Source organism: Cololabis saira, chromosome 20 (assembly GCF_033807715.1).
Source record: "Cololabis saira isolate AMF1-May2022 chromosome 20, fColSai1.1, whole genome shotgun sequence".
NCBI lineage: Eukaryota > Metazoa > Chordata > Actinopteri > Beloniformes > Belonidae > Cololabis > Cololabis saira.
The window spans coordinates 34,570,086-34,687,345 of NC_084606.1; the positions used below are offsets into that span (position 1 = coordinate 34,570,086).

The 117,260-nt window shown below is 41.2% G+C and overlaps 5 protein-coding genes across 7 annotated transcripts; 2 read left to right on the forward strand and 3 right to left on the reverse strand.

The window, feature by feature from the left end:
• Positions 1-10,759: 10,759 nt before the first annotated feature.
• On the reverse strand, positions 10,760-42,401 carry ntn5 (netrin 5). Its single transcript, XM_061709534.1, is given in 8 exon segments — positions 10,760-13,495; positions 14,806-14,886; positions 17,096-17,146; positions 20,676-20,825; positions 29,584-29,772; positions 32,953-33,163; positions 33,165-34,440; positions 42,216-42,401. Coding segments are annotated over 7 exon segments (2,517 nt in total). The 5' UTR covers positions 34,431-34,440; positions 42,216-42,401; the 3' UTR covers positions 10,760-12,926.
• A 10,405-nt stretch (positions 42,402-52,806) lies between these two features.
• On the reverse strand, positions 52,807-59,371 carry LOC133420519 (zona pellucida sperm-binding protein 3-like). The gene is made up of 8 exons (XM_061710214.1): positions 58,922-59,371; positions 56,950-57,068; positions 55,000-55,103; positions 53,660-53,834; positions 53,358-53,475; positions 53,177-53,259; positions 52,976-53,106; positions 52,807-52,889 (listed from the first exon to the last, which is right to left on the reverse strand). Exons 1-8 carry the CDS (start codon positions 59,369-59,371, stop codon positions 52,807-52,809), a joined length of 1,263 nt encoding a protein of 420 aa, XP_061566198.1.
• Positions 59,372-60,222: 851 nt separating this feature from the next.
• On the reverse strand, positions 60,223-63,986 carry cnpy4 (canopy FGF signaling regulator 4). Its single transcript, XM_061709558.1, has 6 exons — positions 63,821-63,986; positions 63,536-63,662; positions 62,833-62,929; positions 62,503-62,625; positions 62,128-62,245; positions 60,223-60,624 (listed from the first exon to the last, which is right to left on the reverse strand). The coding sequence occupies exons 1-6, from the start codon at positions 63,903-63,905 to the stop codon at positions 60,500-60,502; spliced, it is 675 nt and encodes a 224-aa protein (XP_061565542.1). The 5' UTR covers positions 63,906-63,986; the 3' UTR covers positions 60,223-60,499.
• Positions 63,987-65,791: 1,805 nt separating this feature from the next.
• On the forward strand, positions 65,792-98,269 carry LOC133420003 (calpain-5-like). Of its 3 annotated transcripts, XM_061709541.1 has the most exons (15): positions 65,795-65,986; positions 66,069-66,128; positions 67,056-67,352; positions 74,853-75,037; positions 84,792-84,923; positions 87,610-87,821; positions 88,424-88,616; positions 90,623-90,816; positions 92,163-92,240; positions 92,338-92,743; positions 93,210-93,332; positions 93,425-93,621; positions 95,332-95,450; positions 95,586-95,722; positions 95,803-98,269. In XM_061709541.1, the coding sequence occupies exons 4-15, from the start codon at positions 74,873-74,875 to the stop codon at positions 95,977-95,979; spliced, it is 2,133 nt and encodes a 710-aa protein (XP_061565525.1). In that variant the 5' UTR covers positions 65,795-65,986; positions 66,069-66,128; positions 67,056-67,352; positions 74,853-74,872; the 3' UTR covers positions 95,980-98,269. The 3 variants fall into 3 exon arrangements, with proteins under 3 accessions (XP_061565528.1, XP_061565525.1, XP_061565527.1); XM_061709543.1 differs by lacking the exon at positions 66,069-66,128; XM_061709544.1 differs by lacking the exons at positions 95,586-95,722; positions 95,803-98,269 and having other exon boundaries at positions 65,792-65,986; positions 93,425-93,632; positions 95,332-95,420.
• A 4,203-nt stretch (positions 98,270-102,472) lies between these two features.
• LOC133420022 (transmembrane protein 272-like) lies at positions 102,473-116,982 on the forward strand. The gene is made up of 6 exons (XM_061709568.1): positions 102,473-102,599; positions 102,768-102,842; positions 110,055-110,131; positions 110,229-110,279; positions 110,362-110,529; positions 116,246-116,982. The coding sequence occupies exons 3-6, from the start codon at positions 110,077-110,079 to the stop codon at positions 116,431-116,433; spliced, it is 462 nt and encodes a 153-aa protein (XP_061565552.1). The 5' UTR covers positions 102,473-102,599; positions 102,768-102,842; positions 110,055-110,076; the 3' UTR covers positions 116,434-116,982.
• Positions 116,983-117,260: the final 278 nt, after the last annotated feature.

Below are 117,260 nucleotides of genomic sequence, written 5' to 3' on the forward strand. Positions count from 1 at the left end.
AATAACATAAAGTAGTGTCGTCCGCAAACAAAATACATTTGAGCAGTTTGGATACGTAAACAAATCATTAATATACAAAATAAACAGTTTTGGCCCAAGGACCGACCCCTGAGGAACGCCACACTTAATATATTGTGATTCAGATTTGACTTTATTTATCTGCACATACTGCTTTCTATTCTCTAAGTAGCTTGAGACCCATTGATATATGTATTGATGTATGTATATTTTTGAAGGCAAAAATATAAAAAGAGAAACCAGGCAGTAGCTAAAGAGGGTGACGTGGTCTCGTACTGGCGAGGCACGTTGATTTTGTGCAACACATTTCACTTAGAAGGGAATTCAAAAGTCATAGATGACGCAGCGAGAGGCTCCATGTAAGATATAATTCGAACAGCTAATATGAAATAAGAGTAAAAACTAAAATGGAAAAGGAAAGATAAATGCATAAAGTGAAAGTTCCAGTGCATTGTGAGGAATTAACAAATAAAAAGTGATTAAATGGTGATTTAAAACAGCTGAGTTTTCTGGGAGTCTGCTCCACTGAAGATTTTTGTATTTATTGTTTTTTTTTCTACTTAAATCTATTTCACAGAGGCATAATATATCTTGGAATAACCAGAAACTGGTTGAAAATATAAAAACAGGAGTATGACCTTTGGGACTTCCAGGTCTAAAAAGTGAAGCCCATGAAAAAATGGCTTAAACCTGCACTTTATTTAAGAGTAGACTTTTATCGTCAAATAAATGACTACTTCTAGAGAATCGTCTCATAAGATGTGTTTATGGTTAATAGTCCTCTCACATAAAATCATGAATTTATTTGTTTTATTTTACCAGGAGGTCCCTTGAGATTAAACTTATTTTTTGAGAGACCTGGCCAAAGCTGCTGCACTGTGCAAAGCTGAATAATAAACTAGAATCAATGTCTAGTTTTCAACACCAAAGCCATTTCAGAAGGAAAAGTGCAGTTCATCAAATAACTACTCGATGTTAGCGCTCCATGTTTGAAAAGTCCAACTTTACCACAACACTCAACACATCTTTGTCTCTTTATGGATAGATTTTACCCCCATAGTGACTGTCGTATGCTTCACCACTTAAAATCTGATCTTTTACTACATATTCAGGCATAATTAGGGGCATATTCTTCTGTTGTAAGCTCTGTTTCTCAATAATCATTAATGAACAAAAACAAAGATAATGATTGAAAATTGATAATGATTTTGCAGTATGCATTGAACTGTAATGTTTGTGTGGGGATGTCGGGATGAATGGGAGTGTGATCTACAGTACATATGTGTTTATTTCTTCAGGTTTTTTTTAGGTTTGATCATTTTTTTATTACTTGCATATAAAGCCCAAAACGGCTTAGCTCTGCATTATTTGCAAGACCTGATAGTGCCTTATGTTCCTGGCAGAGCTCTCTGCTCTCAGGGCCCGATTTACTAAGATCCTAAATAAAGAGTACTAAATTGCGTGTGCACTGAAAAAGTTTGCGCGTGCTGTTGTTGTGTGTTTTGCGGGTGATCAACTAAGATTGCGTGCGCAATTGATAACAGGTGCAAACCTCAGTATTTAAATGAGGTGTTGCGCGTCTTACGGTTTGCAGCGCAAACTTTGCGCCATGGAGAGTCTGGATGGAAAGCAGGATAGTCGCGAGCGCAAAATGAAATTTGACGAGTTGGAGTTAGAGATATTAGTGGAAGAGGCAAATTGTTGTGCCGTATTCAGCACCCCTGCCGTGAAAAGCACCCCCTCGTATATTCAACGATAAGTAGACCAAGAAAAAAAACAACACACTGACACTTCAATATATTTATATATACACACTCACACAAACACATACTTAGGAGTTTATATTATATATATTTACAAATATTATGGAAGACAACACAGTAAGCAGGCTATTAATTAATGACATTAACCATTTACCCGATTTTTGTTATCTGTGACTGTGATTGTGGGAAAGTATGACTATTGTGGAATCCATGAGCGCATTTAAACATGAATCATTGACACAAAACGGGACGCTAAACAGAACATGACACGGAATGAGAATATCATTTTTGTCAGACGAGGGGGTGCTTAGAGGTGCTGAATACGGCACAACACCGGGGTATGACAACTGCAGAACAAGTATAGGCGCACAATAAGAAACACTTTTTTCTCCATGAAAACATGTGATTTATTTATTATCACAAATAAAAAAATGAATGTGCCTCCTGTGGCAACCTTTTGCTGAATAATACTCGATTTAACATTCAAATAAAATATTTCTCCTTTTGCATGTGGAGATTAGCACCTTCCTTTCGAACGTATTAAATACAGACGCAATCACAATCCCCGCAATAACTTTCAGGCTTGGTAAATCTCATTGCGTGTGGTAAATGGACCAATTTGCATCTTCCCCTCCCAGTATTTAGCGATTCCTGGCGGGTACGCCCCATATTGATTATTCATCAGGGCAAAAGTACTAAATGAATTGCGTGTGCTATTTTGCGCATTTGAGAGGCGCAGTCCTCTTTGCACGCTGTTAGTAGATCAGCTGGCACTTTGGTTTGCGGGTGCTGTCAAGTTTGCACACGTTTTTACACACGCAAACCTTTAGTAAATCAGGCCCTCAGAGTGCAGGTTTACTCGTAGTTCCTAGAGTATCTAAATGTAGATTTGGAGGGCGGGCGTTCTGCTATCAGGCACCAGTACTATGGAACCAACTTCCAATCTGGGTTAAGGAGGCTGACACCACCTCCACCTTTAAACCTAAACTTAAAACCTTTCTGTTTAGTAAAGCCTATAGTTAGTGTTTAGTAAACCTCTAGCTGGTGTTGGTAAATCTCTAGGTAGTGTAAACTCTATTGTGTTAGAGTCGCTCCTGTAGTTTCTTGTGCTGGCCCCCCCTTCTCTTCTCTTTTTTCTTTTTTGTTCATGTTGCAGCATCCTCTGCCGGTGGCGAAGAGCATCTCTGAATGCAAAACAACGGATCCTGCAGTGTGGGAGTGAGAGGGGCAGGGTAACGGCCCCTTTTGGGCGGGGGAGAAGGTTCGTCCCTCAAGACTCTTCTCCCTGGCCATGCCCCTTTTCAACCTTTCCCCGACCCTGCACCCCAACCTGGGACTTGATGATTGGGCCAGAGCTTCGGGAGCTGCGTGCTGGCCCCACCCTTGGTCATCCCGTTGCTGCTTCCACCTGCCTGCTGTGCTGTTGCCGTCCCTGACCCACCAGTCTGGCCCTCGGCAGGAGGGTCCCCCCTTATGAGCCTGGTCCTGCTCAAGGTTTCTTCCCTCCTAAAGGGGAGTTTTTCTTGCCACTGTTTGGCTTAAGGTTTTTCTCCCACTAGGGGAGTTTTTACCTGCCATTGTTTATGTAATAATTGCTCGGGGGTTTATGTTCTGGGTATGGGTCTCTGGAAAGCGTCTAGAGACAACTTTTGTCGTATTAGACGCTATATAAATAAAATTGAATTGAATTGAATTGAATTGAATTTTTAGGACTACAGGTATATTATGTAGATTATGTTTTAAGCACTGTATATTTGCATCTTTGGTTTGTGCTGCAGAACTGCCCTTTGTCCGGGACACATTTCTCCATGGGAGACTAATAAAGAAATGTTGAACTTTTGAAGAAAACTGGGCTTGAAAACTACTCTTCAAAAACACCCATAGGGGACGTTATAAAGATTTTGTCTGATTCTTTTCATAAAATGGATGTAAAAAGCACAACATTGTAGTAAAATAAACAAAACGTGGACTTCAGGAAGGCTATGGAGAGGTATGGGGGGGTTTCTGCAGCACTCCAGTTAGATCCACTACTCTCGTTTCAAAACAGCAAGATGGAGCTGCTCAAACTCAGAGACCTGAGTCTTCAAAGCAGCAGTCCAGGAGTTCAGTGAGTGATATCAGGGTCCCATCCATCTCATAGCAACTCAAACTTACCTCTTTCTGTCATAACTTATAGAATTTAAAATAGTACAGGTGTGCACATGTTAGTAAGACAGAATATCTGTGTTGTATCTATGTTGTAGAGACGTGTGTGTGTCTCCATATGTTTGTCATGGTGTTGCTGTCCGGAGCTGTGCCATGCTTGATTAGTCCTAATCCAGCTGGGAGTCGGGTTTCCGTGTCGGCGGCGTGTCTGTATGGAAGGCATGCAGGCCGCGGATCGCTGGGATTGACCCGCTGCCTCTCGGGTTAACAGAAGCCCTGTATATGTATGGATGTGTGTGCGTGTGTGTGTGTGTGTGTGTGTGTGTGTGTGTGTGTGTGTGTGTGTGTGTGTGTGTGTGTGTGTGTGTGTGTGTGTGTGTGTGTGTGTGTGTGTGTGTGTGTCACTGACGGTGAAACGTGTTGAACTTTTCTGTACTCTTGGGTGTGAAACAAGAATTTGTGTTGTGTGAGTAAAAGATGAATGTACATGACAGAGGACGATACGTGTGTGTGTTTGTGTGTTTGTGTGTGTGTGTGTGTGCAAGAAGCAGAGCTGTCTTCAGTATTCACATTCATTACTCAGGTAGAAGTATAGATACTAGAGTTTAAAAATACTCCTGTAGAAGTTGAGTTTTTTACTCAAGTAAAAGTATAAAAGTACTGGTTTCAAAACTACTTAAAGTATAAAAGTAAAAGTAATGTAAGGGGAAAAAAGCCATTAAGGACAAAAGCCATTGAAAATGAATGCATCTTAGTATAATGCAAATATATTAAAGAACCATATATGTGTACTATTGAGCATTAACATGTGTTTCAGAGAGCAGCAGATATGATGACTAGTTGCCTATAAGTATTGTAATGGTGCAAAAAGTCAAACTTCAGAGGCATGTTATCATTTATCCTAACCTTTATTGGAATGTACATCCAAGTTTAGTTGCAGGAATCTGAGGGAACGGATGTAAGAACAAAACTGGACAAGAACATCTGAAACAACCACAACCAAATTCACTCTATCTGGATGGAGCAATTTAACTGGATAGTTTTTTTTAAAGGCCGAAATGAAATAGAGTAACGAGGCTGTTTTTAAAATGTAAGGAGTAAAAAGTACAGATAATTGCGTGAAAATGTAAGGAGTAAAAGTAAAAAGTCGTCTGAAAAATTATTATTCCGGTGAAGTATAGATAACCAAAATTTCTACTTAAGTAAGGTAACGAAGTATTTGTACTTCATTACTTGACACCTCTGGCAAGAAGTCTCGTTGAACTTTGGCTTTGGCAGCAGTTGCAGCAGAAGTCCCCTCTTGTAAAACCTACACTGTTCAGGCTGTAAACATAATACCTCACACCCAGGCTCACACACTCGCCGCTGCTGCTGCCTCCCGTATCCCCAACCGTCACCCTTTTCCACCGGCCTCCAAAATAGTAGACCAGCTCTGGTCCATGCACGGAAGCGTCGTCACTTTAACGTGAGCTGCAAGACGACGTGCTCCCCTGCAGCCAGAGGTGGGTAGTAACGAGTTACATTTACTCCGTTACATTTACTTGAGTAAGTTTTGGGAAATGTTGTACTTTTAGGAGTAGTTTTGAATCACTATACTTTTTACTTTTACTTGAGTAGATTTGTGAAGAAGAAACTGTTCCTCTTACTCCGCTACATTAGGCTACGTTGAGCTGTTACTTTTCTTTTATCCCTTTTATCCGCGTACGCGTCAATCTCATGACATCACTGGGTGATTCTTTGGGGAAAATGTTTGTTTTTGCATGTTTTGTCACATTTACACAGACTCAAACACACACAGAGTTTCTATGAGTTCATGTTTGTTCTAGTTCTGCCTGGTTAAAAAAGAAAAGTACAAAGGCTTGACATTTTGTGCTACTTGTGCTTAATTTATTTTTTTATTCTGTTATTATTTTATTTATTTTATTATTTATTAAAGTACTTGAATTTACTTTAAGATTATTTTAATTTAAGCTATTTTTTATTTTTTTATTAATTTTAATTTATTTTATTGATTTAATTTGCCTGAAGATGATTATTTTTTTACTTCTGTCTGTTTGAATGGTTGTGTTAAAAAAATAAATCAGACGTTACTCAACAGTTACTCAGTACTTGAGTAGTTTTTTCACCAAGTACTTTTTTTACTTTTACTCAAGTCATTATTTGGATGACTACTTTTTACTTCTACTTGAGTCATATTATTCTGAAGTAACAGTACTTTTACTTGAGTACAGTTTTTGGCTCCTCTACCCACCTCCCCCTGCAGCAGAGCGAGCCGCAGGCTTAAGATGTCTGTTAGTATCTGTGTAAGAGTGTGTGTTTGGGGCGTTTCAGGATCAAACCCTCATGTCGACAGAGCCAGCACCGAGGAGACGACCACTGACAGGTGCTTCCTGCAGCAACGCAGCAGGTGCTTCCAGCTCACACACACACACACACACACACACACACACACACACACACACACACACACACACACACACACACACACACACACACACACACACACACACACACACACACACACACACACACACACACACACACACGCTGGCAGATACTTTACCACCAACACAGGATTGTGCATGTACCAACACACACTTTTCCCCTGTGACAGACAGAAATTGTGCGCTAGTAGCTAAACTTAACTCTTGTGTGATTAGTTTGCTTGCAGCAAACCCAGCATTAAGATCTCCATCCGTCTCGGTCCAACGTTTTGTTTGATATTAACTGTTAAAATTGTCATAAACTGTACGTTTTAGCCACCTTCAGACAAACTTTAATCCCCTCAGCATACAAAAGGTGACATCCACGGTCGCAAGGAAGCTGTTTTCATCCATCTGATAAAGTCACATGTGCCTTCTGGTTTTGTCTTCTTCTTTTGTTCTGTTTTACTCTCCTTTGACTCTTTAGTCTTTCAAGCTCGTGAATGCTGCTCTGCTAAGCTGGAAAAATACTAAAAAACATGCTTTGCATCTCACCAGAGGTGTCAAGTAACGAAGTACAAATACTTTGTTACCTTACTTAAGTAGAAATTTTGGTTATCTATACTTCACTGGAGTAATTATTTTCAGACGACTTTTTACTATTACTCCTTACATTTTCACGCAATTATCTGTACTTTTTACTCCTTACATTTTAAAAACAGCCTCGTTACTCTATTTCATTTCGGCCTTTAAAGAAAACTATCGAGTTAAATTGCTCCATCCAGATAGAGTGAATTTGGTTGTGGTTGTTTCAGATGTTCTTGTCCAGTTTTGTTCTTACATCCGTTCCCTCAGATTCCTGCAACTAAACTTGGATGTACATTCCAATAAAGGTTAGGATAAATGATAACATGCCTCTGAAGTTTGACTTTTTGCACCATTACAATACTTATAGGAAACTAGTCATCGTATCTGCTGCTCTCTGAAACACATGTTAATGCTCAATAGTACACATATATGGTTCTTTAATATATTTGCATTATACTAAGATACATTCATTTTCAATGGCTTTTGTCCTTAATGGCTTTTTCCCCCTTACATTACTTTTACTTTTATACTTTAAGTAGTTTTGAAACCAGTACTTTTATACTTTCACTTGAGTAAAAAACTTGAGTTGATACTTCAACTTCTACAGGAGTATTTTTAAACTCTAGTATCTATACTTCTACCTGAGTAATGAATGTGAATACTGAAGACACCTCTGACTGTACGTTTTAGCCATCTTCAGACAAACTTTAATCCCCTCAGCATAAAAAAGGTGACATCCATGGTCGCAAGGAAGCTGTTTTCATCCATCTGATAAAGTCAGATGTGCCTTCTGGTTTTGTTTTTTTCTGTTTTACTCTCCTTTGACTCTTTAGTCTTTTGAGCTCTTGAATGCTTCTCTGCTAAGCTGGAAAAATACTAAAAACATGCTCTGCATCTCACACAACCAATTTAAATATTCAGAAATAATAATTTATGTTCAAACTGGCTAGCAGAGGGAAGAGAGGATCCAAAGCACTCTTCTTGTGAGGAGTTATTTTATTTTAGGTGTTGGTTTACCTCCCTCACAGTAAGAAAACTATCAATTCAATTCAATTCAATTCAATTCAATTCAATTTTATTTATATAGCGTCTAATACAACAGAGTTGTCTCTAGACGCTTTACAGAGACCCAGAACATGAACATAAACCCCCGAGCAGTTATTACATAAACAATGGCAGGTAAAAACTCCCCTAGTGGGAGAAAAACCTTAAGCCAAACAGTGGCAAGAAAAACTCCCCTTTAGGAGGGAAGAAACCTTGAGCAGGACCAGGCTCATAAGGGGGGACCCTCCTGCCGAGGGCCAGACTGGGGGAGTCAGGGACGGCAACTTGGAAGAAAACGGGAAGAAAGAAACGTGCTGCTCTGTGTTGTAACTCTGTTTCAACATGCAGAAAAACGTGATTCTTGTTATGAAATGACCAGAAAAAGGCTCTTTGTTCTTTTAGCAACAACAATACCCAGAATGGATTTTTTATTTTTTAAGATAAAAAAAAAATCTTGATCAAAATGTACCCTCTATCAAAGAGTTTTCTCCGTCACCAGAACAGATCGTTTGAAAATGTCGAACTGGAATTCACAACTGACCCAGTGACGGCGTTGCCATGGAGATGCTTGTCCATAAACAAATATACTTACTACCAAACCAAGGCCAAGTTTACAAATGTGTAGAAATGTAGCACTTTAAACTTATTACATGTCAAACTTCCCAGCAGAAATGTAATTGTTTGATTTGATTTTAATTTTAATGAGAAAGGAATCTAATCTGTTGGTGAAATCCCACATATAAACTCCAAGAAGTAATTAACTACACAAATTATATAAATTATACTGACTAGATAAAAGTTAGAGCAACTTTACCAATTGAGCAAGTTATAAATGTTATATATAAAACTAAACCTATATGCATGTACATATTTTATCATTGTATCACAGTTTACTTTATTTGTCATCTGTTGCTGTTTCTTGTTTGTTTTATTCTGTAAAAAATGTAAATAAACTTTGAATTTAAAGTTACTGATAAGAACTGATATCTGTCTGTTTCATGAGCGGTTTGTCGGTGAAAAGTCAAAATTCTTGACTGATGTTCTGGCATAGACGGCTGCAGTATCTAAGGAACCGTGCCGAGCTGAAACAGCTGGAGGTCGATCATTAAACAGGGAGAGGAGTCGTGACAGGATTCAGAGCAGTTTCGACTGTGAACAGAAAACGTGTTTTGCAGCAAAATGGCAATTATTTTCAGCAGTTATGCTAACTGACCCACGTTAAAATAAATAGCTATTTTAAGATTCTGGCAGGACTCAAAAATGTCTTCCACTTCAGTGATAGTTTGGATAGGCTCCCTGCAAACAAACAGGAGTTATTTTTACTTTATAAATGTCAAAGATCATACAAGTCCACTACCGATGTTGCACGAACTGTCAATAATCTCAAAAGGAGGAGCGTTTCATGGCCTCTGATTCTATTTAATACTTGTCATCAATGCTGATCCAGCGCTATGTAAGCAGTTACTATTAATTGCCATTTTGCTGCAAAAACATATTCTGTTTTCACTCAAAACTGCTTCGATTTGCACTGTTGTGATTCCTAATGAAAATGTTCCGCCCTTATTGTGTAATCACAGACCGATGGTTGTTTTTTCGCTGAGCGTTCCTTTAATCATGTCATGGTCACCTTAGAATCAGCCATTACCCGAACACGCACGTGTTGGACTGCGTGAGGAAAACCTACGTCCACACCAACACATTTATACAACCGAAACCAGAAACCCTCTGCAAGAAGACATTGTTAGTCAGCAAACTATGGAAATATACCATCTTAAAAGTTGCTAGTTGATTAAAACCTGTCTCCCTTTAATTTAATATTTTTTCATCCATATATTCTAAAATTGAATCTTCTTTTTAATTCTTCTTCTTCTTTCTTTTGTATCACATTATAACTTTTAGTTACCTGGTTTAATGCACCAAACAGACGAGTACCTGTAAGTAAAAGAAAGCAAAACAATGACCAAAATGACCAAAAAAAAGAGCGAGTTGATTTAAACTTTTTGATATGAAAGTCCCCAAACAACATGAGTAGGTGTGTAAAAATAAATAAAATAAAATAAAAATGACATACAGTGATTTAATTTACCTGAATATTCAGATTTTTTCTTGAATTTCTAATAATATTAGATGTGCAGCTCTAGCTACAATTATATTATATATAAATATTATATATATATATATATATATAAATAATAATATATATATATATATAATAATAATATATATATACATATATATATATATATATATATATATATATATAGATATATATATATATATATATATATATATATATATATATATATATATATATATATATATATATATATACATACACACATCACATAAGAAATTACCTTTTTTTTTTAAATGTCAGTATATGGACCAATTAAAAACCTTTAAATTTACTTTGCCTGGCTACATTTTTTTTTTGTGAGAAAATGTCATTAGAAAAAAGTCTAATCCCAATAATAAAAGCGTTTTGACATTTTCTCAGAAAACAGAGTGGATGTTGAGTTATTGCACACAGGAACTGAACAAGACTTTGTGATCTGCTTGTCTGGGGGCCCCCATAATCTGCCAGCTGGTTGTTGGGCCGCTCGGCCCTCACAACTGTAGAGAAGTTTGAGAAACACACCCCCGACCCCCCCCCTGGACGTACTGTATGTCCAGCCCTGCTCCGAGGTCGTCACTCAGCGAGTCTATTTTTCTCTTTTTATTTTCAATCGCAGGCTTCAACACGGCAGCGGAGCCAATCACTGACGCCATCGCTGCCAAAACAGCATGACCGCTCAACAAATGGGAGCTCTTCCATCTGTCTTAAAAAACCCTGGCGCCATTTCCCATGAGCCATTACGCCATATCTCCCAAATGGAAGCAGAAGTCATGACGACAAGTCAGGCGGATGCTTTTTAGATCTGTTATCTGGGCTCCTGACGGAGTATCCCAGGATTTCTGTCCGGACAGATCTCTGCGTCAGCTGTCCGGGCTGCAGATACAATCAATTCTTCCCAAATTTAAAGGAACATTTTAACCGACAACACAAACCGAACCTTTTGCATTTAATGAGAAGAAAATAATTTATGATTTTAATTATAGAGAATCTGCCATTATGTGAATTTATGGTCAATTTTACTCATTGAGTAAAATAATATAAATAATTATGACTCAAAAAATATTTAATCTTAAAACTAAAAGACAGAAAAACTGCACAACCATTCAGACTTTAATTTTCAAATGCAACTTTAGAAAAATATGAATGTTTTATATTTCACATAGCACCATCAGTGTTGGTGGAAAACTGACTGTTATTGTATTTGTCCAATAATCCATCGTAGAAACACACACCGACAGCTGAAAGTGTAAACAGGAGTGTGTTTTTCTGTGTTTCCTTCTTTGTCCCGGCAGTTTTTTCCTAAAACTTTGATTAGAAAGCGAGAAGTTATGGTGCACGAGGAAGTCTGGTCCGGTTTGTGATCTCCGGCACAGCTGGACGAAGTGTGCATGGATTGGAGTTGTGGTATGTATGTGGAGGAGGCCGTATTTGCAGAGCATGTATGACGTGTCTATGTGACAGTTGCTCGTGATGATTGTTTAACAACGTGGCGGCATAATCCAGAAGTCAAAAATGTGAGCGGTACTGTATCTGTGTCTGACAGGAGAAATGAAGAAAGAATAAAAAAGCCACAAAGTCAGTAAAGTTGCCATGTTTTGTTTTGTTTTCTGTACATGGGTGTCATTACCCGATGTGAGTCGCTACCCGATTTGAGTCACACATGCGCAGTCGCGTCCAACATCGTTGGCCATCTTGGAAAGCAACATACGGCAACACCACTTGGACAAACTACAGTTACGTTGCCAGACTTGATAAACAAGATATAAACATACACTTGTTTTGATATACACTACTCACAATAAGTTAGGGATATTATTTACATGATTGCTTTTCCTATTTGGTCTGAATTTTAATGAAATAAGTAAAAGTTCCCTTTGATATTACTAATGATGAATGAGACTATGAGACACTAGTGTAAACTCTAGTGTGTTAGAGTCGCTCCTGTAGTTTCTTGTGCTGGCCCCCCCTTTTCTTCTCTTTTTTCTCTTTTGTACATGGTGCAGCATCCTCTGCCGGTGGCGAAGAGTATCTCTGAATGCAAAACACCGGATCCTGCAGCGTGGGAGTGAGAGAGGCAGGGTAACGGCCCGGGAAGGCGGGGGAGAAGTTTGTCCGTCAAGACTCCTCTCCCTGGCCCTGCCCCTTCTCAACCTTTCCCCGACCCTGCACCCCAACCTGGGACTTGCTGATTGGGCCGGAGCTTCGGGAGCTGCGTGCTGGCCTGCGGTCCCCACCCCTGGTCATCCCGTTGCTGCTTCCACCTGCCTGCTGTGCTGCTGACGTCCCCGACCCCTAGTCTGGCCCTCGGCAGGAGGGCCCCCCCTTATGAGCCTGGTCCTGCTCAAGGTTTCTTCCCTCCTAAAGGGGAGTTTTTTCTTGCCACTGTTTGGCTTGAGGTTTTTCTCCCACTAGTTTTTTTTTTATCCCACATTCATAGAGCTGGATTTGGATTTCCTATAAAAGTTCTGGTAATGAAAAAAGGCCAGGATTTATCTGATGTTTGATGTGCACTCTTATATTTTTATACAGACAAGGGTATCCCCCTTTCTAGCTCTGTCCCAGCCCCTCCGCCCCCCCCCCCCCCAAACTGTTTCCTGTACTCCAGCGCATGTGTGACTCACATCGGGTGCTTTAGGTGATGAGGAAGAATTGAGACGGGGGTAACGTTAGTGGGGGTGGGGGGGTCCAAGCGTGTGACACGGTCAAATGTGGCGAGTGTTAGTGCACCATAAATTTGAAACCAGGAGTCTGCGGAGTGTCCTGACAGGTGGAGGATAAAAATGATAGTCTAGGTCTCCCAACTTTTCCCTTCTCCACACTTTTCTTTCTTTATCCAGGACTTGGGGTGGAACACGCCAGAAGAGGAGCAGAAGAGGAAGATGGCGGTGTGTTTGTGGGCTGAACTCTATGTCTGTCCGTGTGTGAGAGTGGCATCGCTGAGGTTGGTGCGTTTGCACCGTGAGGTTCTGAGTCTTTTTCAGTCAGCAGGTGAGGTGGGATGTACCCGGAGGAGCGGGCCTTTGCGTGCTCCCCGCGGCTCTGGTGGCCGTGCGGGGATTTTGAGGGGCAGCGGCCCCGTTTGTCCTGCCCCCGGAAGCCTCTGAGTTTGTGGATCCAGTGTTCCCGCCACTGGAGGGCCAGCGTGGAGCGGTCCGCCACCAGGCGACTCTCCTCCGGGCCCCAGCCCCGCTCCCCTTCCTCCGCGCCGATCAGGAGGTACGTCCGGCCCACGTGGAGGGCCGGGCAGCCGCAGTTCAGGTCCCGGTCGGGGACCCAGAGAGACTGGGGGCCCCTGCGGACCCGGGAAGTAGAGCCCGTACGGAAGGCGGTCTGTACGGAGATGGAGAACTGCCACCAGGGACCTGACCGCTCCATCCCTCTCACCTGCACCTTCAGCACTGACAAACACGCACCGATCAACACCTTTAGAATCTGATCTCTCAAACCCATCACATTGATTTATCTTAGACTCCTTAAAGGGGACCTATTATGACTTCTAATACCTATTTTAAACAGGCCTTGAATGTCTAAAGGCCCTGACACACCAAGCCGACTGTCGGCCGCCGGGCCGTCGATGAGCGTCGGTGCGTCTGTCGGCCTAGTTTCCCCAGTGTGTCCCGCACGTCGCTACAGGTCGGCCAACCGTCGGCAGCTTTTCAGCCGATTCGACATGTCGAATTAGCGTCGGCCGTCGGTCAAAGACCTCACTCTGTGATTGGCTGTTCCCAGAATTTCCCAGAATGCTTTTCTTCGTCATTTGCAGACTGAATCAAAAAAAAAACCAAGGCGGACATTTCTTATTTTTTAGTGAATAAAATCAATATTTTGAGTTAGTTTCTGCATAAAAATGTGTTTTGATTACATTTCTAGCGAGAAATATATATTTTACTTTCATAATATTCACTCAGTGAATGTATATAATCACTCGCTTTCCCGTTGTTCTGAAGTCTTTTTCAAACCTCGCCAGAATAAAGGCTGATTTATGGTTCCGCGTTACACCAACGCAGAGGTTACGTGGCGACGCTCGCCGTACACCGTACCCTACGCCGTACCCTACGCCGTAGGCTCTGCGTCGATTTAACGCGGACCCATACATCAGCTCCCGAGCCGGCAGGCAGAAATCTCGAAATTTTCTGAGCAAATTTCTTAACAGGCGTAGCTACAACTGTTAGATTTCATCTATTAAACCAACATTTATCTTCCTAAATGATTTATTTCAGCCAGAGGTAATTCTCCACAGAGCTGCAGGTGGTTGTGCCGCCTGGTCGCCGCTGTTTTGTATTGCACTTGTGTTTTCTCAATAAAGCTTTGAAAAAAAAAGCGCTGTCCTCCTCCTTGAGGAGGACACATGTCGTTGGGTGTCGTCTTCGCGGTGTGTCTAGTGCTTCTTTTTGAGCCCGACCCAGCCCGACACAGGCGACGCGAGGCGACACAGCAGTCGGCCAACAGCGGGCGACATCGGGTTGGTATATCCTGGGCTTTAAAAACAAGCTTTTGATTGTTTTTGCTAAATAAATTAGAAATTCAGCCTCGGAGCATAATAGGTCCCCTTTAAATGCTGCACTTTTACAAAATCCAGATTTGAATCACTAGTCATTTCAGTTTACCATTTGATACATTACTGTTTATTCACTAATCAACACAATTTAAAATGAGTTCATATTTATGATATTATTGCAAACTTTGAAATGAAAAAAAAGCCACTTACCGTAATCTTTTAGACAATAGGTCTCCAAGTTCATCCTGACTTTAACCTGAGAGGGTTGGCAGTAGGAAACACACTCCTCAGCTGCAGGAGAGGGGGCACACGGGGAGGGAGCGCGCAGGAAATGAGACGGTATCATTCGTGGCATACATATCAGCACATGTCTTTGCCCCTAATTACAATATGGCTGCTTCTATTTGTCATCACAGTATCCTTTGACCAACACACGACCCCCCCCCGCCAACAGCAGGAGCAGGTGGGACATTTCTCCAGCTGCCGCTAGGAGGGAGTGCTCAGCCACTCCGGGACCAGCCCGGAGCTGCCGGGCCCAGAGCTGCTCAAGGACAATCTGCTCAACAATGTGGCCCGAGCGAGGCACGCCTGCAGAGAAGCTTCTATAGGACTGCTCAGGAGAGCCGTAAATCTGAATGTTGTACCTGAAGTGACATCAGCAGGGGGAATAGATTATAGAGAAGGAGAAAGAAAAGTATTTTATAAGAGGAGGAAGACCTGGTTGTTCAATCAGTTCCTGCGAGTTCTGTGAGTTATTCGTTTTCCTGCATTTGACAATGAGACGTCTTATAAGTTTATAATGGCAAAACCTGAACTGGTGTTTCACTGAAGAGTGCTGCCCTCTCCATCAGGTTTATTTCTTTTTTATGTTATCCTGCAAGCTATTAAATCATCTCTGTGGGAAAATGAAGTCATTACTTTAACATTAACTCACGAATGGAATAAACTCCCATAAAACTGTATATAAGGTTTTTATATATATATATATATATATATATATTAGGAATGGGCGATATTTTACCGTTCACGATATACCGCCAAAAAAATTCCTCACGATAAGAATTTGTATCTCACGGTAAAAACGATAAATTCCCGTTTTTGTGTAAAGCTGATTTATGGTTCTGCGTTAAATCCACGCACAACGTACGTGAAGGAAGGAAGGAAGGAAGGAAGGAAGGAAGGAAGGAAGGAAGGAAGGAAGGAAGGAAGGAAGGAAGGAAGGAAGGAAGGAAGGAAGGAAGGAAGGAAGGAAGGAAGGAAGGAAGGAAGGAAGGGAGAAAAGAGGAAGGGAAGAAGGAAGGAGAGAGCAGGAGGAAAGAAGGAAGGAAGGGAAAAAAGAAGGAAGGAAGGAAGGAAGGAAGGAAGGAAGGAAGGAAGGAAGGAAGGAAGGAAGGAAGGAAGGAAGGAAGGAAGGAAGGAAGGAAGGGGGAGAAGGAAGGGAGAAAACCAGGAAAGGATGAAGGAAGGGAGAAAAGAGGAAGGGAAAAAGGAAGGAGAGAGCAGGAGGAAATAAGGAAGGAAGGGAAAAAGGAAGGAAGGAAGGAAGGAAGGAAGGAAGGAAGGGAGAAAACAAGGAAAGAAGGAAGGAAGGGAGAAAAGAGGAAGGGAAGAAGGAAGGAGAGAGCAGGAGGAAAGAAGGAAGGAAGGGAAAAAGGAAGGAAGGAAGGAAGGAAGGAAGGAAGGAAGGAAGGAAGGAAGGAAGGAAGGAAGGAAGGAAGGAAGGAAGGAAGGAAGGAAGGAAGGAAAGGGGAGAAGGAAGGGAGAAAACCAGGAAAGGAGGAAGGAAGGGAGAAAAGAGGAAGGGAAGAATGAAGGAAGGGAAAAGGGAAGGAAGGAAATGAGCCTGAAAGAAAGAAAGAAAGAAAGAAAGAAAGAAAGAAAGAAAGAAAGAAAGAAAGAAAGAAAGAAAGAAAGAAAGAAAGAAAGAAAGAAAGAAAGAAAGAAAGAAAGAAAGAAAGAAAGATAAATTCCCGTTGATGACGTTTTTGTGTTACAAACATGGCTGATCTGAGAGCGAGATAGATTTATAGTTACAAAGATGGAGTTGAATTGGTATTTTTTTATCGTCATTTTTATCGTTATCGGGATAAATGCCAGAAATTATCATGATACATTTTTTTGTCCATGCCGCCCATCCCTAATATATACATATATATATATATAAACCTTGTGTATATGCACATTGACACTGCATTTCAGAATATAATATTATACAGTATTTTTAAGTATTTTATTATATTGTAAAGTATTTTATTGTATTGTTGCTGTTGTTTTCTTTTTTCTTTTTCTTTGCAAACGAGAGCTGCAATTTCACTAAACTTGTTCAGCGACAATAAAGACATCTAATATATATACAAACATATAATTATACCTAATTATGCAGAAAGACTAAATTATCTGCAGATATAAGAGATATTATTTACTGTCTTAAAACCATGTAAACCTGTTGTTATTAACGAACAATAAATGTAAAATGTATAATTTGGAAGGCTTGACTCACCTACGCTGTACTGAGACTGGTACGCTGGAGTCGGAGCCACCTCCTGAATTCCTGTAGAAAAACACGTCCACACAGGTGTCAGACACACAACATCAATTCTGAGCTGTCACTTTCTTGCGGTTGTGTGTTTCATACGTTCACACACCTCTCGGTTCGTGCACGTACCCACACGGTAGATAAGCAAATGTCAAACGGGCCGCATGTGTGGTCCTTTTATGGTCTAGAAAACACACCCTGAGAGGCTCCAACACGCTAACTTCACTTTTAGTCATTTAATAAGGTCATACCTTCACTTTTGTTTTGTCTCAGACATTAAACAGATTCTAGTAAAATCACTCTTTGTGTGTGAGTGTGTGTGGAGGATGAAACACTTAGTTGACCACGGATAAATTACCCAGAGCAAATGCTGTATTTATGAGGCAAAGAATACCGCCATATAAGACAATGCTTGTCTTGTTGCTACCAGAATGCAGTAGGTTAGTCCATAAGTAAAACATTAAGTCATAATGATGACCAATAATCAACGATAGAGGGTACCACTAATCGTCTGTGCTCTGTTCTGATTTTACCGTTTCTCAGCAGCAGTTTTGTAAATCATATATCGTCAATATATTGCATTGATTAACTGGATGGTAATTTTACAACGAGCTAGAGGTCAATATAAATCAATATCATATGTTGAATCAACATTATCTCTTTCATTCACATCAAACTGCACCAAATAACTAAAAAAATCAATTTCAGGTTTTCATCTAAACATTTAAAATGAGAGAGGATCCGTTCCTTGAAGAAAAATAGACCCCGAAAGGTTTCTTTGTAACATGTATCAATGTCTGACCAATATTTTCATTTGCTGTCGATGCAATTGGAGCCTTCATCATGGAATCGATGCATCAGTGTACAGTAGATCGATGAAGCGATACGTCTTTGCTCATCTCAGTTCATGAAGCCAAACCTTGACCCAATCTCTGTCTGTCTCCCTGCCTGTCTGTCTGTCTGCCTGCCTGCCTGTCTGCCTGTCTGTCTGTCTGTCTGTCTGTCTGTCTGTCTGTCTGTCTGTCTGTCTGTCTGTCTGTCTGTCTGTCTGTCTCCCTGTCTGCCTGTCTGTCTGCCTGTCTGTCTGTCTGTCTGTCTGTCCGTCCGTCCGTCCGTCCGACTCAGGTCACTTCACTCCCTCCTGTCTCCAAACTGGACTAAATTATTAGTGTTGAGTGGAACAACATTTTAGCAGAAAAATAAATGCTCCAAATGCATAATTATGACTGTTTGAGCTCTGCGGGCTCCAGACGGTAGCACGGCTCTAAGTGCATAACCTTTGGCTGGCTAATTTGATTGATTTTTATTTTTTCATGAATGAGTCAAGTTATGAAAGTTATAATTTTAGAAGCAGCAATAGGGCTTGGTCACAAAGGTGCATTCTAGGACGTGGCGGCCATGTTGGATGCCTCGTGAGTGTAAACAAACAGCAGTGTAGTAGCAGTGAGTAGCACCAAGTGAACAGACGGAACGCAAAAAAAAGATGTTAAACTGCTGGAAAGGAACTGGAATTTACCGGGATACCTTAAACAAGGAAGCCAGGGAGCAGTGTATGGAGAAAATAATGATTATTAACGGTCTGGATCCATATGAAATCCCTCCTAAAGAATGGAGCTCCTTGTCGGAGCTCCGCTCTTTAGAAAGGTTTTACTGCCGCGGTTCTGCTGAACCCACGTCTCAGGCTACCTTGTTTAGGAGTGTTTGGCAGCTGCTTTGGTAAATGTTTGACTCGCCATGTGTTTCAATAAATTAGTATAATAGTACAACAAACAGTACATGTTTTGTATTACTCTTACTTTTTTCTTTTTTGACCACTATATTATGCAGAAGAGGCTCCGAGGCGTGAGCAATATTTTTGTTTTTCTCATGGGATTATTTTTTTCCTCTGCAGCTACAAATAGAGTTAATATTTTTTCCTCAACAAACTAGTTTTATCTGAAGATTGGGGTTAATTGCACCGCAGAGAGCTGGCCAGCAACTGCGTTTAGCTGGAGAAGTGGAGAATAAAACCCGTGTGAATGATCCGACCCGGTCTGTGTGAGTGTTTGTTTGTGGTTTACTGTGGAAGGTTGTTTGGTCGTTACAGCCGCGATCCAAGCAAGCCGACGACTCTTTTACTCTTTTATCTCAGATACTTGGTCTCCGTGGTTCTGCCTCCGAGCAGGAAAGCGGTGAAAAGTTAAACCATTAGTGATCTTTTCCCCACGTCTGTTATGTGTGGAGCTGCTGCAGCTACAACACAGCAACGGGTTACCATGGTTACAGAATAACGGAAAGTAACGATTACAAGTAAGACACGACGAAGAGGGAGCACGTCTGTACACAGTTCAGTGGTCCGAAGAGCAGCTAAGGTAGCTTCCAACATGGCGGCTCCGCCATGTGATGACGTCAAGACGACCAAGCCCTATATGACATTTTAGGTGGTTTTTGCACACAAAAAAAAAAATTATGAAAAAAAACCCCATTCATATACAAATGACTGTCTTGGTTGCTGCACCGGCATGGTAGTACTAGTACCACAGCGATGCCTGTATTAGACGCGTCCCTGCTCCAACGCACCTGATGCAAATTAATGGATCCCTTCTTCGACTTGTCATCAAGCTCTACGCTGTTATAGACCATGAATTGATATGTTTTGATTGTTCCATGAAATGCTATGAAACTGTGCTGAGCAGAGTAAAATGAGGTGAGATGTTGGAGGTGTCTGTGTGGGGGAGGGTGGGAGGTGGGAGGTGGGGGGGGGGGTTGAAGGATGCTAAACATAGGACAAGTCTGGCAGTAAAAACAAACATGGTTTTCTTTCACTTACTCCTTCCACTGGCAGAGTTATGAGTCTAGGCCGCGCGAGGAGACGGCTTGAGCCGCGCGACAGGTGTGACGCTTCCTGCTCCAGACTCCCTATGTCACCTGATTGGCGCTCGCAAAGCGTCACTGGCTTTGTAGTTATCAGCACTTGTTGCAATTAAGCCGGGCATATGCGCGTGGATTAACGCTCACGGCTGATTTTCGGTTCAGGCCAGGCGCAGGGGATCGGAGTAGCAACAATCCTCTTGATCTGACGCTGATCCCTGATCAGTGGGGGATGAGGTTTCCCTACACTGGTCAGCTCATGTTAACGCTGCTGTGGAAACTGTCTCTAGGGATAATGAAAAGGAGACATGATGAATGACTGAGCTGAATTAGCCCGGAGAGCAGCGGCCCCTTTTATATCAAGCTACTATTAAATAAAAGGTTTAAAGAGTTAGATGGGATAGTTTAATCCATTTAGCTGCGAGCAAATGACGCTGAAGGAGAAATTAAAGTGGTCACTTTGTCATGGCTTAAAATAAACTATTAAAAGTCAGAGGTTCATAGTATAGTCAAAGGAAACCACGTTGTTTTGTGTAGGAACTACTTATAGACAAGAAAAATAAGCTTGACAGGCAATGAAACCTTTCAGTCTTCATAAATTGTAACAATAATTTGTATAAATTCATACTTTTGTGACAAATTTAATTCCTTTTACCGAGTTTTAAATAGACACGGCTGCACGTGGTAAACTTACGTATGCAGGGCCGTAGAGGGGACTTCCCCTGTTTATATCCAGGGGCACAGCGGTTACATCTGAGGCCGGTCACTCCTTCTCGACAAAGACATTGACCTGACGTCTGGTTACACCATCGCCCCACGGCCCCCAGAGGATGACACTGACATGCTGGAAAAAGAACATGACAAGAGATAGTACGTTATACATTTCGCTTATTTACAAGCAGTTGGCTTAAGCATGTTTTAAATCCCAAACAAGCTAACCATTTATGTAGCAGTACCACCCCCGACCACAAGGAGGTGTATATCACAAGAACTCTCATTTGTCAGCAATGCATATGACAAAATGGGAACTTCCAGCCAAGTGTGGACTTGTGCTTTTGGGAAGGCTGTACGTGGCAAGTATGAGTCTGGAGATTTGGGAAGGGAGACCGCATGTCTCTCTTTCTGCAGTTTGAACAACAGCGTACTTGTGTTATTGATGATGTCACAGCTCAGCTAACAGGCTAATACGTATTGCAATATAAATGTAATATCTAAACACACGCCCTAAACATTCAAACAACTGCTCTAAGTACTTAAAGGAGCCGTCTGTAAGAAATGGCCAAAACTGGTACTGCAGTCACTTTCAAAATATTGTTGAGCGGCGTGTACCCTCCCCCTCCTCCCCCCAACCAGAGGTTGCCAGGTAGGCTGCAGAATGCAGCAGGAACGTAGGCTGCCATGGCTGCGATAATTAAAGCCGAGCTGGCAACCCGGATGCCGAAACAATACTGACTTGGTGATTGGGAGATAGGTGGAGGGTGGAGCTTCAGAAACAATACTGACTTGGTGATTGGGAGATAGGTGGAGGGTGGAGCTTCAGAAACAATACTGACTTGGTGATTGGGAGATAGGTGGAGGGTGGAGCTTCAGACCAAAACAAAAAATGACAACATAAACATCAGTTGAGGGCTGCAACTCCTCTTTTTAAACTGGAATATCCTGGCTTGAGTGCTGTTGTCAGTGACATAAGTATTTGAAATGAACATGATTTTTAAATGTCTGTTGACATATCGGGGTCATTTAATGATTCGTTTTATTATTGCTCTTACATACAGCTCCTTTAAAGGGGACCTATTATGGCATCTAATACCTATTTTAAACAGGCCTTGAATGTCGTAAAAACAAGCTTTTGACTGTTTTTGCTAAATAAATTAGAAATTCAGTCTCTAAGCCATGTCTTTATCTTCCCCGTTTTTAACCTCATTATCTATGCGGGATTCTGAGTGGGCGGGGCTATGATAATGAGGCACTGTGCTGATTGGCTGCCTGACGTGATGATGCGAATGACGCGATACACCGCTACGAAAAAATGGTGGAAGCTCCGGCCGGCGTAGTTGTTGTTGTTGTTCCGGCCAGAGTTAGTTGTGGGCGTGGTTTCACACATCGCTCTCGTCGTTACGTAACGACGGGAGCAGAATCTGAACGGCTCGTAGAAGTCACATCACACTGGACGGCTCATCCGGGCGGCTGTACAGACACTGCAGAATTTGGTTGCTTTCCTCCTTCTCTGAGTTGGCAGCCTGAGGGGAGACCACTTTATATATTTTAAAACAATAAAAAACGTGTTTTTCATAATAGGTCCCCTTTAAGTTTCTATAAACATTACTTTATAGGTTATGTTTTTAATGGATTTGACACTTTTGTATGCTAGCCTTGTTATTTTTTTTTCGATCAGGATTTGTCGTTTAAACCATATGTCAATCAGGTTTGTAAAATAGCGTTTTTCCATCTCCGTAATATTGCAAAGATTAGGAAAATCCTCTCGCAGAGTGATGCAGAAAAACTAGTTCATGCGTTTGTATCTTCTAGACTAGATTACTGTAATGTGTTATTAGCAGGATGTCCAATTAATTTGCTGAATCGGCTCCAGCCAAAATGCAGCAGCACGAGTACTGACAGGAATTAGCAGGAGAGACCACGTCTCTCCAGTGTTAGCGTTGCTCCATTGGTTACCTGTAAAATTCAGAATCCAATTTAAAATGTTATTACTTGCGTATAAAGCCCAAAACGGCTTAGCTCCGCATTATTTGCAAGACCTGATAGTGCCTTATGTTCCTGGCAGAGCTCTCCGTTCTCAGAGTGCAGGTTTACTCGTAGTTCCTAGAGTAACTAAATGTAGATTTGGAGGGCGGGCGTTCTGCTATCAGGCACCATTACTATGGAACCAACTTCCAATCTGGGTTAAGGAGGCTGACACCACCTCCACCTTTAAAACTAAACTTAAAACATTTCTGTTTAGTAAAGCCTATAGTTAGTGTTTAGTAAACCTCTAGCTGGGGTTTGTAAATCTCTAGGTAGTGTAAACTCTAGTGTGTTAGAGTCGATCCTGTAGTTTCTTGTGCTGGCCCCCCCTTTTCTTCTCTTTTTTTCTCTTTTGTTCATGGTGCAGCATCCTCTGCCGGTGGCGAAGAGCATCTTTGAATGCAAAACACCGGATCCTGCAGTGTGGGAGTGAGAGAGGCAGGGTAACGGCCCGGGCAGGCGGGGGAGAGATTTATCCGTCAAGGCTTCCCTGGCCCTGCCCCTTCTCAACCTTTCCCCGACCCTGCACCTAACCTGGAGCTTTCTGATCGGGCTGGAGCTTCGGGAGCTGCATGCTGGCCTGCGGCCCCCACCCCGGGTCATCCCGTTGCTGCTTCCACCTGCCTGCTGTGTGCTGTTGCCGTCCCTGACCCCCAGTCTGGCCCTCGGCAGGAGGGGCTTATGAGCCTGATCCTGCTCAAGGTTTCTTCCCTCCTAATGGGGAGTTTTCCTTGTCACTGTTTGGCTTAAGGTTTTTCTCCCACTAGGGGAGTTTTTACCTGCCATTGTTTATGTAATAATTGCTCGGGGGTCATGTTCTGGGTATGGGTCTCTGGAAAGCGTCTAGAGACAACTTTTGTTGTATTAGACGCTATATAAATAAAATTGAATTGAATTGAAATTGAATAAAAAAAGTTTGGTAGAGATGAAAAGAAAAAACGTTTATCAAATAAACTTCATCACGGATATAAAGTTATAATATTCTCGCAGCGATGATTTCCGTTATTTCCATCAAACTGACATTTGAAACAGAAGGTCCCGCTGCGAACGTTTGCCACAGGTTTAGCAGCTCCTTCGGTGTCGCTGGGAGGAGCTGGAGACACGGAGGATCATTCCAGGACACTTCCCAGCAGACGTCTGCTGGGACCTGCAGGGAATCAGTCGCTATGCCTCGTCGACTAGTTCTTCTCCCAGTGGGAAGCATCTAAAACACGCAGGACAACAGCCCTCAAGGCCCAGACCTGAAGAGCCCTGCCTTCCAAGCAGACTACTCTCCATAAAATCTTAATTCTCCAGAATGGTTTTGTAAGACTTGCATCTCTATCTGTCTGGGATGCTACTGCTGCTCCCTTATTTAAAAATCTCCCGATTCTTACTATTTATGACATCAACAGTTACCAAATATGCATTTTTCTTTACAAGATATTTTCCTCAGAAGGAAATGTTCCTGAGCTCTTTGGGACATACTCTGCTACAAACTAGGGATGGGTGGTATGGACAAAAAAATGTATCACGATCATTTCTGGCATTTATCCCGATAACGATAAAAAATGATGATAAAAAAAATACCAATTCAACTCCACCTTTGTAACTATAAATCTATCACCACATTCAGTCTTTGGAGCCCCCAAAACACTGCTCTAAAAGATACTAAATGCTACTAAACTACATCAATTAAATTGAATTGATAAAAACCAATTAAATGAGTTACACCTGTACTGAAAAACTGGAATGACTCAGATCCGCCATGTTTGTTACACAAACACGTATCAACGGGAATTTATCCTTCTTTCTTTCTTTCTTTCTTTCTTTCTTTCTTTCTTTCTTTCTTTCTTTCTTTCTTTCTTTTTTTCAGGCTCATATCTTTCCTTCCTTCCGTCCGTCCGTCCGTCCTTCCTTCCTTCCTTCCTTCCTTCCTTCCTTCCTTCCTTCCTTCCTTCCTTCCTTCCTTCCTTCCTTCCTTCCTTCTTTCCTTCCTTCCTTCCTTCCTTCCTTCCTTCCTTCCTTCCTTCCTTCCTTCCTTCCTTCCTTCCTTCCTTCCTTCCTTCCTTCCTTCCTTCCTTCCTTCCTTCACGTACGTTGTGCGTGGATTTAACACAGAACCATAAATCATCTTTACACAAAAACGTCATCAACAGGAATTTATCATTTTTACCGCGAGATGACAAATTCTTACCGTGGGGAATTTTTTTGACGGTAAATCGTGAACGGTAAAATATCACCCATTCCTACTACAAACTCTCAATTTCATTCTTACTCAACACGGCAGGCCCTCGCCCTACATCCGCCTAAATGTCTGGAATCTAGAAGCCAGTTTTTGTTTAGGTATAGAGGTGTCAAAGTCTGGAATAGTTGGTACCAGATTGCAAACAACTGTAGGTCCCTATCCATCTTCAAAAGTCGCTCAAGAGAACATTTAATTCAACAATGTAGCCAAGAAAGCTCTTGCTTTTCCCACTGTTAATGTTTCTTTTGTACTTCATATTCTGTGTTGCCACTTGTTCAGCATAATATTCATATTTTCATGATCATGTCTTTATAGGTCTACAGTAATTTTTTATTTTCATTCATGTTCTGCATGCAATTTTTATGATGTATTATTTTTTTTTAATTTTATGATTTTGTATCCTCATAACTATATTGTTAAATGTTATTAGGTGGGGGCTCCTCATAAGCCTACTGGCTTGCTTGCTCCTCCCTGCACAGTTTCTTTTAACTGCACTTATTTGTGTGATGTTATTTTTATAGTATGTGCTAAATAAAAAAAATAAAACTAAGTCTTCGAGTGTAGACGTATTCACTCTGACCATTTTTCATGAGTCGTGGAAGTCGTGGAACAATGTCAACATACATACCTCAATATCTCTCATTTGACATATGTATATTCAACACACACCCCCTCTATTGGCTCACTCTTGGCTCCTCTAGGTGTCTTATGAAATAATCTGGCTGGGTGACGGCAAACTTTTCCAATATGTCCACAGATCATAACTTTGTGTGATGCAGCCAACAAAAGCCATGAGAGTTATCCAACATTAGCAGGCTGTGATCTCTCACCAACACTTAGTGACTGAATGACTGAATGGAGGAAAGTTAAATAAATGAGGAAAAAGTAGAAATGTGTATTGATTTATGAAGGCTGAAGAAGGCTAATTTATCACTGGCAGAATCCTGGTTTAAACTTAAATGGCAACAAGTTTATGTATACAGGAATGGGTGATATTTTACCGTTCACGATAAACCGTCCAAAAAATTCCCCACGGTAAGAATTTGTCATCTCGCGGTAAAAACGATAAATTCCCCTTGATGATGTTTTTGTGTAAAGATGATTTATGGTTCTGTGTTAAATCCACGCACAACGTGAAGGAAGGAAGGAAGGAAGGAAGGAAGGAAGGAAGGAAGGAAGGAAGGAAGGAAGGAAGGAAGGAAGGAAGGAAGGAAGGAAGGAAGGAAGGAAGGAAGGAAGGAAGGAAGGAAGGAAGGAAGGAAGGAAGGAAGGGAGAAAAGAAGGAAGGAAGGAAGGAAGATGGAGGAAGAAATGAGCCTGAAAGAAAGAAAGAAAGAAAGAAAGAAAGAAAGAAAGAAAGAAATGAGCCTGGAAGAAAGAAAGAAAGAAAGAAAGAAAGAAAGAAAGAAAGAAAGAAAGAAAGAAAGAAAGAAAGAAAGAAAGAAAGAAAGAAAGAAAGAAATGAGCCAGACAGAAAGAAAGAAATGAGCCAGAAAGAAAGAAAGAAATGAGCCTGAAAGAAAGAAAGAAAGAAAGAAAGAAAGAAAGAAAGAAAGAAATGAGCCAGAAAGAAAGAAAAAAAGAAAGAAATGAGCCTGAAAGAAAGAAAGAAAGAAAGAAAGAAATGAGCCTGAAATAAAGAAAGAAAGAAAGAAAGAAAGAAAGAAAGAAAGAAAGAAAGAAAGAAAGAAAGAAAGAAAGAAAGAAAGAAAGAAAGAAAGAAAGAAAGAAAGAAAGAAAGAAAGAAAGAAAGAAAGAAAGATAAATTCCCGTTGATGAGGTTTTTGTGTAACAAACATGGCTGATCTGAGAGCGAGATAGATTTATAGTTGACAAAATGGAGTTGAATTGGTATTTCTTTTATTGTCATTTTTATCGTTATCGGGATAAATGCCAGAAATTATCGTGATACATTTTTTAGTCCATACCGCCCATCTCTAATGTGTATGTATGTGTTGTGGACCCCAGGGAGACTAGCTGGCTGCTATGGCACCTAAACCTTAATAAATAAACTAAAATATGTCCTTAAGTTGAACAGAGAGAAGTATAGCAGAGATACCTAGGAGTCTTGACAGGTAAACAAAGACACATTCTCTACAAGGTAGTGATGAGAAAATGTCAGATCAAAGCACTTGATCTCCTTTGCTCCTGGTGTGTTTAGACAGGATGAACAACTTTGGTCTGAATGAACAGAAATCCTGCGTCTTCACTGATACGATCACCGCCTGGATTTGCCACGGTTTACATAGCGAGACTTTTTATTTACCGCTGCTATCAGGGGATGAGAGCGAATGAAAGAAGACAGATGAAGAACGGAAGACACACTTCAGCAGCTCTGCTCACACTCACATAGTGTTTACACAAACCTTTTGCATTGAGCCCAAACAGCTTGGCTGGAGAAAATAAGTAACTGCACCGCAGTCTTGTTTCTAGATGGTTATTCAGTGACTGTGTTTCCATGCATCAATAACCCTTTTAAAACACGAATATTGGCAATAACCCGGATTTGCACGACCTTGTAAACACCAATAACCTCTTTGAATAACCCGAATTTGTTCATATTGGGGTTTTTAAAAACCCCAATATGACCCCTGGGTTACTCCTTTTAAAACCTGAATATTGGGTCATGTAAACGCCAAACGGAATATCCCCATCAAACGGAACATGAATTTGTTTTCTGCGCATGCTCTGTTCACAAGGAATCCTGGTCTTTTGAGTCCAGGAAGTTCTTATAAACATTCAATTCAATTTTATTTATATAGTGTCTAATACAACAGATGTTGTCTCTAGACGATTCCAGAGACCCAGAACATAAACCCCCGAGCAATTATTACATAAACAATGGCAGGTAAAAACTCCCCTAGTGGGAGAAAAGCCTTAAGCCAAACAGTGAACGAGATCCAGGGTATGATTAAAACAGTGCGTCGGTTTGTCCACTTTTTGTGTAATACCTATCGATTCTAGAAGAGAATTGAAAGCTTATTTAAGATTATCACTTTCAACATCCATATGAATATTAAAGTTACCCACTATGATGAATTTATCTGTACTGATCAATAATCCAGATAGGAAATCTGAAAATTCAGACAGAAACTCTAGATAAGGACCAGCAGGGGGCCGGTACACTACCACTAACACAACTTAGTCTTTTGAGTCCAGGAAGTTCTTATAAACATGGAGAAACACAAGACCATGCCAGACTTTTGGAGTGAGGAGGAGACTAATCACTTCATAAATGTGATGAAGGAATTAACATTTTGGCATTTGTAGACGGTAGAAAGTACAAGGTTAGCGAGATTTACAAGAAGGTGAGCGAAAAGTTGCGCGAAGCAGCATTTGTTTTGAATTTGGATACAGGAAGAAGAAGCAGAAATGACGCTAATTGCGTCATCACGTTCTCCGAGTGTCGCTGGTTTGATCGAGATATCCCAAATGATTAATTACCATGTAAACCGAATATTCCGAATGTTTCAGTAACCGGAATATTAGCAATAACCCGCATTTTGACTGCATGTAAACGTAGTCAGTGAAATATGGCAAATGTAAAGTGAAAGCAATGATGCAACATTCTAGGGTTGGCACTGGTGCATTTAACTGTTTAAACTCATTTCATGCATAAAAAGTGATCAAATATAAGAACATTTAACTGTAGCTGGAGTTTTTTTCTTCCAACACGTGCATGCAGCCTGCAGAGAGCCTTTAAGTCTGAATATGTTAGACTGGCGGTCAAATCTCCACATAAACATGCCAGAGCGCCCCGGACCCCTTTGACCAGGCAAAGGTCAGGGGTCGTGGCAGATGCCGACCCGTGGTAACGACGGGGATAAGGGTGACAGCTCGGTGGGTGTGTTTCTGTGTGTGCATCGCTTACAGGAATACACTCACAGTGCAAGTACCCCATAAACACTCCTGTACGCATGAACAGCTTGGCCCACGTAAACACGCTGTCAGATGCTTGGATCTCCTTTTTTTCTTAGTCAAAGGTACCTGCCGAGCAGAGGTGTCAAGTAACGAAGTACAAATACTTCGTTACCTTACTTAAGTAGAAATTTTGGTTATCTATACTTCACTGGAGTAATTATTTTTCAGACGACTTTTTACTTTTAGTCCTTACATTTTAATGCAATTATCTGTACTTTTTACTCCTTACATTTTAAAAACAGCCTTGTTACTCTATTTCATTTCAGCCTTTAAATAAAAACTATCCAGTTAAATTGCTCCATCCGGATAGAGTGAATTTGGTTGTGGTTGTTTCAGATGTTCTTGTCCAGTTTTGTTCTTACATCCGTTCCCTCAGATTCCTGCAACTAAACTTGGATGTACATTCCAATAAAGGTTAGGATAAATGATAACATGCCTCTGAAGTTTGACTTTTTGCACCATTACAATACTAATAGGCAACTAGTCATCATATCTCCTGCTCTCTGAAACACATGTTAATGCTCAATAGTACACATATATGGTTCTTTCATATATTTGCATTATACTAAGATACATTCATTTTTAGTATTTTTAAACTCTAGTATCTATACTTCTACCTGAGTAATGAATGTGAATACTTTTGACACCTCTGCTGCTGAGCACTTTTTGACCCCACCACACAAACAGTGAACACACACGTGAAGAGACTGACGTTGGCAGGCCTTGCGGTGGTGGAGCGGCTTGCCGTGGTCGCGGGTGTATCCGTTCTGGCAGTACTGGCAGTGGCGTCCAGCCGTGTGGTGGCGACACTTCTGGCACACGCCGCCGCTCTTCCTGCCCGACTGCTGGAACACCTCCATGCTGAAGCGGCATTTGTTGGAGTGGCCGTTGCACTCGCACGCTGGAGAAGGAGGAAAAACTGTGAATTCCAGTGAGGGAAACAAGTGCTAGTGCTGCCCCCCACCCCCTCCGAGGTGCTGGGTTAGGCCCTGTCCCAATACTCCCACTACCCCAACTTTTCATCACTACCCCTAAATTTTGCGCGTTCCCGTGAGGGTAGTGGTGTCACAGTTCCTCTTTCCACCTAGGGGGAGTGAAGAAAACTAGTGTAGTGGCTATGAATCTGTCCCTACGGATCGAGGGTTTTCCAATACTCACTAGCTGAACTAGGGCCAGAAAAATTTCCCAGAATGCTTTTCGTCGTCATTTGAATCAAAAAAAAAAACATGGCGGACATTTCTTATTTTTCAGTGAATAAAATCAATATTTTGAGTTAGTTTCTGCATAAAAATGCGTTTTGATTACATTTCTAGCGAGAAATATATATTTTACCTTCCTAATATTCACTCAGTGAATGTATATAATCACTCGTTTGCCCGTTTTTGCGAAGTCTTTTTCAATGGTTTTTATGGTTCCGCGTTACACCAACGCAGAGCCTACGGCGTAGGTTACGCGGCGACGCACAAAGTACGCCGTACCCTACGCCGTAGGCTCTGCGTCGATTTAACGCGGAACCATAAATCAGCTCCGGAGCCAGCAGGCAGGCAGAAATCCCGAAATTTTCTGAGCAAATTTCTTAACAGGCGTAGCTACAACTGTTAGATTTCATCTATTAAACCAACATTTATCTTCCTAAATGATTTATTTCAGCCAGCGGTAATTCTCCACAGAGCTGCAGGTTTCTCCCCGGGACGACGGCGCAGGGCAATGGATAAACTGAGCCCAGGTTGGGGATCTAAACGGTTACTTTTACGCCTGAAAAAATATTACAACTTAATAAAGTGGCATATTAACAGCGCTACAGCTGAAATTAAAACAGCTTTTAGCTCTCAGCTTCATGATTTTAGTGGTGGTGCTGAAAGCAGGAGTAGGGGGAGTATTGGGACAGAACCCTGGGAAGATCTCAAGTGCCCTAAAATCTGTCCCTTCTTTTTTAAGGGTAGTGGTAGAAAGTAGGGGGTGTATTGGGATTGGCCTTTAATCTGTTTAAAATGTCTATGAAGACAGGAATAAAACTAAATGCAAAGGTAGACTTGCATCAGACATTTAGGGGTCTGTGTACGTGGGAGCAAATAAATAGCATAAATATATATTTGTCTTTTCAGTAGCAACTATATATCAGTTCCAAGTCCATCTTTGATAATGATTAAGATATATTTCAAGCAAAATCAGTTATCCATCCTACTGTAGCTGAGAGTTTCTGCTTTGAAGCTGCAAAACACCACACCGAGTCAGACAGACTGCAGCATCTGTTACTGCTCCACTCTGATCTGAAGTTCATCTGGAGTACAAGAGGACCTGGCGGTCAAAAGTTGTTTTTTTTTTCTTTTAATTTTTTCGTTTTGTTTCAGTCCCACTCTCATTGGCAATTATATGCATAAAATGTCTTCTTTACCTCTCATCATTCAGTCCATTAATTCACCTGGGAATGAATGGACGATTTACCTTTGCCTTTGAAAAATGTAAAGGTGTCTGGTGAATTTTGGAAAAAAAACAGATGGCCTGTTCTAGCTTGGAATGGATAATAAAATCACTTTTTTAATGCAACTCTTCTTATTTGTCTTTAGTGAAATTGTGAAGGTTACAAATGGCAAATGGCTCACGTAAACACTGAACAAACGAAAGCGTTCTTCTTCTTCTTATATGTCTGTAGTCCACATACACTATAAATATGTCAATTATATTGCCCATGTCAATGATAAGTCAATGTTCACGAATGCCTGATTGGTCTCGCTGTTCCCGGAGACATATATCCAACACAACTGGATTGTGAAGAAACACAAAGTGACAAGGAGTTGGCAATGCAGGGAACCGTTCTCCCCTGCATTGAGAACTATTGTATGTTGGAGTTCATATATGGACTTACAGAGAGCATATATTACCCCGGCGTGACTGCTGGTGTCTGGGGTCAGCAGAGACCTGAGTGCTGGTGAGCTGAGATGTACGGCGAACTGACATAGCTATTTTAGGGCCATGAGAGGGTCTTTTTTCATAAAATTCACAATTTCTGATTATTTTTTTATGGGTTTTAATTAGAGCTTTCTTGGGTATTTAAAGGGTCGTTCACATTTAGTTTTTCTTTTACAAGACTAAAGACCTGCGTTGGTCTGAAGAATCGTATCATCCAACTTTCAGTGGAGAATAATCATCCGAGTGCTGAAAGCAGATGTCTGACTCGCTGCATGAAGGAACTGGAGTTTGAAGTGATTTAACACGTGCACACGTGCACTGCCTTCAGTTCAAACGAGAATGCAATTGTTTGAATTAGTGTGAATGGACATTCACCATCAATGTGCTGTAAATGTGAAAAGACAGTTTAAGACAATTACCGCAGATTATGTATGAAAGCATAAAAAAACAACAAAAGTCTATATTTCCATGTCTATATATTTTACTGTATCGTCAAGAAAGAATAAAACGTATAAGATATTCTATAAATGAATGTAAACCCTTTAAAGAGAATAAAATGCGTAAAAGATTTAATCATGAAATTGCTTAAAACCTCGTTAAATGGACTTTTAAGTGTGTTTTGTGGAGGTTTTCTTTCATTCATTGAAAGTTCAAAACAGATAGTAATGTTTTTTGTAAAAACAAGCAATAAAATAAGATATTTTATCACATTTTCTCAAGAAATGACCCTATGTCTCTATTATTTTTATTATGTGCCCTGTGGTGAAGTAATTTTTTTTAAACATCACAATAAACTTGTTCAGTTTAAAGTCATTTTCAGGTTTCGTTCTCATTTTATTTTCTTATTTAAGTTTACATTCATTGCACTACTACTACTACTTTTTTGTTATGTCACTATATTAGTATCTTTTTATTTTTATTTATTTACTATTTTTTTAATTTTTATTAGTATTATTTATTTTATTTATTTATTTTTGCTATTGCCAAAGAAAAAATTAATGATGATAACCGGGGGGGGGAAGGATGGGGAGAGGGAGGAAAAAAAAAAAAAAAAAAAAGGTATGTTCATCTGTTTTGCTCTGTATTGTGGAAACAATCTGCCAATAAAGACATATATAAAAAAAAAAAGTAATTTTCAGCAAAGCTGGAGTTCCCAGGAAGCAGCACTCACCAACACAAGGGTTCGGCTGAGAGGGCGTCGCTCGATGCCACGGTCTGTCAAAGTAGAAATCCTCGCACACATCGCAGTCCGACCCCGCCGTGTGGTGCTCGCACACGCACACCGCGCGGCCCGCGTCGTCACGGCGACACCTGGAAGCGTGTCCGTTACACTTACACCTGCCTCCGACCTGCAGGTCTGAGAGGGGCGAGAGCAGCGCGGGGTGGAGGGAGGACAGGCCCCGAGGGTTTGTCCACCTGCAGATGTCTGGCACCGTGTCTGGAGTGCAGGGTGTTGTTCCTCCTCTTCCGGAGCTCCCGCCCCGTGTTACGGGAACTCCGGCCTTCAGCTGTCCAAGTGCATCCTCTGTTGGGACAAGGCCCCCAGTGACCGTTGTCCTTTTTGCGCCCACCTCCTTTGCCTTTTCCAGCTTTCTTTGGCAGAGTGAGCGAGTCAACGCTGACGCGTCCTTCCCCTTCCTTGCTGGTCACATTTTGTCCGTCCTCTTCCTGACCCGACCCTTTACTGTGGCTTTTCTTACCCTGCCTGTCCTTCTCCCCTTTGTTTCTCCCACTTATTTCAGAGTTTTTTATCTCCAAGTCAAAGAATCCCAGTGTATTATCTCGATTTAACTTGTCCACCTGATCTCCGGAGGGGCCCTTGGCGTCAGATCTCCACTTCAGAACACCAGTCCCTCTCGTATCATGCAAACCGTCCTGCCATTGTGCTTCTCCAACCTTATCAATGTCGCCTACTTTGGTGCCTTTGGACACGTGGTGGAAGATCACGCGGATGTCCGTGGCCGTCACCCAGTCCTGGAGGGTTGGGCTGTAATCGAAATCTGGGGAAGATGGGCGTCCGTCCAGTGTGGAGAAGGCCAGCACCATGCCGCCCCGCTGCCTCTGCAGCGGACGGGGGTCCGAGCAGAGCGGCTCCGTCTCCTGGTGTCTGCTTTGAGCCACCGTCTGAGAAGGCTGCTTGAAGTACTCAAGGCAGTCGCTGGAATAGTGTTGCATGGGCCTCCAGGTACGTCCGTAGTCCATGGATTTGAGGATGGAGATGGAGATGGGCTCCGACGGTTCCCCTTGGTTGCAGAACTGTAAACTTATGTAGGTGATCTCGAAGCGCCGGCCCAGCGGAACGGTGAGGACCCAGTCCCCCGTGTCCGGGCCGGCGTCGGCCGTCCAGCAGGTGAGGTTGTGGGGGTTGTGGAGGTCCGTCAAGGTGGCGACGTTGCCGTCGGAGTCCGGGCCGTGCAGCGAGTGGCTGGCGTTGACCGGGATCCCGTAGGCGGCGTTGATGAACTCTGACAGGCAGTGTCGGGGACGGCCATCGGGGTGGTAGCACGGGTCGTGGGGCGACGTCCAACTCAACGGGGTTTGGGGGAAGGAAGAGGAGGTGAGGGCTGGAGGGAGGAGGAGGAGGAGAAGCCGGAGGAAAACAGGAATGAAAGAAGAGGAGGGGGGAGGGGAAAAGGGCAGGAACATCATGTCATCCAGCCTGTGGGAGAAGAAGAATATCATTTTAAGAGAAATCTGTGAACATTATATCATAAAAGAACCCTCCAAAAAAACCCAAACTGATTTACATGATGCGTATTTGAAGCCAGGGAAGGAAATCTAAGATAGACCACCTGTGCCTTTACTAAAAACACATGCCGCCACTAGGAATGGGTGATATTTTACCGTTCACGATATACCGTCAAAAAAATTCCCCATGGTAAGAATTTGTATCTCACGGTAAAAACGATAAATTCCCGTTGGTGACGTTTTTGTGTAAAACTGATTTATGGTTCTGTGTTAAATCCACGCACAACGTACGTGAAGGAAGGAAGGAAGGAAGGAAGGAAGGAAGGAAGGAAGGAAGGAAGGAAGGAAGGAAGGAAGGAAGGAAGGAAGGAAGGAAGGAAGGAAGGAAGGAAGGAAGGAAGGAAGGAAGGAAGGAAGGATGGAAGGAAGGATGGAAGGAAGGAAGATGGAGGAAGGAAGGAAGGAAGGAAGGAAGGAAGGAAGGAGGGAAGGAAGGAAGGAAGGATGGAAGGAAGGAAGGAAGATGGAGGAAGGAAGGGAGGAAGGAAGGAAGGAGGGAAGGAAGGAAGGAAGGAAGGAAGGAAGGATGGAAGGAAGATGGAGGAAGGAAGGAAGGAAGATGGAGGAAGGAAGGAAGGAAGGAAGGAAGGAAGGAAGGAAGGAAGGAAGGAGGAAGGAAGGAAGGAAGGAAGGAAGGAAGGAGGAAGATGGAGGAAGGAAGGAAGGAAGATGGAGGAAGGAAGGAAGGAAGGAAGGAAGGAAGGAAGGAAGGAAGGACGAAAGAGAAAGAAAGAAAGAAAGAAAGAAAGAAAGAAAGAAAGAAAGAAAGAAAGAAAGAAAGAAAGAAAGAAAGAAAGAAATGAGCCTGAAAGAAAGAAAGAAAGAAAGAAAGAAAGAAAGAAAGAAAGAAAGAAAGAAAGAAAGAAAGAAAGAAAGAAAGAAAGAAAGAAAGAAAGAAAGAAAGAAAGAAAGAAAGAAAGAAAAATTCCCGTTGATGAGGTTTTTGTGTAACAAACATGGCTGATCTGAGAGTGAGATTTATTTTGGTATTTTTGGTATTTTTTTTATCGTCATTTTTATCGTTTTCGGGATAAATGCCAGAAATGATCGTGATACATTTTTTAGTCCATACCGCCCATCTCTAGCCGCCACCAAACGGCATCACTTCAGCTGCAGCTCGCCGGCTCGCCATAGCCGCCAGTAAAAAACCTCATACCGTAAAAATGTAATCTCCAACCTTCGCCGGAGTGTCAGTTCACCAGTTTGAACCCATAATCAAAATGATCGTTAATGGCCGTCACGTCCTAAAACTCCCTTCCACCCCTGAAAGACTGGATGAGCGAAGGTGAAGAAGGGCCACGCACCCAGCAGGTCTGTCTGTTATGACAAAAAACATGCCCGACAGCTGGAGCTAAACCCAGCGCTGGAGCACATCCATCACATTTATTGCTCTCTTTTCAAATCATTTTTACCGCCGGTCGGTGGGGCGAGCTAGCGAGGGGCCCGTGCATGAGCCGTGTGTCATGTTATGTGGCAGACAGGAAGACGTGTGAAAAATGAAGGGAAGAAGAGGAGTCGGAGATTAGTTTTTGGGATTGTTGAAATGATAAATGGCCGCTTCGAGCGGAGCCCTTTCCGTTGAGAGGACAGGTTTGTGTGAGTCCCGAGTGTGAACACATTTCTTCCCGTTTCTGATAACTGCTGAAGAGAGTGAATTATTCTCCTGTCAGGATCTGGTATGTGGGCAACATGAAGGATGCATCTGCTCTGGAGCTGGTGATTTACTGCTTTTTCCTTAACTGCTAACACAAAAGCCCAGAGACACATTTCCCAACAGCCACAGCTTTTCTTTTTCTTTCTTTTTTTCAACACTGTCTTGCCTCATTTATGGGAAATTCAAATTTTGGTCCTTGAGTGAAATACCTGCCTCTTTCTCAACAACTGCCATCCTCGTACATTTACAAACAACTTTCCCCCGGGCCTCCACCGTCTCCCCGTCCGTCTGTCACCTGCCCCCTTCATTCTGCTCTGGGAATATTCTTAACTGCTGTGAGATTGATGACGTCCTAACAAGCGTTTGACACTGACAGCAAAGTCAGCAGGGCTACATAAACCAAGCTCGTAAGAGAGGACAGGGCTAAGAGCCTCTTCGGCCTCGTCATCCTGCTCAATTAGCCAGCCATCGAAATATGAGGCTTCCTTTAGGGACCACACAGATCCGGGGGCCTGCGTACCCAGAATGGCACTCCCTCAGCTACTCCGACCCCCTCCAGCCACGACAGACCTAAAGGTGAGACGAGCAAACCTGGACGGGGACAAAAGGGAAAGGTCGGCCAGCTTGGGTGGCTCTTTTTTTGTTGTGGTGCTGCTACAGGAAATGCTAAAAGTACAGTGATGAGTGGTCCGACTGTGACCCCCGGTTCGGTCAAAGCCACATTCCAGGGGTCCAGAATGCCTCGGCGAGCCATTCCTGGCATGTCGAGACATGCCCCGCGGGAATCCGAACGCACTGATAAGAAGCAGGACTTATAAGTTGATGGGTGATTAATTAGTTCTCTGGTTTCGTTCGGTGTCAATATCCTGGTTCCTATAAAGATGGAAGACAGCGCTAAGAGGATTACAAGCAGGGGGACATAGCAACAAGGAAACTGTTGAGACCATTCTGCTTTGAAAAAAAATCATTTTGGACTCTGAGGCCACGTTTACACATAGCTGGGTATTTACAAAAACGGATATGCTGTTAAGGTGCTATGAGCATCCAAACCTGCAGGGGGCAGTGTAACGAGAAGATAAAGTCATGCTAGCCAATCAGAATCCTGGAAAAAACCGTCAACAAATGACACCAGAGACATTCAATAAACGAGACAGCCCACTACGGTTCGGTTTCCTGTATCAGTGTCACGTGACTAACCCGCCCCTTTAGGAGACAGGAAGTAGTTCCTGAGCCTATTGAGTCTTATGGCAAAAGTGAACATGAGCACATATTATTACCAATTCCTTCGTCCCATAGTAACCTAAGTAAATATGGGACCCATTTTCCAAAAGCCACAAACCTTCTGAACATTCTGACACCAAAATGGAAATTTTCAGACCGACAGATTAGGAGAAAATGAACTTTGTTTGAGACCTGTCTCTGTCTGAGCAACACATTCTCGCAAGATTTGACTCTCATCGTTTTCCCATCGGATAAAATGAAGTTTAAAACTAAAATAAAACTTGCTTCTTTGCTTAATAATACTGTTATTTTTATTATTTAAGTCTTTTTGGAAGAAAGTTGTACTGTATCTAGTGTTTTATGTTCCAAAACGATGTGGGGAGAGGGGCGACGATGCCCACTTAGGAGACAGGAAGTGTATATCATTTCATACCATTGGCAGTAACGGTAATGCACTATCTTCTGTATAGAGTATCTTTGATGACACGTGTGAAGCCTGAATAATATGGTTCCGCGTTAAATCGGCGGCGTAGCCTACGTACGGTGCGCGTCGCCGCGTAACCTATGCCGTAGGCTCTGCGTTGGTGTAACGCGGAACCATAAATCAGCCTGGACTGCCAGTTACTTCCAAGACGGAACGAGTCTTTCGTTTGGAGTGACAGAGAAGTGGAGTTACTTTGTGGTGACTTTAGAATATAAAACAGGTAAAATACAAGAAAATATTGACGGTGGCCAAACTAATTGTAAACACAGGTCGCACACATGATGCTGGTGATGTTTTTGTTGCATAATGTGACGTTCTGAAGCCTAAATGTCCGTTTCCCTCCGTTTACAAGCAAACGTGAAAACGGAGTTTTTGAAAATCTCCACTTTGGCCGGAGTTTTCAGAAATTATGGTTTTTGGTGACTTTGAGCTTCGTTTTCATGTAAACGAACAGCCAAAACGCATGAAAACACCACCGTTTTTGCTCCGTGTAAACGGGGCCTGAATTTTGAGCGAGCGTAGACAGGTGGGGGTTCAGGGCTGAGGTGGGAGGAGAAGGGAGGGAGGTTGTTTAGCATTCCCGTGACATGCACTTGCGCTCGTCTTTGTCACATTACAGGACTGATTAAACAGTGGCCCGTTACAGGCGCTTTGATAAATGGATGCTCATACGAGAGGGGCCCCTGAGGTTTTTTTATTCCCCCCCCTTTAGGCCAAATCCAGACTCCCTCGTCTTCCGAAACAAGATCCTCCGTCTGGCACCGCCGGCCTAACCCACCGGATACGGTTTCGATGTTCTGCCGCTTTCCATAAATTCACACAGTCTATCAGAAGCACATGTTGGAGATGAGCGCCAGTCACAATCAAAGTGCCTTTTAATGAGAACTCGTTTCTCTTGATGCACGTTGGATGTAAACCCGTCTTAATTATCACCTGCTGAGTCCAAATAGAGCGTAAAATCCCACAATAAGTCTGTAAAACATAAATATGCCACTATTCGTAGGGCTAGCCGTAAAACCCAAGGAAGTTTTGAAATAACTTGGCAGCTACGTGTCCTTCAAAATGCTCAAACAGCCAAATAGTGGTATGATGAGATCAACAACGAGTCGGGCGGGTGATCTTTAGAAGCAGCTATGCTTGGCCGGCAAGGGGCTGGAAAAATACTTGCTGACAACCTGGGGGCATGTTTACAGCAAAGTCCAACAGATGAGAGCGACGAGAGCAGCGCCCGCGCGGGTTCCTGCTCTGCAGTGCTCATTTATTTCCAAACGTGACAGTCCTTTTCTGATAAAGCTGAAATTAAAACTAGAAACCCCCCAAGAGTTAAATGCAAAATGGAAAACTTGGTAATAAAACTGTGTTCATGTCCTGTTCATTGTTTTATTCGTCCAACAAAATTGAATCGGTGTGAAAGTATTGTTATTTTTCTCATTGATGTACAGTATGAATTTAATTACCGTATTTTCTGGACTATAAGCCGCACCTGCATATAAGCTGCATCCGCTCTAGTTAAAAAAAAAGATATGCAAGCTGCAGATATTTATGTTGTTAGATTAGATATTTACTACATGTACAGAACCATTTTGAACTGTAATTCTGTAATTTAATAAATAGATCCTTTCCTAACAGTGTCTTTTAACACGGCAGCAACTTTGCTGATTAAAACGGGACAGAACCAAGAGAAAATAACCGGTATTTATTTATCTATTTATCTGTTTGAAATCTGCTTCTACCTACTTCTATCTGCTAAAGAAGAAGTAGTGTATTCTTCTTTGCATTTATTTAGTCTTAGTTTTGATTCTAATTCCGGTTAGAGCGCCCCCTAGCGGTGGAAGAAAAATCCACAGAATAGCTGCACCTTTGTATAAGCTGCATGGTTGAAAACTTAAGAAAAAATTAGCAGCTTATAGTCCAGAAAATACGGTAACCGCAAATACAAAAGCTTATTAAGGTGATATATGATCATTTTAGAGGTTTTATTTGCAGCAACCTTGTGTGTTGTGATTTTGCTGGTCGTCAGAGCGGAGCTCATGTGTGGTATTCTCTCAGCTACCTGCTAAGTCGCTCTGACCTGTTCACACTTTAGAGGCGCGGGGCCTGGCGTGGATCTGGAGCTGTTCTGCTCAGCAGATGAGCTGGATTTGGCGTGTCTCACACGTTTTAACATTCCTCGTCATGGACAGGCAGCAGCTCAGGCCGGCCAGACCGCGGTAAATGTAAAAAAACTCAACATTTCCAGCTACTATGTGAAAAAAAAAAAATGTAAATACACCCAAAGCTGAGATAGTAGCTGCAGCCTGCAGCTCATGCTTCAAGACTTTAAAATAAATACAATCAATTATATAAGCTCTCTCTTGCAGCCAACACTTTTGAAACTCAAGCGGGCCACCTGTTGGCACATGTTACCGATATGACACCTTTGTTAATTTGCAATTGTCCTCATCCCTGTCAGAAACACAACACTGGACTCTGACTGAGAAGAGGCCGGCAGCGCCTGAGGTCTGTATTCCCAAACTGCATTCCTGCCTGCACAGCCGAGGCCCGACTGTGTGTTATTCCACGGATTCCCGGAGTCCTGTTTTTAGGTGTAATAATCTAATTTTAGTGGGGCAACCCAGGAGGTGGAAGCAACAGACAGCACAAAATGGATTATCACTGCTTGTATCTTTAGCTGAAGGCCCTTCACATTTGCACCTTAGACATAGACAAACTGCATCCTGGTGCTCCTAAATCTTAAGATTACTTGCTTCATTTCATTTAATTAAAAAAAAAAAAACCTTAATATTAAACTCTGCCTGCAAACATCATCCTGACTGACTGGATGATACTGAAAAACAGATGGAGCAATCAAAAGACAAATGTGGGCACGCTGGAAAGTTTAAAAAAGAGAAAACAAGGCCTCTGGTTGTAATTGTGCACCAATTAAATCCGCATTAGAGCAGGTTGACTGTTAGAATCAGGCGGTAAAGCAAACACAAACACCACAGGGCTCTTATCAGCCCCAAATAAACCAAACAAAGAAAAAAAGAACAAGTAAAAAACACAACTGGCTTCTTCCAGCTGATTTACAATGAAATATTTTCATCCAAAATATTTTGAAATATATAAACAAGCTGCAGAAGTTGGTTTTTATTACATCAGCGCAGAGCCAGACTGTAAAATTCACTCTTCCAATAAAGCTGCGCCTGCAGGACTGGAGAGACTGCGCGTTTTTCAGTTCAATAAAAGCTGCAGATGATTTCTAATGAAAAACAAACAGACCTTAAAAGGATGCAGAGGCTTGTTACTGGAGCAGCTTTCAAAATTAGACTATTCCTTCACTTGCTGCGGTTCATTAAACATACATGTTTATCATATTTAGTCGAGATTACTTTGGCAAGACTTAGAATAAAGCCCGGGGTGTAATCGTTGAGTTAATTGCACTTGTTGAGCAGAAATTGGCTGCGGTCAATTATCTCAGAGAAGAACAATAATATTTACCCAGAGAGGCTATCAGGCTGATCAAACAGCCTCATTCAGATGTTTCAGTTTGATAATTTGGCTTGCATCTGTTGTCATTTAGGATAAATTACAGGCTGCTACTAAAAATAAGGCCGTAAGTGAAAGTAGTGGGGTTAAATTATGTTCTGATATTTAACGCATCAAAAGTCGTGATGATTGAAAAGAATAAAAAAGCAATAGAAATACGAAATTCGTAATGAAATACAATATTAAAATAAAAAATAATGCCAAATAAAAATAATGAATTCCAGCGTTTAGAAATAAAAAAAAATCTGAATTTTGGATTCCAATTTTTTGAAATTGTCGTTTGCTTTATAAAAATGGCCAGAATTATACGTATCCGCATCTTTTGTAGACTTATAGGTTTATTCCCAAATTAAAAAGTGTTAAATTGGAAAATATTTGCAAGAAAATGAAACTTCCCAGCCGGCAGGCACTTTTTAAGGATAAGCAATTTCGGGCTGAGACAAAAAATCCGAATATTTAGAAATGTATTTAAACACAGAAAAAAATATAGAGAGAGCTAAAAGATATCACTTTAACTATACATTAATTTATGATACACATTTTGGGCTTAAATGTTTGAATTTGGTTCCTGTTTGTTGACTTTCTGCGCCTCTAAAAGTCGCTCGGATCCCGCGGCTCCTCCGCTCAGCGCGACCAGCAACTCAGCCATGCGTAAAGGCGGATTTATGGTTCCGCGTCAGAGCCTACGGCGTAGGGTACGCGTACCCTACGCCGTAGGCTCTGCGTCGATGTAACGCGGAACCATAATTCAGGCTTAACGCCCTCAGATACAGCAGCCCCGGGCCGGCAGCTCACTCACCATGTGCGTCCCAGTGATCATCGTCCGTGTCCCGCCGTCACACCTGAGCATTAAAAGCGGCGCAGCAAAGTGTCCGCGGCGGCTCCGAGCTGAAGACGAGAGGGGGCAACGCGCCGGGTACCGGGAGGAGGAAGAGGAGGAGGAGGAGGAGGAGGAGGAGGAGGAGAGACCGTAAATGAACGGGATCAGCTGGGAGGTGTCCGTCCTAACAGCAGGAGCTCTCACCTCCTCACGGCGCACCTCACATATGAGCATGGCATAAATCTTTATTCCGTCATAAACACAGACTAAAAAGACACTAAAACACGTTACAGCCCAATATCCTGTTGATTTCAAGTTTCAAATGCCTGGATATGGCGTGGGTGTAGTCAGTACTCGAGTTGTAAAAAAAAAAAAAAAAAAAATCAGGGGGGATGGTGGATTTCATCATATGGGGACAGATAATTTGTGCTGATTACAAATAATATAATATATTACAAATAATAGCAGTGACCAAAACACCTGCAGAAATACTGCAGGAATGACATAGCGGCAGTTAAATGCAGCCTTCTGTAAGCTTTAAATATCCACTGGGCTTACATCAAATACATCAAAACACAACAATAAAGAACAGTTTTCTGAACTTATCAATATGACTCTGTCCTTCACAGGATAAGTAAAATGGATCACTGCAAAAACTCACAATCTTAACAAGAATATTTGTCTTATTTCTAGTTAAAATGTCTCATTTTAGTAAAAAAAAATATCATTACACTTAAAACAAGACTCATCACTGGAAAAAAACAACAATTTTCACCTGTTTCAAGTAGATTTTCACTTGAAATAAGTAGAAAAATCTGCCAAGTTATTTTTCTGGTGATGACTCTAAATGTTGAAATAGCAGTAAAACCACATTCATTGATGAAATGACATAAGGGATGGAAAGGGGGGATGGCAGTTTTACAGGGGGGATGATTTTGACCGTTTTTTATTTCAGGGGGGATGCCATCCCCCCTCATCCCCCTCAACTCCAGTACTGGCTGTAGTTTAATATGACCAAATAACATCCCATGGTCTATAGTTTTTCCTTCTTCTACTTAATCGTCCTTGCTTGCCCTCTTCCCATTTTTCCCACTGACCTTTAGTTTATGTGTTCTGTAAATGATATTCCCTGTACAAGTATGTGTTTTTAATAACAAGATTATTTATGAAGCAATCACAACAGGGAAAACATTTTATTATGCTTTGCATTTGAAGTGGTGGATGGTGACCAAGTGCTTTTGTTTGAGGTGGAATTGAACCAAAACCGTTTTGTTGATCTGAAACGCTTCCATGAAAAGTCTTGGTTAGGTCCTGGGAATTTTTGTTTATTGAAAATTAAATAGTTTTTTCCCCCTTGCCACCCTCACCATTAGAACTTTTTTTTTCATGGTTTGAGGGAGAAAAACTAGAAAAAAGTGCTTGAACTTGAAATATTTCACGTGCATCTGAGTGATAAAGGCTGCTTGTGTCCAATGAGATGCTAAATAGTTTAAATGAGCTCCAAATACAACTTTAAAATGCTGTTCACACATTTATGTTACTCCTTATTTTTTCCATAAATTGCAGCACTATACAACAGGGGGAACAAAATATCATTTTTTTTCAAGATAAACAGGTCACAAACTCTATTTGCATCCATTTTTTGGGATTAAAATACTGAAATTCACTTTAAAACTTCATGGTTTTGTTCAGGAATTTTCTTTTTTTTAACACTGTGCACGTTTATTCCGACAGACGGGGCAACTTCAGCCGTCAGAGGAAGCTCAGTTGCTGTGGTCTCATCTCCCATTGACAAGGTGAAGATCTCACCCTCCGGTTCGCTCCAGTTATCCCTCGGCGGAATAAGAAAAAAACGGCTGAAGTTAATTGGCTGGAGTGGATGGTTCTCAGATGTGAAGCAAAACTGATACAGATGGAAATAAAAGAAGGAGAATCGAGGCGGTTGGAGGGGGAAGGAGGGAAGACGCTTGATTGGAGAGGAGGAAAACTTTCCCAGGGAAGGACATAAAACTGATTGATGGCTTCCCTCGAGGAATGTTTCCCCAGGTGTGCTTTGTGTGTATGCGTGTGTAGTTACAGTGCACTTAAGAAATGCTATCCTTGGACACAGGACAAGTGCAATAAAGTAAATTGAGGGGTGAAATAGCACATTTATGCGTCAATAATGCACTTTGGCAACGTAAATACAAGAGACACGAGAGACTTCAGTCTCTTCAGGGTGGAGCTGGAGGTAAATGGTAGCATTTAATGAAGGATTGAAGAATTACAAATACTAAATGATTACAGAAACCGTCCCCTAAAATAAGTCCAGAGAACGTGTAACTGCTTAAGTTGGTATTTGACAGGTGCTTGGTGCTGCCAAACCTTCCACCCTGCAGCTACAGGTGCTAAACACATAAACAAAGTGAGGTTCAATTATCCTTCGACGTGAACTCACCAATGCCAGAAAATGATTTCACAACACATGGCATGACTCGCCGTGCTCGAACATCTAAAGTATTACATTATGGCACTGTGATAAAAATGGGTGTAAAGTTAAAATACGTACAAATTGCACTTCCTCCGCCGTCTGCTTTCATCTCTCGGTTTGCAAAGACTCACGAGTTGGGAGTTCTCGGCCGCTTTTTGGACGGCACAAACGTAGAGAGCAAATGTGTTGGTATGCTATACTGGAATAATGAATCTAACAGATGCACTGTATGAGGAGAATTAACGTCGCAATGTTGAGATTTACTACCGAGGTTGAGCATAGAGAAAAACGACGGCATGTGGATCTACAAAGTTTTAAGATGAACAGAGTGAAAAATGTCTGAGCTGAGCTTGTTCTTTCTTGATAATTACAAAGATTAAAGTAGATTAATCTGGGAGACTATTAAAAATATACCAAAAATCAAGACATTACAGGTCTCCACAAATAAAATGTATGCTGACAGGACGCATTTATGCAAAAACCACCTGTGCATGTGTATGTGAAGCCAACAACTGCTGCTAAACACCGAGCAGCCTGATCACTTGAAATGGAGTCGCAGTAACACAGCAAGTCGTGTTACATGTGATTTTACACCACACAGTCTCAGTAAATTATCCTCTGCTGTGAATTCCTGCTCAAACACCAACAGTTTCACACACCATTTCACATCTTCATGCAGGTCAGGGTTTCTTTATGTCTTCAGAAGAATTCGGGATGAAATATCGTCGTGTTGGATGTGGCAAAGTTCCAGTATCACGCATCTGTGGTTTACGGCTTTTTTTGGGAGAATTTCAAACAGGCATGACTGTCGCTAACTGCATACGTGCAGATAGAAAAGGTAGGGGGGGTATGAGATAGGCGTGAGTTGAGGGTTTATTTGCCGTGACATTTGTGTCTTTAAGAAAGTGGTGGGATTGACCACCTGGTAGGAGAGGAGTCTGAGATTTCAGGCAGTATGGATGTTGGGAGAAGATCTATCACGCAGGAAGATTTGATCCTTTACCACATAGTTTTTTTATGCTTAACTCTGACCAGGTGGTTTAACCCAGCCGGCGTTGGTTTCTGCGAGACCAATCTGATTTATAAATGGGGTGAGAAATGTGAATCCGGAGTGTCCATGGGTTCCATGTTGGTAATGTTAACGGCTCCCAGCGGTCCTGCTCTGATACACGGCTGATGAATGGGCAGAGGCCCAGAATGGAGGTCCTGTCCGTGTCTCATAACAACGGAGAAAATAAAGCATTTCTAATGTCAGCTGGAGCCGAGGGGCCAAATCAGTGTTCAGAGAACCAGGAAGTGAATTCTTCCACCGTCCACTGGAGGCTGGCTACAAAAGCAGATTCATGTCCATTTACCGCCATTTTAAAATGTCCGAATTTGCGGCAGGAATAAACATATTTCAATTCATTTCATTTATTCCATTCATGGTATATATTCTTAATAATGTTGTAATAAATTCCATGAAGTACACATTATCACCATGAAAGAAAAGGAGCAGGAAGAAGAAATACCTGCCCCTCTCTGTTAATACAGTTACGTTGACTTACTGAACACCAATCTATCTATACACATATTTATAACAACAAACACTCTTCTATCTATTTTTTCTCTTTCTCCTTCTTCTTTTTTGTAGGCACTTATCTTTTCTTTTTTAAACATTTTCTTAAGCTGATACAAACTTGTGCAACTTTTCAGTTCCTTGCTTTGTCCATGCCATCATTTTACACCTGTAACAGAAATACACATTTGTTTTATGTTTAGCCTTGCAAAAGTATGTTTGAAATCAAGTTTAAGTCTGTTGTCCTCATCTTCCAATCTGAACAAATTTTGTAACTGTTCTGGTAACGATCTACTGTATTTTTTGCTTGAAACATTATTTTTAAAGTTTGAAGTTCAACTATATCCGCCATTTTCAACAAACCTGCCGAAATAGATAATCTGTGTATTTACAGGGTTACAGGGTTCAAAGAACATTTTTGGTCTCCGTAGATAAATTCGGCAACGTTACAAGTGCTCTGGATGCCAGTTATCATGGATGGACTGCTTTATATAATTTTAACACAGATAAAATTACCATATTTTCCGCACTATAAGGCGCACCTTCAATGAATGGCGTATTTTAAAACTTTTTCCATATATAAGGTACACCACATTATAAGGCGCTACAGTAGAGGCTGGGGTTACGTTCTGCATCCATTAGACCAAGGGTTGGCAACCCGCAGCTCTTTCATCCTTATACTGCGGCTCAGAGTGGCTTGGGAAAATAAATTACTAAAAAAAAAACAACTAAGTATTTAATTGAAGTGTATTTTATTTGTGTTAGTTCTTTAATATTTTAGTTCTAAATTGGAAGATTATTGTGATCTTGACATATTAGAATACATTTATTTTATTGTTTTTCGTCGCTCAAAATAAACGTCATACTCGTGAAAGCTGGTATACCCGCCAAAACGCCATCCATTGTTGCGACTTTCAACCCCAGCAAGGCCAAGTATGGAGAAATGTAAGAAAAGAAAAATATCTGAAGAAAATGGAACATTCAATGATGCCTGGGCAGTTTCATTTGCATTTACCTCTGATCAGAGTGGCCTACCAGTTGTGAGACCTGTTGCGGCTCAATATTGATCCATATATAAGGCTCAATATTGATCCATATATAAGGCTCAATATTGATCCATATATAAGGCTCAATATTGATCCATATATAAGGCTCAATATTGATCCATATATAAGGCTCAATATTGATCCATATAAGGCTCGATATTGATCCATATATAAGGCTAGATATTGATCCATATATAAGGCTCAATATTGATCCATATATAAGGCTAGATATTGATCCATATATAAGGCTAGATATTGATCCATATATAAGGCGCACCGGATTATAAGGCGCATGGTAAATTTTTGAAAAAATTGAAGGCTTTTAGGTGCGCCTTATAGTGCGGAAAATATGGTATATAAAACAACACATTTATAGTTATAGTTATCAGCATGGTCTTTTGATTGACAGGTGTCATAGCCCGGGGCTGGTTGTCATCAATTGGTTTTGTTGACAGACCGTGACGGCCTGACTGGCGACCCGTCCAGGGTCCCAGTCATGACGAGCTCACAGGGACTGCAAGGCTGTGTCATTTCTGACAGCCCCAAAAAAACTAAGTTTGAAACAGGAGATCGTCCTCTGGACGTCCACCAGGAGCATCACAGATCCTTCCCTGTATCTCTATAAAGCATCATGTCATGTAGCATCAGCTCATCAAATGTCCCGCCCCCTCGGACCGCCACATGTCTACGTTTTAGCGCCAACATTTATCAATTTCAAATATGGATTTGATCAGATCGAATGTAAGATAACCTTAGTTAGCACCACATGTTAGCATGAGCTATGCTACTCAAATATAGCTCATTTGTGGTAACAAACAAAAGGTGGATGTTGATCAGTCGTTAGGGTTGCCACCTTTCAGAAATAGAAATTTCTATAGACAGCCAACCATATAGCAACTGAAATGCTATGTATGTCACATCAGCCCAGATGTAGAATAAGCTACAGGTGAAGGTTGGACTAGAATATGGTGTAAAAGTTAATTTATTTCAATAATTCAACTTAAAAGGTTAAACTAATATATTACATAGTCTCATTACATGCAAAGCAAGATATGTTAAACCTTTATTTGTTATAATTATTTATTGATTTCATAAAATATTCAAATTTTTTGAGATTTTTTATTTGGGGTTTTCATAAACTGTGAGCCATAATCACCAAAATTATAACAAATAAAGGCTTGACATATCTCACTTTGAATGTAGTGGGAAATAATATATTTGTTTCACCTTTAGTTGAATTTACTACGAATGAAGTTTGGCAATATATTGAAATTTTCCGATCTTCACCTGTATATCATATTATGACATCAATAAATAAGAGCATAATATGTGTCCGTATTGGTTCAATACGGAAACGCAACTTTTAATTCCCAATTACGTAACAATTCCGTATTTAAAAGGGACGGCTGGCAACCCTGTCAGTCGTCTTCCTGCCCCAGTTTTTTTGCACATTTGCATCCTGGCACCGCACATTATGAGGAAGGAGGTTTAATAGCACTAAAAACCGTATGAGTGACATCACAGGGGTTGTCCAGTTCTTCTTATACAGTGTGTGACAGGACCTGATCAAATTGTGAGCTACAGTAATTATTACTGTTACGTTTCTGTTGCATGTGAACATGAGAAGTAGTGGTGGGAAACAGAAGGAAATAAGATCGTGTAGGGCGGACCAGTCACAGTCGTCGTGATGTGGATTCACGTGACACCTCGTTTAATTTCTGGGGAGGTCTGACTATGGAGGGGGATACAGCTGGGGTCCCCTGGTGTTTTAGGCCTTTAACTAAAAGCTTACTGAAATTAAATACAGTATTGAAAGTACAAGATCAAATGGGACACAAATCCTTACGTCCTGAGGACCAGATGTGCAATTACACCACCAGCCTTTTTTAAATTGAGTTTCAATAAATGAAAGACATTGGGATGATGTAAATGTACAGGACTGTCTCAGAAAATTAGAATATTGTGATAAAGTTCTTTATTTTCTGTAATGCAATTAAAAAAACTAAAATGTCATACATTCTGGATTCATTACAAATCAAATGAAATATTGCAAGCCTTTTATTATTTTAATATTGCTGATTATGGTTTACAGTTTAAGATTAAGATTACCAGAATATTCCAATTTTTTTTAGATATGATATTTGAGTTTTCTTAAGCTGTAAGCCATGATCAGCAATATTAAAATAATAAAAGGCTTGCAATATTTCAGTTGATTTGTAATTAATCCAGAATGTATGACATTTTTGTTTTTTTTAAATTGCATTACAGAAAATAAAGAACTTTATCACAATATTCTAATTTTCTGAGACAGTCCTGTATGTCTTACTACAAAAAAAAAAATCAATATGAAAAAAAACAACAAAAAAAAACAAATGAAAACCCTTAGGATATGTCATTACATGCGGTGAAAATGTTTTGTGAATTAGTTTTGTTGTTTTAGACTCAGTGTTGCAACGATGTGCAAAAAGTGAAATCCTGTGGATAAAAGCAATCAGACCAAACCTGGCAAACAAATTAGAGATAGTCGTTGTACAAGTGCAGCCAGGATGTTTCTACTTGCTAACTTCTTCCCCACACATGCTGCGGTGAGATCGGGTTCGTCACAGCCAACAACTGGTTTTCAGGGAGACTCGAAGTAACAAAACTAAAGTTAAAAGATTAAAAGTTAAGCACCATGACTGCAGGGCTTGGGCTCAAGTTTTAGAGCCCCAAACTTGGGTTTTAATCCTAGTGCCGAAGATGATGAACAATAGAAAAAAAATATATATTTTTATTCTGTGTTTAGTGCTTATGTCTTGTTAGTTTTTTGGCCTGTTAGTGTGTTACTGTGTCTTGTGTTATTAATGTTGATGTTACTGTCGCTGCTTCATCTTGTTTCTGTTTTCATTTGTAGCAATTGTCTGTTGTTGAGCTTATGTTAACCTGTGTGTGTGTGTATTTTAGCTTAGTCTCTTACCTTTTAATCTTTATTCTGATGTAGCCTTCTTATTCAGAAATGTTTTATTGATTATATATCTTAATAATTTTTCTTTTAGGTTGACTATTTTACACCAGTCCAGGGACAGCAGATGCAAAATAGCCTTTTTGGCTAATTCTGGCATATTTGACATGTGTTTAAATGTATTATTAATGTGCATTGTCCCTGATAACTAAACCTTTAAATAAATAAAATAAATAAATATGACTGTGAAAATGTGTTTCAGCAATAAAATCTTTAAAAAAAAGAAGAAAATACTGCATAAACTAGCTCCACTTTGAAGATATCAGGTGAGAGCAGCACCACCTGCACTGTGCACGTTTATCACGTCTCATCCATGCCAGAGATGCAAACAAAACAAACACTAAACAGCATTTCTTCCCAGGTAATTTGTTGTTTTAATACAATAAGGGAGATGTGTTTTGGCTCTTAAACGTGGTTGGCACGGAAAAGCGAATGGAAAATGATCCTGGTTGCCATGAACCCAAATGCAGTGTTTTTGTTTTCCCAGATTTCCCTTCACTTGCGTCTGGAGCAAGCTCTGACAGATGGTGATTTTGAACAGATTGCAGGACTGCAGGAAAGGAAAACTCACCAATAAAACACGAGTTAACCTGTTGAGTCCAGTGATTAATGTTCAAGAGACAAGATTAACATGTGCAAGCGTTTTAGCTTCTGCTCGTGATGACATAACAATACCTTGTCCCCAGAAAGTCCAGACCTCCGTCAGCTCAAGTATTTATCTCTGCGGGACGTCTTGGTGGGCCAGGGATGCCGGGCCAGAGGGCCGTGTAGGTTAAAGCCCTCTCTGGCTCGCTCCTCATTTCCTGTCACATCTTGTTTGTTCTCACACTAATAAAGACAAAAATGCTCCCCAAAAAGTACTTAAAACAAGAATTTATGAGTGTGGATGTTTGATAAATGAAACATTGGTGCTCAGTTTTCTAGAGTTAAATGAGAAAGCAGAGGATTTTATTTATTTATATTCAAAGAGGCGTAGATTTAAGACTTTGTCATATAAACAGGACTAAACCTTCTTAAATCAGTTATTAACGACGCTGCTCCTGGGTAACGGCAGCAAGCGCTCGTGGACCTGGACAACTAAAGACGCTCAGCTGTCAACGTTTGACTGGATTTAACTCTTCGCCTCATTTTACTTCTTGTTATGTGGAGATTCAACAAACAGATGTTTAATTAATGCTTTTTCCTTAACAAAAAGAAAACCTAGACCAGGGGTCGGCAACCCAAAATGTTGAAAGAGCCATATTGGACCAAAAACACAAAAAACTAAATGTCTGGAGCCACAAAAAATGAATAGTCTTGTATAAGCCTTAGAATGAAGGCAACACATGCTGCATGTTTCTATATTAGTTATAACTGGGGGAAGATTTTTCTTTTTCATTATGCACTTCGAGAAAAAAGTCGAAATGTTGAGAAAAAAGTCGAAATGTTGAGAAAAAAGTCGAAATGTCAAGATTAATGTTGAAGTACAATCTTGAGTAAAAAGTCGAAATGTTGAGAAAAAAGTTTAAATGTTGAGAAAAAAGTCAAAATGTTGAGAAAAAAGTCAAAATGTTGAGAAAAAATTCAAAATGTCAAGATTAATGTTGAAGTACAATCTTGAGAAAAAAGTCAAAATGACCAGGAAATTACGGTGGCTGACAAGGGCCAAACGCACTTCAACGGACTAATGCGTCTCAGTTAAGGAAAACGTCTTCAAATACAGAAACGATTCAAATTCACAAACTCAAAACGAGGTACAAAAAGAGAAATAGTCAAAATTTCGAGAAAAAAAATCTAAATGTCAAGATTAGGAAAGGGAAAAAAAAAAAAAAAAAAAAAATTGGAAAAAAAGGTCAAACATTTTTGAAAAAGCTCCAGGAGCCACTAGGGCGGCTCTAGCCGTGGGTTGCCGACCCCTGACCTAGACAATTGATGATTATTGCACTGAGAGACAGAAATCCTTGAACCTTCGGTCACATTATTTGAATGTACTTTTAAAAGGGGAAAAATAAAATAAAGTAAAACTACCTCCTAAGACTCTTTGCAACTTCAAACACTTTCCTTGTTGGCGAGTGAATCTCTACATACACTCAGACTATTGGATGCTGAACAAAAAACTACACAAAAACTGCACTATTTGTAAGCACAACGGGAAGATTTCTATCTTTAAGTCATATGAAACATCCAGAATATGTGGTAGTCACAGCACAATAACAAAAACCACCTACCTCCACGTTTGACCGTATCAGAATCCTAACAGACATTTTAAATCGGGTTGCACAAACTGGACACGAGTAGTTTTTGTCCCAAGTGCAGTGGTGAAAGTTCTCAACACGCATGCATCTCCAGCAGCTGCAAAGACCTGAGAGAGATAAACGTACCCAGAACTTTATCTGCCTTACTTATTCAGGATCTGGCTGTGCAAGCACAAGTCTAAATAAGTCATATTTAATAAGTATAACAAACTGTGATTCAAAGGCATGTGCCTTCTTTTGGTTTTTTATTAAACGTCGTCTTTACAGATACATGGGGTTGGTACTGTCGCTGGCTTGTTCTGGAAGAAATGTGATTGGACCCAGTGTTGTTTTTCCTTTCAGCTCTGCAAGAATACAACATGAGCGTTAATGGTAGGAGTTAAAAACAAAAGTTTCCTGCATTCACAACCGAGTCCAGCCCAAGATGCACCGTGTTGTCCGGGCTCTCTCTTGCTCCTCTGCTCCCTCTTGTGGCCGGACTCTGCACTGCTGTCGTGAGCCGCCTCCTCAGCTGTGTGGCAGCTCTCACACACATAATCGTCCCAATCCGCTGACCTCCACCTGACAGGAAATTAAATGTCGACATCATGTGTCTAGGCGACGAGCTCGGCTTCAACTTCCCAACACAGACCTCCCACTTATGAAAGAGCAGGCCCTTTTCTCCGGGTCCCTCTCTGACGGGGGCGCGGCTTCCAGGTAACATGTGATGTAGACCTGCAGACGGGGGGGGGGGGGACAGGGCGGCACATGCTCACGACATTTTCCTGCTTTTACACATATAAAAAGAAGAAAGCTGTGGATTTGGCTTGAACCGTGCGTCTGTGGTCGTCGTGGAAGAGGAAGGGCTCCAGCTGAATGTGGAGGAGTTTGTCCTGGACCCGGCGCAGGAAACGAGAGCTGGAGCCGCTCAGCTGGGAGTCTGTGAAACATCTGCACAAGAACAGGCCAACCCTTATCAGCCTTAACTCCAGCCCCCGAGGTTTTATTAGCGTTTGAGAATAATGGGATACAGGAACTGGACGGATTTATGTCAGCAGTGTGTTCAAAGGAAGTGGTTTTCATTTAGAGGATTAAACGGAGGAACTACTGTAGACATAAAAGATGCAGGACTCACCCCTGGTGGTCTATGAAGGGGTATCGGGGGTAGGAGTTCCCGTCGGGGGTCAGAGTGGCCACGCAGCTGCTGGCATATAAACGCAGAGAGGGATGATGATGGTCCACCGAGGCCTCCATGTTGACCATTTCACCCATGAGGTAAACAGGAGAGTTTCTCTCCCTGCTCCAGTCGTCTGAGAGAGAACAGACGTCATTAAACACTTATATTTTTGTGAAAACAACAAATACAAGTCTGGCTTTTTTTAAGTATAAAGTTTATCATTTTGGAAAAAAGTTATTCTAATGTATTCCTTAATTATTCCCACTTTGGGCCAATCCCAAGACACCCCCTGCTTTCTACCACTTCACCCTCAAAATGAAGCCACAGGCGTAGGGCCCTTGTAATCTTACGTAAGCGACTGCGTAGTTACGTTTGCACATACGTCACACCATATCAGGAAGCTGAGAGCTAAAAGCTGTTTTATTTCCGCTGTAGCGCTGTTAATATGCCATTTTATTAAGTTTTAATATTTTTTTCAGGCGTAAAAGTAACCGTTAAGCGTCCAAATAACGCCCGTTAAGAAATTTGATCTGATGTTTTCGGGGCGGCGCAGGTTACGCAGCGCCGCGCACCGTACGGCGCGCGTAACCTGCGCCGTAGGCTCTGCGTTGGTGTAACGCAGAACCATAAATCAGCCTTTATTCTGGCGAGATCTGAAGATACAACGCAACAACGGACAAGAGAGTGATTATGTACTTTCACTGAGTGAATATTATGAAAGTAAAATATATATTTCTCGCTAGAAATGTAATCAAAACACATTTTTATGCAGAAACTAACTCAAAATATTGATTTTATTCACAAAAAAATAAGAAATGTCCGCCATGTTTTTTTGTTTGATTCAGTCTGCAAATGATGACGTAAAGCATTCTGGGAAATTTCTCTAGCCCTCGGTCGGCTAGTCAGCATCTGAAATCCCTCGCTCTGAAGGGCTAGATTGATACCCCCTACCCCTCGTTTTCCCCACTAGCCCTACATGCAAAGAGGAATTGGGACACCACTACCCTCACGGGAACGCGCAAAATTTAGGGGTAGAGCTGAAAAGTAGGACTAGGGGGGATTGGGACTGGGCTTTGATCGAATGTCAGAGCATCTCTGAGTTAGTGTAAAAAGATCGTATTTCCCTTCAAAAAGGATATAAAAATATTAATACATACAATACAAGTGGAATTTACAACAACTGATATTTTAACTTATTTCATGTGTTATTTTTTTTCCCTAGTTTAGTATTTCAGATTTCTGTACTGAGTCAGAGTAACAGGAGGTTTATCCGTTGAACCAAACTGAAATCAACCCACTGGTCATGAGCCTGAGGTGGAAATCGAGGCCCAGATGAGCCGACTCCACGTAGATGACGGGGGTCCAGGTGGGTTTCAGCGCTCCACTGCTCACCGTGAACCTCCTGCAGGGAGAACAGGACTTTCACCACACTCAAACCTGCAACTACAAACTACACAATACTTAGAAATGACTCAAAACACAGCTTTGTCCACAACAAACCAGAAACTAATGTTAGTTGACTAGGATCATTATTAAACATTTATTTATTCTGTAGTTTCTACGTCAAAGTCTATACTTTTAGTCTTAAATTTCACCATAAGAATTAAACAGCTGGCACAGCATATGTGCTCTCATCAAAATCCAGTTAAAAATCATCTGAAAGTTTTAAAAGTTAAAAGCACGAAAGGGAAATAAAGCTTAATAAAAACCAAAACAACCAACAAACAAAGAAAGGAAACAAAACAGAACATACATGCATTAGTCCATCTGGGGAATGTACAGAAGCAAGTAGAAGCAAAAATATTTTAAGTTAATTTTAAGTTAATCGAAATCCCAACCATTTAAAAGCAGTATCATTTATAACATTAATTAATTTCCCTTTAATAAATGAAATAAAGTGCTTTTGAACTGAATTAGAAGTGCTCCCTTCATCTCTGCTTTTAGTATAGAGACACTTTTACTTCCTGGACGTCTCACGTCAACATCTTTCAGTGGGCCATTAGCTTGAATATGCTTTTTACTTTTTAAATCTTAGTTATTTTATATTTTGTACAGCCCTTTGGTCAACACAATTTATTTTTATATACACTATATAAAATGAAATGCAGTTGCAAATATTTTTTTTTCAAATTTGTTCTTGTAGTTTTATATATTTTCTTATTCCTCACATTTTTTTCCCCTTTTATAAACCACCCTAAATAGTAATAGGCCTACCACTTTTTCCAACAGCTGGTTTGACAAGTCTTGCAATGCCCCTTTGTCCCACTAGAGGTGAACCTAGTTACACCTTATTCAGGTGTTGATGCATAACCTTCTTGTCATACGCTCCCCCGTGTGGTCAGAAGTGGTACTGCTACTTTCATTTTTGCATAAACTGTCCTGCAGCTTTCAGTTTGTATCCAGTAAGTTCAGAAAAAAAAAAATCTTAGTGCAGATTGGTGACTTTTCATGGGAATTTGAGCATTTTGATGATACTATAATAAACTTTTTTTCTCTGCGTTCAATCTAACCTCAGATATTGTAAATAGTAAATGTACTGATGATGTTACCATAATCAAGGAATAAACTTCAACAGCAAGACTTGGGACGTCGCTGCAATTTTACATCATATATTAAAGTTTTAAATGGTCTGTATTTGCTCCTGTTTGCATTTGAGGAAATGATATAAAGTCAGATCGGTGACATGCATGTCATTTTGTTAAAAAACAAGTCTACAAAACGTACACTCTCCCATTTGGCTTAAATCTGGATTTAGGATGCTTGTGGTTTTGCAAACTAAATATGAAAGCGCTTTTCAGGTGTCGTGCCAAAAAGTGATTGCCTGCCAGAATATGATTTCTGGCCGCGGGAGCGCGCACAGCAGCCCGTTGAGTGATGGCGCTAAAACGTCAGATTTTCAGATTATGAAGCTCACGAATGAGATCAAGTCATATTTAGGTAGAAACAACCTTTCATTAACTGTATTTGACCTTCAATCAATTTTTGGCAGGTGAAAATGGCTATTTTGTGTTGTAATGGTCCTTTAAAGGAGTTAAAAGCAATCCTGTGAGCTCTAGTGTTTATATTATGAAGCTCAAGAATGAGATCAAATTATATTTAGGCAGAAACAACTTTTCATTAACTGTATTTGGCCTTCAATCAATTTTTGGCAGGTGAAAAGACCCATTTTCAGGAAAGAAATCAGATTCTGGCAGGCCTCAGTAATAAGTGGAAAGGCCCTGACGAGCACGCCGGGGGCGTACGAGCACCTTTTATATTCACACAGCAGGGGGACGGCAGCTCTGTCCAGGTGAGACGCGTCGGCAGGTGATGATGGAGGGAGGGAGAACAGCAGCAGGTTGCTGAACAGCACTGCAGTCTTTGTAAACTAAAAAGCAGCAGAGGACACACACACACATACAGAGACATCAGGCTCAGCCACCAGGGGGCGCCATTGAGGAGCCGAGCGCTTTTTATCAGTCCTTCATTGAAAGCCTTTCAACTTATTCTTTTATTTGTTGCTTCAACAGCCTGTCACTCAGGGACAGAAACAGTCTTAACAGTGTGGTGAAAATCTGTTCCAAGATTATTGGACTCCAGCAGAGAGACCTGGGCTCCCTATGGGAACAACAGGTTTTGAGGAAGACTCAGAGTATTCTGGAACTTCTGGGCACGTCTTAGGAAAATAATGTTCACTGCTCCTTCAGGACGTCGTTATGCCCAACCTGTTTGTAAAAGTAATCGCTTTTCCAAGTCTTTTATCCCCTCTGCTGTCCGGCTATTAAATTTACCCTTATGAATTTGTTTGGAATGTGTATTTAGGTACTGTGTACCTTCTAGGAATGATATCATCCAGTGTTTGTCTAGACCAGGGGTCGGCAACCCAAAATGTTTTAGAGCCATATTGGACCAAAAACACAAAAAACAAATATGTCTGGAGCCGCAAAAAATGAAAAGTCTTGTATCAGCCTTAGAATGAAGGCAACACATGCTGCATGTTTCTATAACTGGGGGAAGATTTTTTTTCATTATGCACTTCGAGAAAAAAAGTCAAAATGTTGAGAAAAAAAGTCTAAATGTCGAGATTAATGTTGAAGTACAATCTTGAGAAAAAAGTCGAAAAAAAAGTCAAACTGTCGAGGAAAAAGTCGAAATGTCGAGGAAAAAGTCGAAATGTCGAGATTAAAAAATGAAAAAGGAAGAAAAAAAAGAGAAAAAAAAGGAAAAAGAGTAGAAAAAAAGAGAAAAAAAGAAAAAACAGAAGAAAAAAAAAGGTCAAACATTTTTGAAAAAGCTCCAGGAGCCCCCCAGTTATACAGTAACTAATATAGATACATTCAGCATGTGTTGTCTTCATTCTAAGGCTTATACATGACTTTTCATTTTTTGCGGCTCCAGACATATTTGTCCAGACTGTTTTTTAATTCATTAATTTATTGGTATCAGCACTTTTTAATGCAACAAACTGCAGATTTTTGCACACAGCTGCCAACTTTCTCTCTGTGTTTCTATTGAATGTGTTATGTGTTTGTTATGTGTGTTTGGGCGCGAGCTGCCGAATCAAATTGCCTTTCAAGGCAGGGGTGCAGATCCAATGTCAGGATTGGGGGGGACACCAACGTGATTTTAATTTTTAGCCAATATGCAACTCATACCATGCCATAAATTGGTAAAGGCTCGCCAAAAATTACTGCACAGGGAATCATTTATTGTGCTTACCTTTCTTGTTTATTTGTCCTAAACAGCCAACAGTGTGTGTCACTGCTTACTTAACTGTTATATTCCTAAATGATAATTTTAAGGGTTTTGGGCATGTAGTGTCTACTCATCTCAAATTCTTCTCACCATCTTTATTTTATCCTATGGGACTACTTTATGCACGATCAATTGATATATGGATGAAATATGGAGCCCTAAAAAAGTAACTAACTGATCATGTTTTAACACAGTTATGGTGGTAAACAGTTCTAAAAAAAAAACCGACCCATTGCTTTCATTCTGTAACCTCAAAACGCACCGTGGATGTATTATTTTTTTAGAAATATATTTTTAATAAATATTCTACATATTCAACCTTTAGGTCTGAAAATACATTTGTTCAATTTTGAATAATTTAGGGTATTTTTATTGGGGGGGGCAATTCATGTTTTTCAGAAATTGGGGAGGACATGTCCCCCCCGAGACATGCACCCATGCTTCAAGGGATAAATAAAGTTGTTTTGAATGTTGAATCTCACCGACCGTCACTGTGGTCCCGCAGGCCGCCAGCGGGGCCCGGAGCACGTAGTCTCCCCCGGCGGAGCGCCGGGCGGCGCAGCGCGGCTCCGCCCCACCGTCCAGCCCCAGCCGCAGGCCGGCGGCCCCGGAGGGCCGCCCTCCCCCCTGGCGGAACCGAGCCCTGACCACCACCACGATGCTGTCCTCCAGACACCTCACCTCCACCGCCCGGCCCCCCCGCTCCCCCGGGGCCTGGTGCTCCCCCGGGGCCTGGTGCTCCCCCGGGGCCGGGGTCGGGGTCGGGGCCGCGGCGGCTCCGCCGGGATCCTCAACCCGGGACTCGGCTTCCAGGGCAGCCAACTCCGCGTAAGACAGGGATAAAGGTTTGGTTTGGTAAGTGTAGCCCTCCGCTGGTAGTAAATTAGACAGAATATAAAGAGGAAATGTGAAACAAACAGGAAAGAGGGACATCATTTTGTTCATTTAGAATAACTTTTCTGATAAGTCCAGGTGCAGGAGCACACCTGAGACTAATCAGCCTGATTACTGAGCTGGAACTCTAACAGTTTCTGCTTGGAAATACTCAGTATTCGAGTTGTATAAAAAATCAGCGGGGATGGTGGATTTTATCATATGGGGACAGATAATTTGTACTGATTACAAATAATATAATATATTACAAATAATAGCAGTGACCAAAACACCTGCAGAAATACTGCAGGAATGACATAGCAGCAGTTAAATGCAGCCTTCTGTAAGCTTTAAATATCCACTGGGCTTACATCAAATACATCAAAACACAACAATTAAAAACACTTTTCTGAACTTATCAATATGACTCTGTCCTTCACAGGATAAGTAACATGGATCACTGCAAAAACATCTCATTACACTTAAAACAAGACTCATCACTGGAAAAAAGAACAATTTTCACCTGTTTCAAGTAGATTTTCACTTAAAATAAGTAGAAAAATCTGCCAGTGGAACAAGATTTGTTTTTGCTTGTAATGAGAAGATAAATCTTGTTCCACTGGCAGATTTCACTACTTATTTCAAGTGAAAATTTACTTGAAACAGGTGAAAATTGTCAAATAAGTTATTTTTCTGGTGATGACTCTAAATGTTGAAATAGCAGTAAAACCACATTCATTGATGAAATGACATAAGGGATGGAAAGGGGGGATGGTAGTTTTACAGGGGGATGATTTGGACCGTTTTTATTTCAGGGGGGATGCCATTCCCCGTCATCCCCCCTCATCCCCCCTCAACTCCAGTACTGGAAATACTCCCAATTCTGAACAGACAACAGTCTTGTTAAAAATTAGTTTATTTGACATAAAAACTGTACATGCTTGTGTAGTAAAAAATGCTGGTATGTATCAGATAACACTGATATAAGGAGACGTATTAGAAAAGTCACAGGACAAAATTTTGCAAAAATCTAAGTAAAAATGCACACGATGTAGATGTCATTTTTAAAGTAGCTTTTTCAGCGATAGATAAACAATGATTAGGTTCAGAGGACTCGGCTGAAAACGTGTTCAAATGCATCATTATGACTTCTGAGGCGTCTTCTGCGCTTCCTCCATTTGAAAGTGAGCTTCAAAGTTCTCCAGCATCATGTGTCCTTCCCTCCTCCTCCTCGTTGGCTTCCTGCTCCTCTGGACTCGTCTCCTCAGTCGCTGCTTTGATCCCCAGGTCTCCTTTCCACTCCTCCTTTAGACATTCTGCAGGATGGAGAAGAAAAAAAAACACACCCGGAAGTTCAAAGCCTCAGTTTGTTCTTTGAGGAATGTCCAGATTTTAATGACTGTGTAAAAAGTTTTTTTTTTTTTTTTACATTACTAGAAGTTGCTCTCTTGAACTTCTGTTAAAGTTTACATGGTAAATAGTTTTCTTATGTGATCCAGTTATTTTAACATGGGGAAAGTGACTCCTTTGTGTAGCTGGAAGTAATTTCTGGAACACAAGGACACATGTTTCTCACCTTACTAACTAATTATTTTAGTTTTTTTACTCATTTAGGCTGATTGTGCATTAAAGATTAAAAAAAAAAAAACATTGTGCACTTTTTATTCAACAGTGCTGAAACACGGGCAAATACACATATGAATGAATTCTTTATTTTCGGTCTTGTACACGTTTTTTACGAAACAAAATGAAAAAGTAAAATAAACATTGCTTTTGCCGAAAAAGGTGTAGGCTGAAGCCGTAGCTTATAGTGCCTACTAGGAATGGGTGATATTTTACCGTTCACGATTTACCGTCAAAAAAAATTCCCCACGGTAAGAATTTATCATCTCGCGGTAAAAACAATAAATTCCCGTTGATGATGTTTTTGTGTAAAACTGATTTATGGATCTGCGTTAAATCCACGCACAACGTACGTGAAGGAAGGAAGGAAGGAAGGGAGGGAGGGAGGAAGGAAGGAGCCTGAAAGAAAGAAAGAAAGAAAGAAAGAAAGAAAGAAAGAAAGAAAGAAAGAAATGAGCCTGAAAGAAAGAAAGAAAGAAAGATAAATTCCCATTGATGACGTTTAGTAGTATTTAGTATCTTTTAGAGCAGTGTTTTGGGGGCTCCAAAGACTGAATGTGGTGATAGATTTATAGTTAAAAAGGTGGAGTTGAATTTTTTTATTTTTTTTTTAAATCGTCATTTTTATCGTTATCGGGATAAATGCCAGAAATTATTGTGATACATTTTTTAGTCCATACCGCCCATCCCTAGTGCCTACCCTTTTTATCATGTGATCAGCTTAAATATGAGACATTAGCATTACTCCGTGGAATCAATCAATGCATAAAGAAGACAAAAATAAATAAGACAAAATATAAAATTGAGGTTTCACATTCTAGAATGTTTTTGATAATATATTTTATAGTTTGGTGTTTTATATTTATTTACAATATTTTCTTTAAAACATTTTCTTAAACTTGAAGATAGAACTGCACATTTTTAGGTCGTTATCACAACTATTCCATATTTCTCTTGCCTTAATTGATGTCCATCTCTTTTTAATATTAGTTCTTGCTGTCGTCGTCTCAAACATGAATTTCCCCCTCAGGTCATAGCGGGTTTCTTTTATTTGGAACAATTCCTAAATGTAGTTTGGAAGCAGTTTCTGCTGGGCTTTAAAGGCAAATAAAACAGTTTTCTGCAGCTTTTATTGCTATTGATTGAAGCATCAGCGATAGTAGGCTGCTCTTTCATGTCAGTGTAACTTTCGTTACCTTGGTCTGATGTCTCGAGGACGTGGTTTCCACAGAGGAACTTCTCAAGATTCTGGTCCTGATGATGGAAGTACCAGTCCTCCACCACCTCCTCGTACTCCTCCAGCATCGTCTCACACTGAGTGCACAACACGAAACCTCTGAACGGTCTGAGACGTCGGCATTTATAGATACAGACATTTACATCTTATATAGCGGTCTGTTTCTAGATGTGTTTGGTTTTTTTTTTTATTGCAGCTGCTGTATCATGTTTCACAAATGTGACTAAAAAGATGAATCAGTGCTGCTGCTTATGTCTCAGTCTGTTTAACGTTTGTGATGTTTTTACCAGAACATTAAAAATGGGTCAAAATTAAAAAAAGTGAACTTTCATACCTGCTTTTTCATGGTTGTCACCTCCACAGAGGGTTCGTCCCACAGCTCATACGGCAGGCCCAGGTCCACCTTAACTCCTTTGTGGACCAGATTCCTCAGTGTGGTCATGGTCTGGCTGGAGCCCTGCAGTCACACACGTGCAATTAAAAGACAAAAAATTGAAAATGAGATGCTTTCACTCATGAATTTACCCTTTAGCACTGAACTTTTGACCACTGGGAGCTGATTACTGTTTAATATCAGATTGAATGAGTGGTGACTTAATAAAAATCTGCTAAAACCAAGCTGTGAGTTAGGAAGACAGTGTAACGTGATCAGCAGACGGCTCACCTTGGCGTACCTGAGGCTGCCAGGTCTCTCAGCGTGGACGCTGTACTGCAGGATGCGCTCACATATGTTGTCCACCGCCTCAGTCAGACGAGTTTCCCTGAATTCAGACACGCAGGTTTACAGGACTGTCTCAGAAAATTAGAATATTGTGATTTTCTGTAATTCAATTACAAAAACAAAACTGTCATACATTCTGGATTCATTACAAATCAACTGAAATATTACAAGCCTTTTATTATTTTAATATTGCTGATCATGGCTTACAGCTTAAGAAAACTCAAATATCCTATCTCAAAAAATTTGAATATTCTGGGAATCTTAATCTTAAACTGTAAACCATAATCAGCAATATTAAAATAATAAAAGGCTTGCAATATTTCAGTTGATTTGTAATGAATCCAGAATGTATGACTTTTTTTTTTTTTTTTTTTTTTTAAATTGCATTACAGAAAATAAAGAACTTTATCATAATATTCTAATTTTCTGAGACAGTCCTGTATGTGCTGGCGTCTCACACAAGTTAAAATCAGAGCTGCAGACTGTTAAAAGCTGGAGATCATCCAGGTTTTCACCCCACAGAGCTCAGTTTAGTGGATTTTTTTTCTCCTTTTTTAATAAAGCCAGCTCAGCCACAAGCCATAAAGTTAATCAGTACATGTGGCAGTGAAATGTGGCCAGCCTTGTGCAGCCTGCTTGAACTTACGAGGTGTTGTATTTGATCTTCCTCCTCCTCCTGCCTGTGTCCAACACTTCTCCCAGCTCCAGCACTTCTCTGGAGCGACCACTTTTCTCCAGAGCATCCTGCAGCTCCACCGTCAAAAACTTACACACTGGGGCAAAAAAAAAAAAGAAAAATACAAACTTTGAAACGAGTTTTCATTTATTTGACAGGTTTAAAGTCGGACACAGAGGATACAGATGGTGCACACACATTACTAAACAAATACCACATAGCTCTGATGGTAATACATGTTTGTTCTCGTTTTACCTTCACATTTATTCGGCAGTCTTTCATCTTCATTCGCCGTAACAAACCCGTAGACACAAAGCAACGAGAAAATAAAAACGTTCATTGGTCTGGTTTGCTTTAAAATCAGCTCTAAATCTGAGTCACATCAGCATCAGCCACATCTGCACAACTCATTTGCAGCTACGCATGCGCGTCGTGTCCCGGCAGCGCGACTAATCGACGGTCGATGTCTCGATCTCAGGGAAGAGCATCGATCCCAGAAAAGCTCTTAAACCCTTATTAACAAAGTAAACGCGTTTAAATCCAAAGTTTTATTAAAGTCACATGCAGCCACGTGTTTCTGGCGGAAACAAGCTTTAAAAAGCTAGTTAAACATTTGTTTTTCTTGTAAAGAGGCAGTTCAGCTCCAGAGTCTAAAAACATAACGGAAAAATGATTAATTAAAACTATGGTAATACAATAAATAAGATATAAAGGTACAGTATTCTTATTTCAGTTGTATTTTAGGTGACTGCAAGTATATAACAGATTAATTATGAGGAAAAATATTAATTCAAGAGATAAGAATAATTAAACATAATATATAAATTATTTATGTATTATTTTTGAAGACGTTACTGAAACGATAACCATTGAAATTATTATTATTATTATTATTATTATTATTAGTATTAGTATTAGTTGTAGTAGTATTAGTAGTAGTTATAGTAATAGTATTATTATTATCAGTAGTGGTATGATTATTATTAGTATCATCATCATTATTATTATTATTATCGTTATAACTGTATTTGTATATATTCATTTATTTTTGTATATAGACATGTATATAAATGTGTGTGTATGTGTATGCTTATATATATGTATATGTATGTGAATATGTACAGGACTGTCTCAGAAAATTAGAATATTGTGATAAAGTCCTTTATTTTCTGTAATGCAAAAATGTCATACATTCTGGATTCATTAAAAATCAACTGAAATATTGCAAGCCTTTTATTATTTTAATATTGCTGATCATGGCTTACAGTTTAAGAAAACTCAAATATCCTATCTCAAAAAATTTGAATATTCTGGGAATCTTAATCTTAAACTGTAAACCATAATCAGCAATATTAAAATAATAAAAGGCTTGCAATATTTCAGTCGATTTGTAATGAATCCAGAATGTATGACATTTTTGTTTTTTTAATTGCATTACAGAAAATAAAGAACTTCATCACAATATTCTAATTTTCTGAGACAGTCCTGTATGGATGGGTGTGTATGTGTGTACATAAATGCAAATACAAACTGTAAGTGTTTGTATGGATGTGTATGTAGGAGGGGGTATATATGCATATTTGTGTATTTGTGTACATAACTGTGAATTGTGATAAAGTACATAACACCAAATAAGATAATATCACAACAAATGACAAAGGACTATTATGCATAGTCTAAAAGATATCCACACATGGATTTGTGTGTGTGTGTGTGTGTGTGTGTGTGTGTGTGTGTGTGTGTGTGTGTGTGTATATGTGTGTGTGTGTGTGTGTGTGTGTGTGTGTGTGTGTGTGTGTGTGTGTGTGTGTGTGTGTGTGTGTGTGTGTGTGTGTGTGTTAAAATGCATATACATGCTTAGGGTTTTACCAAACTTGGTAGATGTTCCTGTCTAGAATAAAAGGAATGATCTAATAAAAGCACGTGAGCTTGGATGTGCTGAAGCCATTTGATCCAAATGTATTTATATTTTTCTTTATCAAGAGGCTGTGAGTGTTCTTTAAATCATTTTTACTGTGTTATTTGAGATGCCCACAGCCGGTGTAGTCTAAAATTAAAAACAGAGAATAGCCTAATTTTAGCTTTATTCTGCTTTGGTGAGCGGTGTGTTTTTGCTGCTCATGAGAGCTTGAGCTGGTGAGAGCGGTGGGCGAGCAGCCTGATCCAGCAGTGAAGCAGTTAAAATAGAAGGTGCTCGCCTCTCCGTTTCTCAGGTGTCAGGGGCAGCACGTTCGACAGCCACGGATCCTCCACAAGTCTGTGAGGAAGAAGAGGAAGAGAGGAGGGAAGGGAAGAGAAGCCAGGAATGAGAGGATGAGGCTGTGTTGAAATGAAGACAGAGAGGAAAAGAAACAAGAAGAAGTGACAAGAAGAGGGGGAAAGACTGCACCGTCACCAAACAACAGAGCAGAAATGATAGCTGTAAGTGATGCACACACATAGAAACACATTTGAAAAGCATTTTCTGTGTGTTTGACTAAAAATGTGAACAATTTTCACACAGGTTTTTAAAGGTTAACATGTCTGAAACTCCAAAGAAAGTGCAGGACAAATTAATTTTCAGGTATGAATGTGTTATGTCCCTCTTTGTGGTGTCTATTGTCTGAGCTGAAGGAGATACAATTACACAGACATCGACCCTAGAAGCTGTTACATAAACACACACTCAAATGCAGAGGTGGGTAGAGTAGCCAAAAATTGTACTCAAGTAAAAGTACTGTTACTTCAGAATAATATGACTCAAGTACAAGTAAAAAGTAGTCATCCAAATAATTACTTGAGTAAAAGTAAAAAAGTACTTGGTGAAAAAACTACTCAAGTACTGAGTAACTGTTGAGTAACGTCTGATTTATTTTTTTAACACAACCATTCAAACAGACAAAAGTACAAAATAATCATCTTCAGGTAAATTAAATCAATAAAATAATACAATTAATTAAAATTAATAAAAAACAAAAAATAGCTTAAATTCAAATAATCTTAAAGTAAATTCAAGTACTTTAATAAATAATAAAATAAATAAAATAATAACAGAATAGTAATTAAGCAAAAAATGTCCTGTTTTAAATTTTCTTTTTTAACCAGGCAGAACTAGAACAAGCCCATGAACTCAAAGAAACTCTGTGTGTGTTTGAGTCTGTGTAAATGTGACAAAACATGCAAAAACAAACATTTTTCCCAAAGAATCACTCAGTGATGTCATGAGATTGACGCGTACGTGGATAAAAGGGATAAAAGAAAAGTAACAGCTCAACGTAGCCTAATGTAGCGGAGTAAGAGGAACAGTTTCTTCTTCACAAATCTACTCAAGTAAAAGTAAAAAGTATAGTGATTCAAAACTAATCCTAAAAGTACAACATTTCCCAAAACTTACTCAAGTAAATGTAACGGAGTAAATGTAACTCATTACTACCCAGCTCTGCTCAAATGATACAGAGTGAGAAAAGCTGCTGTAAGCTGCACTAATCTTTATTTCCTCTTCCACATCCAGGTCCAGGTAGAGAACAACACAGAGTTAAGTACCAGGTGGAGATGCCCCAAACGCTCCTGACAGATCCAGAGGAAAGACGAGGACCGAGTCGTTGTGGAAGCAGCCAGTCGGCCTTCAAGACCTGACCCCGGTTCAGAGGAGAACGAGATGGATATGTGCAGCCGGCTTTGTTTGTCACAGACCGTGAGTGGACGGCTCTGAAAAGGATCTTCACAAGGACTAACAGATGCTGAATTTACTGCTGGAGCTAAACACAAAGCCTCAACCGAAGAAAGGCAGTGGATAAACTTCTAAAAGGTGAAAAAACAGATATTCATCCAATATGAAGAAGCTGTTATACAGGACTGTCTCAGAAAATTAGAATATTGTGATAAAGTCCTTTATTTTCTGTAATGCAATTTAAAAAAAACAAAAATGTCATACATTCTGGATTCATTACAAATCAACTGAAATATTGCAAGCCTTTTATTATTTTAATATTGCTGATTATGGTTTACAGTTTAAGATTAAGATCCCAGAATATTCCCAGAATATTCTATTTTTTTGAGATAGGATATTTGAGTTTTCTTAAGCTGTAAACCATGATCAGCAATATTAAAATAATAAAAGGCTTGCAATATTTCAGTTGATTTGTAATGAATCCAGAATGTATGACATTTTTGCATTACAGAAAATAAAGGACTTTATCACAATATTCTAATTTTATGAGACAGTCCTGTATTTATAAGATAATCCCTGTAAAAATGCCCTGCTTGTTTTGGTCACTTGACATTTAACACAATGGTCTGTCATGATCTGATTCACTTCTTAGAAAGTAACACGGCTCAAAATTGGATACTGGACTTGTTTGTTTTCGCTTCATCAGTGCGTTAACGGCGTAGCTAATGCGTTAATGTTTATTTGGAGTTGTAGGTGTCTGGTTTTACGCTTATTGGGAAGAACATGCAGACACATGAGCTCATTCTCGTAACTGTTTATGAACCAGAGCTCCTGACGCTTAATCACATCCTCCTCCTGTTACAAAACATGTCACATACGGCCGTGCAGCATTTATAGTTATTTCTGGCGATATGAAAAATTAATAAGATCATTTACATGATGGTATGGATGCCTTATTAGCGTGACATAGTTTCTAGTTTTTAACCGCTACGTGCACAGATGAATGAACAGTCAATGAAGAGTTTAGATTCAAAGAAACTGTTAAACGAGATCAGGGGTCGGCAACCCAACATGTTTTAGAGCCGTATATATACCAAAAACACAAAAAACAAATATGTCTGGAGCCGCAAAAAATGAAAAGTCTTGTATCAGCCTTAGAATGAAGACAACAGATTTTTTTTTCATGATGCACTTCGAGAAAAAAGTCGAAATGTTGAGAAAAAAGTAAAAATGTTGAGAAAAAAGTCGAAATGTTGAGAAAAAAGTAAAAATGTTGAGGAAAAAAGTCGAAATGTCAAGGAAAAAGTCAAAATTACGAGAAAAAAGTCGAAATTTCGAGAAAAAAGTTGAAATGTCGAGATTAAAAAGGAAAGGAAAAAGGAAGAAAAAAAGAGAAAAAGAGAAAAAAAGGAAAAAAAGAAGAAAAAAAGGAAGAAAAAAATCTCGAGAAAAATGTCGAGAAAAAAGTCAAAATGTTGAGAAAAAAGTTGAAATGTTGAGGAAAAAAGTCAAAATGTCGAGGAAAAAGTGAAAATTTTGAGAAAAAAGTCGAAATGTTGAGAAAAAAGTCAAAATGTCGAGAAAAAAGTCGAAATGTTGAGAAAAAAGTCAAAATGTCGAGAAAAAAGTCGAAATGTTGAGAAAAAAGTCTGAACTAGAGCAATAGACAAAGCAAACCCCTTGTTGTTATTGTTGTTTTCTTTATGCCCTTAAAGTGTCTAAAACACTTCACTTAAGTTTTGCATGTTAAAGTTAGCAAAAGTCAAACTTTATATTTTTATCCTGCCAAATCAGATGGTGACTTGTTTTTTTTTTTTTTAGTTTGGACTGGTGTAAATGCAAAAAGGGCTTCAAAGTAAGAATATCTGACATACATTCATTTAAAATGTAAGAGAGCATTTGAGTATATTTCTTTTTGATGGCCATTATAAGTAGTTCTTAACCCCATAATGCTGAGTCAGACGGGCCAAAGTCCTTTTTATTTAAAGTGAAAGTGAAAGTTGTCACAGCTGGTTGCTGTTTTATCCAGGAACTTTTCTGTCACAATTACCAAAACCCAAATAAATCATCATCATCATCATAAATATGTGAGTGAAGCAAAAAAATCAATAATGAATGAAAAAGAAACTGAAAGGGAGGAAGTGAGAATTTCTTTCTAAAACCTTTGAGACCACGTTTGATGATCAGATGACTTTCTGGAACCTTCCTCCCAAACTCTGTGAAATGAAATAAAAGTGCTTAACATTGTGACTGAAAAATAAGCATAATAAAAACAAAAATATAAACTGGGAGACAAATGCACACTGACATACAATATAGTTAATTAAAATGAAATAATGATAAAAGAATTAAGGCTAAAAAATAATCAGTCCACAACAATAAAATATAATAACAATAAAAACATTACAAGAAATAGATAAATAAATAAAACAAATAGGCTACCTCTAAAAAATGTTAAACAGAATAAAACTATAAAATGTAATGCTACATAAAAGCCACACCAAAGAGATGAGTTTTTAGTCTACAGTACGTTTAAAAATGTCCACATTTCCGAAATGTGGACATTCTCACATCTCTGAAATATACTCCGGTACAAGCCCATGTAGAACTTTATAAACTAATAAAATAACTTTAAAATCAACACGAAATCTAACAGGTAGCCAGTGTACGGATTTTAAAATGAGCCTAATGTGTTTTCTCCTCCTGGTCTGAGTCAGAACTGGCGCTGCAGCGTTTTGAACCAGTTGCAGCTGATTGATGGTTTTCTTGGGTCGACCAGTAAGAAGAGCGTTACAGTCGTCTATCCTGCTAGTTATGAAGGCATTAGTGCATTAGTCTCTCCGTGTTGCTCAGAGAGAGAAACGGCCTCACCTTAGAAATATTTTTTAAAAGATAAAATGCTGTTTTTGTGACGCAGCGTACATTTGAAATTAAAATCTGAGTCAAATATGACTCCTAGATTTCTTGCCTCTTTGCTCGGGTTTACTCCATATATAATTTCTGGCATGGGTTTAGTGTTTGTTCACGAGGTCGTGCTTCAAACTGACATCATAGTATTTGCTCACGGCCTCTTATGTTGAATGAGGTCTTTGACACTAATGGAAGTTCAATCATTGATGAATATAAAGAAATCCTAATTACAGTAGGCCTCCTTTGCTATCATGTAGACCAGAGGTCGGCAACCCACGGCTTTAGAGCCGCATGCGGCTCTTTAGCGCCGCCCTAGTGGCTCCTGGAGCTTTTACAAAAATGTTTGACCTTTTTTTTCCTTTTTTTTCTTCTTTTTTTTTTAACTTTTTTTAACTTTTTTTAAATTTTTTTCCTTTTTTTCTCTGTTTTTCTCTTTTTCTTATTTTTTCTTCTTTTTTTCTCTTTTTTTCTTCCCTTTTCCTTTCCTTTTTAATCTCGACATTTCAACTTTTTTCTCGACATCTTGACTTTTTTCATGAAATTTTGACTATTTCCTCGACATTTTGACTTTTTTCTCGACATTTTGACTTTTTCTCAAAATTGTACTTCAACATTAATCTCGACATTTCAACTTTTTTTCTTCGAAATTTCGACTTTTTTTCTCGACATTTCGATTTTTTTCTCGACATTTCAACTTTTTCCTCGAAGTGCATAATGAAAAAAAAATCTTCCCCCAGTTATAACTAATATAGAAACATGCAGCATGTGTTGCCTTCCTTCTAAGGCTGATACAAGACTTTTCATTTTTTTGCGGCTCCAGACATACCGGTATTTGTTTTTTGTGTTTTTGGTCCAATACGGCTCTAAAACATTTTGGGTTGCCGACCCCTGATGTAGACCAATTATAAAATACATTCAAAATAATTGTATACAAAATCCAAAAATGATGTATAATAAAGGAAAGTTGATGCAAATATCATCCTGCCGCTTGTGTGGCTCTCTGAGCGAATCTGAGACACGGAAAAAACAAAACCTCACCGATTATCAGTCACACTGACCTGTGCGGTATCTGCAAGCAGCAGCATCAGTGTGTGGCACAACACACACACACACACACACACACACACACACACACACACACACACACACACACACACACACACACAACAGAACAGCTTTGCAGACAAGCATCAGTTTCAGTCACATACGCACACAGGATACTGACTCGGGGAATCCAGTGGGTCATATCACTGATGACTGAAACCGTACCATTACCTTTTACACACACACACGGACAGCACGTCTATAAAACTTCTATAAAACGTCTATAAAACTTCACACGACCACATTATGCAGACAAAACGAGATTCAGTTTCTATATGTGTAGTGGTTCCTCAAAAAATCAATCGTCCTATGCAAATTGGTTCAAGTTTTCCCACTCAAACAAACACGCACACTGACAGGACCCAGTCTATAAAACTTCACATGACCACATTAAACTATCTTCAGTTTCTATATGGTTCCTAAATATTAGGTTTAAGATGAAGAAAACAATATGATTTTGAATATAAACTTTTACTATTTGGAGCTTGATTTTTAAGTTATTATGTTGCCAAGTCCTTATTCCATAACAATATTGACTATGTTTACATGCAGTCGGAATATTCCGTTTACATGGTAATTAATCATCCGGGATATCTGGATCAAACCAGCGACGCACGGAGAACATCATGACGCAATTCCTGTCATTTCCGCTTCTTCTTCCTGTATCCAAATTCAAAACAAATACTGCTTCGCGCAACTTTTTGCTCACCTTCTTGTAAATCTCGCTTTTTCCGGTACTTTCTACCGTCTACAAATGCCAAAATGTTCATATCCTTCATTACATTTATGAAGTGATTAGTCTCCTCCTCACTCCAAAAGTGTGGCGTGGTCTTGCGTTTCTCCGTGTTTATAAGAACTTCCTGGACTCAAAAGACCAGGATTCCTTGTGAACAGAGCATGTGCAGAAAACAAATTCCTGTTCCGTTTGATGGGGATATTCCGTTTGGCGTTTACATGACCCAATATTCGGGTTTTAAAAGGAGTAACCCAGGGGTCATATTGGGGTTTTTAAAAACTGGAATATGAGCAAATTCGGGTTATTCAAAGGGGTTATTGGTGTTTACATGGCCGTGCAAATTCTGGTTATTGCCAATATTTGGGTTTTAAAAGGGTTATTGACTGCATGTAAACGCAGTCAGTGACATTTCAGAAGGTTACATGGTCATGAAACTACTTAACTTTAACACGGACCTGTCAAACGTCAGTGACCATTTGTGACAATTAACTTTACAGTTGTAGATGATCATGCATCAGGATCTCAATGCTGTCTGAACATTTACAGAATAATTGAAAGCCACTGTATATATCAACACCACTTGTGACCGCATGGGTTCATAGAGACCTGCTGTGTTAACAAAAGAGCCGCTGACATAAGACGAGGTTATAATGTTGCAGGAATCCAGAGGCTGGAACTGTAACAGGGCTGACCTCCTCCCTGGTGCTGTTTAACCACTGTTACCCGTTTTCCACCAAACCGGTTCCAAGGCTGGTTCTTGGCCAGTGTTGGTGCTGGTTCACAACTCGTTCAACTTGCGAACCAGCTGAGAACCGGTTTGTTTTTTCATAGCTCGGGGAGCCACGTTGTTACGTCACTGCAAACGTCAGTTACGTCGCTGCATTTGCACTGGCGTGAAAATTGAAGCAACAACAATGTATTTGCTCTAATACGGACTTGGTATGCGTAGCACCTCCGTGGATCATGTCGCTAAAAGACAAGTTGTCTCGTCCTCAGGGCACTACTGCTTTACTGCGTCCAGATTAATTTGTTGCTTATTTGAAAATTTCGCCATCTCCAAGTCTTGCTGTTGCCGTTGGTCTTAATAACTCCTCCTCCTACGCTTACGTAAGCGGTTCTTTCCTCTAGACCAGCAAAGAGTTGGTGCTACCACGGAACCGTTTTTTTCTGGCCTGGAGAACCCAGCCCAGAACCAGCTGTCAGGGCTGGTGTGGTGAGGACCCAGATGCAGGAGAGCGAGGCAGGAGTTCGCAACAAAAAGGGTTTATTAATTCCAACAAAAAGGCAAGAACCAAAAACCAAAAGCGCTGCTTGGCAGGTTTAAAAAACACACAGGAACAGGGATCAAAAAACTGGAGCAAAAACAGGCAGGACACATGGAGGAAAACAGTACGGAACCACAGGGAGCAAGGGAATGACAAGACCAGATATACACAGGGGATAACGATAACGTAGGGGTGGGTATTGGGAAGGACCTCACGATACGATACGCATCACGATACTTGAGCCACGTTACGATACAAATTGCGATATCCCGATTATGCGATATATCCCGATATATCGCAATATTCTACATAGTTCACCGAAAAATTTAAAAATGCATTACACATCTTAAAATCCAAGTTGTATATATGTACATCAGATGATAGTGATAATGCATTGGACAGACTGAGTCAAAACAATGTAATTCAAACTTTCCATTTTAATTATGCAACATATTTGCATGAAAAAACACACTGAAACACAATGAAAAGTGCAGTGTGTGCATTATTCTTAGATACAAAATACTCAAAATAAAATGCAGTGTCTCACCCACACTGAAATCACAAAATAAAGTGCAGCTAGGCGTGGGCAAAAATATTGATACGGCAATATATTGCGATACATACATTGAATATCGATATCGTATCGGGAGACTATGTATCGGGATATATTGCCGTATCAATATTTTTGCCCACCCCTAATAACGAGACACAGGTGCAGACAATCAGGGCAGATGGGACACAGGCGGGGCAAAACAGAAACTCAAAGACTGGGGGGAAGTGTCAAACCCTGACACCAGCCCTGGAACCGGTTTGGTGGAAAAGGGCTATCCGTCTCCATTTACAGTGAGAGCCACTAACTTTGCTATCCACCACTCAACAGCGCCTGGTGGCAATAGGATACCACGTTTTCTGCTTCCCAAGTGTCAATAAATAACAGAAAACAGAAAAGGAGGGAAAACAAGAGGAAAATAAAGCTGGAATGATGAGATCAACATTGAAGGAGCTGAGATGACGACATGGTTGCTGGGTTTCTGATTGCTGTTTGCAAACGCTGCAGTGGTGGCGATAAATGAGAAGAGGACATCCAGAGACATGATCAGCCTCATCTAATGCCCCTTGTATCATCACCACGGAGTCAACACATCCCCACGGGGACTTGTTTCCGCTCTGTAGGAGTTGACATCTTGCTGCAGGGCCGTTCCTGATAATGGAGACACGTATTTATTTTATATATATATATATATATATATATATATATATATATATATATATATATATATATATATATATATATACATATATATATATATATATATATATATATATATATATATATATATATATATATATATATATATATATATATATATATACATATTTTTTTTTTTTTTTTTTTTTTTTTAAGAAAACTCAAATATCCTATCTCAAAAAATTTGAATATTCTGGGAATCTTAATCTTAAACTGTAAACCATAATCAGCAATATTAAAATATTTCAGTTGATTTGTAATGAATCTAGAATGTATAACATTTTAGTTTTTTTAATTGCATTACAGAAAATAAAGAACTTTATCACAGTATTCTAATTTTCTGAGACAGTCCTCTATCTTTCACCTCATTTTAGGCCCCTCAGGCCCAGCCAGGATGCTTGAACGAGTGAGCGACTACCAGGGCCAGAGCTTTCACAAGCTCAGACGGGCTTGCCTTCGCCGGGGCGTGCTCTTCAAGGATCCTCTGTTCCCCACCACTGACCAGTCCCTCTTTTACAAGAGGACATCCCCGCCGGGACTGACTTGGAAGAGGCCGAGGGTGAGTTGTACGTAGAGTAAAAAGTCCCTAAATATAACGCATAACATCACTGGTGTAGAAACCTGTCCTCAACCTGGCTGCTTTTGTAATATTAGTGAAACCAACTCAAACAACTTAATGGGGACCTATTATTGCATCTACCGTATTTTCGCGACCATATGGCGCACTGTGTGGAAAGGCGCACCCTCAGTTTTGTGTGTCATTTTTGGTTTTAAAACACACATACGGCGCACCGACCCAAAAGGCGCCGTCTAAGGAGACGGAGCTGCACACACGCGCGCTGCAAAACACACGCGCAAAACTTAGTTTGATATTTTATTTCACTTTTCACATCAATCAAACCCTTCAAAGGTTCATATTCTGTTTCTGCATTAAAGAATTTAAAAAAAACACTGGGGCGCCGCACATAAACCTGTCTCAGCCACTCGACCATCTCTTCATCCATCCAGCCCTTTTCATTTCACTCTGGCTGGAAAAGTCTCTTTAGGGAACGCTTTTCTTTTAAAAATCACCATAGCCGGCAGTTTCTGTCCACCAGCGTGGCAGGCAAGCACGAGAGTAAATAAACTTTTCATACCCCGTTGTGCTGTGGATCCCGACCGCGGCGGTCCCGGGTCCCGCTCCGCTCCCCCCTCGCGCTGGACCGGGTCCCGGGTCCCGCTCCGCTCCGCTCCCCCCCCCCCCCCCCGCGCTGGACCGGGTCCGCTCCCCGTCTGCTCCCTCGCGCTGGACCGGGTCCCGGGTCTCGGTCTCGGTCCGCACCCCCCCCCCCCCGCGCGCTGGTCCCGCGGCGGTCCCGCGTCCCGGGACCCTCGTGCTGGACCCGCTCACACACGCGCTGTCGGGGAGCCGGTACCGGGGGTTGTATGCGACAGGAGCTCCGTTAATTTAGCTGCGCCAGTCCGAATTTCCAGACCTGTCTCAGCTTCTTGATCATCATCCCTTCATCCAGCCACCCCTTTTCATTCGCCCTTATAATGACTCCGGCTGGAAACGTCTTATGCAAAGTTTTTCTTTTAAAAATCACCATAGGTTTCTGTCCATCAGCTGCGCCAGTCAAGCGCAACATAAACGAGAATGTGTGTGTTTCGTGCCGCGAATACACACACGCGCATGTCGGGATCCGGTACCGGGTTTGTAACCGACAGATTTGGCTGCAAATCTCGGAGTGTGAAGCTGATCTGACCTGGGGCAGACCCCAGAAATCTCTGCTCGCAAATCGGCCGGGAACCAGGTCATCGGACCCCGCTTTGGGAACCAGGAAGTCGGCTGCAGCAGCGCGCATCACCGCGCTGCTGCAGCCGCGGCTTTAACCGGGGAATGTGGACGGTTCCGACCGGCCGGGACCGGAGGAGCCCACATGGACTGGTAGTAGGGGCTCCCGGGGAAAGAGCACCGGCATTTCAGCCGGATCTGCCCCCGGGGAGGCAGGGATCAGAGCCGCAAACCCACGGCAGGTGCTTCCTCGGTTCCCGACATGCAAAACACACGCGCGCTGCAGAACACACACACACAAGTGTGCTTATTTAAAAATATAGCGGAGCAAAACTTAGTTTGATTGTATTTTATTTCACTTTACACATCAAGCAAATCCTTAAAAGTCTTCATCATCTGTTTCGCATTAAACAGCTCAGTGGAGTATCATTCACGTCGTAACTCACGGGGGCTTCACCCGCCCCCTCTTTTTACCTTTCTCATGGTGGCCGGCCTCACATTACCGTAATTCAGGTAATAGACACGGCGCACTGTTTCATAAGGCGCCCGGCACATTTAAAAAAAAAAAAAATGTGCGCCTTATGGTCGCGAAAATACGGTAATACCTATTTTAAACAGGCCTTGAATGTCTTACAAACAAGCTTTTGATTTTTTTTGCTAAATAAATTAGAAATTCAGCCTCTGAGCCATGTCTTTATCTTCCCATTCTCTAACCTCATTATCTATGCGGGATTCTGAGTGGGCGGGGCTATGATAATGAGGCTCTGTGCTGATTGGCTGCCTGCATGACGCGATACACTGCTACGAAAAAACGGTGGTGTCAGTGTTTGACATTTCCTCCAGTTTGTGTTTCTGTTCTGCCCCGCCTGTTTTCCATCTGCCCTGATTGTTCACACTTGTGTCTCGTCATCCCCTGTGTATATCTAGTCTTGTCTTTCCCTGCTCCCTGTCAGTCCGTACTGTTTGCTCCCTCCATCTTTCCATGCCTAGTTTTTGGGATCCCTGTTTTGTTCTCTTTTTTGATCCTGCCCAGCAGCGCTTTGGTTTTGTTTTTGTAGGAATAAACTCAGTTTTTGTGAACTCCTGCCTCCCGCTCTCCTGCGTCTGGGTCCTGATACAACCATCCGTGACAGGCAGAAGCTCCGGCCGGCGGAGTTAGTTGTGGGCGCGGTTTCACGCATCGGAGGCCAACCTATGTAAATCTCATTTTGGTTACGTAACGAAAGGGAGCAGAATCTTATTGGCTCGTAGATCCACATCACACTGGACGGCTCATCCAGGCGGCTGTACAGACACTGCAGAATCTGGCTGCTTTCCTCCTTCTCTGAGTTGTCAGGCTGAGGGGAAACCACTTTATATATGTTAAAGCAAGAGAAAACATGTTTTTCATAATAGGGCCCCTTTAAGGTAATTGATTCATAAATATTGTGCCCCTCTTCCCTACTCTAATACGAGAGGTTGCCTCATGTTACATCTGGACAGATTGGACTAATTGAAGCACTTTCTGTAATGGGACAGGCATCAGGCGGTGAAACCTTAGCCCTGATGGAGTGAGTATTTGTACGCACGTGTGAACAGTTGAGTTCAGAAAAAGCATCAGCCATTTTAAATAGCCTTGGTGTTTTTAGCACAGTGTTGTGATGGGTGTGACTTACTGTAAGTGTAAGTATTAATTGCAGCTATACAAAGCCATGTGTACTTAAATAAAAGCAGTGAAATCTGAGTTTTAGGTTCAAGGTTAAACGTATCAGTGTCTCGAGTATTATTGGATTGAAGGAATGCTGCACACACTGCTGCAGAGTTCAGCATACAAACTGGTGATAGTAAGCAAATGTATTTTGTTTTCTGTTTTTCGAGAGAGCTCAAAATGATAAATGCTCAAGCGCACTTCCGTCTTGAGTCCCAGCACGCTTCTGGATAAATAGCAGATAACTAATTGGTAATAGCTGTGATAATGACTCCCCCCTGGCACGGTTCCCTCAACCGCCGCATCTCTCCACGAACACCAACATCAGGTTTTCCTCTTTGAAGTGAACGCAGAAGAAGTGCAGTAGCTTAAAACGTCCTAACCTTCCAGCAACAATAAATATACAACCTAGTAAAAATAAAACGGTTATGTAACTGGGGTTTATGTAATGGTTATGTATCAGGTACATTTATATAAGGCCACACTTTTCTGCACAATTAGGGGCATGATTTTTGAGTGACAGCTGGATTGCAGGCTATGATGTGATTATGTTCTGTTAACTGGCTGTGACTTCCTATGCATCTGCACTTTATAAGACGTTTATCATTTTACTGCTACTTTGCTCCTCTGTTATTGTTTTGTATTCTACGACGGAGTATTAGGGCCAAACTAAGACCAAAAAAAAAGGAAATTACGAGAATAAAGTCATAATATAATGAGAATAAAGTCGTAAAATTACGGGAATAAAGTCATAACGTTGCGAGAATAAAGTCGTAATAGAATAAAGTCGTAACATTACGAGAATAAAGTTGTAATTTTACGAGAATAAAGTTGTAACATTACGAGAATAAAGTCGTAATATTACGAGAATAAAGTCGTAACATTACGAGAATAAAGTTGTAATTTTACGAGAATAAAGTTGTAACATTACGAGAATAAAGTCGTAACATTACGAGAATAAAGTGGTAATTTATGAGAATAAATTTGTAATATTACAAGAATAAAGTGGTAATTTCTGAGAATAAATTCGTAATATTACAAGAATAAAGTGGTAATTTATGAGAATAAAGTCGTAATATTACGAGAATAAAGTCGTAATATTACGAGAATAAAGTGGTAATTTATGAGAATAAAGTGGTAATTTATGAGAATAAAGTGTTAATTTATGAGAACTCTAACAGGAAGAGCATCTTCTCCCTGTGTTAAAATGAGGAATATTGAGCATCTTGTGAAGTTATATTTATATATTTATAATATATTTAATATTCCGTATTTATTCTCGTAATATTACGACTTTATTCTCGCAACATTATGACTTTATTCTGGTAATTTTACGACTTTATTCTGGTAATTTTACGACTTTATTCTCATATTATTATGACTTTATTTTCGTAATTTCCTTTTTTTTTGTCTTAGTTTGGCCCTAATACTCAGTTGTAGTATTCTGTCTTTTAATCTTGTGATTTTATTTATATTGACGTGCTCTGCTGCCTTCTTGGCCAGGTCACTCTTGTGAAAGAGATCCTTGATCTCAATGGGCTATTATACTGGTTAAATAAAGGTTAAATAAAAATAAAATATGGTGTTCATGCCTAGGTGCAATGACTTTAGCTCCTTACCAGTTACTATTTCGGTGACCCCAATGGCTAAACTGTGCATAAAGTAGGAACAGCCAGCTCCCCCAACTGGCCCATTGTCCTGGCTGGGCTGGAAACCTTCCACATTAACCAACGGGGTTAACCAACGGTAGACTTGCCCCCCTGTTGTCCCAACTTCTGCTGGGATCATGTTCCGATGGAGCTCCATGGGGACACCAGGAGCTTAGTCAGGGCCCTCATTTCAGCTCTCGCAGTACTGGTTTCAATTATTGTTAAAGTCCAATACCGGAGTTGAGGGGGATGAGGGGGGATGGCATCCACCCCTGAAATAAAAACGGTCCAAATCATCCCCCCTGTAAAACTGCCATCCCCCCTTTCCATCCCTTATGTAATTTCATCAATGAATGTGGTTTTACTGCTATTTCAACATTTAGAGTCATCACCAGAAAAATAACACCAGAAAAATAACTTATTTGACAATTTTCACCTGTTTCAAGTAAATTTTCACTTGAAATAAGTAGAAAAATCTGCCGGTGGGACAAGATTTATCTTCTTATTACAAGCAAAAAAATCTTGTTCCACTGGCAGATTTTTCTACTTATTTTAAGTGAAAATCGACTTGAAACAGGTGAAAATTGTTTTTTTCTAGTGATGAGTCTTGTTTTAAGTGTAATGAGATTTTTTTACTAAAATGAGACATTTTAACTAGAAATAAGACAAATATTCTTGTTAAGATTTTGAGTTTTTTGCAGTGATCCATGTTACTTATCCTGTGAAGGACAGAGTCATATTGATAAGTTCAGAAAAGTGTTTTTTATTGTTGTGTTTTGATGTATTTGATGTAAGTCCAGTGGATATTTAAAGCTTACAGAAGGCTGCATTTAACTGCTGCTATGTCATTCCTGCAGTATTTCTGCAGGTGTTTTGGTCACTGCTATTATTTGTAATATATTATATTATTTGTAATCAGCACAAATTATCTGTCCCCATATGATAAAATCCACCATCCCCCCTGATTTTTTTTTTACAACTCGAGTACTGTGTAAGTCCCAACATCAGAAATGAGGATAGATGGACAGATTCAGTCAGGATGAAAGCAGGGCAATGATAGCTGAAATCATAGGTTCGATTTAACTCAGGTCAGGTGGGCATTTTCCAAACAAGGGTCCATCTTGCTAGTCTGAGATGGAACTGGTAGCAGTTCCTCTACTGATCAATGGGCTGGCTCCAAAAGTTTGATTTGTTCCCACATCCATGACAACTGTACAGGAGGGAACGTTGTATTTCCTCTCAGGACCTAATAGTTCAAGGAGCTCTTTTATTGTGTGTGCCAAACTTTCACTACTCCTTGTAGGGCCTAGGACCCTGTCCCAATCCCCCCATAGCCCTCGATTTCATCCCTACCCCTACATTTTGCGCGTTCCCGTGAGGGAATTGGGTTCCCAATTCCTCTTTGCATCTAGGGGGAGTGGAGAAAACGAGGGCGAGTGGTTATCAATCTAGCCCTTCAGAGCGAGGGTTTTGCGATCCTCACTAGTTTTCGAGGGACAAAAAAATTTCCCAGAATGCTTTACGACATCATTTGCGGACTGAATCAAAAAAAAAAAAAAAACATGGCGGACATTTCTTATTTTTTAGTGAATAAAATCAATATTTTGAGTTAGTTTCTGCATAAAAATGCATTTTGATTACATTTCTAGCGAGAAATATATATTTTACTTTCATAATATTCACTTAGTGAATGTACATAATCACTCGCTTGCTCGTTTGTGCGTTGTTTTTTCAGACCTCGCCAGAATAAAGGAAGCTGAGAGCCAAAAGCTGTTTTAATTTCCGCTGTAGCGCTGTTAATATGCCACTTTATTAAGTTTTAATATTTTTTCAGGCGTAAAAGTAACCGTTAAGATCCCCAACCTGGGCTCAGTTTATCCAAATAAACTGTTAAGAAATTTGCTCAGAAAATTTCGCGATTTCTGCCTGTCTGCCGGCTCCGGAGCTGATTTATGGTTCCGCGTTACACCAACGCAGAGCCTACGGCGTAGGTTACGTGGCGACGCGCTCCGTATGCCGTACCCTACGGCGTAAGCTCTGCGTTGATTTAACGCAGAACCATAAATCAGCTCCGGAGCCGGCAGGCAGAAATCGCGAAATTTTCTGAGCAAATTTCTTAACAGGCGTTATTTGGATAAACTGAGCCCCGGTTGGGGATCTTAACGGTTACTTTTACGCCTGAAAAAATATTAAAACTTAATAAAGTGGCATATTAACAGCGCTACAGCTGAAATTAAAACAGCTTTTGGCTCTCAGCTTCCTGATTAGGAGTAGGGATGAAAACGAGGGGTAGGGGGAGTATTGGGACAGGCACCTGGGAAGATCTCAAGCGCCCTAAAATCTGTGCCTTCTTTTTTAGGGGTAGTGAAGAAAAGAAGGGCGAGTGAAAGAAAGTAGGGCTAGTGAAGAAAAGTAGGGGGTGTATTGGGATTGGCCCTAATGTGACACCCAACTAGTGATTGATCTACTGATTCTGGGGTGAAAAGAAAAGCTTAACAACATTTCATTGATAATCCTCCTTTCAGGTATTTCAAGCGTGTATCAGTGGGGAATTGAAGGATAAGTTGACACCTGCTACCTCACTCTGCTGATACACACAGTCACAAAACTCACTCATTTCATTATCGTAAGCGTCAAGTTCATAATCTCAATGACCTCACACTGCACTCACACGGCACTGGAACATGATACCGTCCATCTTCGCGAGGGCCGCTGTCTTCTCTAGAGTTACAGCAGGAGAGGTTATGACCACCGCATATACTTCATTTTGCATGCAGGTGCTCGTGTGTGTCCAGCAGCGGTTCAACCGTTACCTGATCCTAAGATCAACAGGTCCACACAGACGGGATCTGTCCACTCAGCAGTGTTCTGCAGTGAGTCAGCTTGCAGGACTCATAAAACAGTGTAATGATACTAACTGCTGCTGTCATGACTGACACAGTTTATTCTACGTGACTGAGGGGTTTTAAAGCTGGAATAACTAGTATTCAGATCAATAGAGGTAAAAAACAATGTTAAGGGATTGCTACTAGATTAAGCACTAGGGTAATTATGTCTGCATAAGCTGTTTGCAGTATTTTTGTGAATTTCAGGTCTTTTTGTTCACTGTCACTGGTCTCAGCTAAATTTTTATTCATGTTACTGCTTTGTTTCCCCTTTGCATTGCTGATATAAACTACAAATAGGAAAGGACTATAGATATTCAGCCAACTCCATGAAAAGGATAACTGTATATACAGGACTGTCTCAGAAAATTAGAATATTGTGATCAAGTTCTTTATTTTCTGTAATGCAATTAAAAAAAACAAAAATGTCATACATTCTGGATTCATTACAAATCAACTGAAATATTGCAAGACTTTTATTATTTTAATATTGCTGATTATGGCTTACGGTTTAAGATTAAGATTCCCAGAATATTCAAATTTTTTGAGATAGGATATTTGAGTTTTCTTAAGCTGTAAGCCATGATCAGCAATATTAAAATAATAAAAGGCTTGCAATATTTCAGTTGATTTGTAATGAATCCAGAATGTATGACATTTTTGCATTACAGAAAATAAAGGACTTTATCACAATATTCTAATTTTCTGAGACAGTCCTGTAGGCTTCAAAGGGTGATATGTTGACAGTTAGCTCGAGTTGGAAGGTACAAAGAAGACACTGTGTAAAAGTGAATGAATAACAAAGAAGCACTGGTAGAAACCTCGGACAATTAGTTGCATTGAGGAGCCTTTAATTTATGTAATGTTTCATTTCACGCCACTACAGAGCATTTGTTTGACCTCAATCTTTCCATAGTGAGGTCAAAAGACCGACACGTTTTACAACACAAGCAAGAGTAGCATACACTTCAAGTTATTCCACATGCTGAACTTCTGAAACTGCCACCAAGAGGTATCAACTTGCTGTAACATGTGTAAGCATGCCAGGACAGGACCCGAGGCCCAGCAGACAGCAGCACCCTTCTGTAGGAGTGGGGTGGGGGCAGGACCCCAGTCCATCACTGAGAGACATGCACTCATTTCTGCTGGAAATTCAGGATCATTAATCAGCTTCAGATCACCAGGAGAAAACCTACCCAGGCTGATAGCTGGGAGGGAATATGTCAAAAATCATAAAGATTTTGTTTGATATTTGGCATGGTGTTAGTTATGGACGTAAGGTTTTCAAAAACCACCGCAAACAAATGGTGACGCCCCCTAGTGGCCGGTTTGTAGAAAATTCAAAATGGCTCCCGCCGAAAAGACCAAAGGTCATATCTCAGCTTCTCGTGGGGTCGGCAACCTAAAATGTTGAAAGAGCCATATTGGACCAAAAACACAAAAAACAAATATGTCTGGAGCCGCAAAAAATGAAAAGTCTTGTATCAGCCTTAGAATGAAGGCAAATGGCGAAAGGCGAAATGACGAGAAAAAAGTCGAAATATTGAGAAAAAAGTTGAAATGTCGATATTAAAAAGGAAAGGAAAAAGGAAGAAAAAAAGAGAAAAAAAGGAAAAAAAAAATGAAGAAAAAAAAAAAAAAAAGGTCAAACATTTTTGAAAAAGCCCCAGGAGTCACTAGAGCAGCGCTAAAGAGCCGCATGCGGCTCTAGAGTCGCGAGTTGCCAAGCCCTGTCCTAGATTGTTGTCTATTGTCACTTTCTCTACTTTTTTGATGCTAGGAATTCAATTCTGAGATAAATGTCCTATTTCAAATTTCCATATCTCTAGAATTAAGTCACATAGAAAGATTATAGAGGGCTCTAGACTCCTATTTTCACACCCAAGGATGCAGTTTTCTGTTTATTGGATAGGTCACTATCGCTGTAGTGTCAATCTCATTGGGTGAGAACAGTGGCTTCATTCAGGCTTAAGATGAACAGAACCTCAGAACTAAGTCACAGTGTAAGAACAGGATTTTATTAAAATAACACACATTTTGAATTTTCTGCAAACCGGCCACTAGTGGGCGTCACCATTTGTTTGCAGTGGTTTTTGAAAACCTTATGTCCATAACTAACACCATGCCAAATATCAAAAACTTGTCACCAAGCGCACGATTTTCATGAATTCCCTCCCATGAGGGAGAACGAGAACTGAGCTGGGATGGAGTCAAACCTGGAACCGTCTCACATTCAGGCAACAGAGTTCTAACAAAAAAGATGTGATTTGCCTATTTCTACTGAATATGGTCTCTCTTTCCTTCTGGTGCCACTCTAGGAGATATGTAAAGACCCTCGTCTGTTTGTGGATGGCATCAGCACTCGTGACTTGCACCAAGGCAGTTTAGGTGACTGCTGGATGGTGGCCGCCATTTCCTGCCTCGCCTCTGAGCCGTCACTTTGGAAAAAGGTTGTGTGACCACACTCAATTCACTTCCTGATCATCCTCCCATAATCTCCTCCTGCCTTCTATCTCTCCTTGTCCCCTGCTCTGTGTCCCAAAAGTCACCAAATTTTGCACGCAAGCCAGGCCTGGCGAAAATTTGATATTTAATGGTTTGCATTAATGGGCGTGGCCTAATGGCTCAACAGCGCCCCCTAGAAAACTTTGTGCCTCAAGCCCCACAATACGGTTTGACACATGGTACACACCTGTACCATGTCGCAACTTAAAGAAAAGTCTCTTGGCGCCATGGCCAAAACCGAACAGGAAGTCGGCTATTTTGAATTAATCGTATAATTTTGGCGCAATTTATACCATTCCTTCGGCCGTTAATATGGTCCAAACCGTAACGTGCACCCAGGTGTGTTATACATCAAAATTTGCGTCTCCATCCTGCGACGACGCGCATTACTTTTCTCAGTCAAAAGCGTTACTGTGGCGACGCTAGACGCCAAAAAGTGCCCCCCCCCCTTCATCTGATTGGTCCATATGTGATAGTTCCTACTTTCTGCCATAACTTTTGAATGGTTTGACATAAAGACTCGTGGGTGGTGTCATCGGACTCGGTTTTGAGTCCTTGAACATAATTGGTGCAAATTAGCCCCGCCCCTTCTTCTGATTGGTCGATATCTGATACTTCCTACTTTCTGCCATAACTTTTGAATGGTTTGATATAGAGAGTCGTGGGTGGTGTCATCCACTAAATGTCCAGGGGCCTCATCTATAAAGCTTGCTTGCGCACAAAAAGGGCCTGAAAGATGCGCAAGCCACCTTCTACGCAAAGTCTGGGATCTAAAAAGAAAAAACTAACCGAAAAATCTGCGTATCCCTACGGCAACCCCGACCCTCCCGTAGGAACTTACTTAAGACACGGGGAACTGGCGACGCAGGCTTTGAGGTGGTGAAATGAAGCCAGATTCATGTCATACTCTTAATAATGTCATCACATATCAGACTTATAATATAATAGCGCTGATCGTGCCCCTCTGTGTTTGAAGCTCTGCGTCAGTCAGGACGCTCAGATGCTGCTGCTGCTGCAGCCGCGGTGAGTGGGCTTGCCACCCGTCCCTTGAAATACGGAATTGTTACATAATTGGGAATTCAAATTTATATAAAAACAGTTTATTCCGTCTTTCACAATCGTCCCATGCACGTCTGTCACACACGCACACACTAGTTAAGCCTAATGTAGAAAAGTGTATTGCTGGATATGAATAATATGCTGACCACCCAAAAGTTTATAGTTCATAAAGGAAAGGACATTGAAAGGGAATCCATTTTACTTCATTTATTTTCCCAGAACCATGGTCTGAGGAGTGGAAACAGAAAGGAATAATACATATTAGTATTGAATAAACAATAAGCAAACAATAAGCATTAAGTCAAAGGATAAAATAAAGCAGGGAAATCAAATATATAACTTAGAGCATAACAGAACACAATCATAATTAAAGGCTTACATTTAGGTCAGAGACGCATGGTTTGTCCTGGGATGTTGAAGGGCTGATGGTGTGTGTGTGTGAGGATTGAGTCCATGTTTGTATGTGAGCACACCTGGGCTGATTAGGGCGGGGGTGATGGCAAGCACCTGCAGATGGTCGGAGTGATTGGGGATTGTGGTGAAGTTGTAGTTGTGGCGGTTGTCCACCAGAGGCTGTGATCCTGTCAGGCTGAGGAAATTCTGAACACCTAATAATGCCTAAATAATGGTTCCGCGTTAAATCGACGCAGAGCCTACGCCGTAGGGTTACGCCGTAGGTTACACAGCGACGCGCCCTGTACGGTGCGCGGGCCGCGTAACCTACGCCGTAGGCTCTGCGTCGATTTAACGCGGAACCATAAATCAGCCTTTTTCAGCACAGAGGGGAGGGGAGGAGGGGTAGCGGGGCTCCCGTCCCGTCTTCGCACAGTGTCTTGATGATTTGCAATTACAGGCTGAGTCTACCGTTAGTTCTTAAACTGTAAAAAAAATGGGGGGGCGGGAGAGAGACAAAAGCAGGAGTTTGAAAAGTGGGGGGGACATGTCCCCCCTGTTCCCAGTGGAAATTGCACCCTTGCGCCTCACTACGTTTTATTTTCACTCGCTTTATTTTATACTATTTATATACTATTTATACTTTTACTGTGACTACCAAATAATGTTGTTTTCCTGTCCTCCACCTCATCCTCAAAATTTCGATCTCAGTCTCGGTGAAATTTAGTGGCACGGTGGCTGGAAACGTCTCATTCATTCTGACGCCAAACAGGCTGCAGGAAGCCACTGCGCATGCTCAGCAGGCTCATTCATATGCAAATACTACTTTGCATTGCCCTTTTAAGGTAGAAAGTGGGCGTGTAGAGGGCGGGATATGAGGCGGATTCAGCTGAGCAACCTTCCAGCTGAACTGTGATTTATAAAGCGAACATTGCGTGCAAGTGTGCGTGCACGCGGTTTTATAGATCCGGATTTTTTTTTGCGCCCAACATTTTCGGCTTTTGGGTGTACGTGCACTTTTAGTATGAATCCTACGCACTCTATTTTAAATGAGGCCCCAGGTCTGAAGAATGTACATGCAAGTCATACAAGCTTCCACTGCAGCCTGAACGTGCACAAGGGTGCGAGGGCTCGTTCATCGCTGCTTGCAGCTTTAATTGTCATTATTCCTTCTTCCAGGTTATTCCTGACCACACTGATCAGGAATGGAACCCAAAGCGTCTTGACTTGTACGCGGGAATCTTCCATTTCCGGTTTTGGCGCCTCGGTAGTTGGGTGGATGTTGTGGTGGACGACCGTCTGCCAGTCAGTGGGGATGGGGTGCTGCTCTTCTGCCGCTCAGCAACACCAAGAGAGTTTTGGAGCGCCCTGCTGGAGAAGGCTTACGCCAAGTGAGTAGCAGCCAAAAATATAAGGCAGTGTCTGATGGACAGGTGGAGTTTCCGTCCTGAAAAATCAATCATCAAACTATTTTGGAAGGAACTTTGCTAATTTTTTCAATCTGACAACAGCATCTAATATTAGAGAGAGTAGTATTACCGACACCTGCATTCCTCTTTATAGTCCTGCTTATGAACTCAGTATTCTAAGAGTCTATAAATACCCCATCACCAAGGCAGCCTTCGCCCAGCGCCCTAGGAGCTTGTAAATTGTACGCTTTTGAAATTATTCAATTCACGGGACGTTTTAGAGTTGGTTTCTGATCCTGTAACCGTTATCAGATCGAGAACTGACTCATAGCCAGTAAAAACTAGTTTATAGGAAGTATTCATTCGTTTATTCTATGGCTAAGTTCTGGGAAGTTTCATGAATTCATTCAGTTTCACTACTGCTACTCTCAGGTCCCAGCATTTGGCAGTTTTATTGTAAAAAGGAATTTATCTTGTTCCAGAGGCACGTGGCATATTCTGTCGAGTGTGCGAAAAGAAATCCACTGTTCACCAGTCAAGCTTAGTTTCACATTCAGTTCATCTGCCTCACCCTTCTGTTTCAGATTAAACGGCTGCTATGAGGCTTTGGAGGGAGGAAACACTGCAGAGGCCCTCATCGACTTCACTGGTGGGGTTTCAGAGCCCCTCAGTCTGGACCGGGAATCCCTCGGCCTGAACAGCAGCCAGAGGAAGGCGCTCTTTCAGACATTAGCAAAGGTCCACGAACACAAATCCCTGATCACCTGCTACATACGGGTAGGACTTTTTATGTTGAAGCACTTAGGGCAGGGATATTCAACTGGAGCTTTTACTGTATGTGGCCCCTGGTCATATTTCAAAAAAGGGGGGGAAAGCAGTGTTGTCCCGATCGATCGGATGTCACTTCCGGCCGGCGGCCGGCGTCACTTCCGGCCGGCAAGCGAAACTAACATGGTTTACATATCACATTTATTTATTTATTTATTTATTTATTTTTTTTTATTTTTTATTTATTTTTTTTTTTTTCCTTGTCTGCACACATATTAATGATTGATACCATGACGGTAGAAACCAAAGGGGTATATATGTGCATTATTACTATATTTAATATATATACATATATATGCGCATTCATATGCGTACACATACATAAATATACACATACAAACCCAGTGTTTTTTTTTTTTTTTGTTTTTTTTGGGGGGGGGTGACGACATCCACTGCCAATCCAGGAAGCAGGAACACATGGAAACACGCACTGGAAATCTGCAACAAAAAACCACAAACAAAACACGAAACCGGCACGGAGCTGACCAAAACAATAACAGCAATCGACCTAAATCTTGAGATCTGATCGCAGTCTGAGCTAAGCTATCGCTACCGCTACCTAAACCCAAAAACTAGAGAGCCAGCATGCAGGTGAACAAGCCAGTGTGTATGTCTATGTGTGTGTGTGTGTATGTATATGATCATGCGTGTGTGTGTGTGTGTGTGTGTGTGTGTGTGTGTGTGTGTGTGTATGATCATGCGTATGTGTGTGTGTGTGTGTGTGTGTGTGTGTGTGTGTGTGTGTGTGTGTGTGTGTGTGTGTGTGTGTGTGTGTGTGTGTGTGTGTGTGTGTGTGTGTGTGTGTGTGTGTGTGTATGTATATGTTTGTTAATTAATACAAGTTTCAGATACTTGGTAACCTTTTCAGTTGGTTAATGATTCATTGGACAGTGTTTGTACATGTTAATCTCTGCTACAGATGTTTTTTATTACTTCGGATTTTTTGCCAGTGTTTCACAGTGATAATGTTTATCACTTTATTTGTTATTAACCTCCGTTTATAGAGGACTTGTTTACATCGTTAGGCTTCTAGGATTGGCCTGAAATCTTTTTCATTTGAATCTCTAAATGAGGACTTTGCATTTCAGATGAACTTCTAAACCTCCTATAATTTCATGTGATTGTTTTGTTTTGCTGATATAATGCACAGATGTGTCATAAATAAAGGAGCTTATGGTTAATATTTTGGTTGCTTATTTATAACATCATGGCGTGTTTTATTAAAAGTAGGTCAATATCAACTTCATTAAAGGAGCTTGAGGCAGGATTTATGAAAAAAATCCGTATACATTTTAAGTTTTCTAGTAATAATGTCAGATGAAGCGTTCCAAACCCAAAAGAATGTTTCCTCTAGTGTATCTCTCCTTTGCCTTGAACAGGCTGTTGCTGCAAAATGTGCTGCAATTCGGTCCCGAATTTCCCGCGCTGTCCTGTGGATGTGACGTCACATGACGCTGCATACACGTTCTCCCCGTTCTCCCGTGCCGGCTTCACTGTTGGCTGCAGTACCCCCAACGGCCGTCGTGGTGAAGGGTGGCACTAGAGAGTCTCATTTCTTAAAAGGAGCCTCAAGCTCCTTTAAGTTTGCACAATGCATGGTTTCAAAATGAACTTGCATTTAAAATAATATTTCTTTATCTGAATATTATATTTACCATTCACAATGACTAAATTTGGAGACAATTAATACATAATTCATATGTAAACTAGACAGATATCCCCCTGCTCATTCCTGTGCACAAATGTATTATTTATACATAAATCTTCATCTTTGAGTGCAAAATACATTTTGAAAACCCCCAAATTTTCCACGCAGTGTGGCCCTCTCCATACAGTCTTTTTGCAGATGTGGCCCCCTGCCTAACCTACTTGAAGACCGTAAGTCTTAGGGTATTCAAAACTTCAGGCACTATTTACGCATGCGTTTAAATCTTTCTAATGTTGATATTTCTCAGCCAGCTGAAGGGGAGACTGTGGAATCCGTGTTGGACTGTGGGCTTGTGAGAGGACACGCCTACGGGATGACAGCCGTGAGGAAGGTGAGGCTCGGGGAGAGGCTGCTGAAGACAGGCGGGACGCCCCGACTCTTTATGGTGCGCATGAGGAACCCATGGGGGACGTCGGACTGGACGGGTGCCTGGAGTCAGGGGTGAGGGCGCTATTAACCCTTTGTTCTGGCTTCTGCCACATGTCTGACTGCTGAGCACTTTTTGTTGGAGTTCTGGGACTAAAGCCTCAGTCGACTTTTAATAATGTCAGTGTGGTTTGTAACATTTTACAATGCCACTGCACCTTTTTCTGGCCAATTTCAGACATTTTACAATAGTTAGGGATTTGTTTTACTGGAGAACATCTGCTGTTTACATTCTGAAAGTCTGAGAAAATCTGAAAATGGCCAAAATGGACCAATAAAGGTTTCCAGAAGGTGAAACACTACTTGTATATTCCCTTTACTGTCATCTGTGTAATTAGTTTAGTTTAGTTTAGTTTATTTGCACATTAATAAAAAATATACAACCGCCAAAAGTTCAGACGAACAGTATGTAGAAAAAAAAGGAAATACAATGTAACAGAAAAAATGTGCAGGAGGAACCAAAAAAACCCATAAGGGCTTGTCGAGTGGTCCTCCTATAAGGAAACAAACAATATCTACAGAGATATGTAAAATATAGGACAACCAGAGGTGTCTTCAGTATTCACATTCATTACTCAGGTAGAAGTATAGATACTAGAGTTTAAAAATACTCCTGTAGAAGTTGAAGTATCAACTCAAGTTTTTTACTCAGGTAAAAGTATAAAAGTACTGGTTTCAAAACTACTTAAAGTATAAAGGTAAAAGTAATGTAAGGGGGAAAAAGCCATTAAGGACAAAATCCATTGAAAATGAATGCATCTTAGTATAATGCAAATATATTAAAGAAGCATATATGTGTACTATTGACATTAACATGTGTTTCAGAGAGCAGGAGATATGATGACTAGTTGCCTATAAGTATTGTAATGGTGCAAAAAGTCAAACTTCAGAGGCATGTTATCATTTATCCTAACCTTTATTGGAATGTACATCCAAGTTTAGTTGCAGGAATCTGAGGGAACGGATGTAAGAACAAAACTGGACAAGAACATCTGAAACAACCACAACCAAATTCACTCTATCCGGATGGAGCAATTTAACTGGATAGTTTTTTTTAAAGGCCGAAATGAAATAGAGTAACGAGGCTGTTTTTAAAATGTAAGGAGTAAAAAGTACAGATAATTGCGTGAAAATGTAAGGAGTAAAAGTAAAAAGTCGTCTGAAAAATAATTACTCCAGTGAAGTATGGATAACCAAAATTTCTACTTAAGTAAGGTAACGAAGTATTTGTACTTCGTTACTTGACACCTCTGAGGACAACTAAGAAGAATAAGCTAAATTACTATAAAAACAGGAATCTGATGAGGATGTGCAGAGAAGTTCTGGAATTGCACAGGTCTGTTTTCTGTTTTTACCTGCAGGTCAGAGCAGTGGCAGCAACTGAGTCGTGCTGATAGGGAGAAAATGGGACTCATTGTTCGTGATGTCGGGGAGTTCTGGTGCCTCTGATTTTATGATCTTAAATAAAAACATTTTAAAAATGAAATGGAAAAAAAAAAAATCCAGTAAAATTGATGCTCGTCCATTCACCCTCAGGATGGACTTCCAGGACTTCTGTCGCTACTTCACAGATGTGGTGGTGTGCCAGCTGGTGGAGAGGGCTCTGCTGTGGCCAAGCTCACATTGGGGGGAAGTGCAGTGCTACGGGGAGTGGGTTCCTGCTCCCACTGACCCTGGAGGACCTCCGTCCACCCTGCCCCACAGTAGCATGGCTCTGATTCTGAATAACATCAGTCATGGAGGAGCCAAGCAGCAACGCACAGGGAAAGAGACCTGGCTGGGGGAGAGTCAACAGGAGCGATCAAAAGGAAGAAGATGTGGAAAGAACATGAAACAGAAAAATAATGGGAAGATGAGTGTAGTTTGGGATGCACAAACTGACAGGAGGAGTCGATGTGGGGGGTGTATGAACCACAGGGACACCTTTTTGCACAATCCACAGGTAAACCTAAAGCAGAAAAGTAGAAACGTACGGAGCCCCTCTGGTGACATTTGAAAAAAATAAAATAATTCGTGGCCACGCATTAATATCTCGTGGCCACGAGATAATCAATGCGTGGCCACGAGATAATTAATGCGTGGCCACGAGATATTAACTCGTGGCCACGAGTTATTAATGCGTGGCCACGAGTTATTTATGTTTGGCCACACATTAATAACTCGCGGCCACGCATTAATAACTCGTGGCCACGAGATATTAACTCGTGGCCACGAGTTATTAATGCGTGGCCACGAGTTATTAATGTGTGGCCACACATTAATAACTCGTGGCCACGCATTAATAACTCGTGGCCACGAGTTAATATCTCGTGGCCACGCATTATTTTATTTTTTTCAAATGTCACCAGCGGGGCTCCGTAGAAACGTGTCTAAATTGCACACAAGAATATTGAAAGCTTTTTTGTCAGTTCATGTTTGAGGTGCAAGGCAAGGACGAGGAGGTGCTGATCTGTCTTCAGCAGCAGGACAGGAGGATCTGGAGGAAAAATGGCAGGGGAGAAAATCTGCCCATTGGTTTTGAGGTGCTAAGGGTGAGCAAGCCGGAGAGCAAAAATGTAAACCACTTTCTTTACAGCTCTTCAGAAATCAAACAAAACAAAAACAAAACCTTTGCTGTTTTTAGGTGGAGGTGAACCGCTGCAGCCGGGTGCAGTGTGTGGTGGAGCAGGCGGCCAGCTCTGTCTACATGGACTCCCGCAGCGTGACGTGGAGGGGAGAGCTGGCTCCGGGCCGCTACGTTGTGCTGCCCACCACCTTCCTGCCGGGCGCCACCGGCCGCTTCCTGCTGCGCCTCTTCTCCAACTCTCATATCAGACTCTGGTGTGTGAGAGGTATTTATGTTCAAGATAAAGCAGAAAAGTTGGTTCTTACACTCGTAAATGAAGTTGAAAAAAATATATATATATCTGTCTGTGTGCGTGTATTCTTTGCAAGTGTGATAACTTAGGGCCAGTCCCAATCCCCCCCTAGTCCTACTTTTCATCCGTACCCCTAAATTTTGCGCGTTCCCGTGAGGGTAGTGGTGTCCCAATTCCTCTTTGCATCTAGGGGTAGTGGACATAACGAGGGCTAGTGTGTATGAATCTAGCCCTTCACAGCGAGGGATTTTAGATGCTGACTTTGCGACCGAGGGCCTGAGAAAATTTCCCAGAATGCTTTTCATCGTCATTTGCAGACTGAATCAAACAAAAAAACATGGCGGACATTTCTCATTTTTAGTGAATAAAATCAATATTTTGAGTTAGTTTCTGCATAAAAATGCGTTTTGATTACATTTCTAGCGAGAAATATATATTTTACTTTCATAATATTCACTCAGTGAATGTACATAATCATTCGCTTGCTCGTTGTTGCGTTGTATCTATATCTCACCAGAATAAAGGCTGATTTATGGTTCCGCGTTACACCAACACAAAGCCTACGGCGTAGGTTACGCGGCGACGCGCACCGTACGGTGCGCGTCGCCGCGTAACCTACACCGTAATAAATCAGCTCCCGAGCCGGCAGCTGTTCTCATCCCGAAAACATCGGAGCAAATTTCTTAACAGGCGTTATTTGGATAAACTGAGCCCAGGTTGGGGAACTTAACGGTTACTTTTACGCCTGAAAAAATATTAAAACTTAATAAAGTGGCATATTAACAGCGCTACAGCTGAAATTAAAACACCTTTTATCTCTGGGCTTCCTGATATGGTGTGACGTTTGTGCAAACGTAACTACACAGTCGCTTACGTACCCGAACGTAAACCACGCAGTGACGTAGCAAGTGGTGTCCCAATCCCTAGGGAAGATTACAAGGGCCCTACCCCTTGTGGCTTCATTTTGAGGGCTAGTGGTAGAAAGTAGGGGGTGTATTGGGATTGGCCCTAAGATTCATTGGTAAAGGGGCTCAGCTCGACTCTACTCTGTTTTCAGGGTTTTCCGCTAGGTGATAGTTCCGGTTAGTACCTCCTTTTTTCCGGACCTACTTGGCCGGGGTTCTTACTGAGTTGAGTCAGACTGAAAACACGTCACCAGGCTGCAGCCACTGATCGGCCACAGAGTAACGTCTCACAACTCCTTCACACCCGCCATGTTTAAAACCCAGCAACAGCAAACGCAATATTGACTTTACAACTAAACCTTGGCAAGCATAACCTACTTTGTGGTGCAACGATGAGGTCCATGCGTTTCTGGGCCTTCTGGCCAACGACTGCATCCACGCGCTCAATGGGGCAATGTGGAATGATGGCCCCATCCACATTTAGGTGGTACTGAATTGTGATGGAAAACGACTGGGACCAAGGCAAGTCCAGTCAAGTTGAGTCGAAAACTGTATAATGTAAAAGGGGCATTGGTTTTCTGAACAGTGGTGTTGAAGGCTCTTTTTGGTTGTACTATGTGGTGCCATGTTACAGAGGGGTGAGGCGACCTGGCCTGGAAGCCAGCTGTTGTTAGAATTTATTTCTGTTAGTTTGTTAAACCCTTTTTTTTAAATATAATTTCTCTCAGCGTGTGGGTCCTCTTACTTCATTCTTTTATTCCATGAAGGGAATTGAGGGAAGACTTGCCACCACCCTCTTTGTTGCAGTGTTTTCTGCCTCAGCCTACAGTGGTGACCACAGTTCATCTCCGCAGGGCATCAGGACTCAGTTCTCCCAAACATACCGGTGAGTCAGGACAACAGCAATCCCTACCCTTCATGGAGAAAAACAAGAGTTGGGATTTGTGCATTTTAAATTGTCTCTCATGTCCTTGTGATTGGATCTATGTGGAATGTAATTTCCCCCTTCTGTCTACGCCAGCTCCAGATGTTTATGCTGTGGTGCGATGTGAGAGTGACACCGTGAGGACACGGGTGTTCAAAGAAGACGGAAACCCTGAATTCAACCTGAGAACCATCTTCTATAGAAGATACCCCGACACACACATCTCTGTTGAGGTTAGACACTGTCACATTTCCTGGCGTACACTCGTGCAGATGAGGACATGCAGTCTCATCACACTGCTGTGCATTTGCAGTTATGGGGCAGAGGCCCGCTGTGGGATTCGCTGCTAGGAGGATCTCCACTTCAGACGACTGACTCTGAGAAGAGCCGGAGCCAAGTGATTGATCTGCGAAGCAGTACCTCACACTCAGGATTCAAACCTCGTATCTATGTCGAGACAAGTTCCAGCATATGCCTCACTGATTTGTAACAGTGTGTGTATGTTTGTCTATGTTTGTGGAGAGCAGCAATGAGTTAAACTAAAAAGCCCATGAAAATGTATAACGTTAAAATGCTGGGCAATGGGCCGCTCGGTGGCGCAGTGGGTTAAGCAGCGGCTCATATACTGAGGCTACTAGTCCTCCTCCTGCAGCGGTCGCAGGTTCGAATCCCGGCCTGCGCACCTTTGCTGCGTGTCGTCCCCATTCTCTCTCTCTCTACCCCTTTCCAGTCTGTATCTTCAATAAAGGGCCACTAGACGCCAAAAAATCTTTAAAAAAAAAAAAAAAAAAAAAAAAAAAAAAAAATGCTGGTATGTTCATGGTTTTCAGTCATGTGACTTTGTTGTTGTGAGCGACATCTTGAGGACCGCCGTAAATCCCCAGAATTTCCAAAGAATTGATACATTAGGATTTGATCCATATTTGCAAGTCAAGTGGACTGCTGAGTCCCCCAAAATTGAGTAAAACACTGGCAAATTTGACATTACAGATATTTACATCTACCTCGTCCACAATCCCTCGTTACGTCGCAGAAGCCTACCAATATTTTACTTCAGGATGAGTTAATGATCCCAAAATGTATCTTCTTGAGGCAAAAGAGATGTTCTTGATCACAGGAAGGAGAAATAACGGTCTGTCAAACAAGTGATTTTAACGTTAAATAATAGCGTGTTGGATTTGGTCGGTGCTTCAAGTGAACGATGTTGTTGGAATAAGCGTAATTCTCATAACTCTCTGTATCTTGTCCAGCGAGACTTCTTTTCAAAACAACAAAAAAGAAAATCTCAACCTTGAAGAAGATGGACAAAAACATGTTTAGTCTTTTACATATCATGAAGATGATAATCTGATGGTTGGTGCTTGCATAAAGAGCAAGAAGTGGAGGCGGAGCCCACCGCCTTTAGGGAGTTCTCTGACAACTGACCACCGTCATTGCACATTCTCCTTTCAATCGTAAATTGTTGTGATTCAAAGTTGGTCAGCCCTCGGGGGCTCCCTCCTGGCTCAGAGGCACATCTGATTATGCTAGCAGTGCCCAAGCATTCATTTTTTCTCTCATTCATAGCACACCTGCCCAGCAATAGGGTCCTCCATGTTGGGAATCACTGCTTTAGCTTGACCAGATACATCACAACGTTACTTACCTGAAATAACACTGCATAGTGTTTCGTTGGATCCTTCATGATGGCATCAATCCATTTCTGAGGACGTTCAGTTCTTTGAGATTTACTGTTATCACCAGAGGTGGGTAGAGGAACCAAAAATTGTACTCAAGTAAAAGTACTGTTACTTCCGAATAATATGACTCAAGTAGAAGTAAAAAGTAGTCATCCAAATAATTACTTGAGTAAAAGTAAAAAAGTACTTGGTGAAAAAACTACTCAAGTTTTAACCAGGCAGAACTAGAACAACATGAACTCATAGAAACTCTGTGTGTGTTTGAGTCTGTGTAAATGTGACAAAACATGCAAAAACAAACATTTTTCACAAAGAATCACCCAGTGATGTCATGAGATTGACGCGTACGAGGATAAAAGGGATAAAAGAAAAGTAACAGCTCAACGTAGCCTAATGTAGCGGAGTAAGAGGAACAGTTTCTCCTTCACAAATCTACTCAAGTAAAAGTAAAAAGTATAGTGATCCAAAACTACTCCTAAAAGTACAACATTTCCCAAAACTTACTCAAGTAAATGTAACAGAGTAAATGTAACTCGTTACTACCCACCTCTGGTTATCACAGCCCACAGCGCAGCAGATAGACGGCATAGTGGAAGTCGGTCCTAATGATGGCGTGGAACCGCTGTATAATATCACATGAAACCCATGTATGGGCCTGATCTCAGATAGGTGGGCTGAAAAATGAGACCCCAATGGGTGCTGAATGGACTTATGTCCAAGGAGGTTATCCCACCTGGATCCCACTTGTGCCAACCACATCAACAAATCCAAGAGGCCATTTCAGCTGGGACCAGTATGGAACCAGTAAACAATCAAATATGGGGTCATATTTTTCAGCCCGTTTATATCTCTGATGAGCCCCACACACAAATGTTTGCTGGGATCGAGTGTAGCTCAAATTTCCTCTGAAAGTGTACAATACATTTTAATTTTCGAAATAAAATAGAAATAAATACTTTAATAATGTATTATTTCTGCTGGTCAGACTTGCAGACACTTCAGCACTCAATGACTAAAGTGAAGCTGCTCCCAGTGTTGGTTTTTGAATTTTAATTTACTGTATTTAATAACATTTTTGTGTCACTATTTTATTTTATTGTTTTATAGCTATTATCAATGAAATATTAATATTAATTTCTGTTGAAAGTTTAACTATTTATAAATATGTTAATTTCCATTTCATCATAAATAAATGAAATAATTATTTTGCTGTGTGTGTGTGATTGTGTGTGTGTGTGTGTGTGTATATTATTATTTTTAGAATTTTAGAATACCAACAACTCAACACTCCAAAGTTACTATCAAAGCTAGATAGATCAATGTCCAAAATAGATACTTTGTCTCTTTTCCTATTTCAAAATGGGAGGCTGACTTATCCCTTAACACTAATCCACATTTATGGTCACAATTATGTTTAAATATTTTCACTATGACCAAGAATCCAAACTTGCAACTTATACAATACATATTCTTTACAGAACACATTATACAGGACAAAGGATGTTCCACATGGGATTTTCACACTCTAATATCTGCTCACAGTGCACAGAGAACACCTCTGATAATTATATGCATGCTTCATGGTTTTGTGCACCTCTGTAGAAAATTTGGCTGGACGTATGTGAAGATTTATCAACATGGCAGAAGCTCCACGGGCCCCAAACTGTCCATGCTAGGTCACCTGGGTTACATCCACAGGAAAACTAACCTGGCTCACTTGGTTCTCACTGCCTTATGCATCGCAAAGAAAACCATTCTAATGACCTGTAAACAAAAATCTAATCTATGTATTAATCAATTTAAGAATCTTTTGTCAGATAGTATCAGTAATGAGATAATGTCTGCTTCCACAAAACATTTCAGCAGAACTGCATTCTCTCTGGTCCTCGTTTATTGGCTTCATCACGTTGTGGGGTTGGGTGGATGAGGAGCTTGTCACTCTGGGAAGTGAAGGTTGACTGGGGCAGCTGGGATACAGGTTTCTTGTGGCCCTTGTGGGACGTGGGGGGGGGTTGATGCTGGGCGGTGCCGGGCCTCTGGGGGAGATGGGAGTGGTGAAAGAATGATTGTCCATGTTTTTGTCAGTGAGTGTACGTTAGTGTGTCTGTGTGAATGGGTGTCCGTCTCATCTGGCCTGGGTTTGGGGCTCTTTGCTGCTGGGCTTGTCTGGGTGGTTCCTTGGCGGGGGGTTTCTCACACTCCGTGCCCGTCTCCACTCCTCCCCGCTGCCCTTGCATGGCTCTGGAGTTTCCTCTTTGGGCATCGGGGCAAGTGCTGGCCAGGGGCGTCAATTGGGTATGGCAAGGTATGGCAGCCGCCACACCGCAGCTTCAGGGGAAAATGTCAATGTTTGTTTTTTAAATACATTTATGGAATTACTCTGTGTGTATTTGTATTGGTTATTCTATTATTTAATACCTATAAAATAACTACAAATGCAAGTCAGAACAACATGATCCCAGTGTCCCTGACGACAGTGGTCGCTATCAATCTCGTTTTAAGCGCTCTTTGCAGTGTCTCTAACTTACAAAAATGAAAAGGAAGCAGGCCACCCCACAATTTTTTTTTTTTCAAAAAAAAGAAGGCAAGTGATGGGTCCAATGTTGCCCCAGTCAGGATATTAACGAGGCTGTTAGCCACTGATGGATTCATTATGCAAGTTCATCTTAAGGTAAGATATCAAATCACCTTACCCTCTTATAAATCTGTTTAAGGGAAATATTTGACTTTTTTTTACTCTCTTTCTGTCTTCTGCTCCCTCCCTCTCCTTTTTGCATTTGGACTTTAACTGTTTTGAGTTAAACTGGGATGTTGTGATATTGTTGCACTGACATAGTGAATGAAGTGAACAGAATGAGTTAAATTGCGTTTGTCAGATACGAGATACGAGATTTCTGCTCTCTAACTCTGCCGCTTGCCTTGCCGTTGCCAATACGGATGCGTATTGCGTAATCAACACGTGAGTGTAGTGTTGATAGTTAGCAGGATGTGAGCGAGACTGCATTTGAAAAAGTTCAAATTTTCTTGACCACGCAGATAAGCTACATAGCAGACTTATGTGATGAGTATACTGGGCATGTTGAGTGATACTGTAGTTAAGTTCTGAGACTCGTAACCTTGCCATACCTTAGCTTTGACTGAATTGACACCACTGGTGCTGGCCCACCGGCGTCAGCTGTTGGGGTGGCCCCGTATCTCCAGGCAGGCTGGCCTTTCTCCGGGTATGGGGTGTGGCCCTGGAGGGCGTGGACCTCTCGACCCCGCAGCCGGCCTATGCGGTGGCTGGTGTTCAGCTGGGTCCTGGTCCATCGGCGCTGGTTTCCTGGCTCCCTTTTCCCGTGGTCATGGGTGCTCTGCCCAGTGCTTCCCTCTGTCGCCTGCCGGGCGAGGGGGTGGGGGCTTGCTGGCGAGGGGTTTCTTCCTGTCAGCCTGGGTTAGGGTTTCTTCCTTGTCACCTTCTGGTCTCTTGAGTGGCGTGGTTGTGCCCTCCCTTCTCCCCTCTTGTTGCAGTTCAATTACACCTTGCTCACACATTTACACAGACATACACACCTGCTCACTCACTTACTTATATACCCACAGTTTCGGGGACAGATAAATACAGTAGTCCTGATTCAGGTATAGAGACCTGGAATGGTTGCTGTTTGTGCTTGTTTCTGTTTTTGCTTGTTCTCTCTTTCAGATTCCAAAAGTTTGTGTTTTTTTCTTGTGTTTCAGATTTGCAGCTCATGCTGCATTTAAAATATGTAGACAACATGCTTTCGGAGGTGTGACAAGAATAACTGACTGTAGTAAAACACGTGAGCCACTAGGCGTCTTTCTCTTTTAGAATTGAGAGCCATTCACAAACCTGATCCTTGACTGTTGATGTAAACTGAAGAGAAACAGTGAGGCTGTCTCTGCCTCTGTGCTGAACCATCTGTAGGTCACGTGACTTGGAGAGGAGTCCCTTTGTGAGTGGAGTTGGGCCACAGCCCTGTGTTGAACATGGAAAGACTTCATTATAATTCTGAGGCCTAGCTGTGAGGACTAAGTCTGAGGCCAACCTTGATTTCCTAACATTGACCGCATGGTTTGAAACAAAGGAACCTCCATAATGACTCAAAGCCTCGGCAGGCTTTGCATTTACGGCCCTTCAGTGATAAAGAATAGCATCCTCATTGGGCATAGATGCCAAAATGCAGAAGGGGCAGTTGCCGATTCATGGCAGCCTGGGCCCGGCTATAAAGACCTCTCTCCCACCTCTCTCTATCTCTTCTCCCTCCATTTTCTTCTTCCTCAGCCCTGTCCACTGTCCCATGGAGTTCTCTGTGATGAAGAAGTCCACAGCTCCTATATTAGCATGAAGAGCTACTAGTTATGGGCCGGCCTTCTCCATTATCGCGCCAGAAGAAGCGTCTGGTTTCTTTGAAATGGCAACCACAGTCTGCAGCGCTGCAACGAGTGACCCATGAATGTTCCGAGCCCCGAGCCGAACAAGGGACCCTTGCATGCCCTGATGTGAACTCCTTCGGACCGACCTGGAGCGTAAGGAGGCCCAGCTGCATCCACACGGAGACAAGGAGAGGAGGAGAGGCAGAGCCACTCTTCACCAGGATCAACTGCGGAGCCTAACCATCACCAAGGAACGCTGACCGGCCAGACCAACCACCTTTTTTTCACTTACAAAGATCCACGTAAGAGGCTGTTTTGTGTCTGGGCACAGAAACATAGTTAACACATTTAAGTAGTTTAGTTTTATGTTGTTAGCCGGACCACTGATCCTTCCAAAACTGGATTTATTAGCTTAAGTGCTTTGCTGGATCTTGATGACATGCTCTTCCACAACAGAAAACAAAGCCCTTCCTCATTTCCCAGTTGAATTATCAGAAGGCACATGTGAAGTCAGTTTCACATTGATGTGTCTCTGTGTGGGAAACAAACATCTGTGGTTGAGTTGGTTCCTTTTGTGTGTGTGTGTGTGTGTGTGTGTGTGTGTGTGTGTGTGTGTGTGTGTGTGTGTGTGCTTTCATTTTCATTTTGCTACCTGTTTCTTTGTATTACATTGTATCTCCATGTCTTCTCAGCTAGCGTCATCTGCACTTTGTCATATGTTGTTTTATTGTCTCTTTAGCTACTGCCATTATTCAAAGCACAACAATGTCTCCACCTGCTCAGAAAACTGTCCAGCTCCCTCATTGAATCGTGGAAGTGGAAGATCCACCCTGCAGAGTGGGAGGTGTTGAGCTGAATCTCAGGAATAGATCCAACTCCACTTCCCAGAGTGCACCAGTAGCAGCAAGCAGGCTGCTGGTCACCTGATCAGTCATTGTCACTGATTTTGAGCACCTGAGAAAGACTGGGGGAAGCTCAGAGACAAACAAAAAAACTTTAGAGGAAAGAAGAAAGAAGCTCCAAGTCCACTCATGGATTCAGTCCAAAGACGCCAATGGTCGGTGAAATGTTTTATTTGCTTTCATGCTGATTAATATGGTCGAGTTTATGTTAAAAATGTGGAAAGTTCTTGAAATAGGATTTTCTTTATTCAATTTAAAAGGCTTAAAAGATTGATTAATTTAAAAATGTTTAAGATGTTAACTTTTGTTTTTTGTCTTTAAAGGTTTACCACCTATTAAGATGACGTGACCAAGAGATGGACTTGACAATGTCTCCACGTGCTCAGAAAACTTTCCAGGTCAGCAAGGATATGTGTTAAACTTGGTTCAGCGCTCCCTCATTGAATCATTTCTTTCTTTCAATATCTCTTCCTGGTACAACCAACTCACCGCCAAACACAAAACAGGACTCTCACGTAAAGTGAATCATGCTGCCAAAATAACTGTCCCCCCATCTCCCCTTTCTGAGCTGTACAGCCACTCTGGGATCAGGAAGCCAACCTGATCACAAAGGACCCTTCTCACCCCCCCATCACTCCTTCCAGCTACTACCATAAGGCAGGCATTTTAATGTACCACTGGCCTATAAACACATCTACAAGAAATCCTTCATCCCCTCTTCAATAGCCATACTGAACAGCGCAAAACGAGCACCACAGTCAGCTGATACCTCAACACCCCATGTCATGTTTGTATATGTCTGTTTGAATGTTTCTTTGTGACTGGAGCCTCGTCAAAGACAATATTTCTGTAACCTTGTGTAACAGACGATAAAGTCTTAACTTATCTAATGAGGCCCACTCATTATGACTGTTTCTGGTGAGGATGTCAGAAAAGTACCACTTCCTTGCATTCGTCAGTTGTGAATTATAAGAGGGAATTTTCTCTTTATAGGTATCATAATGAAACTGGAGACTCCAGAGGCCAACTCAAAGCCAAGCCCATCGTTCTTCATAGGCCTGAACCCTCTCAGCCAAGAGTGGCTACAGATACCAGTTCAGAAGTGGAGTAATGATCGGCCACTCCCTCTCAATGGATAACATCAAGCCATAAACCAACCTGAGACACTGACTCACTGATCAGTTCACTAGGATAAACACAGCCATGAAAAGAGTAAGGCATATTTAGAAGAGCCAGGTGAATGGGAAGAAGAAAGTCTCCACCATCAACACGTGTGCGCTACTACAGTAATCAGGTTCCCTGCTGGGACAGTATTGTAAAATGGCCACAGGAAGAGTTGGGAGCCACTGATATCAAGACAAGGAAGCTTTTCACGATGATCAGAGGATTTCATCCCACATCCAACACTATGATACTCTACACTCTCTATATACTCTACAGTATATGTAGATTGAGACTCTACATAGACTTTCCCATAGCAAAAGCCGGCCCTGAGATTAAGCATTTTCACATAAATTCATCCAGATCAACTTTTTTTGCACTAAAACTGCAGTTTAGATCACTCACAAAAAACACCAAGTTAGATGAACAAAGCTAACTTGTTCAACTCTTTCTTTCTTCTCGATTTTGTGACCACGCCTCTGCCTGCGTGCCTGCGCTCTCCCGGGGTTTTTGCTATGGGCAATATGGGCGCGTCCAATAGGAGAGAAGGTGGAGGGTGGAAAAAAACCTTGCAAGTTGTAGATCAGAGACGATCAAAATGGAGGAAAAAATTATTTTAAAACATAAAACATACTCTAGGTCCACTATGTCACAGGAAAGTCTCTCTGGACTTGCCATCATCAGCATCAGTCATACAGTTGCACAACAGATTTCGTATGATGATGTAATTGATGATTTTGCTGCAAAGAAGGCTAGAAAAGTCAAGTTCTAGATTGCACTTTAGCACTTTACACCTGTTGTGAAAGGACGAAAGAGCCAGGTTAAAAAATCTGCTACAGATTCGGATTCATCACACTCGATTCAGATTATGTGAATAAGCCTAATTGCATTTTTTTTATTTTCATTTTATTTTATTTTCATTATTTATACATTTGAATTTGGGAAGGATTTTTATACTCACTGTATTTCATTTAATTTCATTTATTTGTCTTATTCATTTATTTATTAAAGATACATGGCTGTGCATTGATGGGATGTGGGTTTTTTTTTCCCTGCAGCGCCAGGGGGGGGTGGCGTTTGATGGACAGTTCGCCCAGGGTGCAAAAGTAGCCAGGACCGCCTCTGATCAGCAGGCTTTATAACGGGGAGGCGTGATTGTTACGAACTCAGCAAGAAACTCAGCGGACTCAAGACACAACCTGAAGCGAAAGCTCACTTTCTTTATTTTTATTATTATCTTTGCAATAATAAGGTAAGGTAAATATTCTGACCTTTTATTGGTAGAATTTGGGTAGAAATTGCTAGAATTTTAAAGTTGTTCTTCTCTGGTTTTACTGTATTCTTTCAGCTTGAAGTCTGGCACTCTCGTGATGTTTTGGGAATGGGCTTATTGGCTTTAGAGGAAGATGATTTAGTTTCAACTGTTGATAATGCTAAAGGGAAGGATGGTGTAAAAACGTGTCTTTCGAAATTGGAAAATACAGCTCTGAGTTTTAACATTTCCTCATTTTTTTGCGTTGTGTGTTAATACTTATCACATGAAAGGTTGTTTTGTTTTTCTAGTGATCCCGTTATATTGCTGAGACCGCTGTTGGACTGCAGTCAAGGACATTTCCTGTGCGCTCGTATTCCAAACTTTACGATTGGATGTAGCTCAACATAACTTTTGGTTTTCCAAATAAGTTTCCAAGAAAACCTAATCAGACAAACGTTAAAAAAATATATCCTTGTGTTGATCAATTATAAATCCATATATCAATTATAAAAAACAGTTGATGACTGATCTAAATTCATATATATCGACAAGTATATCCACAAGTTATGAAGTGCCGTAATCAGCAGTGTTTCCCAACCCTGGTCCTCGAGCCCCCCCTGTCCTGCATGTTTTAGGTGCTCCCCTGCTTCAGCACACCGTGATAAAAGTACCTGTGTCATCAACAGAGTTGTGCAGACCTTGGTGACAAGCTAATTAGGACCATTAATTAGAATCAGGTGTGTTGGTGCAAGGAAACATCTAAAACATGCAGGATAGGGGGGGCTCGAGGACCAGGATTGGGAAACACTGCCCTAATGTATGGCGTTTGAGGCATGGTAAAAACCCTTTATCTTTTTTGACAAAAAAGTATGTGTGTGTATATATATATATATATATATATATACGTGTGTGTGACAGTATACCAATGTTTGTACCTAGTAAAATGTTTGAAAGAATATAAAATACTTGGTATTTCACAAAATGATTTAAAAATGAGGGTGTGGGTAATCAACGTAGTACTGAAAAGGAGTATGGGAATTACTACCAGCAATTATGGAGAAATAAATTACCTCAAAAACAGCACATTAAACAAATAAGACTTTTGATCCCTTTAAACCAAGTAAAATATTTGATTTTCACACTACTATTTCTCCAATTCTTTACAATAAAAGTGTTTCAAAATGAGGGTAGGAGTAGCTAATCCAGGCTTAATGTGAAATCTGGTAGTTAGTTGTACAAGTTATGATACATACATTTCCACAGAACACAAAAAAAACATTATGCAATGCAAAGTATCCAATAAACCCTTATAATTAAGTAAAATAATTTAATTTTATAGCTCAATTTATCAAAAAACTTGGATCTGGTACTTGTCAGAGAGAATGGCCTAGTTCAGTTCTAGTAAAGTTTGGAATAGGAGTGCACTTGAAATTATAAGGAGCTGCTGTTTTGATAACACAAGTACGAAAACGGCTGGATTGACCGCAGCGCTGTACTGCGCCGGGCTGTAGGACTGCACTTAATGTTGCATCTCATGATGTGGTCCATTGTTTGTGGTTCCCCACACGCATGCATCACAGAATGTTAATTTCCATTTTTTCATGGATGCCTTGCAGCATCCTTCTCCGACCCGCAAATGGTTTTCCAGATAGCCCATGGTTGGTCATGGCCAGTTGCAAGACATTCATCTGGGATGATGCCTCTCTCTGTCCATTGGGTTGTCTGGCTGCCCAGGCTGTTCCACTGGTTTTGCCACTCCGTGGTCCTGGCGACAGATGGTGTGGTCCCCAGTTCTGGAGTGGTATCCAGGAAGCTGCTTCTGGACGTGAGCCGTTTCTGGGGGGCGAGGTGTTCGTGCAGTGAGTGCCGGTTGTCATGGGCCTGCTTGCTGCGCTCTGCTTTGGCAGTGACTGCTCTGCGGATGTCAGGGGGTGCGATGCCTGAGAGGGCGTAGAGGCAGTGTGTGGGGGTTGTTTTGATGCACCCAGTCACTATCCTGCAGGTCTCGTTGAGGACAGGGTCCAGTTTACGTGCGTGACTTGATTTATACCATGCTGGGCAGGCATATTCGGTGGTTGAAAAGCATAGGGGTAGTGCTGTGGTACGCAGCGTGCTTGGGTGGGCTCCCCACTTTGAGTTGGTGAGTTGGCGCAGGAGGTTGTTCCTGGTGGACACCTTGGCTCTTGTCTGGACGTACTCTTTGTAGCTCAGGGTACGGTCCAAGGTTACACCCAGGTAGACTGGGTGCTGGTGGTTCTCAAGCCTTATTCCGTCCCAAGGCCACTACATACAGTATTTAATCATATGATCCATGAGTGTTAAACCTTATTTTTTAGGTTCCATGATTAGAATGTTTGAACGTCACTCAGTGAGCTCTTCAGCGTGATGTTTTTCAGAACCCGGTGGTGGACACCGGAAGTAAAGGATGCCGTCAGACTGAAGGAGTGCTACCGGGCTATGTTAGCCTGTGGGACTCCTGATGCAGTAGATGGGTACCAGCAGGCCAAGCAAGCTGCAGCTCGGGCAGTCCTGGAGGCAAAAACTCGGGTCTGGGAGGAGTTCGGTGAGGCCATGGAAGAAAACTCGCGGGCCACCCCGAGGAAATTCTGGCGAACCGTTCGCGCCTCAGAAAGGGGAAACAGTACTCTGCCAACACCATTTACGGTGCAGGTGGGGAGCTGTTGACCTCGACTGGGGACTTCCATTGAGGAAGAAGAGAGTGTGGACTCGGGGACGTGCTCATCCATCACCCAAGCCGAGGTCACTGAGGTGGTTCGTAAGCTCCTCAGTGGCACCGGGGGTGGATGAGATTCGCCCTGAGTACCTCAAGTCGCTGGATGTCATAGGGCTGTCTTGGTTGACACGCCTCTGCAACATTGCATGGAGGAAGGGGACAGTACCGCTGGAGTGGCAAACCGGGGTGGTGGTCCCTCTGTTTAAAAAGGGGGACCAGAGAGTGTGTTTCAACTATAGGGGGATCACACTTCTCAGCCTCCCCGGGAAAGTCTACGCCAGGGTACTGGAGAGAAGAATACGGCCCATAGTTGAACCTCGGATTCAGGAGGAACAATGCGGTTTTCGTCCCGGTCGTGGAACACTGGACCAGCTCTATACCCTCCGCAGGGTGCATGTTGGACTCCGGCAGGGCTGCCCTTTGTCACCAGTTTTGTTCATAATCTTTATGGACAGGATTTCTAGGTGCAGCCAGGGGCCGGAGGTGGCCCGGTTTGGGAACCACAGGATTTCATCTCTGCTTTTTGCGGATGATGTTGTCCTGTTGGCTTCATCGGACCGGGACCTTCAGCATGTGCTGGGGCGGTTTGAGGCCGATTGCGACGCGGCAGGGATGAGAATCAGCACCTCCAAAACCGATGCCATGGTTCTCCACCAGGAAAGGGTGGCGAGCCTTCTCCGGGTGGGTGGAGAAGTCCTGCCTCAGGTGGAGGAGTTCAAGTATCTTGGGGTCTTGTTCACGAGTGAGGGAACGATGGAGCCTGAGATTGACAGACGGATCGGTGCAGCGTCCGCAGTTATGCGGTCGATGTACCGGACCGTCGTGGTGAAGAGGGAGCTGAGTCGAAAGGCGAAGCTCTCGATTTACCGGTCAATCTACGCACCTACCCTCACCTATGGTCATGAACTTTGGGTAGTGACCGAAAGGACAAGATTGCGGATACAAGCGGCCGAGATGAGTTTCCTCCACAGGGTGGCTGGACGCTCCCTTTAGAGATAGGGTGAGGAGTTCGGTCACCCGGGAGGAGCTCGGAGTCGAGCCGCTGCTCCTTCACATTGAGAGGAGTCAGCTGAGGTGGCTTGGGCATCTGTACCGGATCCTCCTGGACACCTCCCTAGGGAGGAGTTCCAGGCATGTCCCTCATCCCTAGGGAGGAGTTCCAGGCATGTCCCTCATCCCTAGGGAGGAGTTCCAGGCATGTCCCTCATCCCTAGGGAGGTGTTCCAGGCATGTCCCTCATCCCTAGGGAGGTGTTCCAGGCATGTCCCTCCTCCCTAGGGAGGTGTTCCAGGCATGTCTCACTGGGTGGAGACCCCGGGGAAGACCCAGGACACGCTGGAGAGACTACGTCAATTGGTTGGCCTGGGAACGTCTCGGACTCCCCTCGGAAGAGCTGGAGGAAGTGTCTGGGGTGAAAGGCATCCCTGCTCAGGCTGCTGCCCCCTCAACCTGGTTCTGGATAAGCGGTGGAGAATGGATAGATGGATGGATGTTTATTTAAAAAAAAAAAAAAATGTTTTCAAAAGTTATGCATCATTGAAAGATCAAACAAAGGTATTGAAAGTTTTCTATGACAAGTAACACAATGTTTAAAGGCACCTTATGTTGCAATACCAGGCCTGAACACAAGGGTGCAATATGAAAACTTTTTCAAAAAAGCGACAACTACTTACAATCAGCTGACCTGGGTGTTGCAGTCCTTGACGATGCTGGTTCCCACTTCAGCTGCTTCGGCTGGGCGAAGCACCGTTGCCCCAATGAGCTTCAAGACCAGCATGATAGGTTCCTGCCAAAATGTTGCCCCCATAAACTGGCTTCAAAACTTCTATTCAGAAACCCTTGGGTGACACCACAGAGGGCTTGTCTAGTTGTCTTCATACTGTCTATGGCAGAGGTGGGCAATCCTGGTCCTTGAGGGCCGGTGTCCCTGCAGGTTTTAGATGTTTCCCTGCTTCATTGCACCATGATACAAGTGACTGTGTCATTAACAGAATTGTGCAGCCCTGGATGACAAGCTGATGATGATGATTAATTAGAATCAGGTGTGTTAAAGCAGGGAAACATCTAAAACTTGCAGGGACACTGGCCCTCGAGGACCAGGATTGCCCGCCCGTGGTCTATGGTGTCAGCTCCTGGTGTAGGACACAATGATGAAAGCCACCTCTAGTGGCAAAATATTGCATTGCTGGAGCGTCCCCACTCATTAGCACATTATTCTCAGCACTTCTTTTATTTAGCATATTGATATCCCCAATATAGTCAGAAGGTAAATTGCTTCATCAGCAGATTTTTTTTAATATCTTATCTTCACAAAAAACGGTCTATTCCTTTTGTTCTTCCTGTTGTTCTCCCTCCCTTCTCAACACAGATGACTTATCATACTCTCAGTTTGCCGACTTGAATTGTTGAGCAATAATAGCAGCTTCTTTTCATGCTGCAATTCTTTATATTTCCCTGCAGGTTAACATCTTTTATACCAACCATGTCAACCAGTGATCTATATGAAAAGCTTCCTCAGGTCCCAGTACCTGTTAGAGGTGAGATATTGTCAGGGGCACATGCACTCCTTTCATAGATTTGTTATATACAGAAAATATCAATTACATTTTAATGTTTTTTTTTGTTTTCTTACAGTTATTTCAAAGATTATTTGTTGCATCCTGCCCATTGCTCAGATTGCAATCGGTGAGTAACAGAAACCTTAACTAATCATACAGGTGTTTTACTGAACTGTTTGAGTAGCAGCCTTCCCCTCTCTGTCCACCAGGGGCAGTATACCTGCACGACTGTCCCCGGCAGCCCTACATCCCCATCTATCTGATCGTGTTTGGGGTCTTGGGCGTCTTGAATGCAGTGCTTCCCATCTTGCCGAACACTCTCTGCATGGCCTTGAACTCGCTGATGTCCCTCCTCCTCTTCTGCTGGTTTATTGCTGGTGGGTTTTGATGACAAATAATCTCTTTCCTTTTTGCAGTGCACCTAAATTATATAATCATCACTGGTAGATAAAAGTACCAGTCTAGCCTTAATGACAGCATTGTTGCGACAGAACAGCAAGTGTTGGTGGTAGGGTTGCCACCCGTCCCGTAAAATACGGAATTGTCCTTTATTTGAGAAAAAAATGTTGCGTCCCGTATTGAACTAATACGGGACACGATTTGTACCGTATTTTCATTAACTTTTACACCATATTCTAGTTGAATTATTGAAATAAATGAACCTTTACACCATATTCTAGTTGAATTATTGAAATAAATTAACTTTTACACCATATTCTAGTTGAATTATTGAAATAAATTAACTTTTACACCATATTCTAGTTGAATTATTGAAATGAATTAACTTTTACACCATATTCTAGTTGAATTATTGAAATAAGTTAACTTTTACACCATATTCTAGTTTAATTATTGAAATAAGTTAACTTTTACACCATATTCTAGTTGAATTATTGAAATAAATTAACTTTTACACCATATTCTAGTTGAATTATTGAAATGAATGAACCTTTACACCATATTCTAGTTGAATTATTGAAATGAATTAACTTTTACACCATATTCTAGTTGAATTATTGAAATAAATTAACTTTTACACCATATTCTAGTTGAATTATTGAAATTAACTTTTACACCATATTTTCACCTGTAGGCTATATTACATCTGGGCTGATGTGGACATAGGAGGATATTTCAGTTGCTATATGGTTGTCTGTCTGTACAGTCATGCAAGTTCAATGCTATTAAAGCACTTTAAACTTTAAATCAAAGCATTTTGTTTTTTCATATAAAATAAACACATTTTTATTCAGTTTAGAAGTTTTGGGGCTTTTTTTTGGCTCCTGGGCGGCTGAAATCAGGGCGTCCCTTATTTCTATTTCTGAAAGGTGGCAAAGTTGGTGGCCATGCTGACTTTGCTTTTAATAACATTGCAACTGCCCACATGCACCAGAAGAAACTCATTAGAAGAGCGATATTCAATAAAGATAAATTCTAGCGGTGCACTGAGGTCATGTGATATGTGTTTACGAGAGCTGTTCAGTTGCTAATGTTGAGGTGTCATTTCCTTTGAAACTCATGTTGAACTGCAGCTTCTAACAGATGAATCAGCTCATTTATAATCACGTTATTACAACTTTATATCCCGTATGAAGAAAGGAGTTATTGCAACTTTAACCATAGAAACTAAATATGGATATCATGAGGGAGATTCAGAGAGGAGGTTCAACACATTGACTCCAATGTTAAAATATCCAGCTTTATAGCAGTAATGAACATTTTTACAACTTTGTTCAAAAAACCATTTTGGTCTTAGGTTTCATTTCACATCCATGACAACTCTGAGGGGGGTGAACTTTCTTGCACTATGTCAGAAGATTTTATATAAAGAAGATCATTATAAACTATTAATCAGTGTCAGTGCTGTAGCAACACTTAAAGCCAGACTGAAACTTTTCATAAACACCCAACTCTTAAAATCAGATAGTAATTAAAGAGCATATTGCAGGTTAGAATTTTTTTCAAAAATTATACCTGACCTTATGTGAAAATGACTATGTGAGAAGTTAATGTAGGATTTAATAAGAGTTTTACAAGACATAAGGGCACGTATTCAGAGGAAAAAGTGGCTGATTTTAGCCAAGCTCCTTTTTTTTCGAACACCGCGTCACATGACGCAGCAGCAGGGAGACGTCTCCACAGCTCTGCCCCATCTGACTGCGCAGACCCCGTACGCACGTAGTCGGGTATCTGCTGAACCGAAGATATTTTCCTACGTTTGGACTTGTCGTCCACTCGAAAACGCAAATAAACGAATGTTTGAAAAAAACTCCGGGCAAAGTGAAGATTTTTGAAAACTCCGTTTATGTAGATGCGTGTAGACGGAGACAACCGCAGTTTTGCGTTTTCGAACGTCACATTATGCTCCAAAACAACAACAAATCTGCTCTGAGTCTGACGTCTAACGTGCGACCCAGAACTACAGATGATCCACCATCTGTCCTCCAAGCTATTTATTAAATAAATGGTCTCTGCTCTGGACAGCCGTTTACTGCGTTACACCGACGCAGAGCCTACGCCGTAGAGTACGCGGCGACGCACAGCCCTACGCCGTACCCTACGGCGTCGATTTAACGCGGCAGCTCCGTGGTGGGACACGGGGGGACTCGAGCTCGTTACCCGAGAAGGGGACGCCGCTCCCGGGGAAGCGGCGCTGCAGAGGCGGCCCGAAGGCCAGAAGACCAGATGATCTACAGGTTTGGAATGCTTATGAATGTGGTCGAAAATGCAGATCTTCGGTTATGTGTGGAAGGTTTTTTTTTTTTAACAACGATGTAATGTGGATACACATTTTTTTTATAAACGAAGGGGGGGAAATATTCGGTTTTAAAAATACCCGGCTATTTCGGATGCATTTAATCAGAAAAAAGAGAAGATAATAAGCCTGTTTTCTGTTTAGAAAGTACAAACGTAGACAGATTACAAGTACTCACCCATCTTTCAGGAGTTATTTTCGGAGTTTCTTTCAGGAGCACGGGCGGGTGCTGCAGTGAATAAAGGCGGATTTATGGTTCCGCGTAAAATCGACGGCGTAGCCTACGGTGTAGGGTACGCGGCGCACGCAGCGTTCGGTGCGTCGCCGCGTAACCTACGCCGTAGGGTCTGCGTTGGTGTAACGCGGAACCATAAATCAGCCTTTTAAAAAGCGAGTTTCAGCTGTCAATCAAAAGAACGTGGGGGGCCTAACAGGTTTGTGATTATAAGGCTGTGGCCCGTCATATTGGTGTGAATACACATTCACAACCTCTTCAGTGTCACAACTAACATTAAGATCCATTATTTTTCCGGAGTTGAAATTCACCGCGCTCCCTGGTGCTACGTCACTTCCAGTTCAGCTTTTTCAGATGCGGAAGTAAAATACTCTCACAAAAACAACTCTGGAGGTCACTGTAGTATATATTTATGCGTATTTCAATGAAAATATAGTTCCTACATTATTTTCCTACACATTGATTCACAGGGGTCTCCAACCTGCAATATGCTCTTTAGGGCTGAAACGATTCCTCGAATAATTCGAGTAATTCGATTACAAAAAATGATCGAGGAATTTTCTCTGCCTCGAGGAATCGTTTAATTTATTTATTTATTCATTATTTTTTTTCGTTTAATTTCACCAGCTCAAAGCCTCGTATTACGCCCGGACTACATTTAATGCGACACAACGCGCTGACGCTGCGCCGTACATCCATGCGCTGCGCACGTTAAAGGGGGGAGAAAGAGGCGGCGGGTATGTTTTGTTTTAGTAACATGCCATGCTCAGGCAGTCTGCAATGGCCCAGACGGGAGACTAATGTACTAATGCTTAACCTTTATTTTTAATCCACGCTATATTCTTTTGGTCCGTTCTCCTATGTTCCCCCTCTAAAGCCAAAATTATTGTTCCGCGTTAAATCGACGCAGAGCCTCCGGCGAGGGCGGAGAGCGGCGGTCCGGCTGGCGGTGCTGCGCTGCCGTGCAGGCTCTGTTGCCACGGCTACGGCGTAGCCTACGGCGTAGGGTACGCAGAGACTCGCACCATTCTGCGTTGTTGTAACGTGGAACCATAAATCAGCCTTTACCGGGTATATAAACCTCTGTTCCCGCTACAGTTTTAACTAAAAGAAAAGGCAGAAAATGTCAGAAAAATAAAAACGTAATAAAGCTAACTGGGTAGTTTTCATTTCATTTTATCTCTGTAGTCATTCATGGATAAAACAAGCAGCACTGGTGCCTAATGTGCTCCAATACAGCAGGTCTCATCATTTTATTTTGAACACTGCCAAAACTCTAACTTAAAACTTGCTTGACACAAATGAAAGTTCAATTGAAACACGTGGGAAAAACACCTAACATTTTAAGTTATGTCTGATATCAGGTGTAATGGCATTTTTAGGTTAGAAATAAGAACATTTCTTGGTAAGATCCTTAGTTTTTTGAGTGAAGGCAGTGAATTTGGTCGACTGGTGTAAGTTCAGGGTTTTTAAATGAACAGCCATGAACCTACTGGATTATATCATTTAGTTTTAGTGATGTCAATTAACATCTAACATCTTATGTATATTTATAATTGCTCTTTAAGTAAACAAATATATGTTTTATCCGATGGAATTTTCAGTAGAATACTCGATTACTAAAATATTCGATAGCTGCAGCCCTAATGCTCTTTAAGTTTAGAGATTATGAACATTGGAGAGAATAGATGGGTTCATCTTCTTTTCTTAAAATGGGTTGCACAATCGCATGTTTAAAAGCAGTAGGAACAACTAATGTAAGAGATGAGCTCAACAAAATTACAATGTTTGACCCAATAGTTTTAACATCATTTTTGAATAAATGTAAGTTAGTATGAAACAATTGTTGCATCATTTCACTGAGACCAGAGTGCTACAAACTGACAGCAAGCCTGCAAACTATGCTGCATTTAAAATATGTAAACTGCTTTTGGAGGCCGGACAGTGGAGGAATAACTGACTGTAGTAACACACGTGAGCCACTAGGTGTCCTTCAATGTCTGTTTGAACTGAGAGCTGTTCACAAACTGATCCATGGGTGTTGATGTACAATAACCAGGAACAGTCTGGCTCAGTGAGGCCTCTGTGCTGAACCGTCTGTAGGCCGTGGGACTTGGAGAGGAGTCACATGTCCAGCCTGTCTGCTCTCAGGAGTCCAAACACTCACAGCCTGCTTTCAGTTTGATGAAGCAAACTTACGGTGGCCGACAAGGGCCAAACGCACTGCAACGGCCTAATGCGTCTCAGTTAAGGAAAACAGCTTCAAGTACGGAAACGATTCAAATTCACAAACTCAAAACGAGGTACAAAAATAGGAACGTGGTGCAAATGAAAAAACGTGCTGCAAATTGAGAAATGATGCAAAGCACAAAACAATATAAAACAAGCCATCTTCAAAAGAAAATCGCTTCATAACCGGTTACCAAACCTGCAGGGGGCGCTCTCAGCGTAACAGCTCAATGGACAGACACACGGGATGTAGAGAGAGACCTTTATAGCTTTATATCAATATGTGTATTATGTGCAGTCTTGTATCGTCTGGTGTAACGTTAAAATATAATAAAGAATTGTCTCGTAATGTTGTACAGTGACATAAACATCGTATATAAATATAGTCAGATAAAAATCACAGTACCGTTCCCGCTGTATGTTTAAACCATGGATGTAAACACTGTGGTTCAGTCAGCTGTTCGGTCTCTGTTACGCTGAGAGCGCCCCCTGCAGGTTTGGAGCACTTTCGGTTGTAGTGACCGGTTATGAAGCGTTTTTCTTTTGAAGATGGTTTCTTGTTTTTTGCAGCACGTTTGTTCATTTGCACCACGTTCCTCTTTTTGTACCTCGTTTTGAGTTTGTGAATTTGAATCGTTTCTGTAATTGAAGCCGTTTTCCTTAACTGAGACGCATTAGGCCGTTGCAGTGCGTTTGGCCCTTGTCGGCCACCGTACAAACTGGTATTTCAATATAAATTCAAACTGGAATCATATCTGCAAAAGATGATACAGAATTCGACAAAATCACACAGTACAATGTGAAGTTTGATCAGTAGAAAATATTATTTGACGGATTACAGCATGTATGTCTACATTTTTCATTTTCTCCGTAGGTAATGTGTGGATCTACTCCATTTATCAGCCAAACTACGACAAGAACACAACGTCTGTAGATCCCTACTGCGACAAGACGCTCTACCTGTTCTCCTTCTGGACCACCACGCTGGTCTACATCCTGCTGGGCTTGTCCGTGCCCATCGCCATCTGTGCCTGCTTGTGTGCCTGCTGCAACTCTGACTGACCCCGATAACATCTGAAGATTGTAAGACTTAAAATAAATGACGGGACGATACACCTCATGGGGAGAGTTTGCGGGTTTTAGGTTTTTCTGTTGTTTTTTCACCAAGACCTGGAACAAACATCTGTGGTTGAGTTGTTCCACTATTAAATCTGGAGAGAAAACAGCAGAATGATTCCCCTCAAAAATCCCTATGAGATGTACAGTATGTTTGATTCTCAGATAAAGCACATTTTAAACACTTCCCCTTCTGCTTTGTTGAACTTTCCTTTGCGCCTTTCCAAAAGAGATCAATAGTTCTTTTATACATTAAGCTTTAAATCTGGCTCAACAAATTTACTTTTTTTTTTAAATTCTGATTTACATTTAAAATTCCTGTACAATAACCACTAATGTTTAAAACCTTCAAATTGACCCAGTCATTTTCTTTTTTTGGGTGACGGGTGATCAAAGAAAACAAACGTCTTGGATTTTAAAGAATGCATTTACAACAGATTGATCAAGCTTATTACAGTATAAATGTTTATTATGATATAAAAACCACAATTCCAATCATATATCTCATGTCTTATTCATGTTGTATTGATTATTAAATAAATATACTCCTATTCTGCTACTTTTATGACCCTCTTTCTTCATGTCTTTGGTCAAGAACACTTTCATTCTGCCGTTTATAAGGCTTCGTGAAATGTGTTGAATTTCTTCACTTGTTTTGGCTCATCAGAAGTTCATTGTTCTTCTTGGGAATTTGGAGTTCCGGATCCAGATGTTATGTCATATCCACAGTACTATTCTGGGTTAATGAGGATGAGACTGGTTCGATCCAATAT

Bases quoted from the DNA above. Each gene is read 5' to 3' on its own strand.
- LOC133420519 (XM_061710214.1), bottom strand. From the start codon at position 59,371: ATGATGTCCCTCTTTCCTGTTTGTTTCACATTTCCTCTTTATATTCTG. The intron at 53,476-53,659 runs GTGAGTCCTGCA...GTTCTTGTGCAG, and splicing joins CCCTTCATAGACCACCAGGG to ATGTTTCACAGACTCCCAGC. The intron at 53,107-53,176 runs GTCTGTGTTGGG...ATTTCCTGTCAG, and splicing joins TGCTCTTTCATAAGTGGGAG to GTGGAGGTCAGCGGATTGGG.
- cnpy4 (XM_061709558.1), bottom strand. From the start codon at position 63,905: ATGAACGTTTTTATTTTCTCGTTGCTTTGTGTCTACGGGTTTGTTACG. The intron at 62,930-63,535 runs GTAAGTTCAAGC...GTCTGAATTCAG, and splicing joins AAGATCAAATACAACACCTC to GGAAACTCGTCTGACTGAGG. The intron at 62,246-62,502 runs GTATGAAAGTTC...TTGTGCACTCAG, and splicing joins TGACAACCATGAAAAAGCAG to TGTGAGACGATGCTGGAGGA.
- LOC133420003 (XM_061709541.1), top strand. From the start codon at position 74,873: ATGCTTGAACGAGTGAGCGACTACCAGGGCCAGAGCTTTCACAAGCTC. The intron at 75,038-84,791 runs GTGAGTTGTACG...GTGCCACTCTAG, and splicing joins TGACTTGGAAGAGGCCGAGG to GAGATATGTAAAGACCCTCG. The intron at 92,241-92,337 runs GTGCCTCTGATT...ATTCACCCTCAG, and splicing joins CGTGATGTCGGGGAGTTCTG to GATGGACTTCCAGGACTTCT.
- LOC133420022 (XM_061709568.1), top strand. From the start codon at position 110,077: ATGTCAACCAGTGATCTATATGAAAAGCTTCCTCAGGTCCCAGTACCT. The intron at 110,132-110,228 runs GTGAGATATTGT...GTTTTCTTACAG, and splicing joins GGTCCCAGTACCTGTTAGAG to TTATTTCAAAGATTATTTGT. The intron at 110,530-116,245 runs GTGGGTTTTGAT...TTTTCTCCGTAG, and splicing joins CTTCTGCTGGTTTATTGCTG to GTAATGTGTGGATCTACTCC.